At 38.2% G+C, this 112,517-nt stretch overlaps 3 protein-coding genes, 1 long non-coding RNA gene and 2 other non-coding genes across 7 annotated transcripts in view; 4 read left to right on the top strand and 2 right to left on the bottom strand.

Annotated features, from left to right (window-relative positions):
- Window positions 1–13,749: 13,749 nt before the first annotated feature.
- On the bottom strand, window positions 13,750–74,702 carry prkcz (protein kinase C, zeta). Its single transcript, XM_077579600.1, has 18 exons — window positions 74,446–74,702; window positions 71,478–71,599; window positions 70,772–70,861; window positions 70,421–70,471; window positions 49,683–49,768; window positions 45,337–45,468; window positions 44,434–44,524; window positions 43,313–43,368; window positions 42,166–42,360; window positions 39,537–39,634; window positions 38,988–39,074; window positions 34,714–34,849; window positions 34,513–34,600; window positions 34,270–34,389; window positions 28,038–28,117; window positions 26,709–26,798; window positions 20,190–20,305; window positions 13,750–16,150 (listed from the first exon to the last, which is right to left on the bottom strand). Exons 1-18 carry the CDS (start codon window positions 74,520–74,522, stop codon window positions 16,063–16,065), a joined length of 1,803 nt encoding a protein of 600 aa, XP_077435726.1. The 5' UTR covers window positions 74,523–74,702; the 3' UTR covers window positions 13,750–16,062.
- On the top strand, window positions 19,073–19,144 carry trnam-cau (transfer RNA methionine (anticodon CAU)). The gene has a single exon. It is a non-coding gene; the product is annotated as a tRNA-Met (tRNA).
- Window positions 24,330–29,589, top strand: LOC144060254 (uncharacterized). Its single transcript, XR_013295889.1, has 3 exons — window positions 24,330–24,633; window positions 28,624–28,733; window positions 28,801–29,589. It is a non-coding gene; the product is annotated as an uncharacterized LOC144060254 (long non-coding RNA).
- A 1,563-nt stretch (window positions 74,703–76,265) lies between the features above and the next one.
- On the top strand, window positions 76,266–76,337 carry trnaq-uug (transfer RNA glutamine (anticodon UUG)). Its single transcript has one exon. It is a non-coding gene; the product is annotated as a tRNA-Gln (tRNA).
- Window positions 76,338–77,253: 916 nt separating this feature from the next.
- Window positions 77,254–105,976, bottom strand: calcrl2 (calcitonin receptor-like 2). 2 transcript variants are annotated; one of them, XM_077551088.1, is made up of 14 exons: window positions 105,821–105,976; window positions 91,355–91,412; window positions 90,884–91,058; window positions 86,499–86,606; window positions 86,307–86,419; window positions 85,870–85,961; window positions 84,143–84,272; window positions 83,891–84,044; window positions 82,940–83,000; window positions 80,956–81,022; window positions 80,457–80,675; window positions 78,732–78,773; window positions 78,194–78,242; window positions 77,254–78,121 (listed from the first exon to the last, which is right to left on the bottom strand). In XM_077551088.1, the coding sequence occupies exons 1-14, from the start codon at window positions 105,868–105,870 to the stop codon at window positions 77,964–77,966; spliced, it is 1,476 nt and encodes a 491-aa protein (XP_077407214.1). In that variant the 5' UTR covers window positions 105,871–105,976; the 3' UTR covers window positions 77,254–77,963. The 2 variants fall into 2 exon arrangements, with proteins under 2 accessions (XP_077407214.1, XP_077407207.1); XM_077551081.1 differs by having other exon boundaries at window positions 77,254–78,242.
- A 2,973-nt stretch (window positions 105,977–108,949) lies between these two features.
- The window catches only part of itchb (itchy E3 ubiquitin protein ligase b), a 29,331-nt gene continuing 25,763 nt past the window's right edge, over window positions 108,950–112,517 (top strand). The window contains exons 1-4 of the mRNA XM_077579631.1: window positions 108,950–109,075; window positions 111,327–111,424; window positions 111,696–111,837; window positions 112,437–112,517. The exon at window positions 112,437–112,517 is cut by the window's right edge and continues 44 nt beyond it. Coding sequence (XP_077435757.1) covers window positions 111,355–111,424; window positions 111,696–111,837; window positions 112,437–112,517 — 293 coding nt within the window. The 5' untranslated portion in view covers window positions 108,950–109,075; window positions 111,327–111,354. The remainder of the gene's footprint in view (window positions 109,076–111,326; window positions 111,425–111,695; window positions 111,838–112,436) is intronic.

The following is a 112,517-nucleotide window of genomic DNA, read 5'->3' as shown; positions in this document are numbered from 1 at the left end:
GAGAGAGTATCATATTATATCATATCATACCTGTAATATTAAAATTAATGAACTAATAAAAATAACAATGTAAAGACAAGGCAAATCGCTTATCAAAGACTGTATAGCTGACTACCACCATCCCCCACCCAAAAAAAAAGCTAAAATTAACAGTGCCCCATCCATCTTGATCTGGGTCACAGGGGGCCCATGCATGCCAATCCAGGTTGCCTTTTGGGTGGATGGCAGACATCACCCTGAACTGTCTTACAGGCACTTGTTTCACATTGTTTGCCATGGATCATGGTGCAGTGGCCATATAAAGTGCATTTCTAGGCCTTTGACTCCTCGGTTTGCACTCTAGCTCAAAGATACTTAGTCCTATGTCATCTTAAGTCTAAAAAAAGAAATGTGTCTGTGTCGAACCATCCATCTATCTTTATACTGCTTGTCACTAATTTAGGTTGCAGGTAAGATGGAGCTTATCACAGCTAAGGCTATTATACAGTATGCCAGTCGCAGTGATCGTGTCAAACCAATCAACCTTAATTGTCTTGTCAACTGACTTTCCAAGAACTGTCTTGCCAGAAAAGGGTGCGACACTAAAGTCATTTGCAGAGAATGTATGTACAGTATATGCCAGGTTCTGTCTGGTAGCACTGTTGCCTAACAGTAAGAAGGATCAGATACTTTGAACAGAGCGGCACACAAAAATGATCAATGGAGTCATTTGTCAGTCTTCTAAAGTTTGACTAGAAATGTTGAATAGCATGGCTACCTGCCAATGTCTGTCAAGTGGCATTGTGACTCGTGCAAATCAACTTCAAAAACCACATTAAGAAAAAGACAACCTGTCAAAGACAGCATAATAACCTGACACAGTTAACGCGAGCGCAGTACGGCACCGCGCCACATGGTGGCGCCTCCTTGTTTGGTTGTGCTGATGGATCACTTCTTCGTTTGTCTATCAGTATACTTTTTGCCATGGACCAACGGTCATGTGTACAAGACAGCCACACTTTCCCGTGATGCGTGGTAATACTAAATATCATTTGGGGGGGGGGGGGGGGGGGTCTGTTTAATAAAGTGAGTACAAGTGGAACCTGCATGTCTTTTCTCTGCTTTGGCTATGTGGCAACACCGGTTCATGGCTGTTCTTGGCTGAAACCACCACGTGTCTACCGGAACGCAGTTAGCGTTTCAACCAAATTCAAAAACACACTCGACTATTTGACGCCGGAAGAAAATGAACCTCTTTTCTTTTTTCTTTTTTTCTTTTTTTCTTTTTTTTTTTTTTTACAAAAAACTGAAATAAATAATCATTTCCCCCCTTTTTTTCACTGTGAGGCAAACATGTTCATCACTTTTATGCATTGCAGGCACAAAGCATTATTAACATTGGAAAAGTGTGAGTGTGTGTGTTCCATTTGTTGGTTATTATATTGTGCAAGTGGTCATAATGGTGCTCGTTGGCGTATAACATTGCTTGTGCTCTGCTCATCGTCGCTACCATCTCCATGGCAGCAGAACACCAAACAGCATCACATGGGATGAATGACATCAGGGTTCTTTCCTGGCACTGGCTGTCTTTTTCTCAGAGTAGCACTATGTACCACAGTACCAGGCCACTGGTCTGCTCAACTGTTTCACTGTAAAGCTCGAAAAACAGCTCAACTCATGCCAGCTCTTCTGTAATGGTCCTTCTGGAATACCAATCTCATACAGATCTGCTGCCAGATAAATGTGGTCACCAAATTTTAAAGTGGAAGGTTGCCCCATAACACTGTTTTCCTTTTTGCTAGTAACCCCCTTTCTCCTTTGTTTTCAAAGTGTTCCTTTTTCCTTTCCATTGCATAAAGCTAGCCAATCTCCATTTGTCCCTATCTGTTAGCCAAAAACTTAGAGGGTTCAGAAATTCCCACCACTATTTTGTTAAATTTCCACTTTATGTGTTCTCACAGATGAACCAAAGTAATGGTAGCATTTGGTGTTCTTTGAATGCTGTACGTGTGTATGAAGAGTGTTGCCAAGTCTGCCAAATTTGAAAAAAAAAATTAATAATTACATATATTTAATATATACATATATATATATATATATATATATATATATATATATATATAGAAAACTTCATAGAGACCTCCTTCAGATGCTGTGGGTGTGTGAAAACACGCTCCGCTCGACCTTCACGTGTCAATCAAATATGTTTGTTCATGCATTATGTGCTCAATGGTTGTCAGTGTGATCCACAGGCTGAATAACGTGCTGCTGTGTTCAATAAACAGTTAACTCAAGTGTCTCTGATATGTGGGAGTGTTTCTTTGAGTCTGTTATGACTGAGTCAACTTTACAAACTCCGGAACATCCCTGTTTTATTATGTCTTCAATACAGAAAACCACTTCCTGTAAGGTCACGTCACATGTGATCACAACAAAAGCTACCAGATAATGGATATACACAGTCTGTGACAGCAAAGTATGTGTGAAAAAATTAAAAACAGTCGCATGCCAATTGACAATTTGAAGATAACCATTACAATTGTTAAGGCCTAAATTAACTGATTTAATTCATTTAAACTTTTCTCCACTTCTGGATAACATTTATAGCGACTTGGAGCGCTGGAATAATCTTCCTATTTCTCTAATAGGACGAATAGCCACCATTAAAATGAAAGTTTTACCCAAAATAAACTATTTTTTCTCAATGATTCCATTTAAACCTACGGCTAAATGGTTCCAGTTGTTGGACTCAGCCGTTACAAAATTTTATTGGAATAAAAAAAAAGCAAAGATTAGTCTATCTACGCTTCAGAAAAGTAAATCCAAAGGTGGTCTAGAGGCACCAAGATATTAACAAGCTTTCTCCGACAACAACAAAAAAACTTTCAAAAATATATAAGTTACTTTCATATACTGATAAAATGTCTTTACCCATCTCGAAATGGGAGACAGACTTGTCTATAGCACCGGAACCTGACTTTTGGATTCAAGTTTGTGAAAACGCATTTAAAATGACAAAACACACAAATTTACAACTTATCCAATATAAAATTATTCACAGAACATACATTACTCAATATATGATGAAGAAAATGGGACTCTCAGACTCCGACATTTGTCTCCAATGCTTACAAAACACTACAGACACTTATGTTCATGCTTTATGGTTATGTACTCCGGTTATGTATTTCTAGACTAAAGTCTTAGAAAAACTTTCCGCTATTTTGGACTGTAGGATACCTTTATCTCCAAACTTGTGTTTGCTAGGTGACCTAACAACAACTGACTTACCACATAAACAATTTCAATCTACACTTGTAGCCCTTACTATCGCTAAAAAAACAATTCTTGTTAACTGGAAAAATAAACAAACTCTGAATATCGACCAATGGTCGAACCTCCTCATAAATCACATTTTAATGGAAAAAATATCTGCCTCAAATAAACACCAAATATCAAAATTTATAGAAACATGGTCTACGTATATAGAATTTTTTAACCTAATTCTGGTTACTTAATTCTGTCTGTTAGCGAGAGCCACTACATCGTGATAACTTACATTGATGTTTCTGCATTTGGCAATTTATTATTATATTATATTATTAGTATGGGATTTTTTTTTAATGGGCTTTAGGTGAACTGATGAATACACACACGCTCGCACGCACGCACGCACACACACGCACATACACATACTCACCCACATACAAAATATATATATATATATATATATATATATATATATATGTGTGTGTATATGTATATATATGTATATATATATATAAAAAAATGATAATGTCAAATCGAATGAACAATACTGAGCTCTCCTGAAAAAAACAAAAAAAAAACAATAGTTAAGGCCTGTACACACACACACACACACACACACTTGACCAGTTCTGCCAGAAATAGACCAGTCGTCTGGGAGCTGTTCTGAATTCCCAATTGCCACCCTGTCTAATCAATCTATCTATCTATCTATCTATCTATCTATCTATCTATCTATCTATCTATCTATCTATCTATCTATCTATCTATCTATCTATCTATCTATCTATCTATCTATCTATCTATCTATCTATCTATCTATCTATCTATCTATCTATCCATAGACTATATGATATAGTGTATAAATGTACAAAAGTTACCTCAGAGTTATCTGTATATGGAAAATTCGCTTCCATTTGGAAACAGAAATTAATTTTTGTTGTTTTCAACTGCAAGATGCTTGATCACAACTTCTCATTCATGCCTAGCATCAGATTGGATATGTTTTATGCATTTGAGGTCTGTCTGTCCGTCTGTCCGTTTATCCGTCTAGCTATATGTCTGTCACTACTGCGTCCCGTGTGCTTGTTGCTCCCCGCCTTCGTCTGTGTGGGTGTTTGCAATGAAATAGACGGTCTCGGATTGGAGAGATTTCAGTTACGTCATATCCCAAACGAGGAAGTCGAGAAACGCGCGAATATGTGAAGGCAAACACCAGCCAACACTTGCTGCCTGGCAATCTCTCTCAGTCAAGAGCATGAATAAACGCAAGCATTTCGTCGAGGATACGATAGAAATAAGTTCCAGTCAATCCAGTGGCTCTCTGCAGACGAAACGTACAGCAGCAAAGAAGACTATTGTGAGCAAGTAGGTGTAGAAATGTACATCGATAAAGAGTAAAGGAAAAAAATGCATGTGGTTAAAGTTAGATGACATTGTTTTTGCCACAAATACTCTTTTGGAACGGTGTAACACGGATTTCATTTAAGAATATTCAATGGCAAAAGAAAATACTCTAAAGTACTGACTGGGTAACTGGTGAGTATCTTCTGATTTATAATTTTTTTTAAATCAGTGGGTAGACACGAAAATCCAAAATAGGAATGTGTAAATGCAGATATGCTCAACAATACTTTATTACTTAAGTAAAACAATATATATACACCATAAAATTACCTATATATTTATAACTGCATATCTTCATAAAAAATGTAAACTAAGGCAAATGAAGCCCCCCCAAAAAAGGTCTTAATTGCAGGAATTCACCTGCTGGTTTTATCCCACAGAGCTTTGCCAACGCATGCTATTCAAATTTGAAGTAGAGTTTGTTGGCTGAAATCTGTACATTTTTAGGAAGTCGTGGATATGACTTGGTGTATCTTTTGCATAGTTCATCCATCCATTTTCTATAGCACTTATCCTCACTGGCGATCTGGAGCCTATTCGTAAGGTAAATTGTTTTACCATGTTTCACATAAATAGGTCACTTTGAAAACTTTGTGTCTGTTTGGGGACTGCAATGACTGTGTTGGTGGATTAAGAATTCAGTAATGTTTCTCCTTAACACAAATATTCAAGTACATGTAAAAGGAATGTTCCATTGAAACTACACGGACAAGTACAAGTTGCAACAATATATCATGTCACAGATATTCATTGAGCGTATTCATGTGCATGCTGTTACTGTATATCAGCTTTGAAGGAAATTGCTCGGTAACCGATGTGTCGATCTAAAATGGCATAATTATTCATTATAAAATAGATTTGAGTTGATCATTTGAGAATTGTGGTTTGAAGGTCAAAAGATTGTGGCTCCCCATGGTGGACCAAGGAGCACCTCCCTCCTGCGGAAGCTTTGTGGGCCTTGACACTCCAGTCCGCTCTGCCGTACCTGAACGAGCAGCATTGGGAACCAGTTCCTGATCTTCCTCTTCTATCTGCAAGAGTATGTTACATCTATGTTTTTGTGGAGAATGCAGACAGATTAGACCAGGTCAGGAGCACAACTCTAATATAAATTACACCCAAATTGTTGTTGTTTTTGTTTTTTTCATACTTAGAAATGCTACTGTTTTTGCAACAAACGACATTTATTTGCTACAGCTAAAAAGGTCAACTAGAGTCTGTTTTCGGGTGAAAAACAGGCAGTATGGTTTGGAGTGGTTAGAGAAAAGTGAACCTTTTTAAGTGTACATAGTAAACAACGGTTATTGCATGAACTATTATTTAATAGGCAATCTTATTATTATTCAAGAGATTTTATGGTCTTATTTTATTGGGAATATCCCAGCCTTTGGACACTTTGCCCTGATAGTAATATGTAGTTGCAAACCATGCTTATTGTAACAGAAACAATTATAGTTTCTAATTCATACAAAATTATATGCACATATGTAATTTTCACTTCCCCATTTTTCATTTTTGTTTGCATTATCATCCAGTTTTAGAGGGTTTGTCAGCAGTGTGATGTGTGTTCGTATTCTAACCAATATATTGTTACTCCAATTCATTTAAAAATGTGTCCGAGTTGTTTCTTCTTAAATACCCCCTCCAACTACCACCACCAATTCTACTACAGGGAATTGGTTGGGTAACAGTTCGATTGTGACTGAAACGGCAAAAGTGAAAATCTGAAATAGCTAAAAGAGAATTTAAATGAGGGCTGTACAATATTGGAAAAACGTGTGTGTAACATGTACCTAAAGAAATGATATTTTTATTATCTAATGAAATAAATAGAATTTCCCCCATGCAGCAAAATAAGCAGGCTCAATGTATTCTTAGCTAAGTCATTGTAAGTTATACCTTTTTATATTTACATTTTTAAAAGTTATTTAATGTTAGTAATGCCCCCAGATACCCTTCACCTATTGGATGGCCATATAAAGTTGCATCTGAATGGTCAAAGTCAGACAAAACATACAGTTCCATATGAAACTTGCATGTCTTTGCGATATGGCCAGTATTGTGACGATATTTTTTCAATATATTGTGCACTGATTTAAATTGCCCTATCCACCACATTTAAATCATAATGTGTTCTTGCTTGGCACACGGACACATCTCCACATGTTTTGTGAACATTTGCTGAGTCATTTTTGTGTAATCCTGCTGAGCAACAAAGAAACAAACCAATAATAAACACACTCAAAGTAATGCTTGCATTTTGTTATAATTTTTGCTAATTCAATAAAATAGGGTCAATTAAGATGAAAAGTACATTTAAACAATCTTAAATTTTGTTTTGATCGGTCTCTTGTTGATTATTTACACTTAAAGCTGGAAACACATACACTGTATACCATTTTTAAGAGTTAAGATGCTGTTTGGGCACTTCAGATCTAAAATCAGTCATTCATACACATTTTGGTCCACAGGAGCTGGATGAAGAACGCTGGTGTGACTTAAATGGAGAGGCTCCTCCCTTCCCCGAACCACCTCCAGCATCCCAACAGTGTCCCGATCGCCCAGCCACTTCTTCCCAGCAGACCAAAACTGGACTGGACATTGCTGGCACGTCGCTCTCCTCTCGCATCCAGCAAGAGCACAAGGGAACCCTAGTGAGTATGCGAGCTCGCTCCCAAAAAGATCCGACATCTCTCGACGCCATCGCCGGGCCCTCACGTGTGGAAAAAGAAGGAACAAAACAAGATGTGGAAAAGACAACAACGGTACAAGTCATTTGCTTAGACAGTCAACCTCTGGACAAGGAAGAAGATATTATTGAGGAGCTAATGGAGACTGAAAAGGACGAGGAGAAGAAGAGCAGTGACACAAAAAGTACAGAGCAAGCTCAAGAAAAGTTGAGTAGCTGCCCTATGTGCCTGCTGGTCTTCCCTGTTGGGTGAGTATCGACGTCTACAAACCTAAGAAACAAATTGAACATCAAACTTATTTCTTTCTTTTTTTTTCTGGAGAGCTCAGTATTGTTCATTCGGTAATTTTACCGATTTGACATGTCATCATCATTGCTCTCTCTTTTTTTAAAACTTTTTTTTTAATATATAATTTAAAAAAAAGTTTTTATTTATTTTGTATGTGGTGTGTTGTGTGTATGTGCATGTGCGTGCGTGTGAGTGTGTATTCATTAGTTCACCTAAAACCTATAAAAAAAAATCCCATACCATTCACCTAAACCGAACACTTCAGAACCCAGCCACAGACCCGAGGAAGGACCAAAGAAAGGAAAGTGAAATCCAGCACCGACCAGACACCACCCACCGGGCCACCAAACATCAAACTTATTTTTATAGTAACAGAGACATCAAATGTTGCATTTCTAAAAGTTGGAATGAAATGCTTCTCAGTCTTTTGCCTTGTGTTCATTTATCAACACTGTTGGTTGCTGCCTCCAACTGCCCAGGGTTTTTAACTTTCTCGGTATCTTGCACATTTGCATACGTTTGACCATGTTTTGGTAATCCAACGTTTTTCTGTGAATGCACACATGAATGGTGTGCTTCCTGTCCCCGCAGGGCCTCCCAGATGGACCGCGATGGCCACCTGGCTCACTGTCTGTCAGAGATGAATGTGGACATGAGCTGGTGAGCTCCGAGCAGCCCACATGTTGCGTTTTCATGTTGATGTGAAGAGCCAGCGGGAAGTCGAGAGACGTTCGAGTCTTCTCCATAATTCGGCTGCACGGTGGTTGCAAACACGCAAATCAACTGAAAAGTTATGTCTCTATAGTGTTTTATTTAAGCCTTTAAGAAAATATTACCGTACTTCTAGACTTTACAGCGATCTGATTGGCTGGATGTAATGACGATGTCATGTTTTAATTTGCCCAATTGATCAATGACGTCATTGATTGGCCCAGCGAAATAAGACATTAGTTCAATGTATATCAGTGTTGTTGTTTTTTTGATGAATTTTTCAGGTTATTTTTTTCCCCTAATCGTGGGCCGGTCCAGTCCCTATCACCCGCGAATGGCGCCGGTCGACTCTAGAGTAAATATAAAAGTTGTTTAAATAGATGTATTGCTCCATTTTCTGATCAAATCAGTGATGTATTGTTTTTTTGTTTTTTTTTCCCCAAATTCGTTGATTGTCCAAAAAGTCCTGATCGTGTAAAGACTAATTATTTCTGTATAGTTCTTTTCTTTTGTTTTTTAAATTTCTTTTATTTTTTTAATTAAAGACATTCCTTATGAAGTAATCTAACTTGACGCAGCAAAAAATGTGCGGCGTATGGCAAAATGATCAATGATGATCAAGCAATTGAAGTGGATAAACTCAAAATATTGAACAAATATATACAGTGGAACCTCGGAGTTCGAACGTCTCGGAACTCGTGCAAATCGGACTTCGGCCAAAAAATCTGAGTAAAAAATGCCTCGGAGTTTGACCTCATTCTCTTCTGAACACCAAAGCAAACCAAGCAAAGCCGAACGTGCCTTGATCGGGTAGCCGAGTGAAGCCGAGCAATGCCGAATGTTCACATGCGATAGTGGAGACGACGCGCTGCTCATTTCCAGTCAGAGCGGGTGAATTCTCCTGGAGGTGCTCTGTACATTCGCGAGTGCATTTTGATTTTTCCACAACAACAAAGAAAGACAACAGTGCCAGTGGCAGCAAAGAAAAATGATTGAGAACGGATTAATTGCATTTACATTATTTCCTATGGGAAAAAATGTTTCGGAGGTTGAACACTTCACAGGAACAAATTGTGTTCAAACTCCGAGGTACCACAATGTATGTATATGTGTATACGCGCGTGTGTGTGTGTGTGTGTGTATATATATATATATATATATATATATATATAATATATATTATATATATATTATATATTTATATATTATATATTTATATATATTATAAAGTATATATATATATTATATATATATATATATATATTATATATATAATATATATATATTATATATATATTATATTTATTCATTATATATATATTATATATTTATATATATAATATATATATATTATATATATATTATATTTTATATATATATATATATATATATTAAAACATTCACATAGTGGCTGTTACCTGGATAGCTAATGAAATTAGAAAATTATCTCTCAGTGTCAGAACACCAGCAGTAGATATCTAGATTGTCTTGTGCACTTCTTTAATCAACTATAAAGCAATTATGAGCCATACTATGAAAAGCTGGGAACGTTGTGGAGGACAAGTGCGCGCAATTTAGAGATTCTCTGGGAGTGGCATCGATGGACGGGGATCAGGAATGAGCTCATCAGAGGGACAGGCAGCGCAGACTGGAAGGTTTGGACGTGCAGAGGATGAACACTGGACGAACTCGTACAAGGATGATGATAATGGAGCTTCCGGGTATAAAACCCAAATAAGGAGAATTTTGCAGTTAGTTGGACAACCCCTGAAAGAGGTTAAACTGAAAGGGGGAGAAAAGCCAACGTTTACGTTATGAAGGTTTTAATAAACCAAGTAAGCGCAGATGACCTTGAATAACGTTTTGAGCGAGTAACTGCAAATAAAGGTCTTTGATCATGACTCGCCTATAGTATCACATAATGTCTCCAATAACACAATTAGCCTTGCGGAAATTGAATTTTCTGTCTTTTTTTAAGATGAAAGAAACTTGCATACGTCTGTTTAAACATTTAAAACATGAAACATACACAAAGACAAGCTGTGTGTGCGTGTTTAGTATCGGTAAGAAATAAAAGTTCAAATGAGAGATGACAGCGTGCGAAGGAGTCGAATGCTCACAGAAAAACAGTATTTTTAATTATTACACATATTTACAAAGATGCTGAGAAGAAAAATAACAATCAAACCAGCATTAATTTCAAACAAATCTGGAGACATGTCCTTCATTATTATTATTTTCCAAAATGAAATCCACGTACAGTCTTTTGGTACTGTCGCTCCTCGCTGATATTTCAGCGATCCAAATGTCCAACAGTGGCTCCTCAAGAGAAGAAACACTCCAAATGAGATGGTAGATGAGCAAGATTGCTGAAATGTCGAAGTGCAAGTGTGTGTGTGTATTCAGTGTCTTAATAAGTGCTTCATTATCGCTGCCCGTGCTATCTTCCTCCTGCATGTCAGTGCCTGAAGCGAAATGAGAACCTTTGACTCTGGATCCACTAATTAATCCTATTATGGAGTTAATATAATAATCAAGGGTCAGATTTTATCAGGTCATTCTCAGCCGATAGAGACAATTTGCTTGTACAGTAAGTGCATTTAAAAAAGCTCATTTCGACAAAGTGTTTGATTTGATGGAGATTTAACAAGAAGTCCAGGGCTTTGAAATTAGAACATTTTGATAAGGGGAGGGCAAATGTTGATTTATTTATTTTTTTAATACCGACAGATTAATTCACAGTTGAGGATAGAAAAAAAAAAGTGTCAATGTAAAACTGTTCATTCAATAATAACAATGTAATCATTAATTACAATGAATCAACAGATTATTTAATACATAAATGAATGCTAAATACATTCAAATTACAACACAAACGTGTTCAATGAATCAATTTGAGGGAAGAAATGACTTGCAGCTAATATTGCGGGACTTTTTATAATGCAAACGTGGTGTGTGCTGTATTTGGCCCGTGGACCATACTGTGCTCACCCCTAATTTAGACGCACATAAAAGGTGCTAATAGTGAGAACATTGCACAAAAACATTCACCTCCAATTTACAATACTGCTGCCAACAGACAATTTCAATTAGCTTGGAAGCTTATTTTGAATGCAACAAACCATTTGTGAGTAAAGAACATGTCAGCTTTAAAGCCTGCATTCATCTAACAACAACAAAAAGTAGTTACAAAAGAACATTCGACCATGTGCTGAAAATGAAGAACCTTACAAACAATTTGTCAGCATGTGGAAGTATACAACCAATAGCCCACAAGAGCTTTTGGTACGAGCTCGCCCTATTGAAAACTCATGGAAGAAGAAAGTTGCCAAATATTTGTATATGTAATCAATTACAAAAAAATTCAGTGGCTTGGCACTTGAGTAAATGTACAGTTATGATCAGAATTTTCGCAATAGTGTGTAAAGCAAGTAAGGCTCAATTCCTTATACAGGAATACTTTTACTTTGAAACTTTTAACTACGATAATACTGCATTTTAATATCATTTTGGTGCTTTATTGAGGTAGGACTTTATGTAAAATGAATATTTGACTATTCAAAAAAGTAACAGTGCCTGACGTTTTTTTTTTAAATTGCAAAAACTAAAAGACTCATGAGAACTGCTTCACATCTGGCTAATATGGACTTCACCAATTTCTGGCACCTGTGCACTGCTGTTCCAGCCCGGGACCCCTTTGGGCTGTTCCGTGTTCCCAGTGCGGAAAAGTTACAACACAGCCGCCATTATTCTGATCACAACTGTAACTAGACCAAGTAGAGTTGTACAACAAAAACAAGTCTTGTGAAAAGATCAGATCCAAAGCACGACCACCCAGCAGCGTGATATTTACAAGTGGCTGCAGATGCAAGAACTTGAACCTGGACGGCAGCCCCGTTCCCCACGTGGGATTCAAATATGCTTCCTTATGCTATACTTATGATTTTGCTCTTTCGACATGTCAGTGGAACCTGCAAGTTCAATACCACTAGGGAGCTCTTTTAAGATTTTGTGGGAAGACACCTTGAAAGGGTTTTGGTGCCAGATCACCCCCCCCCCCCCAGATCACCCCCTCCCCCAAAATGTCTTGACAATAATATGTTCTATGCAGCCCCACTAGTCTAAATACGGCATTGTGGTTAATATTGCGTTAGTGGAATATGAGTTCAGCAGCAAAATCCAGCGTTTAAAAAAAAAAAAAATCAATATCAGAAGGCGGCCATTTTGCCACTTGCTGTCGAGTGAAAATGAGATCACAGTTGCTCAGGTCTCAAGGAACAACCAATCACAGCTCAGCTTCAGAAAACAGGTGAGCCCTGATCGGTTGTTGTCTGAGTCCTGAGCAACTGTGATCTTCATCTTCATGTCATCAGTCGACAGCAAGTGGCAAAATGGCCGCCCCCGAGATGGAAAAAAACGGATGGATTTTGCTTCATAACTCATATTCCACAAACATAATATTCAAGTCAAGAAATGTTTAAGGTCGACTTAAAGATTCTGTTTGTTTGTTTTTTAGAAAATAATGGATTGTCACCAGAACACGTATTTTTTTTTTTAGGACAAATGATGTAACTTGCTTTCTCATTACAAATATTTACTATTCAGCTGTAGATATCCACAAGTGACTTACAGATAGATAGATAGATGTCTGCAACTTATTTGTAGATATCCATAACACTAGTTTGGGGTATCTACAATTTGATTCAGACAAGTTATCATTCCATCAACAAATCTATACTGTCATTATTCCACCCAATAAAAACTTAGTTTAAGATATTTAAAAAGGGACATCTTGAATTGAATGACATCTTTAACAGGAATTGTGACTATGTAGATATCAGTATCAAAAATGTAATTGCAGATATCCATAACTCACCTAGTAGATATCTGAAGCTGAATTGCAGACATTTGCACATGAAAGGTAAGTGACATTATTTATCCTAAGTGAAATGACATCCATCATTTTTTTTTGCCCTAATTTTAAAAGAAGGCCCAGCTTCAACATGGGGAGAACGCACGTACACCAGAATTAACTTAGCATGGTCACTAGCTTCTTCACTGCCAGTTCAGTTCAAATAGATTTTTTTTTTTTTACTATAGCTGTCAATGGCAGTGAATGAGATAAATACTCAATTAAAATGTATTGTAAACAACAGTGGGGATTTTTAAACTTCCATGTCAATGACAATGTTTTTGCATTTTCTCCATGTCAAGTTAATGTTGCTTAACAATTTTGATCTTCATGGCATGGAACAAATTATTTTAATATCCATGATGTGAATAATTTTCTAGAAATTCAAATACATCAACAAGCGTCCCAGAATGGATTGTGTTCAACCTTAGAGGTTCAACTGTACATTATTTAACTGTGAATCACAATCTATGAGAAAATATTTAAAAACGCTGGTCAACACAGTACATTTTTATTCCATTTAAATGATCACGTTAATTTCTTTGGATGGGCCCTGACACCACCCAAAAAATCTGTACAAATATCAATGTATAATTAATTCATTATATACCTAATGGCTGAGCACAATTACATCACTAAATAAAACGATGTTCTTGTACACACAAATGACCTTTTGCATATTTGTGCTGCTGCGTGTTTTTGATGCAATGTTCAATTAATGGAGCTCGCCACAAGCTTACGGAGGCGCATCTGAAGCGGGGTACACGCATACTGATTTTCAACATCGGAACCGGCTTGGCCCAATTCACCGTTGACCACACGCAGAAGGATTTGAGATCGGAAATCTCAAACAGGTTTAACGTTTAGGATTGTTCAGGCCCAATCGGTTCCTAAGCAGACTGATTAGGAACAATGACTGCCAACACACCACACGCTGGTCTGACAACCGGGGCTTTGCTGACTTTATTTGGAAGACTTTATTTGTCAAGTAGGTGTGTACCACACTATGCAGTCTAAACCAGTGATTCTTAACGGATGGGTTGGGACCCCAAAGTGGGTTGCGGACAGCAAGTACAAAAATCAACAGGGGGGGGGGCTCAATTTAATGGAGTCAAGTCAGAACAAATATGCCATCCTACTCAGTTAGCACCGACAGTAACTTACGGTTTTTCATTTGATTATTTCATGTTTGCGGTCTACAAGTATTTTTCGTACAAATATTTACAACTGTGTTTGCTTTGCTGTGTTAGTTATAGACTTTTATGGGTTACAACTTGATTCATATTCATTTGTCATCGGATTTTTCGGCACGGTACAGAGGCTTCCCCAGACCCACATGGAACATAAGGGACAAGGGGCAGGAAGTGGAACTGTTGGGCACTCTGTAAACAAACACAGTGCAGCTCATCCTCTGACCAACAGACACTATGGCTGGTGATTTCAAACTCATTTGATTTCATTTGTGCATGTGAATAACACTGCAACACAGAAGAAAATGAATGTGATGTAAATTACCTTCACTGTCAGATGGAGCACATTAATAAAAGGAAAACTATTTATGTCACACTTTCCAGAAAAAAAAGGTACTGAGATAAGTCAAATTTTGTTATTTAATTTTACTTTATTCATTTTTATACATGCAATTACCATGTACACAATTGTTTCTTGGTGTGCTCTCAAATTAATATCATCTAAAAATAGATTTTTTTTTTTGATTTACGTTTTTAGTGGCTATATTAAAACAAAACATTTTCTTGATTTCTCCCAACTTCTACAAAAGCTGGTCATGACGCAACAAAAGGTAAACGCAGGTCCCAGGTTGCCAACAGTTGAGAACCACCGGTCGAAGCAATGCAGCCTTGTTGCTTGTGACTTGAATTCAGATTTGTTTGTCAAATCTCACATTCATTTAACCCTGTTAATGAAATGCGCAAACCAGGAAACCTTCTCACAAGCCGTTTCGACGTCGGGTTTGGCAATGCTGCGCCTGTGCTTAGGAATTCATCCAGTCTAAAACAAAATTTGCGCAGTTTGCTGTGCTCTTAAAAGAACCTGGCACATTTCTGTTTTCTGACTACTTTGAGTGGCTAAAGGGAGATAAGTGCAATCATCAGAAACACAGGAATTTGCTCGATCTGTAATTTGCTTGAGGTGTGAGGCACTTCTTAAATCAAATTTATTAAAAAAAAAAAAAAGCAAAATTCAAGAACAACTATTTTGTTGCTATGGATGAAACGGGGGCCACTTGCATCAATAAAAAGGCATCAACAAATTTGGACTGAATACCTACATGATCGTACACAATAACTTAAACTTCCATTCATTCATTATACATTCTTATTTTAAAGGATTCCCATGCCCCAGCCCCTCCCCTCCTAATGACAAAAAAAAAAAAAAATCACCAACAAATTGCTAAGAAAGTGTAGGTAAAATGTTCAAGTCCTTCACAGAAGCTGTGGTTCATCCAGAAATGTGCGACGGAATAAAAGGGTGTCAGGCACGGAACGAGCCAGCTCTCAAACAATTGGTCACCACGTTGGACATTCTGGGGCTTGAGATGAATCAAACGGACAGAAGGAAGAAAGAAGAGTAAGACGACATATCCAGAAGGGATGTTCTTCAAGTGGAGTGAGTTGATCTGGCAGACACCGAGAAACTGAGGAATCTGCAGGAAAGAACATTTCCCGTTGCAACGTTTGCTTTTGGGGAGGATTCGTCCTCTCGTCCTCGGGATGCCTCGTGAGAGGCTTTTGGCTGAGACGGGACAAGCTGGAGGAGGAGCCAAAACGGAACACCCGGTCGCCTCCTTCATACGGACTCTTCAGTGGAAAGCAGCAGCGGGTTGATGTATTCAAAGCCCTCAAACTCCGATTGGTCTATTCTCTTGATGACGCTCCTGAAGAAGAGGAGGCGATTAAAAACAGCTTCTGCATTGTGACATAACATTTTTGATGGAATTTGTCATCAAAATTGGATTTATTTTCAGCAGTCGAGACGAAATACACAAAGACCCTCAACCTCAATGTTAACTTAGTTTGACTATGGTCTGTGAATCAGAAGCGACCATTGCTCATGTTGTTGGCTAATGCTCATCGGTGATAACACTGCAGCTCTGCTTACCTTTTGGCTTTGATATGGAAAGGTTTCAAAGTATTGTGCAGGTTGGATTCTGTCCATCGTTTGACAAGAGCAGCTCAAGGAGCTTCATAAGCAGGGAAACTCTGTGGGGGTGTTTTTTTCCTCCACTATTTTATTTTATGTAAATTAGCCAGACTGACAATTCACAGAATTCAGAATGGCTCACTCACGGACACATTTACAGAAATAGGAAGATAACATAGAAATGTACTTGGTTGTTTAATTTCACACTCGACGTTTGGGGGAGGCACTCCAGAGACCCAACTCATTGTAAACTAGGAATTCAAAAGTCACTTTTCTATCATGTCCCCTTTAAGCAGTTTTGATTTTGTTACTGAGACAATACTAATGATAATTCAAATACTCCCTCACAGAGTTTCCTCACTAATGACTTGGTAGCTACATGGCTGAAAATCCACCATTTTGGTTCCTTGAGACAGCATGGAAGCCGTTTCAAATTGTGACAACCCACCGTCACTATTTTTGATCTTCTTTCATCGATGTTTTCTCTTTTTTACCAAACAAAAAAACACTACACGGTCAACCATGGTGTGATCTGCGAAAGTCTGTCTGTTGATTGTGAGCAACTTGTAGTATTATTACAATCTACGCTTTTGTGCAGGCGGAAAATGCCTCTTTTATTTTTGGATTGTTGTCTCTTTTTCTTAAAAGTGTTTTTCTAGTGATCTGCTGTTGCGATGGCAACGTACAACTGAAAACACTTGATTTGAGGGGATTTTTCCATAGGCTTCTCTGGTCAATTTCAGCGGGTCCATTTTTAATTATCAAGCAACATGCAAAACGGCAAGGTGAGAATAGAAGAAAAAAACAGATATGCGTGCGTCTCCCAAATGTCATTCGTTTAAACATGATCCCAAATAAGAGAGAAAGAATGCGGTTATTCAGACTAATGTGTGCTTTTTGCTTCCTGAGTCCGCGGCATCCATTAGCAAAAACAATCACAGGTTAATGAAGTGGAACCCCGTAAACTAGAGGGTCCAGACTGGCTGGGTAAATAGAAGGTCTCCTAGCAACAAGACTGAGAAGAAAGACAAAGACTTTGAAGTTAAGGCAAAAGATGCTTTCAGCTGGGCAGGGGTCAGTGGCAGTCAAACAAGTAGCATGCTTTTCTTTAGCTGAGTAAAGAAAGAGACAATTGAGAATTGAAATGTCAGACTCCAAAACGTCCAAATGTCTAAAATGATGTTGGATGAGCCTCTAAAACCAGCCCACTTCCTCCTCCACCTCATATCTGCCTGTTACACAATCTTCTGACCCAATGGAAAAAGTGGGCTCTCTTTGCCAAACTTCACTGCACTGACCTTGGCTTCGCACCGTCATAGCACAGTGATGGAACCTGTAATTGGATCCTGGGCTTCCTCACACAAAAGGCAGATGAGCGTCTGAGTGTGGAACCAAATAGCGAGCATCCCTCTTAGGCTTAGGTTTTATCCTGAGCCCCCCCTGCTGGCCACACATCCAATACTGCAATCCCAAATTTAACAACGACAACATTAGTGCGTCTTCAAGCTCACTCATGTTGGTGGGTCCAACTAGCCTTGTGTTCTTCCCAACTATACGAGTACTTAAAAAAAAAAAAAGCGAAACCAGTGGGTGATAAGAAGACCCTTGATAAGAAGCAGATTCACTAGACTTGTTTGAGTTGGGATTTTTACAATGGCTGCCACGTACCAAGGCAAGAGAAGAAAAAATGCTTCCCTGGGTTGCGGCTATGGCTTCCATTTTCAAAGACGGCAGGCTGGCATAGAAAGCCTAAAAGCCTCCCCCCCCTCCCCCCTCGCCACAGCATCCTGGCAAGAGCCCCCAGCAATCCGGGCTTTTAATGTAGCAATGTAAATCTCCAACATGGAGAGTTTACCCTTCTCTCTCCCGACAGTGCTTCACTTTTCTTTCTTCGTGTGCCAAGCCCATCAGGAGTGGGAGCGAGGGGAGACTGGTGAGCTTTTTGCGTCACCCCCTCGTAGCGGGAGTGGGCGACATTAGCCTCTCTCCCTGGTAACAGAGGGAAGAGATGGACGGGGATGGGGAGATAAAGTGTGAGAGGCAGCAAAGAACCAAGCGCCTTCTTTTGATGTGCTTTGCCGTTTGATGCAAGGTTGATATCTCTACTATTTGAACTGGCAGAGTGCTCTCCACCCCCTCCCCGCAGTTCATCTCCCCTCAGTGGAACCCCCCCAACCCCCCCAACCCCCTCAACATCCACCCTTTCCTCTCCAAAAGTCTGCCATGGACCGGCGCCGTCTAATTCTGTCACACGAGTTTGGACGCACTCTGGAGCAGCCTCGCCGAAGTCTCTTAATGAGCTGAAAGGCTCATCCGGCCCCAGGCTGGTTTTGAAGAAGTGCGCCACGTCGACAGTTCAAAAGGTGAGAGAGCAAAAGGCATCTGTCATGGGTTCAGAGCATGATGGCTATTTAATAAGGCTCCAGAAAACACTTACAGATCCGGTTGCTACATGCATGCATCATCTTGCTGCTTACTTAAGTGTGAAGGTCTTAAGCAGTATAGAAAAAAATCAAATTCCTCAGCGCGTCACTTGACATTTAATCCAGCCACTATTTTGCAACAATAGTCAGCTTTCTATCCAAATGTTTCAAAATGTGTATGCAAATTTTGTGAAAATGCACAAAACGGACATGCCCGTTTCAATCCGCTAAGCAGCAGAGTGGCGCAGCGGAAGCGTGCTGGGCCCATAACCCAGAGGTCGATGGATCGAAACCATCCTCTGCTATCTCGACCTGGTTATTTATTAGCACAATCCTCAGTCTAGGATGTTGTTGAACTTCTACAAAGTATTTCTTTACCAACTCAGTGGCCTTGTGGTAGAGTGTCCGCCCTGAGACTGGGAGGTTGTGGGTTCAATCCCCCGGCCGGGTCATACCAAAGACTATAAAAATGGGACCCATTGCCCCCCTGCTTGACACTCAGTATAAAGGGTTGGAATTGGGGGGGGGTTAGATCACCATGTGATTCCCGAGCGCAACCATTGCTGCTCACCGCTCCCTCAGGGGATGGGTCAAATGCGGAGAACGAATTTCGCCCCCACTTAGTTGGGTGTGACAATCAGTGGAATTTACCTTTAGCTTACCTTCTTTTGCCAATATTCCGGCGCGAGATGACGTTGTAGTGGCGGAACTTTGGGACAATGGGGAGTTCCAGGTGGGAATGCTGGTTTTGTGTCGTTACATTGAGAGCTGTTGTTAATAAAGCCATCTAAAATTGCTTTAATGTTTTTTTGTTTTCTTTAATTAATTATATAAAGAATCGTCTTTCTTCGCCTCCCCAAATATATCTTGCTTTATCATCCGCCATTTATCGTGACTACAAACGTGCGTGTGACGTAGTATCGGTCAAAAAGGACAAGCGGTTAAGAAAATGGATGGATGGATATATAAACAATATAAAACATGAAACCTACCAAAAAAAAAAGACTAGAGACTCTTCTTTTATCAGCAAAAAAAAAGTATATTTACAGTATATCTGTTTTCGTTTTGCAGCAATGAACTGCAGTTTCATCAATATTCCCATTGGTGAAAACATTGACAAAAAGAGCTTGTTGCAACATGGCCCTGGCTGATCTCTCGTCTATGTTATTTTGAACTATTTTCCTGCAATCCCAATGAGTACCGCCATCAACGTTAATTGACGTCAACTACGTTTCGTGTAGACGCGTTTTGGGGAGGGACGAACGAAGTATTCAAAAAACGTGTTTACACGTTTTTGGGATTGATTGAGGTAATGATGGTGGTCATGACAATTGAAAAAGTGGTACTTACTCGTCATCCGGCGTTAGTTGTACTGGCTCATTCGTAAATTGTGTGTCAAAATTTTCAAGGCCGTAGTCGTCTGAGATTTGAGGCATGAAGGGCGGCGTCATCTCCTTCTTCTCCAGCTTTATGGAAACAACAACAAACATTCTGAATCAGTCGATTCACCAGGCTCCAATGTTTTAATTAAATACGTACACAAATATACATTTTGATTCTGTTTGCTCAACAGTGCTAAAGTACATGTTCAAGTGTACTTAAAGTTCGCAACAGCGCAAAAGCGTCACTAAAGAGGTATTGTCTAAGCCAGGGGTGGCCAAGTTGGGTCCTAGAGAGCCAATATCCAGCCTGTTTTCTATGTCTCCCTCCTTCAGCGCAGCTGAATCCAATGATCAGCTCATCAGCAAGCTTTGCAGAAGCCTGATAATGATCCTGATCATGAATCAGGTGTGTTAGTGGAGAGAAACATGGAAAACAGGTTGGATAGTGGCTCTCGAGGACCCAACTTGGCCACCCCTGGTCTAAGCTATGTATTATCTTTTAATGCTTCAAATATCAATGAATCCATCAAGAAGAAGAAGTAATTGAGGTTGCAGCGTTACTTTATGCCATGGGAGTTTATATATAGTTGGTTTCCATGGTTTCATATCTGAAGACATTCTCTGGGAAACAATGAATCAGACCGGCACTGATAATGGCGGCTTGCTTAGCAAGAAGTTGAACATTTGTTTCACATATTTGTCAAAATAGTCGGAGTCCTATTTTGTCATTTGGGTAAAAAAAAAAATCTAAAATATTTCCCAATATTTGTTGCTTACGAACCAAATATTACTTGTCAACAGCAGCTTCATAGATTTAATTAACAAATTAAGAAAAATCTGTCCTGGTAATTCCTTATTTAATACAAAACACAAAGAATAATTCATATGCAAAGTGAAGCTGATGTATTAAAACCAGGGTTATTATAGTTTTTTTTTATTTTAGTTAGTTTTTATTTCATTTTTGAGTTTTAAATTGAGTTAGTTTTAATTAGTTTTCAAAGTGGTTTTGTTATTAGTTTTAGTTATTTCATAAATGCTTAGTTTTAGTTAGTTTCAGTATAAGTTTTAGATATTAGATTTGAAATGGTATACAAATTTAACAACACGTGCTATGCATGGTCAAAATTATTATTTAATTTTTTTAAATCATCTTGCCAAAAGTGTATTATTTCCTAATAAATATTAATTAATGGATATTTATTTCAATTAGTTTCAGAGGTGGAAAGTTAGGTGTGACTAATTTCTGCTTTCTGAGAGAAGCCCAGTGAGCCAGCTCAAAATGAAATAGGTCGCATTAAAGCACAGCAAACAGCCAGCATGCAAATCCTGAGACTAGACTAGAAAACGTTGGCATAAAACCAGATTGGCCAACTAACGTGAATGATGATTCTCATGTAGACTCATTTTAGGAAAACCTCAAAGTGGAGGATGTGTACTTTACGTATAACAAGAAAATTAATCGCAACTGCTTTATTATGCAGGAGAATTCCACTTAACAGCAGCAAATACCAAATTTATGAAAACAGCAAATAAGCAATGAACATTACAACATCCATTGGGAACAGAATCTCAGATTGAGTATTTCCTTACGAGTAAGAAAGTGTCAGGCAAGTGTCATACGCCTTAGCCTTAGACAGCCAAGAAAACTTGCTTTGAATCCAATGAAAGGAATTGATTGAATAAAATGTCTTGTATATGTGCATCCCCAGAGTTTGACCTTGGAAGTTTGGAATTGCTTTGACGTTACTTCACAACCTGCTGATGGCGACGAAACAATTTACAACAACACCAGCACAAGTTCAACCACTGAGGAAGATGCGCTAGCAACGCTCTCAAAGAAGAAAAACACAGAACAATAGGCCAGAAAGCCTGCGTGCTTTAGTCAAGGAAGCTCAGAAGGTTGTCTGCTAAGCTACACGCTATCACTCTTAAAAACATCAATAGAGTACAACAACAACTTGATGAAGCGGAGGAAGAATACATTCAAAGAAGAATCGAGCGGAAAGCTCATCCCAGTGCCTTCACTCAGTGTGTAACTGCATAGCCCATCATTAACAATCTTGCCGGACAGAAAGGCAGACCTTTGATTCAGATTAAAGGAAGTTCGGACAAAAAGCATCAGGAGAATTGATTATCTCAAAATCTTCAGTTGGCAACGTCTATTTTCACCATCCAGGGGTTCACATTGCAGTTTAGTCTATGAAATCCAACAAAGCACCGGTCTTGACAACATAACACAATACTGAATTGGAACGATCCTATATTCCATGACTTACTTAAAATGTGTTACGCCTAACAGAAATCTGCTATTGAGGTGCCCTTGAGCAAGCAAGCAACCCCCAGCTGAAGTGATGTAGCACTGTTTGTGTGCCTCTTTCACTCCGAGTCTCTCCCTGCATGCCTGCACTGATCTGCTTCTGCAGTCATTTTGGTCTATTAAACTGCCTTTCAAACATCTGCTTTTCATTTGGAAAGCAATTTTTTTTTTAAAAATTGTCATTTTTTTGACAGGACCAAACCAGTTAACTGAATCTTGATCAATGTGATTGTGCATTTGCTGCACTGTCAGTTTGAAAATGTCCCGTTTTTTAATAAAGAGCTGCAAATAATACTAGTTAACCAATTAATCAATAATTGACACATCAAATAATCATTAGTTGCTCACCGGGATATGACATTCTATCTTGCAAATGAGACTGAAGTTTAAAATGATGATTGAGCCGATTGTACGTCATGGATTAGAATTCTGAACACCAACCAAGCAACAACGGCAACTTTTAGATGGGACATAAACTACCGCTGTGTCCAAGGCATTCCGTAATCGAAACATGCCACATGTGAGGGTATATGTAGAAATCTTTCCCCGTTCAAAAAAAAAAAAAAAGCCAACTGTAATTTTCACAAATAAGTTCAATGCTCCTCTTACGGGAAGCAATTGGCACAGTCTAATCAAGAAAATTTTCATTTCCAGGTAGATTTCCTAGTGCGGCCCTTCAGAATGCATTGATGAATCAGAAGAAAGAGGTAGCATAGTTCGAGATGTCCTGACCCAATGGCCGTTCACATTCATATAGCAGACTTTTTCGGAGCTAGCGTAGGATTGATTCACATTCAGTGGACAATTCAAAAGTGCCCATTGAAGGGATCAGTCTTGGGTCTCAATCAATGAAAAATATTTACTTGAGAAGAAAATGAAAACGCATTGAGGCCGAGGTCTTCTTTTCAAGGGTGATCTGGCCAAAACGGTGGTACACAATTCACACCATAACATTACAAATATACGCGTAAAAGAACACAAAAAGATAAGACAAAAGAGCACAGTGTGAATTACCAACAGAAAACTACTATCAGTAAATTACCATCCACCAACAAAGGAGAGCAGTAAGTACTGAACAAATGTACAAAATGCAAGCAGAACAACGCGACAGTAGACTAGCATACTATGAGTAAGAGTTACTAAGTCAATGTGCAGAGAACTGGAATCAAAAAATTCAGCAACTTTTGGTTTTAAATGATTCAAACAGGCCAAGGAGGCCAGTTTGAGCCGACTGAAGGCCATTCCAGGATCAAGGCCCAAAGTCAAATAGGCTTGTCTTACTGGCCTCAGTTCGCATGGTCAGCACTTTCAAACACACCTACTGTAGGTACTGAGATTCGTGAAATTTGGAATCATCACTTCTTGAGTCAGTTGGGAGAAATTCCCACTTCCTTGTGGATAAGCGACGTATAGAATGGCATGATGAATTCAAAATGGAACACCACAAGATTAGTTCCATTGATTCATAATCGGAAGCACTACTTTGATGTCTGATTTCATTGGTAACGAAGGGCTGTAGTGATTGATAATGAAGAGGGTCTTCTGCCCAGATTTAGTCATAACTGTTTTAATTTCCTTATTTCCTCAATAGAGCTTTGTTCTGCGGATGTATCTTTGTGAGTGTTATCGCAATTTCTGCCAGGTGACTGAAAAACCTCCTCTATTCCTCAAATGGGCTTTTGTTTTGTGAATAGTGTCCTTGAATGTATCTCTGTACGTCCGGTAAACTCCGGTTGATCTGTTTACTGGAAACTGTGTGGTACCGCCCTTCAAGATAGTATAAGAATATTGTAAGTCCTCTGCAATCTTCGCACTTGTGAGAGGCTACAGCCATTGTCAGTAACTCACTTGTGCCCGGAATATTCTGTAGAAATAAAAGCTTCGAAGGAACTGTTCACCGATCTCCAGCCTGTATCCAGATAATCAACATTCTCACTACCTGAAAGAAAACGAACACGCGGAGGAAAAGATCTCCTCCACAACAATAGCAATGATCATCGCAAAGGATCAATTCCATCAGCGCTCTCATCAAGCTCGACACTTGTCTGGCAATAAAGAACCTCGCATTTGGAAAGCGAATGAAAGAGAGAGGCAGGTAAATTATATTCAAATGTGTCATCTCTACAGAGAGTAAAGCCGCACCCCGGGGAACTGTCTGATGAATATTAATACGTAGTAACAACAGTTGCAGTGTGCCAGGCCTGTCAGGACGGGAGACAGGCTTGTAGTTTGAGGGCAGAGAGCGTCGCTTCTCCACCTCTCAAAGCTTTGTCAACTTGTTTTCCCTCTGCACTATATAGGGGCCGCTTGCTGCACTCAGAAATCTCTCGCGCTTTGATATCTTTCCCCAGTTTGCCTTTGGTGTGTACTTCACAGTCACTGTGGCAGCAACTCATTAACACACTGACGATTGTTTTCTTCCTCAGTGCGGTTCTACCTGACTCTCTTAGACTTAGTCCCACTTGGGACATTGCATGGCACTAACATTATAAAGTGCCATATTAGTAATGTTTTAATGTGGAACTGAAAACACATGCACGTGCATGTTCACTGCCATTGACGTCCAAAATTAATTTTAACTAATTAATAAAAAAAAAATCCACTTTTGTTAACAAGAGTATGAAAACCTAGAAAAAAATTAGTGCACATTTGAAACAGATATCCAATTTGTTATTAAGAGTTGAGTTAACTAGTAAAGTCATGCGATTAATTACAATTAAAAATTTTAATCACCTGACGCCCCCATTTTTTAATAATCTTTTTTTTTTTAATCGTGAGTTAACTAGTGAAGTCATGCGATTAATTACAATTAGAAAATGTATTCACCTGACGCCCCTAATTTTTTCTTAAAAAAAAGATTTAAAAAAGAAAAGATTATTACAAATTAGGGGTGTCAGGCGGTTAAAATTTGTCATCGTAACTAATCGCGTGACTTCATTAGTTAACTCATGATTTTATATCTGTTCTAAATATCCCCCCAAAATTCTAGGTTTTCATACTCTTGTTAAAAAAAGTGGAAAAAAATGTTAAACTAATAGAAATAGTTGAAATGAATTTTTGACGTCTATAGCCGTCCATGGCAGTGAATGAGTTAATAGCCGATGACGCACAATAGCTGGGTTTCATGGAGACTTTTTTGTCATTCCGATTGAAATTAATAATGGAGATCTGTGGTCACCTGTTTGCATGTGAGGTGATTCATTCTGATTTGGCTCCCCTCTGTTAATCAGATCAGCCCCGTTACAGCCGTGGGATGCACAAAGATCGATCATGTGATTTATTAAGATGAAGGTCCTTTTAGCACAGTAGTTGTGATTTTGTTTTTTTCTATGATCTGATGAGTCCACATTTTTAACTATATTTAAAAATCATGGGTGCTGTCGTGCCTTCTGAGCCAAAGAGGAAAAGGACCATCAGAGCAAGGTTTAAAAGCCAGCATCATTGCTGATGATATGTGGATGTGTTAGTGCCCATAGCATGGATAAACTTCCACGTCTGTGAAGGCACCATTAATGCTGGAAGGTTCATACAGGTTTTGGAGCAACTAGAGGTGTCACTTGATTAAAATTTTGAATTGTAGTTAATCGCCTGAGTTCAATAATTAACTCACGATTATTATCTAAATTTATGATAAAGTGTACAATATTCTATATCTAATTTTTCATACTCCTTAACATAAAACTGGGGAATATGGAAAATGGTTGCATTTTTAGTCATTGATTAATTTCATAACAATTCATAAAAATAAATAAATAGGTACACTACTGTAAAAAAAATAAGTGTGACATTGATTTGTGTTGGTCATTTTTCTTTCTCTACATGGCATAATTGTGTTTGTAAGACAATGGTGACAGCTCAGTGCATTTTTCTTTTCATATAAAGAGCTGACTAATTTTTAACACAAAGTAACTTGTGAAATTCTGCAAATTTTAAAAACTGTAAAATACAACTTGACCACAGTCCCCGCAAATATATGCATTTTTATTTAATTGATTATCGGTTAATTGTGTTACAGTGACTCCTTTGCACAACTTTGAATGCTTTTATTTTGTTAAGTTCAATACGGATGCACATTGTAAACTATTTTCTTCATTCCATTCTTTCATTACAAAATGTGTATTTCACATCCACTGATGACCACCACAACAACCTAACTGTTAACACACTTACCTGCTCCCAGTCTATACTGCGGAAAAATGTGTGGGACTTGATATCTGTGAAACCTGTCTGGACCTGGCAACCCAGCCGCTCCTTAGGGTCCTGTTGGAAACAAGACAGCTGTTCAAAAATCTGAACTTGAGCAATTTTTTTCTTTCTCTCATAGCAAAACAATTCAAACAATGTCACATCTGGATTCTCTATCCACCCCCCCCCCCCAAACCTAAATGGGAGCCTCATATGGAAAGTAAATGAGTCTGAATGAGGAGGATATTTCATATTGCATTTCAGATGTTACAGTTCTTGAGGGAAGGAGGCTGCGTGGAAAATAAATAATATTGTTGCTTCATCATATACATGTGCTCGGACCGAGCTCTTCACCACTACAATAATGTAACAAAATCGGAACATTGCAGACATTAACTCGTTCACTGCCATTGACGGCTATAGACGTCAAAAATTCATTTGAACTATTTCTATTAGTTTAACTTTTTTTTTTCCACTTTTGCCAACTATTGTATAAAAACCTAGGATAATATATTATTATTATTATTATAAATATTGTACATTTAGAACAGATGTAAAATTTTGATTAATTGTGAGTTAACTATTAAAGTTATGCGATTAATTACAATTAAAAATTTTAATCGCCTGCCGCCCCTAATTTTTAACAATCTTTAATTTAAAAAAAAAATAATTCTGGGTTTTCATGCTCTTGTTAACTAAAGTGGAAAAAAAATATTAAACTAATAGAAATAGTTCAAATGAATTTTTGACGTTTATAGGCGTCAATGGCAGTGAATGAGTTAAACAATACAGCAAGTACGTTTTGTGCAAATGTTTCTCAGGGTGGAATGTATTTTTGTGGACTGTTTATCATCCACATTTGTGAGTATTTCTGTAAGCAGTGTGGTGCGAGTGGGTTGAAGTCCAAATAAACAACAGTTGGAGTGTAAATGGCAATGAAGATAACCAAGTGCAAAGGTCTTGCTTATGGATGTGTAATAATCATTTTGTGGAGTTCGGCTGCACTTACAATTAGAAAGACCTCCCTCCTACTGAATATCTTTCTCTACTCTCATGTGGCTCAGACGTATCCTGAGTGTTAACATACATGGCCCTGGACGTCAGATGCCGTCTATTGAATATCGATTACAAATAATAATAATAATCTAGTTTACTGAACAATGCATAAGCTGCTGAGTAATATATGTGAATTATTATGTATTTTGTCCCATGCCCTATTTTGTTAATTTATTTTTGGAATATTTATCTGCCTATAACCAACAGTCCAATTCATGTTCGTGCAGAACAAGGGCTGCTTTGGCGGTCGTCTCTCACCTTGTTCAGAAAACCCTTGAGCACGCTGGCAGCTTTCACTGACAAAGACCTTGGGATGCGAATAGGCTTCTCAAGAATAACTGTTGGCAAAAGAGGACAGCAACAAAAGAATGGTGAGAGGGAAAAGAAAGAAAAGGACAATCGTGAGGATGATTCACAGTCCTAACTGCCTGTGGGTCACCATGTCTGCTGCGTGGGAGTCCAAGGAAGGGTGGAGACACGCAAGACTCCATTCTGTTGGTTCTTTCCATTTTGATGGTGCACACATAGCCTTGACACTCCCGCATTGCAACAGTGATAAACAACAAAAACAACTGTATGGAAAACTGAAAGATGTTCCTCTCAATATGTTGGTTCACATACGTGCACTTCATTATAACCAATCCTTCTTTTACTGTACATTCCAAAATTATGACAATGCTAGCTAGCTGTCATTGAAAACATACCATTTCATTTCAACTGCTAATTCTCTTGCTAGTTACTAAACTGGGAAAGAAAATAAAGTACCCACAGTCAAATGTCGGTAAATAAAGATAAAGTATTCTATGTGTATAATCACACACTGTTTATTTTTCTTCTCTTGCAGTCCGCTGTCACAGACTGTAAAGAGCTGTTGTGATCACATGACCAAAATGAGCCAATCAAATGGAGGATATTTGCAGAGAAGACAACACTTGCTTCAAAATACAGATTAAGGTGACTCAGAAAATTGAGCTTTAATGAATGAATGAATGAATGGACAACTAATTTTCTATTCTTGCAGAAGCCGGCTCACAAGTTATGTCTCTTACGTTGCGAGATGGCGGCTTTAAGAAAACAACAACTTTTTTTTCTTCTTTTTTTTTTTTTTTTTACTTATGTGCCCCCTACCTACTCTGATTTATTTGGACATTAGACAAATGTGTTACTTTCCTTCAAGTAGTTTGCAAGCCTTTATTATTTGTGTGTTGCAGAAATAAAAAATGTAGGCTTAACTGTGCCTGATTAGTGAATGTTGACTAGAGATAGACCGATATGAGTTTTTCAGGGCCGACACAGATGCCAATTATCAGTAGTCAAGGAGACTAATAACCGATATTTGGAGTCGATATTCATTTTCAGTAAAAAGGGGGTAATATTGGCGTCCGGCATAAAAAAAATAAAAATACAAATGCCAATCTTGACTTTGTTGTAATGTCTTAAAGCATTATTGCTTATTTAACAATTTTCTGACTTTTTAAAATATAACCCTGCTAATTTAGGGAATATGTAGCTATATGTTATACCTTATCTATATCCATTATTCACAATCTAATTCCATAAAACTTGGAAAAATAGAATTATGGTGACTGTATGGGACTTGAAAATGCAATCCAGAAACAGATCAACTAAAAAACTTTACATAATGATGCTCACTGGCATATCAGCTTGGCTTAGATTGAGTTTTTTTAAATCATTTTTTGAGTCATTGCCCCACAGGCAGCATACGAATATGTGACAAATGAATGCAGAAACAATAAAACCATAATATGCTGGAGGCCTGAAAAAATAATTGTGTGAAATGTGTTGACTTTTAATATGACTAGCACGGTGGGGCTGTTTTTCTTATGAATCAAACATTTTTCAAGGTCTGGGTTTCTGTCTGACTAAAGCTCTGAGGCTGGCACATGCATCACTGATGCCCAAAGTAGGACCTGGCTCACGGTTCTGCTCAGTGGCATATGGCTGAGCAGCTCCTATAGGGAAAGACTTGATATCCGTTCAAAAGGCACGTATCCAGTAACCTGCTGTTCTACCAGCAAAACCAGTAGGAGGCTGCTATACTGGTAGCAGATGCTAGCTACGGTGCCACTCTATGCTACTGACAGTCACAGCATAGACATATTGCATCACCCAGGCTATTGCATTATGGAGGAATTTCTGTTCTGCAAAGCTGGGAGGAGGAGCAGAGTGTGATGGGGGATGTGCAATGTAATGCACCATATGGCTCGAGGAAACACAAATAAGAAAATAGAAAACCTAATTAGGAGTTTTCATATAAAACTGTCGTTCATACATCTACATTGCTTTGTACATGCAAGTCAGTACAGTACATATTGTTATAATCCCAACTATTTTAGTCATATCGCTACCTACAAAAAGAAAAGATCCTCCACCCTTTGGATGGAATACTGTAGGTCAAGTGGCCAAAGTAATACAATGAGGCAAATTTTGGTCATTTTTACGACTTAAATATTGTTAAAAACAAATATTATAATGGGTAAAGGAATTGCTTTACATGTACGGCAGTTCTTAGTGGACGCGGGGAAGGAATGTGTGTTTGCTGAGCAAGCTACACATGACGCAGATGGATTTAAAATGGAACAAAACAACATCCGTCCACCAGGGGGCCTGCTGCTCAAGGTAAGTTATTTATTATTTCTGTGCAGTTGGTACGCTGCATCAACGGACAGTGTAGACGTCGGTAAGTCAATATGTTTGAATGTGATCCGTGAATATGGCTCCGTCAACGTATGAAGATGAAACGCTATTAAAGTGCACTCTATTTACCATTTCATAGTTTGATCAAAATCGATTTTTCATATGTTGGGACTATGAAACATTTTTCGGTAAAAGTACAGTTTAGTAAGTGATTCGAGTTTATTCGGGACTCGGCCGTTGATATGAACGAGAATCTGGAGTGCTGATGATGGTCCGAGTCCAGGCACTAGTGTCGATGTCAGGTAAATGAGCAAATAAGAAGATTCAATGTCGAATGATGTCATATATGAACACAGGCCAGCTTGGGTTTGAGACACATCAGTGAACTAAAGCTAATTAACATTTGAAGAAAATAAAATTAACCCCGTTAGTGATTTCTAACGGAGCATGCCAGAACCATCCAAGCCTGAATTGGCACAGAAATAAATCCTTTGCAGCTCAGAGCTCATTTTTATTCCATTACATGAAATCTGTTTCTTCCACACTCACAGTAAATATCAGTTAGGTGACAAAAGGCAAATTATTGATATATTTTTTTTGTTTGGGTGGCACCAAACCGTCTCCAAGTATATTGGATAAGTAAAAGCCCCTGAACCCAAGTATCGCCTGAAGCAGGCTTAGATCTATACCAGCAATCAAACAGCAACAGATTATGTTTCGCTACCGTGCAATGCAACTGCGCGGCTGTGTGCTTTACTCGGCTATACAAACAGTGCCTCGTCAAACGGAACCCATCAGGAATAAGAACACTTACCACAAAATAATTCACACTTATGATGGGACTTATGGCTTTTTTGACGGGACCTGTCATGTTTCAGTTCCCCTTGTCTCGTTATGTGTAACCGCATCCGCCTGTGTGTCAACCTATCAGTGCCCTCAGCCGCTTGTGTCTTCTCCAGGTGTGTCTTGTCAAGTAATTAGCATAGGTGTATTAAGGCCCCGTCCAGACGGAAGCAAAGCCGGCTTCGTCCCTCAAACAAATCTCGTACACACAGAAGCATTTCAAGACTTGCGCGTGTCCAAAAGAAGACGCTGAGGACGGCTGTAATGTATATGCCAAGTCTGGAGTGGCGCTGTAGCGCAGCCACAGGGAGTTAACGGATAGCGTAGAAGAAGAATCAGCGAAGAAGACAAATACTTTTTTTTTTTCTTACTCTTTTGGTAGCTAGCCAACTCTGTTTTAAAGGCAGGTACACACACACGCATGGCTGCCTGTCTACCGATATGCGGAAAACGCCTTAAGTAAGCGGCACGCCTCTTTCAGCTTTTGTGCGACAGGGCGCAGGAAGACGGCTTCACGCACTAAACACTGAAGCGCTCGCTGGCCGTCCATTCCTCGTTGAAAAGTATGACGCGCAAAGTGTCATATAGAATTTTTTTCTTACATGGCTGACAGCCACGGCAAGCCAACAGACGTGACGTTTTGGAACAAGAGCAAATGTTTTTCGCGGAGAAGCAGAAGAAAAAGCAACAATCAGTCCTGCAGTGGGTGGACTCAAGGTGCGTTCAATGAACAGGCACACAGTAGGAAATCACAGGTATGCATAGAAAAAGCCCAAATGACTGACAGAGCGACAGGTTGTGACGCATTTTTTGACATTTCCCTTAAAAATTAAGTGGAGTGTGAGTTATTTTGTTCCCAGTTTGTAGTATTCGATGATTGGGAGCAATTGGGAGCGACAAGAGCAGAGACCTGCACGCACGCACACTCAAGCAACGTTACATTGAGTCATGGGAGTGCCACTGTATCACCAAGATTTAAAACGGATGACATTAATTTAGCTGCTTTTGCTGATGTTTTGCCAAGGTACCGTTTCAGTACCGGTATAGAGGTATTTTATGCGGGTATAGTATCGAAGTCAAAATTTTGGTAACGTGACAACACTAGTCCACACCCATCAAGTCATGGTTCTCTGCTCACATTTTCCCCTATGTTTCATTAAACTTCCACGTATTGCACAAGATTCCTGTCTCACTGCCTTACTTACCTGCATTCGGGTCCACGATCCCTCAACCACTCACATCCACCATGACAGAACCGTTCACTTAACTCTTTGACTGCCAAAAACGTTAAATAACGTTTAGTAAAATCCTACGGAGGAGCGCCAAAGACATTAAAAGACGTTCACCAAGTTTTTTTGTTTTTTTTTGGGAAATGGGTGGAGGAAAGCCTTGGCCAGCTGTGCTGAAAGTATCAAGCAAATCTAGTTAGTATAATGCCTATTTTTGGCCCCTAGATGGCAGCGATGACTATCTTTGGACAAGATTGGGTAGGCGTCAGTAGAAGACAGGTTGCAAGCAGCTCACGCTTGAGCATTTTTTTCAAAGACGAAAAGCATCGACCAATGCTAAAGAGCACATTGATGACGACGATGATGATGATGGTGACTCCGAGGTTGACGCCGAAGTTGGAAGCGTTGACGCGGCGGCTATGATCACGTCATAAAGCCTCACCGGTTAGCGATGCTAACGCCGGAAAAAACGCGGAGCACAACCGAGCACTTCTGCTCGGGCGGACGTTCAATCGGATGACGAAGAGTGCCCCGAGTCCAATGCATATTCATCGGAGGAGTGGGTACAGTCTGATCACGGAGAAGACACTGGTTCTGGACTACGATGCCACCATGAATGGAGCGGATAAGATGGATCAACCACCCGGTATAGGAACTGAAGGACAATGAGGAAGCCAGACGTAACACCACCGTAACGTCACCGTATCATGATCCTGAGAGTAGACTTGATGGCAACATGGCCAAACACGCACTGCAGTATATACCTGCTATTTCCCGGAAAAAAAGGCCGGCAAGAAAGTGTATCGTCTGCACGCGAAGGAGCCATCCCAGTGAAACTAATCTGTTGTGCAAATCCTGCTCCGTCTCCTTGCACGCAGGGGAGTGTTACAAAAAGAAAAACTGTATTTGATCCACACAATTGTAAATAGTACCACGGTTGCACACATTTGTAAATAGTTTGCCAAATGGTTTTGTCAAATTGTTACACTGTTCAATGTAAATAAACGTATTTTGCTATCAAAAAACACTTTTTCATTGTTGGTGGTAGTGTTTTACAGAAGTAAAGCACTGTTTAGGTGTTTGTGGCATCATTCATGGGAAAAAAAAGGTGTCAAATTCACTAGAGTGCATGAAATAATATCGTTTCACAAAAAGCTTGATTTTTCCGTATTTTGTTTCAAAACAGAGCATTTGGGTGAAACTAACCATTTTCTATTGTTGATTACTGAATAACGGAATAAGGTAGAAACAATTTTTTTTTCTGATGAAAGATGAGAGTCCAATCTTTCATTTGGTAGTATGTGTGTTTCCATAGTCCAAACACAACATTTTCTGTGGACCTTGAAAGATCAGTCAAAATGCTTAAATCGGCTGGCACCCACGGCATCCCTTTTATGAAAACGTCTGGCAGTCAAAGAGTTAAGAGAGCCGTTCAAAATACTTTTTTTTTAAGCATTATTGTACATCATCAATGTTTTACTCATAACCATAACGTAACGGCTCTCTACCCAGACTCGTTCACATTGAAGAGCCGTTCAAAAGACTTGATTCGTTTGTGGAGGTCACATCGCTAATTCACACATATTTGAAATAAAAGGGAGGTGTTTGAAATGTGTCACAAATTAGGATGTAGCTCTTTGAGTTCCACTAATTCTCCCCGGTACCTGGTGCAACACTTCATGAACCTATTTGAAAGAGTGGCAAAAAGTGCAATCTTACGACAGCAAACCTTAGCTATGGATCAGTTGCCCCCTACTCACCTTGAAAGAGGTACTCCTCGGTGTTCATGTCAGGATTGTCGGTGATGATGTCAAACGGGGACCTCCCAGCCATCATCTCAAACATCAGCACGCCTAAGGCCCACCAGTCTACACTGAAGCCTAAGAAAGTAAAACGTGCTCTATTTAGTCATAAATTCAACTCCTAGCATCGACTAATAATGTGTTTAACATCATCTTAATTTATACATAATTTGATCATGAATAAGTCACCTGTTCACTTACCGTAATCTTCTCCTCTGAGGATTTCTGGTGCAATGTAGTTGGGTGTTCCACAGAAAGTACTCGTCGTGTCACCTGGTCTGATCCCCTCCTGGAAGAACAAATACAAACATGAGCAAGAACAAGAAATACATGTGAATTCTACTACTGAATTCAATTTGTAATCTGCATTCATCAAATGTTCAAAATGTGATCGTCTCTTACTTTACACATGCCATAGTCTGTGAGTTTGATGTGTCCGTCGTGGTCCAAGAGAACATTGTCCAGCTTCAGGTCTCGGTAGATGATGCCTTTCTCATGCAGGAAGTTCAGAGCAATGCAGATTTCAGCAGCATAAAATCTGTTTGGGGAAGATTTTAAAATGCACAGATTCATTGGTGTTAAATATCAAATTACAAAAAAAAATTATAAACCACACTCACTAGTTTTTTTTTTTCAGCACCAGACATTTCTCAAGCCATTGTGCAATTTGCCATGAATAATTTCCCCCTGGAATAAGACCATAATTTTGCGGTTGAATTGAGCGGAATCTCTAATGGCCTATAAAATCTGCCACGTAATTGCCACCAAAGTTGGCTTTGACATTTGTAGATGTTGCAATCAATTATTTTGTTTCAGTAACCCTTTGCATGTGAAATGTTAAAATATATATATATATATTGAATTTGGATTTGATTTGGGGCTTCAACATGATTCGAGGAGACAAATACTTTTCTAGGCTACTTTTATATCTTGATCCAGAATTTTGTTGCTGTTCTGCGGAGGTATCGCTCTACATGCCAACCCTGGTATCTTATTGGCCATTCCAGGTCCCACTCTAACCATGTGACCAGCAAACCTGATGCATGAAACTGTATTTAACTTATGAGAGGCAGTAATGCACCAGGCTAATGTATAGATGACGACTGTTTTTTAATTTGATTTAGAGCTGTGATTTTTGCAAATTTGTGGTCTACCACACATACAGATTTGACACTTTTGTGTCTGCGAGCCTTGTAGTAATTGAAAGCTAAAAGCTCCACGCTACCAGGTTCGTATTCCTCAGCATTGCTAACAGAACCAAACTCATGGTTGATTCATGGTCTGAAAGCCTCGTCACTTCAGAACCCAGTCAGCTTTGCATGATATTAATTTGTGCCCAAAATTGCACATTTAATCTTGTTTATATCATGACTAATAAAATAAATAGTCATACGATAGTTGTCCATTACAGGATGAAAATAAATCAGAAAATTCCATGTTTCTTTAAAAATAAGAAATCCAATTAAGGTCATGATGTACAGCCATGATCCAAAAGTGAAACTGGCAAGGTTGTTCAGCGGAAAGTACAGCAGGGAAATGGATTGTCGAGTGCTCAACAAATTTAATCAAGCCATACAATTCAGTGACTTTTTTTTCATTTGTGTTGCAGAGCTAGATTTTTTTTCTTGCAATGCTAGTTTTAAGAGCAGCACTGTCATACTAAAACCAATGAATAAATAAATGAATGAATGAATAAATAAATAAATATTTACAAACAACTATGAGTGATGAGAAGCTAAGCAGTATTGGAATTGATGATATAGTCATCAAACCTGAATGTTATTGAACTTTTATCCCTTCATCACCAAAACACGCATATCCAGTTATCATGATATTGGCAAGTGTGCTATATTTTTAGGGACTGACTTTTGACACGTTTTTATTTATTTTTTGCTCCTCCACACCAATACCGATAATTGATACTACAAATATATCTGTTGTTGCAGCTTAACCCATTAAGGCCTAAAGCGCCTGGCAAAACATGCCTCTAAAACCTAAGGGTGACTTTTGAGTCACCCCCTGTTAATAATAATAATAATAATATTTGATATCTTAGCTCCTGAAGCAGATGGAAGCAAAATTCCCAAAACATTTCAGAGTGTGCACCTGTGGCGTTATTATAAACCTTCAACATATATTTAAAAGTCAACAAACAAATGTCGCATCTAACTCCATATATATTTATTTACCTTCAACACTGGAGCGCAGTTGTAATAACCTCAGGGGATTGAGTGGTAATTATTCGTCGTCCATTCCGTTACAAAGCCGTCAACATTTTCAACATCCTCATTGTCTACAAACATATTTCTTAACAATATATCATTGTCGACTGACTTTTCTGCCATAGGAGGAAGTTTTTTTTTTGTTACAGTAATGTATTTTTGTACAGCTGTTGTATTAATGCACCTTTTTTCACATTTTTGAATAAACGTAGGACCCCAAACATTTTAGTGCTACTGGCCATTTTCATGTCCAAGACCAAAATAACAAAGACACACACATTGGCCTTACTAACTGTGGTGGTCTGTTCTAAAAATTGATTACCAGTGATGGGATACTGACTTGCTAAGAAGAACTAAAAGAAGAAAAATGTCCCCCCAAAAATGTTAACTTCTCATGGTACGCGTTTCTTAATTTACCAAATATTCTATATTGTGTTTAAAAATGTAATAGATTGTGTTGAATGAAAGAAAGAGCTGTTTTTATTCACTCAAATAAAATAAAATAAAAATCTGCGATAGAGAGAATCCGCAATAAGTGAACAGCAAAGTAGTAGTAGTAGTAGTAGGCTGCTTCTGTGTGTACAACATATCTTCATTTTTAGTCCCCAAGCCGTGTTGGCGAGTAGCTCACATTTTATTTCTGAAGTTATGTGCAGCGCCGCCATTTTACCTCCTACGAAATGCAGCAGAAGCTTGAACCCTTGAAGTGACAGTAACCAGTCAAACGAAGCATTATTGCGTCGATAGAAATAATATAGTTATAGTGTATCCTGTTAGACATTATTAACATTTTAATTCTTTATTTCGTATATTAACCATGTTGAAATGTTTTATAGATGTGTAAAGTAGGTGAAATAGTGTTGAACTCAGTATAATTTGACCTTAACCTAAGCTGGTACAACTTGTTTGGTCTAAAATTCCTTCTCAGTGCCTCGAACACACACCCACACACACACTCTGTTTGCGCCATCGCTCACGGCCACTCAATTTGTTTGTGAGATGTTGTTTTGGGAAAAGGTGCCCTGGGAGTGTATTTTGTCTGGAGATCGGCACAGCTGCAAATCTGTTGTATAACGTGTTTTAAAAGGCGTTTCACTTTCCAAGCTCGATACTATAAGAAGCCCTCTCTCCCAAGGGAGGGGGCACACGGACACTCTGAAATTCCACCTCATATGTGATGTTCAGTATTCCTGTGACGGGAGAATTCTCTGTTTAATAAATCATCCTTGCAAGGTGTTTTTTCTTACAAGAAGTCTGTCTTCAAATTTTTGGAACACGCAAAAGAGGACAAATTATTAGCCTCTTTCAATCCCTACTTCATTTTTTTATTTTTACAGTTTCCTGCTTATTTAAAAAAATGTTTCAAATAATAGTCAGGATTACATGCAATATAAGCAATTAGCAACAATTCACACATGACCGTTTATATACAGACCATATGTGACTTTACATCATGAAGTATATATAAGGCATCACGATTACAGGTGGTTGTGTTCGGAGCCAATAACGCAATGTGGGTTTGCTTACGACCTGTCACAGAGACGTACTGTAAGCTTCCGTGAAGATTGACGGGCCTTCTGTCTGAGTGCCTGCTACAGATCTCGGAGCGTCAAAGAGTGCGGAAAAGATTGTTTGACAGCGCAATGGCAAATCCCACATTGCTTCCCCCACAACTTCACCGTGACAGCCTTGATTGTACACATTTGTTGCAGTGCCGGCATGTAGAGACCGATAGAAGTAACGAGCTGTCGGCAGCACCATCCGTCGCCCACAGACCGCCATCCCCACGGCGCGGAGGAATGCCTCAGGAGCGCGCCTCATGAATATGCACAATCATTATGAGTGATTAGCATGCTGCTTTGCATATTTACAGCCACTGTCTCCAGAATACAGATTGGAGGGTCCGATAGGGGCCTAACAGTGCCTCTCTATATTAACAAGTCTTTGATCCGGCATTTATCAGGGGCACAGTTGGAGTGCCCCACAAGTAGAAAGGCATGAATAATAGGGAGCTCATTATATTTTCCAGAGGTGTGAAAAAGAAATGATTTATTTGGATGATGTCAGTGTCCGTGCGGAACTGCACAAGAATGATGTTGAGCATGTGTTTGTATGAAGCACACTATTGAGGAATATTCAAATGGCGTCAGGGTGCAAAGACGGTGGAAATAAATTAAACGGGGGGACATCCCAAAGGGCTGCAAGTATGTGCGCTGGCAGCAACGCCCACACGACGCTCTGCTGCTGCGCTCTCATTAGCAACATTTACAACCATACGATACGTTGAATGTGTGTTTCAAATAAAGCTCGACTGCTACGACACACAAACAGCAATTATGGCCAACTATTCACCGCAGAAAAGTTGTGAGAATTTTTAATTAGGTACAAACTATTGCTTCACTGAAAACATTTATTGATTGATTTCATTTTTTAAACGTCTTATTATTATCTTACCTCGCATGCTCTTCAGGGAGCTTTCTTTGTCGTTGCATATGAAACATCAAGTCCCCGCCATTCACATATTCAATCACAAGAAATAACCTAGAAAATTAAAAAGGAGAGTTACTCGGGGATAGCAAGTGCATTGCTGGAAAGAACAGCGGAAATGTTTTGTTGTTGTTATTATTTTTTTCAAGCTCTCGCACTTGACCTCAGGTCTCGTCCTTGCTTGTAATGTCATCACTATGAACAACCAAGCATGCAATAGATCAACTAATAACTTGATTCAAATTCAATTTGAACTTGAAATGTCCACTCTAGTTTTTCAGATAAATAAACATTACCTATAAAAAAATTTTTTATATATTCCAAAATGTATACATTATTGCATTGATAGTACAGTACTGAATTTAGACCAGGCCACTTGTTGTCAGAAATCTATTATTGATCTGTTTTGTTGACCATGCAGACATAAAAGGGAAATAAGCATTATCCTCTAGGTGGCACTTTAAGTGAAAAAACATAGCTGTATTAATAAAAGGTAAGTTCTTAAGAGGTTCTTACCGACTTTCCGTCTGGAAACAGGAGTGGAGGCCCACTAAGAATGGATTTGTGGAAGCTTGTTCAAACACGTGCTTCTCTGTCTGCACCCAGTCAATATCCTGGAGAGATTACCATTGACGGCTCAATACAATTTCTCAGTCGTCACTAAATGATGACGTACGCCGTCGGCATTGAATAATCATTCAAACTGACGTTTTGTCAATATGCAGCCAGGCGTGTGTTCAAATCGAACTGGATTGTACTGTACAATTCAGAATTCGCCAAAAATCTGAATAATAGTTACTCACATTCAAAAAGGTAGGACTGTCCATTTGCCATGCATGTTGGTTCACTGTAAAATCATTTAAAATCTTTACATTAACGGTGTTAATTATTTTCTGCAACATGCCTGTATGGTTAATAAAGGTTTTAGGATTACCCTGGAACAGTTTGTTTCGATTTTCTAGCGATTCCATATTCCAATTATCTTGTTAGCTATACAAATTTGTGTGTGTTTAGCCTGCGGCATGATAATTCCGTGTTTCTTCTTAAATTGTCAGTCAATTGATGAGGTTTTAATATTTTATGAGCTACAGCCAAGTATGTCTCTGAAATGTATGCTGGAAACAACATGTGGTTCATATATGGTCCAACATGTTGTGCTTATGATCCCAAATTCCTGGTCAATTCCATAGTACTTGAGGAATTTGTAATTATGCTCATTAAGCCATAGAAATGTATCCCCTATTGATAATTTTGTCTTCTTTAGTACTTTGTAGTCAATTTTGTGTAAAGCTGGTTACAAACCCACTTTGATGTCAGGCATTACAGTGCTGCAGAGATTAATAATTCAACTAGTGTGTGTGTGTGTGTGTGTGTATAGGGCTATGAATAAATAAAAACAAGATGTCCAATCAAACCAAGGGTTAGACATATACTACAATTCACTTTAATTGGGAAAATGTTGATATTTATCGAAGAAAACATGTAGTGGTCTTAGTTGTCAAATAGAATTAGAGTGAAATCATTACGTGTGTCAAAAAAATACAGTCTAGTTTGCTGAAAATAATATTATGCATGTGAACATTTTTTACTTTATTGTTGTCTATAATTATTATATTGGTACAAATCCAAAATTCCAATGAAGCTGGGATGTTGTGTAATATGTGAATAAAAACAGAATACAATGATTTGTTGGCCTACAACTAACAATTTTAATAATCGATCCAATTTGTCGATTTGCTTGCTAATATTTTGTCAATTCATTTATGAAACGGATAAAAAGCATTTCATTTCCATGCCTTCTTTCAAAAACATTGTTTCAAAATGGCAGTGTGGTAAATGCACTAAAAAAATAATTATCATTCAGTTCCTGGTTTAGTCTGTAACATGTCAGAAAATGTTCATCAATGTTCTCTTAAGAAGAAGCAAATGTTTTATTTTGAATCAACAGATAATCAGGACTGCAGAAATCTGATGACATTCATTGTTGAGAAGCTGAAATTAAATTAGGAAAGGTATCTCAATGATAAGTCGATTATCAAAAAAAATACTGATTAATTTGATAATCACATAGTTGTCAATTATTTGATTAATTGTTGCACCTCTATTGGTTTGCAAAATATTTTCAACCTATATTCAATTGACTATACTACAAAGATAAATATTTAATATTTTGTTTAAATTGATGAACGTCACTTTTTATTTGCAAATATTCTCTTATTTTAAATTTGAAGCCTGCAAATCATTCCAAAAAAAAGCTGGGACGAGTGCAACAAAAGACTGGGAAAGTTGAGGAACGATTACAAAAAAACTCGTTTGAACATTATAGATCTTGTCTTTGCGGGGTATTCATTTGAATACAGGTTGAAACAGATTTGCAAATCGCTGTATTCTGTTTTTCTTAACATTTTACACCAAAGTCAAACTTCATTGGAATTGGGGTTTGTATTTTATATTGCGTTGTATATTGTAACAAGTAGTGTGACACTGCATATCGGTCTTTCATTTACTTGTGTCAGTTTTAATGGATTGTTGATTATGTAAAATGCTGCAAGCTACTGGATTAATTGTTGAGGTGCACATTTTCAGTCAAGGGCTTCTTGATTTAAAGGTAATGTAAAAAAAAAAAAAATATATATATATATATATATATATATATATATATATATATATATATATATAAAAAATCGATTGTTTGAATCTTGGGCTGAAAAAAAGAAGTGTGAAATCCTGCTGTTTTATCCTCCAAGTCTTTAAGGGCTCCTTAGTTGTCCTACATCGCCATCTAGTGGCTTTGTATAACATGATACATCAGTGTGGCCAATCAAGAGTACTGATATTGAATGGAAAGCAGCCTTTTAAAATGAACATGCTTGTGTGAATATTTATCTTTGGTGGATGGATACAGAATACTGTACAGCCTCTAATAGCTCGATTTTAATTTGAATAGTGTGATTTTTTTCACCATGCAAAAGCAGCATTAACTGATGCATACTTTCAAACACGCGTCCAAAAAATATGGACCACTTCATATCATCTTTTCCAAACCACCAAACATTGTTGATAAAACTTTACTAGCATGGTGAGAAAACAGAAGTAGTACAGCATCTGGATTTGTTTGTGATGATTGCATGTGGCACGCCCTCACCTCATCGTCATGAACCAGCTCTTTCTTCACCACCTTCATGGCGTAAACCTGATCATTCTTCTTTAAGCGCACCAGCAGCACCTTGGCGTAACTGCCGCGCCCAATAACTCGGATCAGGTCGAAGTCTCCCAACCCCAGAACAAGGCCTTGAGACAGCTTGATACCGTCGATTCCATCCACCACTGATTTAATGTCCTTGCGTGAAGCAGAGGGGACAAATCAGTGTACAGCGTATTCATATTTTCAATGTACAGAACATCAAGTTGCTTTGATTTGGATTTTTTGCCTTTGTGTTTCAGACAAATACCCAAAGGATCAGTGAGGCAAGTTCCTTTTTTTTTTTTTGCTGGAGACCAAAAACATTTAGATCTGAATCTGATACACAACTTGGAGTCTAACGCACACTGTTCACTTCTAGTATTTTTGTTTTCTTTTTGGCAAATTCCACCCCTTTTATTCTTCACTTCATGAAGTCTTCTGCAAAGGATAACTTATGACAAATTCATGCTGGAGGCCGTTGCTGATGTCAGTGACATTTGTTTGGGGACTTCTTCACAGTTCTCACAATGTCTGCTGTCAACTGTTGTTGTTTTCCTTGATCTGCCCTTTCGACGTTTGTTACAAAGTAAAAGTTTCTTTCTTTAGGACATTCTGGATGTTTGCTATGGACAAAGTTTGTGCAATGGCTCTCAGTGATTTTCCATCTTCTCTAAGCTGCTTTCTTTTCTTTTTTTTTCTCTCGCCACACACAGACAGCTGTCTGGTGTTGTTTACACTTTGAACTGGCATAAATGTCTTCACAGGCTAAACCCAGCAGAATCACAGACAATTCTGGGCTATTTGTTGTTAATGCATGGAACGGCACAGATCTTGGCAAAAGACACACCTGTCAATCGCGTTTCAATACTGTTCAGATGAAAATTTGATGTGTTCAAACAAAAGGTGCCATCTTGTTGTGGAGCAGATCCAGAGACACAAATATGTAAGTAGCACAACGGAAGCGTACTTGGCCCATAATTTAAAAGTTAAGACTGGTGCCTACACCCCCCAAAAAAACAACAACAACATCATCCCTAATCCACAGCAAAAACAAAGGAATTGGCCTTACAGTTCATACTTTTAACACAAAATTGAACACATTCCTCACCTCCACATCTGTCTCTTCTATTTTGTCCACTGTACAGTTGTGTGGTAAATACAGTCCTGTAATGACAAACACACACATAATTAAAAATGGCTGCACAATGCTTACATGGAGTCCTTATGACTCAGATGCATATATTTTGTATTCAAAACACTTCTAGGCCATAAATACAGGGTGGGACAAAAAAAGGGAACTTTTTAACAAGCCCATAAAACCAAAAGTGATGGAAGAAAAATATGTTATTCATAGTAATTTAAACCTTAAAACATGCCATCTAAGAAACAATGTTGGAATTTTCTTTGTGTCTTTTTTTTTTAAATGACGTCCTGTAGATGACATCCTCCTGTACGGATCAATTGAAATCTGCTGTTGAGAGTCCTTGTTGGCCGCAGCAACATCTCAGTTGGGATAGCTGGGATTCCATCATTGTTTCATTGTAAATGGCATGGTTCAAGGTTTCAATTACTATGAAATCAAATATTTTGCTTCCAGCACTCTCGGTTTTATTGGATTGTTAAAAAATTCCCGTTTGTTTTTTGTGTCACCCTGCATAAGACAACAGTAACGAGTGTGCCCCGTCGAGTTCTGAGCGAGTTCATTACACATCATTCATAACCTCGTATGTTGGTAGCATAATAAGATGAGGCTCTTCTGTACATTGAAATGTTTTTTTTTTTCTTTGGTCCTTCTTCGGGTCTCCTGACGGCCCCACGACTCTGGCTGGATTCTGAAGTGTTCGGTTTAGGTGAACGGTATGGGATTTTTAAATAGGTTTTAGGTGCACTAATGAATACACGCACGCACGCACACCCACAAACACATACAAAAAAAAAAAAAAAAAAGGAGCGCAATGATGATGACATGTTAAATGAACAATACTGAGCTCTCCAGTAAAAAAAAATTTTTTTTTTTTTAAGTTCTGTTTTTGATCCAGCAGAGGGAGCTAGAGTCCAGCAAGCCACAGCATGCACTGAACTAGGTCAACTCACAGGGGCTCTCATAACATGAGCCCCACAAAACCATGAGTTCACTATGTCCTTAATTTTCATTTACTGTAAACTCAATCACGACACACTTTTTTTCTCCCCTACTCCTAAAATGATAGCAGTAAAGTTTCATCTTACTTCCATCTGTGTCCTCTGTATCATCGAGTGGAAGGTCCACCTCTTCACTCTTTGCATCTGAAGGGGGCTCCTGAGATGGCATAGCTGGATCCTGTACAGAAAAATGAAAAACGCTGTCCTTCAAATATGTATACAAACATCGCCTCGTGTTAATAGAAAGCCGGTGAATGAGCGTATGGCAAAGCATGTTGAAGAGGGGAAATCTCAATGAGGAAAGAAAAGGAAGCTTTGTATTCAAAGAGGTGCTGGGAACAGGCTACACTAGAGAGGCTGCTCCAATGTGGAAGTGCAATGAATCATTACATTTAATCAGGGTCGCTTTAAAAAGTCACTTATCTGAGACAGAAGATAAAGACATCAAGCAGTGATCAAGAGCTCGGTATGATAGCAAACAAAGTGACAAGATTGTCTTCAAATGCTTGATTTGAGATCTGTTTTGGTCTGGAAAGCATTGGGGACAGGATGTCGCAAGTTGGGTCCATTTCTGAATGCAACAATGAAGCTAGTGGAAATCACTACGTTATACGAAAAAAACAAGGATATGCGAGATGACTGAGAACAACTGAGAAGTAGAGTGGCCATCAAAGATGGTTGCTATTGTGTACCGCTGCTTGACAAGCGTCACTTTAATGCAGCATATAATAGACTTCAGTTCAGGATGATAACCCGCCTCGCCCCAAAATCAGCTGGTAGGCTCCGGCACACGCAAAACCCTAGTGACGATGTGCAGTACAGAAAAAGGATGAATGGATTGATGGATTATTTGTTTTCAATATATTCCTAATACAGCACTAATACATTTTTTTTAAATCCATTGCTAGCAGTTATGAAAGAGAAGCTGAAAGTTGCATGAACTGTACAGTCGTCGGGAGCAAATCCGCAATGAACAAGGGACTGACTTACCATAAGCCTTTGGCAATTCTGAGGGATGTGTCTGTGACAGCGCTTATGGACCAGCAGTTTGCAGTTGATACACTTGTAGCCTTGCCCGCCAAGCCCCCATATCCTTTCACTGCAGAGGCCACAGTAGGCTTTCTGTGGGTCACACACAGGACAACAAACAGTGACGGATTAGTCTTCTAATCGACAACAATGAGACAATTACACCGGCCAAACCTACATTTGTGTTTTTATGCCCATACACATAATTACGAAGTATAAAACGGAAAATAAATGAATAGATTTACTGTATTAGTAAATACAGATTCAACATTTTGTTTAGTCTCAAAACTTGAAATGCACGGTTGTAGTATAAAAACAGAAATCTAGATCTATTTATTGTTTCAAAATGCAAATGGATCAAAGCACAATTATAAAGTACAGTATTTGCGTTCCCTGCAGAGAGCTGTAATGTAAAAAAAAAAAAAAAAAGTATGAACATTTAAGAAGATAATTTGGATCACTTACGTAGATCTGGAGTATGATGATGCACAAATATATTGAACATGTTACAAGGTTGAACTTGCTTTTGCACCCAACAAATATTTACACCGGTTTAGTCGAGAAAAACAACACTGCCATTTTTTTTATTAGACCATGCAAAAACATACGTAAAAATGTCTTCTTGGGGAAAAAAGAATCGGTATATCAAAACTGACAAACTGAATGAATAATAGGGCATCACAATACAAAGTAAGGTGTGGTAAGCACATCTGCCCGACAGTCCGAGAGGTTCAGAGTTCAAATCTTAAAATCGGTTGGGAGTTTTTTAATGGTCTCCCAGTGTTTTTATTTTTCTGGGTAAGGCAATGGAGTGCATGGACAATACCTTAGCATGACCAAAGGCATGCAGCTCAGAGGCATGCAGATTCGACTACTAATCTACTTATTCATACCTAAGGCTGTTGTTTTAAAGGAGCGAGCTCCTGTACATGTCTCTCAAACGTGCTATTGCTTTTGTCCAGCCCTTATCTATGACATTGAGTCGTAAACGGAGGTGAAACAAGCAAGCCAACGCATCACAAGAATGCCCCACATTATGGCCCCTCCCGAGTAACAGTGACGGTGAGCTAAGGGTGGATGAACTTGATATTTTTCAAACAGTTTCTAGATTTTTTTTTTATATTTGTTGTTACACAAATAGTATAAAAAAAGTAATTTTGGACGTTTTTGGGTGGTTTTATGCCATGAAAAAAACCACTTCAGTTTAACAGACAATCAGCTGCAACAGACGAGCCCTATCCTACATTTGTCGGTTAAATAGAAGGTCCACTTTATGCCTTTTTTTTTTAAGTCAAGGACAAATATACAGGACATAAAGACAAAGATGACCCTCTTTTCTTTATAGAATTACAGCAAAATGTCATTTGAGTGCTGTCCCATTACATATTGCCGTAAATATGATTAGTTCACAGTGTAGTACGTCATCTAGCAGACAGCAGACTTCAAATAACATTATGAGGGGATCACACACTTGCTTTTAGATACAAATGTGGTGTTTAACACCTTAAAATATGCATCCATTTTCAGATACAGTAGCTAGCTTTGCAAGACTAGTGATTTGATTACAGTAATTTCTGGACTATAAGCCACACATTTTTTCACTTGCATTCGACCCTGCGGCTAATACAAAGGTGCGGCTTATCCATCAGATCACAAGGGGGCGCACTATAAAGGAAGCGCACGAGCGACAGGCAGAGCAAAACAAACCAAGTGAGAACGAGAGTGAGACAATTTGCGCTCTCATTATGGAAAAAAAAGTAGTGGTAATATTAAAACCCCTGCAGCTTACAGTCGAGTGCGGCTTATATGTGTAACAAACTCGAGTATTCCCCAAATTTAGCTAGCGCAGCTTATTGATCTTTTTGCACGTGACGTCACAGCCCTCATGGGAACGCCCCATCGGGGACGCTGGACGGTAAAAGAGACACTTGCCTGTATTGTAATCATTGAATCTTGTACAGTGTAAAGTCCTTTATCTAATTGATTATCTTATAAAATGGTCATATCTTGTTGTGCGGTCGGTTGTACAGACAAAGGAGTAAACCAAATGTTGCTTTTTATCGCATACCTACTAATGAAGACAAACGACGTTGATTGATAGCAGCAATCAACAGAAAGGACTGGCAGGCCACAAAGTATTCACGGATTTGCAGCGATCATTTTTTTGCGAGGTTAGTAGATAAATGTTGTAATTAGTAGATAAATGTTCATACATTTGACTAATAAACATACACTCTAAGAAAGATTGTAACAGAGGTGTCGAATTGCGTGTTTCAAATCACATTAACGAGCCAGATAGTTAGCGTCCGCTCCAACTGCACCAACACACAGCTTAGCTTTAAAACGCACCTTCTTCAAGACTATTAAGTGCATTTGACTGTTTAATAATGGGGGGTTTCGTCTTTGTGGTTGGAGTTTTTCACTCTGGAGTCGGAGTCATATTCATGAAATTAGCGCATAGCTTGCCACTACGATAGTCATTTATTCTATGCTAGTAAACATGGTAACATAACATCATCACAGCGTTTCAATATAGAACGGACTGTGTAAAAATAAGTCAGTTGGCATGATAAACAAGTTTTACCTTTGCATTACGAGGTATATTGTGCCCCGGTGTGAGCGTAGTTTTTGAATCAGCCGGTCCGGTGTAATGAGAAGAGACGGCATTGACTACATAATGATATATGTCGATATAGGTCGTGACTCGTGCGCTGTGAATTCCGGCAAAGTCGGCGATTCGATTAACTTGGTTAAAAACAGCATCCAACAGTAGGTAAGGGGCTGTTTTCATACTAGCGATCTCCAACTTAAGTAAATATCGCGCTCTATGAGTGCCGACTAAATGTGTAACGTCGACTGACAGGCAAACTTCGGTTGAAGTAATAGATTCCATGGCACTATGGGCAATAATAACTTTTAATTTGTAAAATAACAGTCACTAAGTCGCTCCGGGTCACGTCCACTTCCATTCAACAATAATTTCCTTCCGCCGTCCGTCATAGGGCAGTCATGTGATCACGTGACGTCGGTGCAAATGGTCAATAGTCAGGTGCGCCTTATAGTCCAGAAATTACTGTACTTGCCATCCAATAAAGAATTCAAACCCAGCATATGTTTATGGCAGACTGTGCAGTTGACCACACTAAAGCAGCTGAAGATGGTTAATTAAAGATACACTAGAAATTAGGGTTGCAAAATAACACTGTAATTTAAATAGTTTACTGTAGCAATGTGTTCTGCAGTCATTTGTTCTTTGTAATGATTATAGTAGTGTATATAGTAAATGCAGTGGGGTTGGCTGCTTAAGTTACAATATTGCATCAACTAAAGTACTTTTGGAGTGACAGGTTTTAGTTGATTCATTGACTCATCATTATTCCAATTTTAGATACTGTACACATTTTTCATTTATGTATTTTTTTTAACAAAACAAACATTAACACAAGTAATGTACGTTTCCATTATTCCAACAAACGTCCTTATTTGTCACTCACATCACTCAACGAGTTTTACTTAAACTTAATTTTTCCCTGTAAAGAAATAATCATCCAACAACTCATTAGGGAAAAAACACATCAAACAGCAGGATGGAATTGGCCTGGGGCTGACAAATAAAGCTGTACTAAACGTTTTGTGGAACTTCCACAGTCATGAACACACTTCCCAAATCAGTGCCCGCTGAGGCTCTACTTTTTTGTTGATCTGACTGTCAAGACCTTTTGACAAGTTCTTATCAAGGTCACTTTGGTATTAACTACTGTATGCAATGAACACCATATCAAGTAGGGGTGTTAGAAAAAAATCGATTCGACAATATATCGCGATATTACAGCGCGCAATTCTCGAATCGAATCGATATGCGGCCGAGTCGATTTTGAAACATCATTTTTTTTATGGGAATATTCAATAATACGTCTTACTTATTAGGGTTAGGATTTACACATTAAGCATGGAAAAATGTTATATTAATGGAACATTAAGCCTTAATATTTGATTTCAGTGCTCTTCGAACATGAAACAGACTGCAACCTGAATTTTCAGATAAATAAATACATTTTCATACAAATCTTACAGTGTACATTAGTATTTTCTGAATTTGAGTTTTTAAAAAATCGCAATAATCAATTTATAGATTTGTATCGGGATTAATCGAATCGAATTCTGACCTATGAATCGTGATACGAATCGAATCGCCAGGTACTAGGCAATTCACGCCCCTAACATCAAGAGTACGCTCTATTTTCAAAATACCACTGAATGTAGCCCAAAATAACAGTCAACAATGTATATGTGTAAGAGCGACTTGCCGTGTTAAAGCGCTTGGCCTGGAAGAGGTGCCCGTTGACCTGGTAGAGTTTCCTCCATCGTCTGGCCCCTCGACGATAGATCGATTCTGGAGGAAGGATGACATCGTTGAAGAGGAGCAACATGATTTCAAGGTGGAGAAATGTGAGGGCTGAGGCACACTGTTAAAATCAGCAGCAGCCTAAAATGCACTATAATCACTTGTAAAAATGTGAACTTAATTTGACCTTTAAACCGTTGAATGTAAACATCTAACTGGTCAGGGGTTTTAGTAATTTTGCACAACTTGCTGTTCTCAAGCTGAATGGGAAAATTCACGATAGGTGTTAGAACCATGAGATGACCCAGAAAATCCAGCATGCAGTGCACCACACCACGTAATGATGTCACACACTCTAGCAGGCTTTCACACACGCTAAATATACATTTACGAGTTTGGAAGCAAACAAGTATGGAAGCCCAAAAGTAATGGTTAACAATGCGCGAAAAATCTGTACTACCATGAGCAGGGTCCCTGGTATACTGTCCTGTCACAAAATGGGTCAAACCAAAACCAAAACAACTGCAGGTGACCTGGTTGGTTAAACCACATACGGCTACTGTTCGTCCTTGTCATTCACACAAATTATTTAAAAGCTGCTTTCCACATGTGGCTTACTACTAATGGATTCCAGTCTGGTTGGCTATTTTGCTGATGTCTGAGTCTATCCTCCTCCCCCTAGTCATCTTTTTTCAGGTGTCTGATGATATGGTAGTCAGAGTAAACGTATTGCTTCCTGCTGAGCACTGTAAAACCTCCTTAAATTTGTAAAAATGGACACAAAATAAATGGAATTTCCAGACTCTATATAGCCATGAGGACAAAAAAAGAACATGTTATCAATTCAAAAGACAATTATATGGAGCCTATATATTTGGGGGTGGGGGGAATTCCTATTTATTGCTGACATCATCCAAAGGAAGAAAAGGAAGAAGAAATGCCTTTGATTACAGCTTTACCTTCTTGAGAGCAAGGCATGCATTGACCTATTTTAGAGCTATGTTGTCAAAAGAGAGTGAAAATGCCACGGAATAAAAAGTCAGATGAAATGAGAAAAAAAATAATACTACACCTCCAGATGCAAGGGTCACTCCAAACGGTCCTGCCATTTTCTCATCAGAGACTTTCAAGAAGAAGAGACGGCTAGTGCAATTTTAGTGCAGTAGCTTATGGGGGGGGAGCCATAGAATGAGAGGTGGGTGGTACTACCACTACCACAACACACAACAGGACATTTACAAGGGCTTGACCCATTTCCAGAAATTGTTCCTCCTGTTCACAAAAGCATGACCACCTCCCTGATAATGATAATTATATGGGTGGGGCTGGGCGGGGGGTGAAGAAAGACAGGAAATACACCATTTTCTGTTATTGAGAGAGCAAGGCAGCAATGTGCCAGTTTGCATTTACTAGGTCGTGAGGGGACATACATGCGATATTGTAAATTACCTGTAGTAAATTGCATATGGGTTATTTCGGGACTCTCTGTCCCTGCTCCGAGAGCCCAAGGGCAATTGAGTGTGGTGCTTGGGGAAGTGGGGGACGGGGGTCGAAGGGAGGCTTGCTCAAGGGCACCTAATCAGTAGTCGGGAAGCATACAGTATTAACCTTTCTGTCCAACAACTAATGGTCTTTTTTTTTTCTGCAGCGAGACATGAACTGTGATCCTCTGGGTGTGGACAATGGCACCACCTGTTTGTTGGTCATCCTCCATGAACAAGCAAAAAGCCTGCTGCTAATGAACACACACAAAAATACAGTGGTCCATGTTTTCTTTCTGACAAATGACATTCAATACAAAATCGCAGATCTAATAGCAAGACAATAAATACTAAGTCTAGTTTGTGTCCAAATCTGCTTTATTTTTGTGTTTAGTGGTTTGCTGATTGTAAGTCATATCATTGCAAATATGCAAATAGCCTGTAATTAATTCATTTGTATTTCACTTGTATTGGTTGCATATGTGCAAAGGCTTATTTTAAGGCTGCGTGTGTGCGTGTGTGTGTGTGTAGGTTGTGTGTGTGTACTGTGTAATGTTATTGATCAGTCTGGCTCTGCTGGAATTGCCACAGGGATGAATCAACTGTTTCCATTTCAACTCATCATCTAATAGCAAACACGTGTACACACTCGTTAAAAGCAGTCACATCCGTATTTAGTCCCTTCTCGCTGTCACCACAACATCCACCTGGTATGAAAGCAGCAGACACTACACAACAAACACACAAGTCCTCCTGATATAATATCCACGTCTTATATCTTATTGTTATCCGTTAATTTTTTAATTATTTTAGGAATTAAAAACACATCCAAACTGAAATAATAGTTAAAACAAATGATTAATTTATTAAAATGTCATGTTAAAATGTATTTACTTTAAAATTAGTTTAGCATTTACTTTTTGATCATTTGATTCTTCTGACAAAGCCAGTGAGCCTAATATAATGTGTGTATGAAAAAATTAAAAAAATTAAAAAAGAAATACACACATTTCAGAGAGCAGCTGAAACAAAAGATGTCCAGTCACAATGATAGCAGATGACATAGGCAGTGATACACACTAGTATAATCTATTGAGTGTACGGTAAGGTACAGTATGTCTCCATTCTCATTTTGCAAAAGCTGTGTTAAAAATCAGAATGATGCGTCCTCAAAATAACTCCTTTTCCACCCTGGCTAAATGCTGAGTGATGTCATCACTGGTAAATGAGTAGCACGCCCTTCCAAGATGTCGACACAATTATTCACGCTGACCCCACACCCGCTACCTTTGACTCGGAGATAGACAAGCAGTGTGAATTGCATATACGTATGTAGTTAAATGTTTCATGTCTAGGATGGCCTGCAGTCCTCCTCCTATCAATCCCGTCTTCCTCTAAAATGTTCTTTACAATAATATGTTCTCAACAGTATTCTGATTAACTAATTGCATTTTTGGAATTTGAAGTTAAGTAGCAAAATCCAGCCGTTTTTATACATCTCTGGGGGGAGGCCATTTTGCCACTTTCTGTCGACTAAAAACGACATCACAGTTGCTTAAGGCTCGGGTAACGACCAATCGCGGCTCACCTGTTTTCTGAAGCTAAGCCGTGATTGGTTGGCAACAATAAATTGACGCTGTAAAGCTGTACACAGACTACTTTTGTGTTAGTAACTACTTTTAGGATCACAATGGAAATAAGCCCTCTAGTTTTTATCGGTGGTATCAGACTGAGTGATTGGAAGTTTGATTGTGTTCTGTCATCACCAAATAATAACAATAATAATAATAATAATAATAATAATAATAAATGAATTAGTGTTGTCCAATGAAAATATATAATTAAATATCTGCAGAATTGTGAGAGCCGTACTCACTTTTGTGAGCTGTGCATCAGACATGAACTATAAAGCATTACTAATTGTAACTCATTACAAGAGCAAACAAGAGGGACTTCCTGAACATTCCCTCACTGCAGTTGCACCATAATGCACACAAGATGGCATAACAGGTTCTGAATATGTGACAATGATGATGAGGCATTCCACCCACATTCAACTATAAGGCATGGAAATCATTGTATTCAGTGTCAATGCCCACAACAACAAAATAATATACAATAGGAGGAAATACTTATTTTATTTAAATAATTATTCATCGCCTACTGAATATGGAATTGCTCACAAAGAAATGAATCAATTGTTACTGTTATTGGCAGACAATATCAAAAGACATAAAAAAGAGTTTGAAGCTGTATTAAAGGCTTTAGTAATTTGGAGAAAGACATGCTTACAAGCAAAAACTTGCTAGCATGGAGAGGAATTAGGCGTTTTTGCTCTAAACATAAACAATACCAACTATCACATTAAAAATTAAATAATATTCAAGCAAAACACATCAATCTCCTCCACCCTCATTTACATGGTCACTTACAGTAAATTATCAATAAACCACGAGGAACTTCTTAAATCCATCCATACATTTTCCTTAGTGATAATTCTCATTTGGGCCATGAGCTGGAATCTATTCCAGCTGACTTTGGCCAAAAACCCTGAACTGGTTGCCAATCAATCACATGGCACATACAGTAAAGGCAATACCGTAATTTCAAAATCTGAACATTGGCAGAGACCTATAAATATAAAGCAGAGTTTCAAACATGTGGTTTGCAGTCCAGTCGGGCATCCAATCTGGCCCGTGAGGACAGAACACAAGCTTCAGTTTTTCACTAAAATGAACTGTTGTTGCAGATCTTGTCCACTGCAAGGTGCAGTGATGACCGCTCAAATGACATTCTGAAATGTGGCTCTTACTCTGGATTTGATGAAAAAAAAGAAAATAAATTGCGCTCATTTTATAGGAAATTTCCGATTACTCTGCAATAAGATAATAATGAATAGGAATATTTTCAGAATGTATGTGTAGTTATACCAACCAAAAATATTTTTGACCTGTCATTATTCATAGTTCAATAAGCCACAGACATAATGGTCGGGCCCATTTGAGATCAAATTTGAGTGAAAGCGGCCCCTGAATTCAAATAAGTTTGACACCCATGATATAAAGTGTTGTTGATATTTGTCTGTTTCCTAATTATTGTAAGAAACCATTAACATGATCGGTGTCATCATATAGATAAATATGATTAATAATTAATATTTGTAGAACATGTGATTCGAGGTTATTTGTGCAAATTTGTTATTTCAAACGTGTGTATCAAACTAGTAGCCCTTTGCATTAATCAGTACCCAAATACCGGTAGTAGTTCTCAGGTTTAAAAAGATTTGAGAATCTGGCTCTAGGTTCAACATGAACCTAAACAGGATAGTGGTATAGAATATTAATAACAAGTCTTCATTGTTGCAGCCAAAGTACAGTATGCTCTTTTTTTTTAAGCACAAAATACACTTACAGAATTTTAACTCATTTCATTTTTGAGAAGCAATGAAGAAACTCTGAACTAACCATTATGCTCTAAACTGAATTCATGAAATTCTTCATAAAGGTATTGCTTAGTTTAAAACAGGCACATGCAGAGCTGCACGGCCCCAGCCAAACATAATCTTGGACACATTTCTGTCTATTTGCCTCACCAGTGCACCGGGGAGGTTGAGCAAGCATTTTCTACATTCCTTTACAGTGACGTTGGGAAGGTTGTGTTCTAAGCTGGACCAATAGCATTATCACAGTGACCTTATTGGGGGGGGGGGGGAGGGGGAGCACAGTGACAAAAAAATATATATATATATATGTATACACACATATATATATATATATATATATATATATATATATATATGTATGTGTATATGTATATATATATATATATATATGTGTATATGTATATATATATATATATATATATATATATATATATATATATATATATATATATATATATATATATATATATATATATATATGTGTGTATATGTATATATATATATATATATATATATATGTGTGTATATGTATATATATGTATATATATTAAAAAATATATATATTTTTTTTTTTTTAAAAAAGGAGAGCAATGATGATGTCAAATCGAATGAACAATACTGAGCTCTCCTGAAAAAAAAAAAAAAATCACAGTGACCTTAACCTTTTTCCTTTCTCATCACAAACAGGAACCCACTCTATAGTCAAGCTAGAAGCAGCGGTATCGGCCTTTCACTCTGATTCAACACTATGACTAAAGGTAACATTATACATTATGATGTGCATTTATTTTATTTATTTTTAAAGACTCCAGTGAGGAAAAACTGAGGGATTGGGCGTCATCGCTCTCCCTGGACATGGTTCCATCAGAGAATTTCATTGAAAACACACATTTTGCCAGGACCCAGAGAGAAAGCTCGTTATGTATACTGAGCAGGAAAAGAATGACTGCAGAGGCTAGAATAGAGAAATCCATATTATTAAAGATTTCTAAATCATTTGTAATGAAAAATAACATGTCAGAATTACAGTGGCGTTAATATGCTAAAAAAAAACGCATGTTAACATTTTCTTTGTAATAATTAATAAAATAAAATGTATTGCTATGGCTTACAGTGACATAGCAAAATAGTAATAGTTGAACATTTCCTGAACACAAATGACTCCAAATGCAGTCATACAAGAGCCCTTAACTTAACTAATATCTGCACCTTGAGGGTCTGACTATTGTACTGTATATATTTTACTGTTCAATGGCAGGTGGGGAAAATGAGTCCAGAGTTCTAGGATTCTTTTGTGCAAGGGATGGATGAGCTTCTAATTGTAGACACAATAAAAGCCCATAAACAGCTCCCCGAGAGGCCGCCACATCATGGGCAACCCATTCGGATGTGTCAGAGAGAAAAGGGAGGCCTGTGAGATAAATGAACTGCAATCCATAAAGCTCAACACAGCAGGGAATTGCATAATAGAGACTGTCTTTACATGAAATGATCTTGCTCTAAAAGCTCTCTACTTGCCAAAGAGGGTTCTTAAGAATATTGTTTCTTTATTAGGCCAAAGATATGACCCAAATTCAAACAGGATAGCACACCAGTCGTTTTACTTAAAGCTTTACTTCCAACCCAGTTATTTAAAATAGAAAAAGAGGTGAAGGCACTTGAACACTGGTCAACATTACGGCCAATCATAATGCAAAGACTCAAACACTGCAGCAGGCCGACAACAACAAACTTACACAACTACTGTGTGAAAACGGTCTCCGATGTATATATAGGCATCACAGTAGGGCTGGATGAAAATAGTTCAATATTAATATGTATTGTGATCACGTGATCAATATTAATAGAAAATATAGTTGATCAAATGACCAGTTGCCCTAGTGCAACTGTTGCAATAAGATTATATTGCGACAATCAAACACCTTTGGATGGATACATGGTGTAGAATTAAGGATGTGCTAGCTCCGCTTTAAGCCAGCTCTGACCCTCAGCATCCCACTTCACAGGCAAGTAAAGCAATAATGTCCTATGACAATAATGAGACAGCTAAAAAGATAAAGTAGTCCTATTATAATGTACACAGAAACAGTATATGTTGCTTGAAAATTTGTAATACTACCAATGTTTTGAATGGTATTTTTCCTCATGATAGCTGTTTTATTTAATTTTAGCTTTAATCAATTTAATTGTTTTTAATTTTAATTTGAATAAATTATAATGTTTTTCTTATTTTAAATAAGTAAAAAAAATGAATAATTATCAAGAAGACTGATATAAAATATGTACATTACATTGTGTCTCACCCAGCATTATTAAGCACATTATGTTAAAAAGGTGTTAATTTATTCTATATATTGACCAGTTAATTTGAATTTTTCATAGTTATGTTGACCTTATTAAAAGTTAACTACTTAAAAATAAAATTACCTAAATTCATTTTCTTTGTGTCTTCACTTTCAATAGTAAAAAAAAATAAAAAAATAATAGAAATTCAATAATTATCAATATCGACTGATATAAAATACTTAAATCGTTATAGCCTTTAAAGCCATAATGTCCTGCTTGTCATCATATCAAATTTACACAATTCAAATCCAAATGTGCAGCTCCAATAATGTCTTCGTATAAACTTTACATGTGCCAATGAACATCAATTAAGGCCCAATCAGAACATAAAAGAGGCTGCTGATTTGTTTTTAGTGGGATTTTGGTTAAAAATGTATCATTTATTTATCACAATTAAAACAAATGATCATCAGACTTTCATGTCTGGATACAATGGAAAATGTATGGCATCACTTCTGCTATTTAGACGCTATTTTTCTTGAATATACTCATATTTTATTGTGCTCCACAAGACAAGAGTGTAAGCACAAAAATGTAAGTAAACCAATATAACAAGGTGATTGTAAATATGATAAGTCTTCATGTGAGCCTGACTGCCTCGTTGACACTCATGCATTGTTCACTATTATACAGCACAACAGCAGGCCATGACTTGTTGCCAAGCAACACTGCTTCATACCGCAAAAATTGCCTCAAAAAGCAAAAAGCACATGTAATTATGTCCCATTCAATATACATTCTTATATTAGAGAATTATTATTAATTGAATTCAAGGCAATCAATTTTCAAGCACAATATCGGCATCAGGATCTACTCACTGGTCCTTCACTTTGTTCGATTTTTTTTATTGTGCGTGGTATAAGTGTGTCATTCAAATACATTCCAGGGTTTTTCCTGTGTACAAATTTCAGAGACGGCCACCTCCACCTAATTTGCTCTCCACCTCCAGCCTGAGCCACTGATATCGTTCAACACAGAGCTCCAGCTGTGTTGATTGAGCTATGCAACAACGCATTTTAACTGCAGTTGCAGTGTTGCGCCATTAGGGAGGCGCTATATATATTTTTTTTCCTCTCTCTCTCTGGAGAGCTCAGTATTGTTCATTCGGTAATTTTACCGATTTGACATGTCATCATCATTGCTCTCTCTTTTTTTTTTTGTATGTGGGTGAGCATGTGTATGTGCGTGTGTGCGTGCGTGCGAGTGTGTGTGTGTATTTATTAGTTCACCTAAAACCTATTAAAAAATCCCATACCGTTCACCTAAACCGAACACTTCCAGCCAGAGTCGTGAGGCCGTCAGGAGACCCGAGGAAGGACCAAAGAAAAGAAAGGAAAGTGAAATCCAGCACCGACCAGACACCACCCACCAGGCCACCAGGGAGGCACTATAAAGGTAAAGGTAAGGTAAATTCCACTGATTGTCACACCCAACTAAGTGGGGGCGAAATTCGTTCTCCGCATTTGACCCATCCCCTGAGGGAGCGGTGTATCAACAGAAGTTCACCGGAAAGATCTGAAGCAACAACCGAAAAAGAAACGGCTTTCTTTGAAAAAAATAAAAATAAAATTTAAGTAGCAAAGAAGAAACAGATCATGGAGCAAACGTTGCACATGCCCATTTCCTGGTTGGGAGGCAGAGGTGGCACGCTTCAGCCCACCGCCAAAGTCATAAAAACACAGCATAATAGTGTTTTACAACAACGCTGAACTATATTTACAATTTAATAAGTACTAGTTAAAAAATGGCAAAAATTAATGGCAACTTTGTATTCATATAATTTCTCATTTCTAGTCCCTGATTGTAAAATGGCTGCAGGAGGGCAGCCGATAATAGTATAGGTCACCGCCGCGAGTACTGATACCTTAAAATAAGACTTGTATTGGCACCAATACCGATACCTGGTATCGGTCGTCACCCTTCATAGTCAGGATCAGGATGATACCAGCTGTGCCTGATTGATAGCTAGGAAAAACCCTGCATTCACTAAGTCATCATTAAGATTCAGCAAGAAAGGTGCCACTACACAACAGCAAACATCAAAGAATTCTTGCAAAGAAATCAACGCAGAACTTTTTATTTGCTCAAGCAGGCGCACGTCTCTTGCTTCTTCAATGCTATCAATCCAATTGCTCTTGAACCCGAAAACTGATGGACTCCTCAGTACACAACAAATAGGATGTCCTCTCACTCTAGAACACAAAGAGAGTTTGGAAATGATACTGCTTTGAGCAATTCCCCCTTTGCATGGCAGGCTCTCCACTCTGTAAACAAATCGTCCGCATGGCCACTGGATCATCCAAGCCATTACAGCTGTAGTGGGTAGTCAATTGAGTGGCATATAACATCAGAGGGTGCATCAACATTGTTTGAGTGCTGGGAGGGAGGATGTTTGTAGAGGACGGATGCGTTACCAAATGCACGCAAACTGGTTGAATTTAAAAGATGCTAACTACAAGCCATCAACGCCCAAAAAAAAAAAAAGCCAAATTAAACATAAAGCTTCCACATCCTGTTTTACAAACTAGTGTCCAACATTTGACAGGGATAAGGAGTTGTTTCCTACTTTCTAATAACTGAATAAATCCGTTTATGTCCTGGTTGTGTTTCTGTGCTAAAGGCCATTTTCAAAACCCAGTTCTGTCATAGTGTGCCTCTGTCATTTCCAATAGGTTTATTCTGGTGAATACACAAAGCGCAGAGTGTTAGGGGTAGAACAATGGGCGCTCTGCTGTGCCACAGTCAAAGCTTCAATAACAAAACCGCCATTGACAGATTCAGCTCTGTCGTGAAAGCTTTACAGGTGGCAAAATATTCGGAGGCTGAAGTCAGGCAGTTGCCATCCCTCGTCGCCAATTTGGACAGAAAATGTCACAAGTCTGTAGAAAACTACAATATATGGGGTTATGTATGGTTTTGTAATTCACATTAGAATCATGAATAAATACAGTAGTAGCAAAAAGTTGACTTTGCAAAGCAGGTGAGAAAACTCCGAGGCATTCCCGCCTCGGTGTCACAGCTCTGAAGATGCATGAATACTTCTTTTAAGACCCCACAGTGGTGCCATTATGAAGCTTATACTGTATCTTTGTCCTTTGGTGGTAGGATTTGGCTCTCAACAGCTAGTAGAGGCGGAAGCCACAAAAGATAAAGAAGAGCAAATGTAATGACGTGATGCTCCAAGTAGGCAATTAACACGTTTGAATGCGCTTTTTTTTACGCTATTTCTAAATTCATCATGTGAGTCTACGTGTGTAGGAATTGTTCTCCAGGTGCATTATAAAGGGAAGCTAATCAACTGCTGCCCAAATGTAGTCCAAGAATTCTGCTTTGTTGATACTTAAAAAGGACTTTTCAGGTGTGTTATTTGACTATTTCTGATCATTGTTTCCTGTGAAATAGGAATAATGTTTCAAGGATAAAGTATTCGATACACTCCTGCTTACTCGCTATGTTATTTAGCTCGGTTTGTTGGTGCAGTTATTTGGTATTTTTACAATGGGTGTGCTTCCAAGGATAATTGTTATGGTTAAACACTGTGTGAATAGAATAGAATTGGTTCCCAAAATTTTTTTTACATTATCTACAAGTTAAAAATATGATAAAGAAAAAAATTCCAACACTTCGGGGTACGCTCCAACCGCCTGTTTTAGCTAAAGATATTAACAAGCTTTCTCCGACAACAACAAAAAAACTTTCAAAAATATATAAGCTACTTTCATATACTGATAAAATGTCTTTACCCATCTCAAAATGGGAGACAGACTTGTCTATAGCACCGGAATCTGACTTTTGGATTCAAGTTTGTGAAAACGCATTTAAAATGACAAAACACACAAATTTACAACTTATCCAATATAAAATTATTCACAGAACATACATTACTCAATATATGATGAAGAAAATGGGACTCTCAGACTCCGACATTTGTCTCCAATGCTTACAAAACACTACAGACACTTATGTTCATGCTTTATGGTTATGTACTCCGGTTATGTATTTCTGGACTAAAGTCTTAGAAAAACTTTCCGCTATTTTGGACTGTAAGATACCTTTATCTCCAAACTTGTGTTTGCTAGGTGACCTAACAACAACTGACTTACCACATAAACAATTTCAATCTACACTTGTAGCCCTTACTATCACTAAAAAAACAATTCTTGTTAACTGGAAAAATAAACAAACTCTGAATATCGACCAATGGTATAACCACCTCATAAATCACATTTTAATGGAAAAAATATCTGCCTCAAATAAAAACCAAATATCAAAATTTATAGAAACATGGTCTACGTATATAGAATTTTTTAACCTAATTCTGGTTACTTAATTCTGTCTGTTAGCGAGAGCCATTACATCGTGATAACTTACATTGATGTTTCTGCATTTGGCAATTTATTATTACATTATATTATTAGTATGGGATTTTTTTTTAATGGGCTTTAGGTGAACTGATGAATACACACACGCTCGCACGCACATACAAAAAAAGTGTGTGTATATATATATATATATATATATATATATATATATATATATATATATATATATATATATATATATGTGTGTATATATATATATATATATATGTGTGTATATATATATATATATATATATATATATATATATATATATATATATATATATATATATATATATATGTGTGTGTATATGTATATATATTTAAAAAGAAAAAAGAAAAAAAAGAAAAATGAGAAAAAAAAACTTTTTTTTTTTAAGACAGCAATGATGATGTCAAATCGAATGAACAATACTGAGCTCTAAGAAAAAAAAAAGAAAAAAAAGAAAAATGAGAATTTTTTTTTTTTTTTTTTTAAAGGAGAGCAATGATGATGTCAAATCGAATGAACAATACTGAGCTCTAAGAAAAATAAATTATAATAATAATTGGTTCAAAACTTTTAATTGTTATATACAGTATGTTGGTATGGGACTAAATGATGACTAATTAAGAATGGTAGAGGTTATAGTCATCTGACGTAACCAGATACTATTCCCTTTCAAATGTGTTGTAGCAACATTCCTAGCTACTCATCATCATCATCATGCTAAACGTCATCATGAGTGGAATTGAGGCAAATATGTGGGTGTGCTGCAGTGCAGCAGGGAGAATTCGACACTTTACAAAAGCACTCGTGCTATTTCTGGAGCTGAGAGTCTTGTAAGTCAAGAGGTGTGTTGAGTCTTATGGGTGTGGAGGTCTGGGCGCATGCTCATCACGTCTCATTAAATGTGACCGACGTTTTTTTAATTGCCACCTGCCGAGCAGCACATTTGCAAGTAGAGCAAGCGAGCGCGGCGAGGAAATTCTTCTGTGGTATCTCATTTCTGGAAATGATTTTCTACTGCTTGCTGATTCTTAATTATTTTTGTGAAAAGCCACACAAATTTAATACAAAATATTCGTGTTATAGCATGACAAAAAGGTTAGCAAGCTAGTTAGTTTGTATGTTAGTTTCCCGCTGGGTTTACAATTGCTCAAAATATAATACAGGACGGTTCTAGATGAAGCAATCTTATTAATATTACTAGTAGGAATACTTTGGTGACAAATAACACCGATCAGCCCACTTTAATAAAAATCAGTCTTATGAATATGAGATCAATTCCCTCTAAATACTTGCTAGTTAATGAGCTGATCAGAGAACATAATCGCACTACGATTGGTCTCACTAGTCTAAGCACAGTACCAGTATTTGAAATAATATTATCTTTGTGAATTGAGAAAATTAAGCAGATTAATCAGACATTTTATCCGGCACCATTCGCTGCTGTTGAATGAGATTGACGTCAACATGGCCTCGGACTCACGTCGCGAACGTCACATGACCCAAATTGGAAAACAGGTGAGCCTATTCATTCCTGAGAGCACTTTGACGTCAAATTCAGAAGAAACCTTGAGAAGGAAAGACAGATAGAGGGAATTCTCCTTCTTGGATGACCAGACTGCAAATGGTTGGCAAGTGGGCAACATTTCATACATAATATGGTACTTTAGATGTTCACTAAAATGGCATTTAATGAGATTAAGCAGATTCTGCACAGACCAACCAGGACAAGAGCAGAGGAAGAAGCACTTCCCCCCCAAAAGGTGTCTACCTAGGCCACTTTATTAAATGGACTTTTATGGTGTTTTAACTAACATTTAACAGCTCCACTCTATCATGTGATAAATGCTGCCCACTCGGCATCCATTGCAGCCTGGTCATCCTGGAAAACTGTGTTGCTTTCTCAAGGTTTTATTTATTTATTTTCCATCCCAAATGGGGATTTGACATTTTCCTTGCTTGGTTGAGAGGTAGGAGATGTAAAGCCCTTTGTGATTTTTTGTGATTAAGGGCTATACAAATAAATGTGACTTGACTTAAATGAAAGGTTTTCAATAGAAATTATTTATTAACTCTTTTACTGTCAAAAACGTTAAATGACGTTTAGTAAAAACCTACGGAGGGCCGCCAAGGACGTTAAAAGACGTTCTCCAATTTTTTTATTTTTTTGGGGGGGAAACGGGTGGAGGAAAGCCTTGGCCAGCTGTGGTGAAAGTTTCAAGCAGATCTAGTTAGCCTAATGACTATTTTTGGCCCCTAGATGGAGTTAATGTCAATTGAATGTATAGGATGTGGTGGGTTAATTTGTTTTAACTGCCTTGTTGTGTGACATTTGTTGCTCCATGTACAACACTATGTATGCAGCGGTGGTTGTTTTGAAGTTAGTTTGTGCAAATAGTTGCTTGAAAGTTTTCGTATCGACCAAGTACACGTGCTACAAATCTCAAACATTTCTAGTCAAAAACAGTCTTTAGGCGAGTACATTATTTTTTTCAAAAAATTATGATCAGAATTACATCATTTTCTGTGATACTGCAAAATGTGCCTTAAATTGATCACACGTATTTATTAGAGTTGCCACTAATATGGTTGCTTGTAATGTAACTCCAACCAGCATACAGTACATATTTCTGTTGCTACAAATGCCTCTGTTTTTTTCTATCCATGTGTTGTAATGGTCATTAGTACACATACAGCACTGGAGTGGAAAAGTTGGACCCCTACTAAGCTCTGCTATTTTACAGGCTTCCTTTTAGAAAAACATCCTCAAACAACAATTAGTATATTCATGTATGGATTGTCCATCCCCAAGCCCTTGTTATTATATAACACTGATGCTCAGCAACATCCCGTTAGCAGTGCGCATCCCTGCACCAATCATGTCATCTCTGTCAGCGCACGGGCACATCATCACTCTACTCTCACTTGTAGGGCCATTACCTCACTCACATAGACGGTTTTACAAGAGGTTTCCTGCACACTGCTGCTAACACACCTGGGGCACCTTTATGATAATTATTTTTTACTGACTTTAATTAAAACGGTAAAAATAATAATCATTATAGTATTTCTGTATGGATTTGTTCTTCTCATGCTTCTAATTGAAGACTTTAAAAGTGTCCATAGGTGTGATTGTAAGTGTGAATTGCTGCTTGTCTTTTTGTGCTCTTTGATTGACTGGCGACCAGTCCAATGTGTAACCCTCCGCCTGTCAAACGTGCTACAGTTACCCTTGGCCCCAACAAAGACATGGCTGGATCAAAATTCAATCTCCTCTTAATTTCAATTAACAATAACCGCAAAGAACCCAGGTATATTTGGTGAACAAATATTTATCACGTCTGAATTGTTGCCATTATTATTTCATATTTCTCAGGGAAGCACAAACTAAAATTGGTGCACATCACAAAATGCTAGCATGTCAGAATGGTGCATACAGTACTGATTCAGTTTGTCAAAAATGTTTACAGAGCATTCATATTTTCATGAAACAATGAGAATAATTATATTGAATAAATAACTTATGAGACTAAGGTTACACGCCAGAGACAGTAAAAAATAGTCACGGTAAAAAAAAAAAAGCGGATCTTGTACAATATGATACTAGTCACTAGAGGTGTTAGAAAAAATGGATTCGGCAATATATAGCAATATTACAGCGTGCAATTCTCGAATCGATTCGATATGCGGCCGAATCGATTTTTAAACATCAATTTTTTTATGGGAATATTCAACAAAACGGCTTACTTAGGGTTAGGATTCACACATTAAGCATGGAAGAATGTTATATTAATGGAACATTAAGCCTTAATATTTTATTTCAGTGCTGTTCAAAAATGAAAGACTGCAACTTATTTGTTAAATGCAGTGGCTCAGTTATAAGCCTGAATTTTCGGATAAATAAATACATTTTCACACTAATCTTACAGTGTACATGTACAAGTTTACTGATTAGTATTTTCTAAATTTGAGTACCCCAAAAAAATCGCAATAATAATTGTTTTGATTCGCATCGGGATTAATCGGCATCAAATTGAATCGTGACCTATGAATCGTGATACCAATCGAATCGCCAGGTACTAGGCAATTCACACCCCTACTAGTCACATTTGGAAAAGGTTTCCATATCTGAATCTGAATAGCTGTATTCTACTATTTAAGCAGTTACATGTAGTGGGCTTCACCGAATATTCCCATTGCAATCCCCACCCCTTCCTGTCTGCCTTTCAGGTGTGCCTGGAATGTGCCTGAGTAAAATAAATCATCACAGGAACACTTTGACACTTCAGCATGTGATGCATGAAGGGTCGGCCTCTTGACTGGTGACTGTCCTCCACCCCAAACCCTTTTCAATCACACATACAGTGTTTGCATTGAAGTCAGTGATTACAGGTTTCCAAACAGACAAACAACCAGATGGTACAATGAAATACAGTATAAAACGCTCTTTCAAGTCTCCATTAAAAAGCACCTTTGGTAGCGTGTTCTGAAAAATTATTCAAAAGAGATTTTTTTTTTGTCACTGGCACCATGGTAAAGCATCAAATCAGCAAAATCATAACACCCCATGTGAGTAATTGCAGTCACAATGTACTATGCTCATACCAAGGCAACTATTCTAGCCTAGAAGCTGTGAAGTTGTTGTAAGGCATTTTTATTTTCACCCCTTGTTTTGGTTTAAGCCCAGTTTCAATTCAGTGATTAATTCCTTTTAGTACATTACATAATACTGTTGCTACAGGTGGCAGGTTATGCAGGTTCTTATTATAGTGTTTCAATCAACAAACAATATGATGCTTATCTGCTTTTGTATATTTTGTGGGTCTTTTCATTCAATACATTTGAAAGATGTGGGTTCCGACCTATTCCAGAAAGCAGTATTTACAGTAAAATATGTTATGACAAGGTTAGTATCCAGTAAGCAAAGCTGTAATAAGGGAAACTAGATACAGACACACGGCAGACCTACAAAAGCTCATATGCTTTGATGACAAATAACCTGACACACTACAGCTCAAAGCAGCCCAATGCGTCCTCAATAATAATATTAAGGTTCATCTTCAAACCAAAATGCAAATCAGCACCAAAACGTTTATGTTAGTGGAATGTGGTCGCATTTTTGTGGCCACTTATAGGGCTTGTTATAAATCCTTGACATTGTGAACACAATATGCAGGCTAAGCTTACTTCATCCTAGCTTGTCACTGATGCCCTTCAAAAGCCAGGAGTTGCAATAAATAAGCAGGAAGTAAGGAGAGGAAATATATTATTTGGCACAGACTCAAGTAACAAATACAAGTTAAAAAAAATATATATTTTTTAATTACCACGCAAGGAAGCCTTATTTTAAACCCCTATTTTTGGAGTTCTTCATTGTGTAATTAAAAAAAACAACAGACATAGTCAGGTGAATAAATGTCACAAAAGCAAGAATGGCTACATTCCATATATTTTCAAGAAAGACTTCAGATATCCTTAACTAACTAGGGCACAACTTTAACAGTGGCCCGTTAGCCCGGGGCCACAACTTGACTGTTGGGCCACCCAAAGTTCACTGATGCTGTCCTAACCAGGGAAATACAAGTTTCATGAATACATAAATAAATAAAAATACAGTACGATGAACTCAACATATTCTTTCTTTTTAAATATTCAATATTTTGATGTAATCTGTTTAAATTGTAATCACTGTTAAATGTCAAATGTTAAATATTCTGTTTGATTTCACACGGCAAAAACCCTTTAAAAAGGGGAGGTGGGGGTGGAAGTAAATCCATTTTCTTAGAGGCTCAAATAATAACAGTATAAAGATGCTCAAAATTAAATAATCATTGAAACTTATCGTATTTATATCATGAATAAACAGGGCCAGTGCCGGTTCTGAGAGGGCCACCGCAACATGGCTTATAGTGGCCCAACAGGGTCACAATCCAAAATGGCTTCATGTAGGACCCTGTATCAAACCAATTGTGGTAAAAATTAAACATATTATCATGAGAGAAATTCTTGCACTGAGAAGAGAGACCAAGAAAATCTTCTCTTTTTGTCTTGCTGTTTGTGTTTTTGGTTCAAAGCTAAATCATCTTTTTCATGCAATACACGCTTGCAAACCCACAATCAGCTTTCCAAATGTTACAACCACAATGTAAAAGAGGCTCTGACCCTGGTAAGTGCACAAGCTGTTTAAAAACCAATGAAATCAAATCTGGTTTGATGCTATATGCGCTTTCCTTTCCCTCCACCACATGCATAAACAAACTGCATTATAGCCACATCTCAGATTCCACAATTGAAAACCATAAAAATGTTGGTTACACCAATACAATCCCTGTATGTCACAGCAACACAATGTCACAATGTTCATCAGGTGCAACGGCTGAGTCTTAACGATCAACTAAGCAGCCCTGTGAAGAAAGACCACAGTGACAGAAGTCAAACAAAAACAGGCATCAGCCATGCTAACACAACTAGCAGGTTGCTTGCACATGATTCCCGCCTGCAATGCGTGACTCGGCCAACGGTTGAATCTAGCACACATGCTAACGATGGATGCAGACTAGAGAGAGATCAGCCGCGCGTGCACACAGACCAGCAAGCATAGCATTCAAATTCATTGTCTCTTGATGGATGAAGTGATGCAATTATTCCCATATTGAAAGATGAGGGATGAATTGATGGAGTATACAAATAGATGATATCTCACCGGTTTGTCCTCTTTCTTTCCCTCCACCTCTTTCAGCACATTATCCAGGCTAAGTGTCTGTGTCTGTGTGTGTATGTATCAGAGGTGAACCGGTGACGATGCCCTGCTACATCCACATCCACTGCTGTCCCACTCTCTGGCAAGCCCTCCCTTCAAAAAAAATAATAATAATTTTCTCCTTGTCTCCCTCTTATTCTTCTTTTCTTACGGGCGCTTGCTCAAACCTCACAGCTGACAGTTTGCCACGCAGCTTAATTCCCTCTCTCTTGGCCTTAATGAAATGTTTCCATTTTTCACCATGGCCAAAAATAGAATAAAGGGGAGGGGGAAAAAAAGAAAGCCTGCCTTGTGCATTAAGAGCTGCTATGTATATCGCTCTCCCAGATTTTCTCTCGTACGTTGTGTCTCGCCAGCTTGTCTTGTGTGATGCTGCAGCACTGTAAGCTCCTCCCCAGAGAGACAGCGGTGCCACACAGCTGATAGAGAGAGAGGGAGGGAGCAAGCGGGGGTGGGGGGCATAGCCATGGGGAGGTGGGAGGGTGGATGGGAGTGGCTAGTGGTAGTGGTGGTAGGGTGGGGGCTATGCCAGAGCGTCTGGTGCAAGGCAGGGAAGCCTCAGGCCACTAAAAAAACATGATCACAATTAATCAATGGGCATTATATAATGTAGAAGTGTTATAAAATGGGCATTCACTTGGATGATACCAAAAGGATATTGTTATCTGTCAACGCTACAAAAATGCATTTCTCAAACTAAAGACAAATTGCTAAAAGGTGGTCCAGATTGTACAATACTGATCAAAATGGCTGTAGGGGCACCTGTGTCAAAAACTACGACGTCGAAGCAGAAATGTGCTATGTGTTTTTTGGATGAAACTGAATGCAGACATCCCAAAAACGTAAAAATGAAAAAAATGGACACAGTCATTTCTGGACTATAAGGCGCACCTGACTATAAGCCGTGCTAGCTGAATTTGGGGAATATTCGAGTTTGTTACACATATAAGCCGCACCCGACCATAAGCTGCAGGTGTTTTAATGTTACCGCACCGAGTGCCCGCTACTTTCTTTTCCATAATGAGAGCGCAAATTGTCTTGCTCTCGTTCTGTCTCTCCTACTGTATTTGGGCTCACTCTGCCTGACTCTCTTGTGCTTCCTTTTTAGTGCGCCTCTTGTGATCTGATGGATAAGCCGCACTATGGTATTAGCCACAGGGTCGAATGCAAGTGAAAAAAAGTAGCGGTTTATAGTCCAGAAATTACTGTAATTGTTTTTCACATAGCGGCGACATTATGCATGTTATCCAATAATCCCACACACACAGCCAATAACGCATATGATTGGTTAACAGTATATTTACATCAATTGTCAAGCCATTGTTAGGCATCTATATCAGTGGTTCTTAACCAGGGTTTGATCAAACCCCACGGGTTCGGCAGAGGTCAAGGCACACAACCCAGATTCATGATGATACGCCCCCGCTTGGACATCATGGGCTGCAGGTGATCACGCTACATTACTTGACATATCTGTGCCGCAGGGAATTTGGTGTAATTAGTAGTCGACTTGTGGCTGTTCTGTCGGACCTGTTGTTACATTGTGTGATTCCTTTATTATTGTAATCCATTCATAGTATGTTGAGCAAAAAACAAAAACAAAAAAAGAATGTGGTTGGACTATGTGCAATATGAATTCACATGTACTGTATCAGGCATCGTATGGATGGTGTTCCACAGGGTTCAATTCTGGGGCCTCTGCTGTTTTCATTGTATCTGCAACCCCTGGGTTCCATCTTGTAAAAACAGTGTTAGTTGTTTTAAAGTGCTCTATAAATATAGAGTGATGGGAGTCAGCATCCTAACTGCATGATTTGCAATGCCAAGTTGGGCAAGCCTAGTCCAGCCAAACTAGCCTAGCTAGCTAAATTAAAGGAACACTTCCTTCAGTGAATGTTCATATGAAACTAATGGAGTCCAGTACCTCCAACGATGTTAAGAACTACTGATATATATAACCCTCTTTGAGCATTCTCAACTGTATAGCTCCTCAGATGCACATGCTTTTGAAAGGTAAAGTTACTTTTTATGTTGTTACATGTAGCCTTGTGTACAAGGTATGTTCTCAGAAATCCAGAAATCCAAAAAGTGTAGTGTGTGACACACCAGCATCACAATCAATTTGTTATTTTTAAGAATCAGTGCGTTACAGTATGTTGTAAAACCATTCAACCCTAGAAAAAGAACAGTTAAAATAAATAATAAAAAGCTTTCAGTTTATCTGACATTCTTGACCTTGAGTAAACCACAGGTGTACGAATTGTATGATATTTGTATACACCACATTTCCGAATGAAAGATTGTGAAAACCGTTCCACTCACTGTCCTCTCCAGGGCACGGCATTCCAGGCTGCTCAGGAATACTTGGGAAGACTGCGGGTAAAAAAAGCAGAGTGAGAAAGAAAGTAAACATTTTACTTGAGTTTCCGCTTCATCCACCCAAAAGATGTGCAGCGTATTCGAAGTTGAAACAATAAGTCAAATTTGGATGGATATAAGGCTCAAGATAAACAATAAACAATAAGCAAATCAAATAATGACTTACTACTGATTACATGACATAAAAACAGAAGTTGATATAATAATGATTTTCAAAAGCTAGATTTGACAAAAATGATGTGCGATCTGTTCATTTACATAGGCTAGAATCAACTAAATCTGTGGTTAACTTACCATGCAACAGCAGTCCAGATCTTTTGCTTCGATTGTAAATACGAAATGCCTCCTCAAGCTCCAGTGGAGATGAGATGGTGCAAGGGTCTCCTGCAATTATTCACACACAAAAAGTGAATCAGTATCATGTGATGGGACTACAAACATCATTTTTCTTCCCTCACCATCTTTGTCCTCATTGTAACTCTCAACCGTTTTATGGTAAAAAAAAAAAAAAAAATTTAAATCATGTCAAAATGTGTACGTACATCAAGAGGAAGCTTGATGCCTTTGTGAACTACAGCAGTTGAAAAGTTTGGATTTGTCGCATTCTGATCTGAAATGAGACTGTGGGGCCCTGCACAGGCTGGCCTATATGGCTGGTAGGCCTAGATAAAGCAAAAGTTCAAATACATTTCTATCAAGGGTATTTTTGCTCTGAGGCTAATTTTGGGGAGGAAATACATTCTTAAAATAATTCAAACATCTCATTCATTCCAGTGGCAATATGAAGCAAATCTATGTTTTGTCAGAGTGAGAAAGTGTGCAAACGTGCTTTTCCATAATAGAGGGACCCTCCCAAATATTTTTGATAAACACAATCTCCCTATTCAGCCATATTTTGTTCACATTCAAGTGACACTGACTTTAACGGCAATGTGCTTGCTCAATGTAAAATTGAGTGAAACTTTTCTTCACTATTTGGCCGCCCGCCAGGCATACCCACCTTCATCATCAATCCACTTGAGTGTGATGGGCTGCTGTCTGGTCAGGCTGCACATCGTCCTCACCTCCTCACAAAGCTCCACGAAAGTTGAAGTGGCAGCCAGGTCTGTGATCAACATGTCTCTGAATGCACACACATGTGGTTGGGTCACTTCTTTGTGTGGAGTAGAGGTCACAAAGATTGAACCTTCCTATACTCTCTGATCAATTCTTGGCTTTTATTGAGCGTGAGTCATACTTGAAACCAGTTGAAGGTAGCGGTCAAGCTAGCATGTCCCTTTGTGTTTTGGAATTAAAAGTATCTGCAATTAGAAGTAATAGAGCAATTGCAAGAATGTGACCCTTGCACTGGCGTTGAGTGTACTGTGTATGCTCCAGGTGTGTGCAGCGCTCACAGGGATTTGTCATGCACGACAAGGTTACAGGCATAGCTATCAACAAGATGATCTTTGAGCCCTATAATCAAATTTTTTTTTTTCACTTCCGGCTCAACTACTCCGCTGTGGCTACTTGACGGCGAGCAGAGATTCAGAGACAAAAGTTTCACTTTTTTTGGGGGGGGGGGGGGGGGCACTCTACGCAATTGGTAGTATAGTGGTTCACATAGATCACTTTCAGCTCCAGCCAGTGATGGATGACTCTGAACAAGGCAAGTGGTATAAACTAGTGGTTCCCACTCCCCAACTTTTTTTCCGCCACAGACCGGTTCATAAACGTCCACAACTTTCTTTATTTAAAATTTAAAACAGTTTCCAATATTGCCATAGGAAATTGTACCAATATATATTTTTTTAATCTTTTAAATAAAAGCCTATTTAATTTTATTTGCTTAGGACATGCTCAGATATTCATATTTCAAATTATGTCAATTTTTTTTCATCCCATGTTTGCACGGGTTTTCTCCCTTTTTTTTCAACAGTTGAAAAACATGCTTGTTGGAATTGGGAGTAAATAGTTGTCCGTCTACAGTTCTGACCCACATTAAAGGCAACTTTTAATTATCCCCCCCCCCCCCCCCCCCCCATAAAAGTCTGTCTCTATCCGATCATGGTCAGACGGAATTTAACTGATGGGAAACCAATCGCAACAGTGGGGTTCGTCTTATCTTTATTCATGCTCTCCAAGAATGCCCACCTGCATCTGCCTTGATTGGATGGACAAAAACATTCCTAAAAAGACACAATAATCTCAATTTCTCTAAAACTCATCATCCGATTTTCTAAATTGTTGGTGCGTTGTGCTCAAGTTGATGTACCTATTACAACCAGACTTGGTATTTTGACAGGTTGTCATTTTTTAGGGAATCTTGTCATGTTGCTAATAAACAGTATCTTTAATTGCACATCCATAAAAATGATCAGTTCTTATAAGTTTGTCTGAGAAATATACAATAATTTACATATCTTAAAGCTAACTAATGCTAAATTTCCCTGTCTCAATAAGTAAGAATACTGTATATACTTTTCTAAATTAATTTCAATTTACAAATTGGGAAAAATTTGGCCTTCCGAAAAGTATTTTTCTGTGTTGAATGAATCTGTACAATGGGTTTTACTATTTGAAGTCAACTAAACTACTGACAAAAAAAAATTACTTACATCATACTATAGAACATTATAAACAGTTTTTTTTTTGTTTTGTTTTTTTTTTGTTTTGTTTTTTTTTATTATGGAAATGACTTTTGGGGCCACATTCCAAAGCCGCAGCAGCCTGTGGTGATATTGTTTTGATGGTGTTTTGGCACAAGCAGCACCACTCCTCACATTAAAATGCAAACAGTGTGTTGTAGTAAACATTATTTGAAAGGCTGCACCTTTAAAATTGCTAAGCATTTTTATATTGCAGTGTGTCTTTTGTTTTGAAGTGATCCTTCACCTGAAAAAGTTTGACACATACTCATTTAAGTGAAGTGGCACAATGACTTTAAAGTTGGGTACACAAACGGTTCGGATTTTTAACATCCTAACTGTTTTTTTTAATCAATTTCATGAAGAGACAACACACATGACGAGGGGGGCTCAGCATGTGTGTGCTTACTGCTTATTGCTTAGTGCTTAAGATGACCCACATGACAAAATACCAACATAAGAACCACTGACAATTGATTGAACACATTTGCAAGTGTAAATATTGAACAGGTTTAACATTTATGAAGTCAGCCCTGACAATTTTCCAAGCTGATCGGCGGAGGAAATAATCACTGACAATTTCCGTACTTTGATCACAAGAATCTTGCTCAAATTAGGCATGATTATTACAATAATCCATGGTACGTAAGTAAGAGTGGTTATTTCACGGGACGTACTCTACGTAACCACTTGGACAAACAGAAAATTGCTCAATTTTCATTACCGTCAACTATAGTAATAGTAAATATACCATATTGCAAAAATAATCTCAATCATCTTTGACGTGTCCTGTTTTGTAAATCGTAATTGGCACATTCGTACTTCTTTTGTGCGAACCTTTCCTCTTGCAAATAGCATCCCTTAAACATGCAAGGGTGTGTCTGTCAATCTTAAATTATCCACATGCATTCCTGTCATTCATATCTTGCAACACTTTTTGTCTTTTTTCGACCAAGGCAGTGATGTGATCGGAAAGACGTTTGGCCCTCCCCCCAAAAAACTACCTATTGAACCAAGTGTGATGTCTTCAGAATTTAAGCACTCATCTCATCCTGAACTTGCAGGCGACAGCGACACCCCAATGAAGTAAACAAAGTACATTTGGCAGTTGACACGGCAACAAGTTGAAACCAAACAAGCATAAACCAATAAAAGTGGTACAGAATCCCTGCTTCCCAAATCACAAAACACTTGTTGTTGAAACCTCATAAAATAAGTTTTTCATATGGTCTGGCAATAGACTGTGTAAAACAGGTGCTTCCCCGTTGTTGCTGGAAAGCTACATAATAATGGATGGCGTTAGCTTGTACACATTGCCATTAGTTTTTGCTTGTCACTTACCCACAGTAATGCGCTTTAACTTTCACCGACTGCGACTGCAGGTCCATTACGGATCCGTTTGAGGCTAGCATATGCATTGTATAGTTTTGTCAATCTCCCAAGACGGCCAATTCGAACCGCTTTCAGTCCTGAACCGCCGCCTGGTAAATGTCGATGATAAATCTCCGTTCTGTCCGTGACACACAGGAAAGTAAACTCGGCGTACTACTTGGAAGTTTCTTGGGTACAGATAACATTCGGAGTTTCGCAGGCGCCGAAGTCAAAATTTCCTGAAAAACTTTTAAGTTCCGGCTGAATTTTTCAAAATAAAATATTTGCCGAGTGGTGTCACTGAACACCTGTGCGGAATTATTGTAAGCACTTTTAATTTGAAGTAGATTTTATATGTTTGGTTATTCAATGGCCATCTTAAATTAACTTGATGGTTTCTTACGTTTCGCTATGGTTACAGAAAGACAAACTCACCAGCCCTATTTTTAATGCTCCAAACAAAGCCTGTAACAGGTATTCAACCCGATAACGAAAAAGATTTGGACCCTTTGTTGAATATTTCTATGTGTTTATTTTAGGGACCAATCTCCAGTAATACACACATGATTGAGCGAAATCTTTCCTGAGGTGATTTTGAAAAAAAAAACTAACAGGAATTCTCAACTTTTGTGTCACGAGTCAACCCAAAAGTAAACCCATATTGTGTGGGTCGTGAACAGGTAGTAAAAATAAAAATAAAAAATCCGACATACAATGTTTCTAGATCAGGAATGCATGCAATGGAGAGAGGTTGTCTCAAATTTATTCACACAAATATATCCAACCTGTTCAGATTCTTCAGATCAACAAATACAGAATATCCTTGATTGTCATCTTTAACATATTCACCCCCCGCAATTTACACATGCTTTTCATTTTAGAGATAACTTTTTTTTTCACTCACACAAACACGCACACATATAAAGATGGTCTCCCAGGCGAGAAAGCAAACCCACGCCAACCTGCACCGTAGCAAATGACGGTACCACTTCGCTACCTGGAGCCCAGATTCAAGATAACTTACAGTCTTACGTTCAAGTTCAAAATATTCACGTATGGAAAGGCCCGTCCCTCCGCCGTCCGCTAAGAGGCAGTGTTGCTCCCTCCAATGAACGGGAACGAGTGATCTATGTAAAGTCGTATTTTGTTTCCCAACTTCTGTTAAACACATAATTGAAGAGCCGATGAAATTTCTTTTTTTGTCTTTTAATTTGTAATAAAAAATGGAGATGACATGTTAAATTCAATGAAGGTAGCGTAGCCACTTCACGGACAGAAGTTGGGGACGGGCCTTTCCTATGGAGGTAAAGAAAACCCAACCGAAGTAGACTCTCACAAGAGCGCTCAAAATGGGTTATTGAGCGATCGGCCAGTAACCCGTTTGTGCTTAATTGGCCCAAGTGACACTTAAAACGTCTTTGTAATGGTATTTGCATTGCGTATTGCACTAATAACGCTATGTGTGGGTTATGTTTTAAAGACCGTTAACGAGTTCTGAACTGTTGATATTTCTGAATTCCGGGGAGCCCTGAAGAGACATCACACGAGAGTGACGTATGATTGGTGGAGAAATGAGGAAGCGAATGGGGACAGATCATAGGGCGCGACATACCGTAGAGCGCAATCGTTTTCGTCATATATCATCTTGTGACGTAAATAATGCGTTCGTTAACGTCATAGCAGGACAAGCATTTTATCTGGGGATATTTAATACGCGTTTGCTATAGTTATATGGTTTGAACAATAAAAGTCTATATAAACAAACCTGAATGGGTGGCCAGGCATCAACCGGTCCCATGGTGTAATGGTTAGCACTCTGGACTTTGAATCCAGCGATCCGAGTTCAAATCTCGGTGGGACCTCGTCTTTTTGTCCCAGTGTTCATGCATGGTATGGCGCCTCTCGTCTCCTTGGTATTCGCAGTGGATGTTCAAAAGAAAATATTCGCTGTTAAAGTAAGTCAGTAAGTTAAAGTAACTATTATGTAATATATTACGGACATTTTATTTTACTTAATTGATCCCCAAAAATATTATTCCCCCTCCCCCAAAATAATGACATTGTTTTTCTATCTAAGCCAGTGACGTTCAGTGACATGCAAAACATTTCTAATGCTCTTCTAGATGGCATAAGGTACAGTTAAACAGTTTCCATTCATAGTACAGAATGGTAGAGAAACAGGCCCAGGTTTCACACTAAGTCAAGTTGTATGTGTAAATCATCATTATTTGATCTTAAGTTTTTGATTTAGCTGTGCTGTGACATTAACGTGTACTGTTAGAACATAGTATAGTATCAGTATGTATTATATTAATACATACAATAGCGCATCATAATCTTTATTCTTTTTTGTTGACATCAATAACCCAGCAATACAATATGTTTCATGACCAAAACGGAAGTATTTAATCTAATCTGCATTATCTGTCAAAATTTATGTGAGAATTTGGCCTTTAGCCTAAGCGTTCCTTGCCGACTCAGTTTCCCAGTCATCATTAAGATATTAGCAACTGTCTCCTTCCTGATTGCTGATTGAGAAGCACAATACTAAAGAGTAGGCAGGAGTTCTGGTTAATTCAGCTCTCTCTTTTGTGTCTGTGGCTAGGGTGAGTTCATCCTTCAGAACCCGGAGACTCTGTTATTCTCCCAGAATATTGTTGTATGGTTAATTTTCACCAAGCATGAAATACATTCTCACACGTTTGTATTATGCTAACGTTCCTCCAAGGTGTGACAGGTACGCAAAACAGAATAATACATTTAATCGTACAACATAAAGGCTGTCTATTTATAGTTTTATTAACAGAAAAGTTGCAACATTGAATACAGGAGATACATATGTATTCCATATAAATATAGTGGTGGCTTTACATACGAGTGACCGAATTTACCAGGAGCGGTTGGGGGGCAACGAGAAATAACCCTGGGTATTCAATTTGGGGTGGGAGGCGTGTGTGTGTGTGTGTGTGTGTGTGTGTGTGTGTGTGTGTGTGTGTGTGGTAGTGTTGCTGGTGGGGGGGGTATATATATATATATATATATATATATGAGGGAGAGAGAGAATTTGGAGATTTTTTCTTTCATTTTTGACGGTGACACTGTAGATTTTTTTTTCCCATTTTGTGGTTAACTAATAGAATGCAACAACCTAATAATGTATACTATATCCATCTAGGTTCTCCTTATCAGCCCACAACTAATAGAGATCTGGCAGTCTCTAGAGTTGTTCCCTATGGACACTATATGAGCAAATGAGCAATGAATCAAAAGGTGTAACTCTCCAGTCAGATAAAATATATAATGTACATAAAATTACTATAAGGACTATAATATCACACAAATGCTGTATTTAATAGTGTATTCTTCAGCATAAAACACAGCTGTTGTCTCAAAATGTGTGAAAACATTATTGTTTTACAAGTGCTCTTATAATATGTAGGATTATTATTATTTTCTTTTCCATTTAAAAAAGTGTCCATTCAGCTGCGTCACATTTCGGTGGGCTGTGGCTTGTTCAGCACGTCCACCTCCCCGTTGCTACACTCCACACTTTCCCCCTGCTGCCTGCCGGACAGGAAGCGCACGTTCTCGCCGCTTTTCCAGTGGGTATCGGGTTGTTCCATACTGACGGTGGCGCGACTGGTTTCTGTGATTGATGAATTGTTGTGATAGCTGAAATGGCTGTTGCTGACAGGGGTCTCTCCCCAGCCCGTCTTACCCCACGCCGATTTCCACTGGGCCCATTTTCTCTGCAGCGCTGTTTGGGCCTGACGGAGACAACAAAAGAGTTGTGACTGTCGAAATTCAAACTACGGCGACCCCTTCTGTAGCTGGGGCTCAGACCACGAGGGTCCCTGCCTTTGGTTGCCGCCCAGCTCACATTGCACCCGACCCCTATGGCCCCTCCCAAGGGTGGTGAGGTCATTGGAAGGGGGACCTCAATTGTCCTTTCGGACTGAGCCCATGAGTGCAGGCCCAGCCACCAGGTACTCGCCTTCGAACCCACCTCTCGGCCTGACTCCAGAAGAGTGACCCTTGTCCTCACTTAGTATCTGTTTGCCATGGGTGGCCCATCACGATAAGGTGACGGCTCATAGTGGGGTATACCATTCTCTTGGCCACATAATAGCCCAATCCTTTTCACCAAACACGAATGAAGAAATTGACACTCAACCCATGACATCAATATACTTGACAAAGAATTAGAGTCCCACTAATGCAGCATCATTCAGTCTTTGTGTATTGTATTAACATACCTCACTGTTGTAGAAACATAATATAATTGCCACTAGGAGTCCCTGTAAAACAAAGAGATCAAACATGAAGAACGGGTGACAATGTAAAAGACAATAAATTGAATAAAACATTAACCACTTAAGCTGTCACGTTTGGATTTTAACTAAAGGCCTCCTTATAATTAATCTAAGCCGTATCCTTAAAGGTCCCATAGCATGAAAATGCACTTTGGAGGGCTTTTCTATCAATAATATGCATCCCCGGCCTGTCTACAATCCCACCAGGTATGAAAAAAGTCCATCCGCGACTTCTTTAGCTTTCTCCTCCTTTCTAAAATGTGTGCTTCACACGGGCAGATTAAACTTCCGTGTCTTAGTGGCGTCAAAAAGACACGGAAATGCACTTGACCCAACCCCCTCTGGTTAGTGGCACCCCCTCTGGTAAAGGTTTGTCACGCCCACTAAAATTCGAGAAGCCGGCTGCGCCTTTCTATTTTCTCTCCTTGCTCGCAAATGCTCCGTGGAGAGGGGAAGCAATGATCAGAAAAAGTGGTTGCTTCCTTCGTCCCAAGTCTTTAAGGAATTAATCTGATTTTGGAAGGACGTGTACCAACATCAATTCTCAAAGGACTGTTTTGTTAGTGAAAGCCTGTTCAGAGCTGGATTTGCAACACGTTTAAACATAATGGATCGCTCCCAACAGTTCGACACGACTGTAAACGGGAAAGATGTAAGTTTAACATTTTTGATTTAGCCTTCCTTCCTATCCTTTAAATCGAATAAGAGATGTGCACCTTCTACCATATTACTGGTGTATTTTTAGTGCCTAACTTGGGAGCTACATTTGTCGTGTGGAGGTTGTTTGGTTACAAGAGGTCAGATATGATAAAGCAGAAGGTGGTTGTGTATTGCTTTGTCAAGATACAATCCGCGGTGGTTATTTTGCCGTGACTCGCAACTCACCACCTAGTTGGCGTGACTTTGTGATGCTAACCGGCAGCTAAGTGGTCTCGACGAGACGGCTTGCACGTTGCGACCGCGCAGTGGCCTAAATGTGCACATTTGTGTTATTCATAACCGCCGTAAATGTCTACAAGCATTCACGGCAAATCGGAGACATTCACGGCAAAATAACGTTCGCGGGAGATTTGCCGGTTCCAGCAAAATAACCATGGCCTAAACAATAACAAACTACAACATAGTCTGTGTATTAACGTTATGCTACTTTTTCTTATGGTAAAACGTTATGTCACTTTTCCACATACAGTATTAAAATAGTTCTCAAATGTGTAAAAGACATATCTGTATTTTTCTTTTCTTCTGCTCCCATGGCCAGTCGTTTCCATTCGCAACATTAGCACATGGCTCCCATACCACAAAATCACTGCCCCTTCGATAGAGAGAGAGAGAGAGAGAGAGAGAGAGAGAGAGAGAAGGGTATGGCCTAGGCGTGGCCTGGTGCAGCTATTTACATAAAAGTGACACACCCCTAAAACAGGCTGTTTTGAACAGAGCGTTTTTTGCCTGATTTATGGACAGCAAAAATATTTGATCCAAAGTCAATTTTGGAAGAATGCATGTCACAGACATGTCTTTTACACATTTGAGAACTATTTAAGCATGTTGAAAAGTTTAATAATATGAGACCTTTAATAGCAGTGTTGAGAAGTAATTAAGTAAAAAATATGTACAATAAATATAATATAATAATATAAATACGCAGTTACTGTTTGTTTGTTTTTTTACCTGGAAATGGCAGAAGATATTTACAAAGAAGTCACAGATGGCCTGACTGATGCGCCCCTCTGGCCTCCAGGGAAAAAGAATGAACTGGACTCCTAGCAGAGGGATGAGGATGAGCGTGGCTCTCACAGCCTTCATGTAGGTAGTGGACTCGGCACAGTGAGTCTCCTTCAGCTTTGTGATTAGAACCCGCAAAATGTTCAGGAGGAAGAATAAGTTCACCTGGACACAAGAAGAAAACATGGAAACAGGTTTTTATTTACACCACTGGACACTATTTGAGGATATATGGTAAACATGTAAGCACTTTTGCAAACAAATTCACCTTGAATTTATTGTGAGATATTATAATGCTCAGTTTTGATTATTAATTTAACATGTTTACCGCTGTTATTTACAGATTTGTAATACTGCGGTATTGGATCTAAATAGAATAGCCGAGTGTACCTAATGAAGTGTCCGCTGAGTGTATGCTGTAAACACTGATTAATTAATTACTCACCAGCAGTGCCACTTGAATGGGTCCGTGAATGATGTAGAGCAGGTAAGTGTTTGAGTTGATCCAACACCTGAGACACAGACAGGATGAGTTAATAGCTCTACAATCGTACACAATAAGGCACAGCGACAGTGGTTGTTTCGAAGACTAACTGCTAATCCACCCCAAGGCATAAAATACAACGTAATCCAAACCTACCAAAATTAAGATTAATGAGAAATCGATGAAAAAACAATTTGAAGTGTGATTGATGGTTGTTTCCTAACTAAGGCTACGTTCACGCTGCAGGCAAATGCGACCCAGATCGGATTTTTTTGCCCAAATGGCGACCTGTATTTTACTTTTTTATGTCAGTCTGAACGGCTCAATTCCGATTTTTTCATATCTGACCTGGGTCACTTTCATATGTTGTCCTAGATCGAATACGTATCAATCAGAATTTTCGTAATGCGACCGCAGTCTGAACGGACAGGTCGCATGTATCCGACCTTGACGTCATCAAAAATCCAATATGCGCTCTGCTCGGGCGGGGGCATTAAGCATGATTTATGCTTGACGTATCAGCGAGGTCCGCACGGCTCGGGAGACGTACGTGAAGTTGTTGTTTGGAGTAACAGTTGTGACTTTATAGTTGACTTTAATTTAATCCTACTTGTAACATGAACTATAAAGATGACATTTGTGGTGGTGATATTAGTAATTTAGCCACGCAGACGGCTCATTTATTACGCACGGCAATGATGTGACGTCATCGTTGGGGAGGGGGGGTAAAGGGAGGTCGCCGTGAGATGAGCAGGGTTGGAAGGGTTACTTTTAAAATGTAATCCATTACAGTTTTATGTTACCTGCTAAAAAAAAATTAGATAGATTAGATTCAATAATTAATATTATTAAAGTAATGTAACTGGATTACTTTTGGATTACTCCAATATTGAGTATGATCATGAAGACAAAACAAAAATAAATATCACCACAATATATATTCTTTACAATGTGCCCCTGCTATTTGCGGGTGATAGGGACCCGGGCAGCCTACAAATAGCAAAAATCCTTGTGTAATTAAAAAGCATGTAGGCTATTGATTGATTGATTGATTGAAGACCATATGCTGTTTTCGAACTGTCACTGAAAGCAACCACACCTCACAGTTTGTTAGATAGCTAGATAGGTAGGTAGATAGATAGATAGATAGATAGATAGATAGATAGATAGATAGATAGATAGATAGATAGATAGATAGATAGATAGATAGATAGATAGATAGATAGATAGATAGATAGATAGATAGATAGATAGATAGATAGATAGATAGATAGATAGATAGATAGATATCCAATGAGGATGACGATGCGTGACATCAACTTCAAAATGAACTTTTATCCCAGTCACAAGTTGAGCCGTGTATATGTTGTGTATGATGTTTAAATAGTGAATTGGTAGAAGGAAGATTTGTTTGGAAAGTGTAACTCACATTATGGTTGTAGGCTAGCGGGCTAGCTAGCAAGAAGCTACAGTGCGTAGCAATCCGCTGGACTTTCAGCTCAGACTTTTGCTCCGAGTAAGTTCCAGTGAATACCGGTCGTCATTCTGTTCTGATTACGTAACGGCGGTACATGTATTCCGTTACTCCCCAAGCCTGAAGATGAGGCGCTCAAACAGGCTCGTCTCATTTCACAAAATATTATTTCTACCTCCTCCTGCATCACTCCTCTGTAAATATGAGATGGTAAAAATATGAGTCCCGACAAGTCCGTGGCTCTGACATGCTGGACCATACGTATTTACTTCCGCAAACACAGCGTTGTGACGTATCTTCTTCTGCGCATGCGGGTCATTTTGGGGACGCATTACGTCCACACAGCAGACAGACTGAGGTTGCAATTAATAGGTCATGTGAACGCTTACTCCAAAAAATCTGACGTGTGAACATAGCCTAAACCACCTTCATCCCAACTGGGACCATTACATCACTACCCTGTGTGCTTACTTGTCATTAAAGAAGAGCCCACGAGCCACAGCATAGGTGATAGCAGGAACGATAGGAAAACCTGAAGATAGAGACACACATCCGATTTGACTTCCAAAACGATTAAATTCAAGTCAACGCCAGTGCTGATTCCATGGCATTGCCTTAGTCTCAGCTCGTCTGCATCATGTCTGGTATACTGATGCCCACGTTTGTTTGTTTAAACATAAACAAGTATAAGAGAGTAATGTAACAGAAATAAACAAAATATTTGATAGAAAAGAACATCAATAGTCGTTATTAAGCACAATTTACATGTTCAAAAAGGAGTCGGAAGAAGTAAAAAAAATTATCTATTCTTAGCTCTTGTTCTTTGTATATTTTGACTTATGTCATGTTAATTACAAGCTCTGACATTCATTGGTGGGATTTTAGACACATTAACTCACTGCCATTGACGGTTATAAACGTCAAAAAAACATTTTAACTATTTATATTAGTTTTTAAAAAAATCTACTTTTGTTAACAAGAGTATGAAAAACAATATTTTTTTAATTGTACATTTACAACAGATATAAAATTTGTGATTAATTGTGAGTTAACTATTGAAGTTAAAATTAATCGCCTGACGCCCCTAATTTTTAATAATCATCTCGTCAGGCGATTACATTTTTTTAATTGTAATTAATCGCATGACTTCACTAGTTAACTCACGATTAATCACAAATTCTATATCTGTTCTAAATGTACAATTACAAAAATCTAGGTTTTCATACTCTTGTTAACAAAAGTAGAATATATATTTTTCAATGTTGTATTAAATGTACATTTTCATACTCTTGTTAACAAAAGTGGAAAAAATAATTAAACTAATAGAAATAGTTCAAATGAATTTTTGACGTTTATAGCCATCAATGGCAGTGAATAAGTTAATAAGGACATGCAATGACAGTGAGTGGTGACGGCACTTACACCACCCCAAGACATAGTACCAGAAGAGTTTCTGCTCTCCGACAAAGACCGCCACAATGATGAGCGTGTGAAGGTAGATGCCCTCGCACAGCATCCAGAAGTAGTTTGAGGTCAATGTGTACTGGTTGAGCACCGCCAACACTTTACAGCTCACCTGCCGGAGAGAAGGTGTGATTGATAATCTGAAAATCACCGCAACGAGACGGTTTGTGCTGAGTCAATTAGATGTTATTTGATCGTTATGATGCTCACAGTGTTGCTAGTGCTTATAGCCTGGTTGTTGGCTGCTGTCAGAGAGAGCCACATGATGGTTACAATCGAGTTTAAAATGAAGGAGAGGAACATGTTCTTGTGGAGGGAGATTCTCTGGCAGCTAAGACTCCTGAAAAAGTGGCAAAAGTATAGCTTTTAATGGATTTAGCCAAATAGTGCAGATCATCTATGGTATACACATTTTTTATAAAAAATAAAAAAATTGAACTCGACTGTTGAACAGTCTTTTCCATCGGAAATTGTGAAAATAAATTATACGTTTGAATGTCAAACCATTTCCTTTGTAAATATTTGTGGGAGATGGAAACCGAGCTATGCTGTAAATAGCAAAAAACCTTGCGTAACTGACCCCCCCAAATTTTTTTTGGAATTTCCTAGTTTAAACGGTAAAAAATACCACCAACCATAATACCAAAACAGTTTAAAGTCATCTTACAAACAAAAATAAATGACTTGCATATATTGGATATAGATAAAATTTACCACAAATGCGAGAACTTCACAATTCGTAAAAATACCAATTACCAAGCACATACGCCTGTTGTTTGCTAGCTTGAGTTTTTCAAGAGGCCACTCAGAAAAGCTAAAACATGCACGTGGCAAAGACTCCCAAGAATTCACCACATACAAAGAACAGTCATGCTGTATCACTACATTCTTATTATCCAGCGCTTTTGTGACATCTAGTGGTAGAAACACAAATTAGTTTTTCAGTGGAGCTGAGGACAGGGTCCACATAAAAAAAATGGTAAGAGGTGAGTTTGTTAATAGTGAAGAGGAAATAGGCAATGATTCACTTTACAGGCTTTTTTTTTTTTAATGGTACCTCATCGGAGTTGTGACTAGGGGTGGGAACCTCTGGGTACCTCACGATATGATACTATACTGTATGCAATACAAGGCTCACAATAACGATTATATCATGATATGACGATATTGTGACTATCGATATATTGTAATATCGATAAAACTACTCAAGACATAAATTGTGATGTTTTTTTCAATGAGAAAATTGTTTCTTTTTGTACCATCACTGAAACAAAATATTAAAACTGGTGTCTTCTTCACTGAGTACTACAGTGTATTTTTTTTTAAAAACAAATGCAAATGTCTTCTTAATAGAGACCACTTTCTGCGAACAAATTTTTGACTATTGTCATGTCAGTCAGTTACATAGTGAATTGTTTCATTTTATAAACTGACAATTTTTTAGTGCAACATCGCAAAAGTAAATAAATAAAACTACTTAAATATTAAATCAATATTAATATTCCTCAGAAATTGTGTGCTTCAAAAAGTCGAACCATAAAATATGTTTTCAAATGTTACGTATGCAATACTGAGTCAGTTGCTGGACAGATAATAAATGTCTTACAAGTAAAAGTAAGCTCATGAGTCTTCTTCGTCTGAAGACTTCCATACATTTCCCCGCCACTCTTATGAGGCGCTCCCCCTAGTGGCCTGCCAAGTTATTGCTCAATAAGTAATGAACAATGGAGCCGTTATAGTGGCTTTATGTTAACTACAAATATCGCGACACTTGCTTAGGCGTATCGATAATCTATCGGGAGACAAAGTATCATGATTTATCGCGATATCAATATATCGTCACACTCCTAGTTGTGACACTTGCAGCTAAACAACAAAACAGAAGTGTTACCCGCACTGATTTTTGACAGGAAGTGACAGGACTAAAATTCACTCACTTGAAATATGAGAAGATGATGAGGCAGACAATGAGGGAGACAATGGAGAGGCCATGACCCACCATAGCCAGGTAGTACAAACTGATGGCAAACTGTACAAAACAAGTAGAGATCACTTTAATCTTAATTATTCTTCACCTAAATCAAGTCTCTTAAATGATATCCACAGCAGAGCTTCAAACCCCGTGTTATAGTGTCGCGTCTTGAAAGAAACATCGTCTAACAATGTTAAGGCACTGTAAACAATCAACATTAGCACTGCCGCCCTTCATCCATTTTCTACAGCATTTATCCTCCTCAAGATGGAGGTTGAGCTGGTGTCACTCCACACAGGAAGGCTCGAGTTGAGATTTGAACCCGAGACCTCTCGACTGTGAGGCAGACGTGCCAACCAGTAGCTTTTCCTAAGAAAGAGATTTGAGTGCATTTTTTTTCACCTTCCGTTTGTCCTTGGTGTAGATCTGACACAGGGTGTAGTTGGACCATACTCTCTTGCTCTTTGGGTGGTGGAACCATTGTCCATCATCATTACAAACTTTGGTCACTTTTTCTATTGGACAAGATGGTATAATTAACTTTGTGTGACCTGTTATTTATGTTGTTGTTAATTATATATGTATTGGCCTCACCAGCAGGGTCAAAATCGTGGAAGTATTCAGGGCACATCTGTATAACTGTCCCTGGAGATGAATCCTCCCAACACAGCCAGCCGTCCCATGTGCGGTTACAGTAATTACCTGCAGGGGGCAGTAGGTACAAGAAATATGGGGAGATGTGAGCCGTCTGAAAAACAAAGGGCTCCAGTCTGGCGGAATGAAATAAAAGATTTACAATCAATGCATTCAGACAAAATAGTAGTTATTGAATCAAAATAGTTAGTCCATGTTAGTGTTCAGCTGGTAGTTTTTGTATCATGTGTTGTCTACTAATTGATAAGGTTGACTTATTACCTACTTTTAGCTCAATATTGGCCTCAGTGATAATAGCTATGATAGTCAAGGTTGATGATATAAAATCATCTATATCTGTATCTATATTACACATATATTTGCCATAAAAGTTGTAAAAACTACTTTTGAAGCCTTAACCTCTGCGTTTCCAGAAAAAAACATCTAGATGTATAGATGGATGGATGTGGCAATTTGTGAGCGTGAGAATTTTTAGAAAATGGAAACTCAATTGTTACAGCGAACAGAGCCCCAACAAATGCACATAACAGAATCACGAAGGTAGGCAAGAACTTGTACATTCAAAACTCCCTGCCATATAAATTAACTAGTCAACAACGATTGCATTGTCCACACAAGTTAACTCGCTGCAGCTGGGCCACTCAAACAGGGCCAACAATAGACGGAAGCCCGATAGTAGCGCGCAGCCGAGCGGCATGATGGGAAGCCGATCACGAAATAACATTTCAAAGGCAGATTAGAGCCGAGCAGCAGCAAAAAGCTGTACCACCAGACAAAGGCCAAGTTTCCTTTCTTTCATACTCACATCCTCTTTCTTTGCAGCAACCACAGTATATTTGAATGAATTACTGGAGCACCAAATACAAAGGCTATCTAAGGTGAATAAGAGACAACTTGAACACATTTATTTTTGTATCTTTTTACAGTTTGAAATGGCTATTATTACATGCAAGTTTGTTTTCTTGAGCGACTTTGCCAGGCAGCGGTAAAGAATTCAAATGGAATGGCGAAAAGTTTGACTTCAGTCCGTGAGAGGCTGCTGGTCCACTTCTGATTAGCTTTGGATTTTCCTATTGTAAATAATGAGTACGAATGTCTGCAGTATATTATTAGAACCATTTTACATTCTTATCCTATAAAAAAAAAAAATTGCCACAGTTCATATGGTCAATCCTTGTGTGCGTATGCATGAGCTGGGATGTCCTAAATTTGTTTGCAGAATACGCACAAATTCAAGTACGAAGATAATAAAGAACCACACATTTGTACACAAAGCGTGTGCATGCACAAATAATTAAATGAGGCCAAGTGGTTTTCCACCAGCAATTCAAGTTGCCTTCAGCAGTCAGCTATTCTTATTGTCATAATCCTGTATAAGAAAAGTAAATATTTGAGAGGTTAAATGACGACAGAAGTGAGAAAGGGAGAAATATCTATATATCTATATATATATATATAGATATAGATATATATATTTATTTATTTATTTATTTATTAGGGGTGTTAAAAAAAATGGATTTGGCAATACATCGCGATATTACAGCGCGCAATTCTTGAATCGATTCGATATGCAGCCAAATCTATTTTTAAAGATCAATTTTTGATGGAAATATTCAACAAAATGTCTTACTTAGGGTTAGGTTTCACACTTTAAGCATGCAATAATGTTATATTAATGGAACATTAAGCCTTAATATATTTATCTCAATGCTGCAAACATGAAACATATATTTGATTGATTCCAACATGTTTGTTAAATACAGTGGCTCACAGTTACAAGCCTGAATAATATTTTCATACAAATCTTACAGTGTACATGTACAAAATTACTGATTAGTATTTTCAAAATTTTAGTTAAAAAAAAAATCACAATAATTGACTAATCAATTCGCATCAAGATTAATCGATATTGAATCGTGACCTATGAATCGTGATACAGATCGAATCGCAAGGTACTAGGCAATTCACACCCCTAATATATATATATATATATTTATATTCTATATAATTCATACTAATTTCCCCTCTCTTTCTTGTACTTTTGTTCTGTCACTCTTGCCAGATCTTCTTGACATTATTTTACACAATTCTTACAGCCTCATGACTCTTGTCTCACTGACAAGTGACTACCCCGCCAGTGTAATACTAAATTTGCAGTTCATGACACTCAATTTGTGCATAAGTGGGCAGATAATAGTTTTCGTGGTGTTTAAGAGTCGCCTCCAAAGTTGACATGCAGGAAGAAAAAAAACAACCTGTTATGATAATCACATGGTGCAGAATGTTTTGCGTAAGTGCCCAACAGCTGCCCCACTAATCAGAAGCCCTTGTACTTTTCTCACATTCTTCTTCTCTTAACACCCCTTGTTGAGGCTTAGTGTTACAAAAATGCCACAAAAGGCCAAAGAAAAAGCAAACCACATGCAGTGATAATCCTTTTATGATTGTTCAACTGTGGTATCATAAAATTTAAGGTAAAGTGTATTTGTCCAAAAAAGGTTTGCTTGTATTTTGTACAGATCTGGAGGTGTTTGACGTGGGAAGTTCCACAATATTTGCTGTTTTTTGTTGTTTTTTCCCGTAAGGCTCCACTTATAGGTTTGAAGTGTAACTAAATTCTATGCCATTGGGATGAATACAAATGGCTGCTACAAACAATTTTTCTGTGAGAAGAGGTTAAAAAAAAAAATCTTTTTTTAAAGCCAGGCTAATGCTAATGTGCTAAATAGTACAATAACTCATCTGTGTTTATACCACATCATGATCAGGGGTGGACTGGCCATCTGGAATTTCTGTAGTTTCCCAAACATCTGGTTCATTTTTGGACTGTTTGCCCCGCCAATAGCGCAAATGGCCGGCTGCCGTACGTGCTCTCTTTCCGCGGCGAAGACGCAGGGATTAATATTCACTGAATGTCAGGCCCCACCCACTTTCCATAAATATGCTTCGGTATTTTCCCGGGCTACATTTTTTCCCCCAGTCCGTCCCTGGTCATGAAATACAGCGTTCGATGTGTCCTGGCTGGGCTACCAACATTAACTCATTCACTGCCATTGACGGTTCATTTTAACAATTTCTATTAGTTTAACATTTTTTTCCACTTTTGTTAACAAGAGTATGAAAACGTATATATTTTTTTATTGTACATTTAGAAAGGATATAAAATTTGTGATTAATCGTGAGTTATTTCATGAAGTCATGCGATTAATTACGATTAAAAATTTGAATCCCCTGACGGTCCTAATTTTACAATAATCTTTTATTTTTCTAAATCGCATCAGGCGATTTAAAATGTTTAATTGTAATTAATCGCATTACTTCAATAGTTAACTCACGATTAATCATAAATTTTATATCTGTTCTAAATAATCTTTTCTTTTTCATACTCTTGTTAACAAAAGTGGAAACAATGTTAAACCAATAGAAATAGTTCAAATAATTTTTTGACGTCAATAGCCGTCAATGGCAGTGAATGAGTTAACAAATACAGTGGTGATTCACAACCACTGTAAGAGCCATTTCTGTTAACTTGTTTATTTGTTGAATCTTCCACCACTTGGGGGAGCATTTGCCCTGGCCTGAGACTACTTAATCAGTGGGATGATGAGTCTCAGGCGTAACCAGTGGGAGAAGAAAAACAGTTTTAGACCGTGGTCGGTGGCGCGGTGGGAGTGATCGTGTTGTGTCCGGTCATTATGGACTCACGTTCTCTGTCCAAGTGGAAACAAAATTGAAACGAACTGTAAGTAAAATAAATCAGCATTGTGAAGTCGAAACTGTAGTGAGTCTTCGTCATTGAACCACGCGTCAAAACAACAACCCACAGGTAACCATGGTGACCCGTTTTGATTGGCAAGAGGATCACTACAACCTGTGTTCTGTGGCAAATGAGTGTGCCGTGAGAGGTCATCAAGTATGCCACGGCAATTTATCCAGGGTCACTAATTAATTACTACAAAAATGTATTTTTGTTTGCCAACAACGTAGCGCAAAAGGCAGAATGATTACATGCTCTTCCAATAAATGACAGAAGGCTCTGCAGATAAATAACCTACCTATCCTCTTAAAAAAAAAAAAAAAAAAGTAAAGTAAAGTGATGTACTGTGAGATTATTTTTCCAATGTGAAATATGTGCCTTCTTTCAATAAATGTTGGGATTCGGAAACACTCACATAAATCGCTTAAAATAGGTGATCTGTAATTATCTATAATTAACTGTAACCTGTTGACATTATTACATATGGTGTCTTTAAATGGGCCGAAATTTCACTTGAGCTTGAAGGGAAATGGTAGCTGGCCTACGACTACAGCTAGTGTGATGTCACCTTCTTCGGCTCGTGGTGGATCGCGCAGTATCTTCAGATAGCACTCGAACTGCGCAGCCAGAATCTGGTGACTTTTCACTCCTGGTACAGTGGATATGTTGCCCAAATTATCTTGCTGGTCCTGCAAGGCTAACTCATCCGCAGTCATGTACTCCACATCCTCGCACCGTGTGACCTGTAAAATGTAGTCATCAAAATTTCATTCCAAGAAGATCCCCCCTTTCCACAATTCATTGTTGTATCACATACGATACAATAAACTAACTACACAGTATTGACTCCCTTGAAGAAAGTCCTGCTTGGCAGAGAGGTACAGAACGTCATCATTTAAAAGAAATAGGCCTCCTGCTTTGAAACAAAAATAATCATGCCCTTCCGGACGTTATAAAAATCTACAGGGTTCTTGTTCTGGCATCAAAAGCAAGCCGAGTTAGCTAAAATCCCAATCAATCAAAAGTGTAGTGGTCTTACCTCTGAGCCCAGCAACAGTGCAAATATCAGCGATAGGGTTCTGGTCCTCCACATGTCACTACAGAAGAAACAATAAAACACATTAGAAGCCATTATTTGTGGTCTTTGTGTTTAAGCTTTGTTAATCTAGCAAGAAAAAAAAAAAAAGTCATGCTCCAGCAAATGTCAGTGAAATCATCAGGCAAAAGTGCAGCAAGTTTCCAAAAGTGTTTCTGACTAGCAAAAGGCAACATTTGAGAAAGTATCATTAAGATAGCAGAAAGGTAGGGCTTCTGTTGGATGAGCTTGAATCCTATAAAGCCTGATCCATAAAATATATGAGAAAAAATTCTGATTCTTTGTATTTTTTCTTTTTTGGGGAGAAAATCAACTTCCACATGACTTTTGATCTGTGTCATATTTGATACATCCGGTCACAGTGCTTTACATTCGTACATTTATAACTATCAAAAATATAATAATAAACATACATATCAAACATATAAGTATTTCCAAAAATCAGAAAGAACATTTCCCACTATTAATAAGTATAGGTGTCTGTCCTTTCTCAATTGGCACGATCTTGCAAGTCGCTGTGAAAGCCATCAGCTGGGTGATACTGCCCTCTAATGGTTTATTCGTGCAATGCATGTGTCAGATCATATACGTAAGGGTTTTAATGGGAACAAACTACTATACTCATGAAATAGAGGGCTCAAAATGTATTGTATTTAATATGATATGTTTGGTGTTATAGGGTTAAATCCTTAAAGGGAGAAAACAAAGACAACATGCTTGAATGTTTGGACAGCCTGGCCATTAAGTCATATTTCATTTTGTTGTAAACTGAGATTAATGGTGATTGTGCTTACTATTTCCTGTAAAAGCATCTTTCAAGAGAACATAATCGTGGGAAACACAAGACACAGCCATGACTCAATGTGACCCGAGTACACAGTGGAACCTTAAAGGTCGAGCGCAATCCAGGACACTGGCTACCTTCTAGTTTGCTCCAAATTAAAAGTATTTTCCCACAGTAAAATGCAAATTAGGGGAGTAGCAAAAAAACGATTTGAATCAAAGTTGGTTTTGATTTAAAAGATACAAGTGCAAAGAAACAAACAGAATCATTCCACTTTAAAATACTAGATGGAGGTATAGAGTATGTATCGAATCGTCAAAAACATCTGTGATTGCATGAAAAAAAGCCTAAGAAAAAAAACAAACACACTTTTGGAATGAAGCACAAAATGTTCATTACAATCTGAACTGCATTTACAACTTCCCGCAATACGTTTTAATATCTTTCCACATCTCATTTTTTTAATGGCGTGCACACCACTGGTACTACAGTCCTAGAATGCAGCGACTGAATGAAATGACCGCAGTGTTGTCACACACTTTATTCTCCTCCCCAGTTGGAAGTACAAGCAGCTGTTGTCGACATTTTTCATTTTAGGCACATCTTGTGATCGCGACTTAGTTCAATGTAACTGATTGGTTCCGCAATTGACAGTAACGTCTCAGCTCTTTTTGTTGTATCGTCAAAAACATCTGTGATTGCATGAAAAAAAGCCTAAGAAAAAAAACAAACACACTTTTGGAATGAAGCACAAAATGTTCATTACAATCTGAACTGCATTTACAACTTCCCGCAATACGTTTTAATATCTTTCCACATCTCATTTTTTTAATGGCGTGCACACCACTGGTACTACAGTCCTAGAATGCAGCGACTGAATGAAATGACCGCAGTGTTGTCACACACTTTATTCTCCTCCCCAGTTGGAAGTACAAGCAGCTGTTGTCGACATTTTTCATTTTAGGCACATCTTGTGATCGCGACTTAGTTCAATGTAACTGATTGGTTCCGCAATTGACAGTAATGTCTCAGCTCTTTTTGTTGTATTTGTGTATATTTTTGTTTGGAAACATCACTCCAAAGTTGGTGAAAGCCTACTTCTGAGTTTTGGATTACAACGCGAAAACACGTCTATTACAGGAAGTGAACAGATCGCGATTATTTATTTCCCCCTTGCATATTTCAGAGCTGAGGTGGGCAATCTCGGTCATCGTGGGCCGGAGTCTTGCAGCTTTTGAAAGGTTTCTCACTTCTAACACAAGCTGATTCCAATCAACAGGATCGTTATCAGGCTTCTCATGCAGAGTTTGCTGATGACCTAATCATATATCAGCTGTGTTGGAGAAGGGCAACATGCAAAACCTGCAGGACTCTGGCCCTCGATGCCCAACTCTGTTTTAGAGAGACTAAATTGTCCACAATTATATAGTTTTAAAGTTGTGTAAAGTATCTTTGTGAACCAGATAAAAGCACTGTATACTGTACAAGCCAGGGGTGGCCAAGTTGGGTCCTCGAGAGCCCCTATCCTGCCTGTTTTCCATATCTCCCCCTCCTTCAGCGCAGCTGAATTTAATGATCAGCTCATCAGCACGCTTTGCAGAAGCCTGATAACGATCCTAATCATGAATCAGGTGTGTTAGTGGAGAGAAAAATGGAAAACAGGCTGGATCGTGGCTCTCGAGGACCGAACTTGGCCACCCCTGGTATAAGCATCCCACGTCACAAAATGCATTGTTGAATTTACGTTCAGGTTTAACATTACTTTTACGGTTTACTTTTTTTTTTTATGGTGAATAATGTCAATGAAAAGTCATTTTGTGTATGCTCAAGCACAGTCAAACCTAAGTTGCAGCGTGCATATTTGAGTAAATTCAATCAAAAACTGAAAAACAGATTTGGACATAAAGGCTGGCAAAAAGGGAAATGAGTGGCTGTCATAAGGCGGTGGCGTAGAGTGAACATTTGTGAAGCTTTGTGAAATCTGATCTACTTTGTAATCGCTACAAGTATTGTTTCGTTTATGTCATGTTTGGGTTCTGTTTTTCCTTGTGTGTCTCCCTTGGTCTTGTTAAGTGTAATCCTGCCCTTCCTCGTGTCAACCAATCCGTGCCCTCAGCCACTTGTGTCTTCCCCCAGGTGTGTCTCGTTGTGTCATTAGCGTGTTGGTTCTGTGTTGGTTCATTGTCAATTCCCTCCCGTCATGCTACCAGTTTTTGCCTTGTTGTCCTCCCCACGTTTTGTTTTCTCTTGCCATTTGGAGTTTGCTTTTGTTTTGTAGTAATTAAAGTCCTTTTTTGTCCATCACCTTCGCCTCCTTGCCCTGCTTCCCTGCGACTGGGTCCTCCACCAAACGTTGCCTTCTTGACAGTTTATTTGCTAAAAGCACTGCACACGCTGATGAGCACCCAGACAGTGTTTTTGTTTACTCGATAAATGAAGAAAAGAGGATGCCTTGTATGCTACATAAACAGCTGCCTACAGCAATGTATTGTTCCAATTAAGACTAATAATGTCAAACACACTTGTGTATTATAACCCCTTGCTGGAGAACAACTGTCTCTACCAAACATTATGACCATAAGTGTACCATGGCCGAGTAGTTTTTGGGTTGCTCCCAAGAAAATAACTCCCCTTTAATGGGAAGACGGCTTTTGTTTGGAGAAAGACAGACTGCTGGTGTCTTTCAAGCATTCCTTTAAAGGAGGCCACTTTTTGTACAGGCCCATGTTTAGACTGTCAAAGAGTAAATTGTGTTGTAAATCGGGTCACCACTGGTAGACATGTCACTGAGCAACACGGTTTTCACAATAGAAAACAAAGTCATGTTAAAAAGTATAAACACATGACGGCTCGTTTCCAGTTTAGTTCAGCGTCAAGTTGTCCCTTGTGATCAAAATGATGGAAAGGTGTTTTATTGTTTTCGCTGCTCTCAACAGGGGACAGCTTTTTACCGGTCATCGTTAACGATGTGAAGATTATCCATTAGGGCACATATGAGGCCTTTGACAATAAAGTTGTTTTCACATTTTAACAGTTGTAAAACAGTTAATATGTTACTTAAAAAGTGCTGGTACACATGATTTTACAGACTTTTTTTATGGTGCCTCTTTGACTATGGTAAATATTGTTTATATTTCCATTACTTCCTAAAGGGAAAAAAAATCTATTTGTATTGCTCCATGCGGGGTTTGAAACGCTAACCATTGTATATTTGTTTAAGAAGATAAAGACATCCCACATCCTTTAACCCTGCTTTAATAGCCCCCACTGCACTCATGAGGTCGCGGGTCATGGCGCAGAATGATGGGAAATCCAAACATTGTTTTGCTTTACCAGATTTAGGATTATTGACCCACATGCTGGGTGAAGTAGAAAACAAACGTTGTATACAGCAAACCAAGGTTTTACATATCCATTATGCACCTAGCCACAGCCTGAGGTTTGAGTTTGACTGTCATCATTCTTTATTGTGTTGAAATGTCCACAGTATGTTGCGTTTGTGAAATTATGATTTTTTTCAAGGTCCTTCTCTAATGTGTTTTTCAACAATTGATCTTTATACAACAAACAATATAAGATCTATTATGCATTATAGGGTACTAAGGTAAAGGCAAATGTATTAATTAATATGAAAGACAGTTCATTTACTCCAATTACCGGTAAAAACTTACTAAATACTGTACTTTGACGGGGAGTTTAGTAAGAACATAATTCTGCCACACGTGTGCTGTAAACATAAGCTATATACGATCAGGCTTGGAGAGTAACGGAATACATGTACCGCCGTTACGTAATCAGATTGTACACAAAAAATGTAACTGTATTCCATTACAGTTACAGGAAAAAACATTTAATCAGATTACAGGTACATTTATTAAAAATGGGGATTACTTCGAGGGATTACAATTTCTACGATGAGAGAGAGAGAGCGAGAGAGCGAGAGTGGGATCGTTGCTACATGTGGGGAAGGTGGGGACAAACGAACTGACTAGTCGTGTCCTCCACATGCGGGCAGTTTGAAAAAGTTTCACGGACGGGAGGAGGAAATGGCGACCGGTATTTACTGGAACTTACTCGTCTTGCTGAAGGAGCAAAAGTTTGAGCTGAGAGTCCAGCGGCATGCTACGCGCTGTAGCTTCTTGCTAGTTAGCCCGCTAGCCTACAACCATAATGTGAGTTACACCTTCTAAACAAATCTTCCTCCCACCAATTCACTATTTAAACATCATACACAACATATACACGGCTAAACTTGTGACTGGGATAAAAGTTCATTTTGCAGTTGATGTCACACATTGTCATCCTCATTATCTATCTATCTATCAAACTATGAGGTGTGGTTGCTTTTAGTGACAGTTCGAAAACAGCATATGGCCTTCAATAAATCAATCAATCAATAGCCTACATGCTTTTTAATTACACAAGGATTTTTGTTTTTTGTAGACAGCCCGGGTCCCTATCACCTGCAAATAGCAGGGACACATTGTATAGAATATATAATGTGGTGATATTTATTTTTTATTTTGTCTTCATGAACATATTCAATATTGGAGTAATCCAAAAGTAATCCAGTTACATTACTTTAATGTTATGGTACTTGGATTATGTTACTAACTAAAAAAAATTGCAGGTAACTTGTAACTAATGGATTACATTTTAAAAGTAACCCTCCCAACCCTGTATACGATACCGTAAATCAGTAAGGCACAAACGAAAGTGTGGATTCAGTTCCTGAAACATGACATGTAAATAAAGACTTCACTTCTTAATCAATCTATTATAAATAAATAAAAACATACATATATAAAATTAAATATTGGCAATCTCCGGTTGGTAAAATCACACATGCTAATGTGTGGGAAAAGTAAAGTCAACCCTTTTCTTGGCACACATCTGACAGCAAATCAGACTGGTACTTCCACAAACACATTCTCCAACATACGGGAACCGAAACAACACAACATACACAGCGCACGTACACGATGAGGTTTATTTTAAACCTTGGAAGGCGAAACTGATCAAGCATATTAGATAATCATCTCAATATCTTGTGAGACGGAAACCTCACTGAAAGCTAGTGTGTCAGCCGTCTGCCTGCTCTGATCCACTCTGCTCCCTTCCCTCTACTCTTCTCCACCTCAACTCCTCCGCTTCTCAATTGGCACACCAAATCGCAGTCTTTGCGATCCATCCATCCATCCATCCATCCATCAACAGTGTTCAACAGAGATAAGATCAAATACCACAAAACGCTAAAGGGGAGAAGATGTTTCTCAAAAGAAAACATGACAAATTATGGTCTTAACTCCTTGACTGCCAACCATTTTCAGAAAAGAGAACATGTGGGTGCCAGCCTATTTAGAGCATTTTGACTGATCTTTCAAGGTCCACAGAAAATTATGTGTTTGGACTATGGAAACACAGATACTACCAAATGAAAGATTGAACTCTCATCTTTAATCGGAAAAAAAAAGTTTGTTTCTACCTTATTCAGTTTTTCAGTAATCAACAATAGAAAATAGGTTAGTTTCACCCAAATGCTCTGTTTTGGACCAAAATACGTAGAAATCAAACTTTTTGTGAAACGATATTATTTCATGCACTCTAGTGAATTTGACACCTTTTTTTCCCATGAATGATGCCACAAACACCTAAACAGTGCTTTACTTCTGTAAAACACTACCACCAACAATGAAAAAGTGTTTTTTGATAGCAAAATAAGTTTATTTACATTCAACAGTGTAACAATTTGACAAAACAATTTGACAAAACAATTTGGCAAACTATTTACAAATGTGTGCAACTGTGGTACTATTTACAATTGTGTGGATGTTTCAAATACAGTTTTTCTTTTTGTGTGGTATATTGTGTAACACACCCCTGCGTGCAAGGGGACGCAGCAGGATTTGCACCACAGATTAGTTTCACTGCGATTGCCCCTTCGCGTGCAGACTCTACATTTTCTTGCTGGCCTTTTTTTCCGGGGAGTAGCAGGTATATACTGCAGTGTGTGTTTGGCCATGTTGCCATCAAGTCTACTCTCAGGATCATGATACGGTGACCTGGTGTTACGTCTGGCTTCCTCATGTCCTTCAGTTCCTATACCGGGCGGTAAGAGATGTTCTGATCCATCTTATCCACTCCATTCATGATGGCATCGTAGTCCAGAACCAGTGTCTTCTCCGTGATCAGACTGTACCCACTCCTCCGATGAATATGCATTGGACTCGGGGTACTCTTCGTCGTCCGTTTGAACGTCCGCCTGTGCACAAGTGCTCGGTTGTGCACCACGTTTTTTCGGCGTTAGCATCGCTAGCCGGTGAGGCTTTACAACGTGATCGAAGCCGCCGCGTCAACGCTTCCAACTTCGGCGTCAACCTCAGAGTCACCATCATCATCATCAATGTGCTCTTTAGCACTGGTCGATGCTTTTCGTCTTTGAAAAAAATGCTCAAGCGTGATCTGCTTGCAACCGGTCGCCATTTTTGCTTCCTCAGCCATTCTCCCCTCAACACTCTAGCTCCACCTCACGTCTTCTACTACTGACTCCTACCCGATCTTGTCCAAAGAGAGTCATCGCTGCCATCTAGTGCCCATAAATAGTCATTATACTAACTTGATCTGCTTGATACTTTGAGCACAGCTGGCCAAGGCTTTCCTCCACCCCCCAAAAAAAAACATAGTTAACGTCTTTTAACGTTTTTGGCGGCACTCATTTGGATTTTACTAAACGTTATTAAACGTTTTTGGCGGTCAAAGAGTTAATATTGTTTTACAGCTATATTATTATTGCAACATCGACAAAAGTTTCGGAAAGGTTAAGGATTACCAGAGACGCAAAACTTATTGTATAACACTATCTTCCCTTTAACTCATTCATTCCCAGCCATTTTCACTCAAGCAACCCCTTTTGCTCCCGGCTGTTTTACTGTATTTTGACTGATTTTGCCCACAGAATATTCTGTTCTATTGCTATACTAAAACATAGAACCTACCAAAAGAAAGATTAGCGTTGCTTCTTTCTGTTTCCGTTTTGCAGCAATTAGCATTAAAATATAACTAAGTTTCATCATTATTGACAAACCTGTTGAAAACACTGACAAAAAGATTTTTGCAACATGGCCCTGGTTGATCTCTTATACTCTGCTGCCTATTTTTTGTAATAACTACCATTGCTTTAACTAGTGACCTCTTCGGGTCAGAGGCCGCATCAAAGCCTTCTGCAAGCTCTAGCATTAAAAAAAAAAACATAAAATATAAATATGTTTTGGGACCATGGAAATATTTAAAATAGAACATTTTTATTTGTTTTTAGGAGCAAATGAGTTAATAGTGCTAGTAAATTAAAAGGAATGTGCAGCACATGCACAATCACAATAGATTTCTGGAGAGATGTCAGGTTTTCAATTATTTAATGTCATTTATGCTCAAAGGCAAATTTAATGTATTTATCATATTGTACTCTAATTCTATTTCTCACCCTCTCATCCCTCCATTAAAGTATTATTTTATCCAGTTTGAACGTCAATTGGTTGTTATGTACCAGAGACGTCCTAGTGTACCAATGTTAGGGCCCACTAACCAAGTAACTGGCCCACAGTTAACAAATATTAACAATATCCCCTAATCTACACCCCAGAGAGGACAATACAAAAATTCCAAAGCCCCATATGAGGGGAAAATAAGAAAGCTTGAGAATGCTCCACAGATGTTCTGGATGACCAGGCTGCAATGGATTCCGAATCTGCAACATTCCGTCATTCAACTTCCTCCTTTGACAACCTCCTTCAGCAGGACACAAGCGCGCGTACACACGCACACACACAATGGTAAAAATAAACCATTGTTACAAGTACACAAAGGGACATGGGAAGGGTTTTCATAGTGTGGGGGACATTGCTCCGAAGAACAAGATGTTCAACTGGCTACGAGTTGATCGCTAGCGCGAGATCGACACGCAGTGCTCCTTCTTGTCAAATAGCGCAAACAGATGGGCCTGAAATGCACGACACCAGTCACAAAAGATCCAAATCAAAGTCATTTGTTTTGTTCACAACAGTGGAGGGCGGGGCATTTCGGCCTTGCGCCTTAAGTGGGGAATGAACGGGACCTAATCCATCCCTTTAATACCCGCAATATCACGCCACAATTTTAACAAAATAATGTACAAAACACAATCTAATAATGTGTAGCATTATGGAGAGAGGCTTTTCGTGGTTTAAAAACAAATTTTTGGACTTACTGTCGACTGAAGAAGACATCACCTGTGCTGAGGAAATAGGTAACAAGCAATCAGAGCTCAGCTGTTTTCTGGGTTTGGTCAGCAAACTGAGTCATGGCTCGTACTGTACCTTCTTTTAGCCTTCAGTTGTGTTTGTTAATGCTTTTAAATGAGCTTTTGGTTGTGTGAATCACATTGAGTTGCATGCCTTGTGCATGAAATGTGCTCTATAAATAAAGTTGCCTACAGGCAAATACGGCAATTCCAGATATACAGTATTTCCTTTATCCAACAATGATTTTGTCAATGGTAAAAATATGTGTGAAAGTCAGGGTGACTATTCCAGTAAATTGCACCTAAAATCAATTTGCCAGAGGACTGTGCAACTTCCGTTGAGTGCTGATTTGAGACACTGAGTACTTCATGGAACAAACCCTCTCCAAAAACAACTGTTTATTCAATTTTATTGGCTGTAAAGCCTTGAAGTTGCCAGCCATCTGTTCAAAATCAGCCTACGAGATCTGTTTGCTGGAAAACAAATGCCTTTAATTTGAAGAACAAATGTTCCTTTTAATAGAATAATTAGAATTATCAACACAACATTACTCTTTTAGCTTTGCTACAATGCCATGTTAGATTCTTTTTTTTTTTTTTTTACAATCATGATCATGCCGGGAAGCATTAGGGGCAACAGTCGCTCATCTGTAAGGATTTTGGCTATGGAGGTGAAGGACCACATTACAAGCCATTCCAAAGCTAGGGCTGTGGAACCTAAATCTATGTGTGAAACCGAGAGCCAAAATTAGCTAAGAATAGTAAGACATAATGTTCGAATCATCAAATAGACATGCATTTTCTTAAAAAAATTTTTTTTTTTCATTTATGTTTGTTGCAATAAATTAATGCCTATTAAATTATTTTATCATTTAACAGTACATATTGATGATTACATATTAGCCTATATATAGGATTGTTTTTCTAAATTGAATAAGTTAGGCAAAACCTGCTTACTGCCTTCGAGTCTGACCAAAGCTCACTGATGTTCATGACGATTCTCAAACATGGCCATTCAAATGGCAATTATGAAAGTACATATTTGTGATAAAAAGTCACAAAGAACACTATCCAGATCCAATAAAAACAGCAGTGCTACTAATTGACAATTCCAAACATTTCTAATATTTCCCCAGTGCAATGCACATGCTTCCATTATTCTTTTTTTTTTTTTTAATGGCTTATTGTATTGCTTTAGCCTGTGACCAGCGTACAAACCAGGAAGATTGTTATAGTAAGTCAAACGACATTTCATCACATTTTGAAATCAAAATAATCCTCACAAATCAAATTACAACGAAAGTCCAAAGTCCAATTTTTTTTTTCAGTGAACAAAGAGCGTCATTTCACTAAGTAAGACCGCCATTTTGAATTGGAACGTAAGCTTGTAAAACCTTAAAACCTTAACCTGACTGGAATCTGGTCTGAATTGTCACCATCCAAAAAGCTTTATTAATTATACAGTATCTATCATACAACTGTAAAATGAAAATGCCACTTGTATGTATTATAACTTGTGTTCACCTTGAAGACAAAAAAAATGAGGGTGCACTGTGCGGCCTAGTTTCTTTGCCAACCTAATTAAACACAATCTTAGAAAACAACATGACAACTAAAGTAAATGTCCCCCAGACCCCACAGAGTAAACATTGAGGAAACCCAGCACACCCGGACAAACATCATAGATATGGTCAGCTTGACACCAAGTTCACCCCTAAAACTCACTCCCTTTTTCCTCATTTAATCTCACTGAGGTTATTTCCCGCTGACATATTCATGCTCTGTCTTGCCTTCTTCTGCTCACTGTTAAATCCCCCATGTCCAACATGTTCTTGGACAATTGTTGGAATCCTCGGGATTCCTTAGCTATCATGCAAAATGTTTGGACTATACAACGCCCTTCCACACTGCTGAGGACATAATGGTTAAACTGTACCTGTCAGACCAATTTTAGGCCTTGTTAATACTGATTCAGAATTGATATAAGTAATGCAGTAGACAGATATGTATGATAGAGACATGTATTATTCAAACCATAGGTCAGACTCAATACCATTCACAGTGCTTCACTTTTGCACACTTTGTTGTATTATAGCCTTATTCATTCCAAAATGTATTACATTCACCACCGCCCCCTTCAAGGTTGTACATACAACATCTTATTATGACACCAAGCACAAAAGGCTTGGCTTCATATTTGAAGAATTGCTTACTATCTGCCAAACTGATGTTTGTTTAAAAAAAAATTTTTTTTTTAAAGTGAGTTGATTTGAGTCCACTGCCACCACCTAGCACTCATCACAAAGTTTTGCTCGCAAGTCAAAGCAAAATGTCAACCGAATGACAGCTCATATATGAAGACCTTGTAAATCCTGTCATTCTTATGTCAAGGTACCACTGTATTTATTTACTGCCTTTGTCTTGGAGTTCAAACTTTAGCCTGCATGTATCTTGATTCCACTTATCATCCTTGAGGTGTTTCGGCAGTTTAACAGATGAATGTCTGAGCAGAAAACAAGCATAAAGTCAAAGGAATTGTCTACGGACTAATAAGACAGGCTTGCCTTGAGGCGCGTATCGACAGACTACAGAAAAAATGTGTGCTGCTTTGGAGGACCCTGTGGCCTCCATCATCTTTGAATTGAAGAAGTTTAGAAGCAACTGGACTCTTCCCAAAGCTGGCTAACCAACTAAACTGAGTAATCCGGGGAGAGGTATCTTTATCAGTGAAGTGACCAATGACCCAGTGGTTTCCGTCTGAGCTCCAGCATTCCTCCGTGGAAAAAGGAAAACCAACTGCAGGATCACCACCAATCAGGTTTGTAAGGTCAAATCTTAAATATGTTGTTTCTTTTACAGATCACACACAAAGATTTTAAAATTCATGCATTGAACACTTTTTGTCGTACCGTGTGTGTCGATAAGCTGAACACAAAACACCACACTATAAAGATTCTGTTTCACTACCGATCTCAAAACAAGTTGTGAGGACGTGACGTGATCAAACAAAAACGAAGAAGATCAGACACTACTAGCAGTTATGTTGCATCGATGTTTCCAGAGTGTTTCCGAACGGAAAGAGTTTTAGAATGGTTTCATCAAAGCAGAATTGCTCTGGAAAATTCTTCTTACTGACTGGGGAGCGCACTTGTACAAAATACAACATTGGAGGAGGGGACTTCCTTCTTCCTCAGCCAAGGCGTTTCTTTGATTGCTTACATTCCGTTCCACATCGCAATTCACAGAGTCATGACTCTCGACTTTCTTGGTTTTCCCCACATATTTTCGCTTGTCAATATTCAAGGATTAATGTTTAAGATTCTCAGCAACCACCTGATACAAACCCTATTATCGAGACATAGCCGCCCTTAACACACCTCAAACTGAAGAATGATCTTATAAAACATAAGATAGTCTGGCTCTGGCATTTTTAAGGGGCAAAATCGAGACAAAAACAGCCCGATTACCTTTGTGTCCACCTTAATAAAGACACATGGCAGCACACCTGGATTTTACCCAAAGGCCTCTGAAGGACTTTGAGACTGATAAATTTTGATTCAGACAACTTTTTTTTTTATCAACGTGGGCCAATTAATTAAGAGAATAGATTACATTACATTACATTGTAAATAAATCAGGAAATAATATACAGAATGCATTTACATTATTGCGCTGACTATTATAAGAGAGAGCTTAATCACAGCACCTGTTTAAATAAATAAATGCAACAAATAACAATTATAATACTCCTACAACAGGTAGATAAAATTAATCAATAAGACAGACTAAACTATTTTTGGGTGACTGCCACACGTCATAGTAAGAAGAAACCAGGCACCACAATGACTATAACTCATGAAAAGGTTGGTTGTGTTGCAAGTTTGTTATTTTATCAGCGTAACTTGGGCACAAGGATGGATTGCGTACTCACATTACATCCTCTTGGCAAGCAGAAGTAAATACTCTTGAATCTCACACTATATTACAATTGTCCTCAACATTTACAACCCATCCAGACATAGCATGTTCCAACACATTCCATTTTTCATTTCAAATTTTCCAGCAGAGCCCACTGCTATATGAAGGTTTAAATTAAATTACAAGTGCATAACTCAAAAGACATTTCAATACTGAAAGCTGAAAATACTAGGATTATTCATGCCAACTCTAGCGGTATTCTCCACTCAGCCTAAAATAAGAACGCATTTTCTCATTTTAGAGTATGTGGTTGTAGGGGAATCAGGAGGTCTTGTGTTATGAAACAAGACATCACTCTGGAACAAGTGGGGAACTGCGATCAAAGTAGCAGCCAAAACTTCTATTAATACCCACACAGAGCAGCTTGGCAAGAGCAGACTGGTCCGCTGAAGCCGAAGTTACTGTGGGAAGTGGAAGCTTCCCACGAAAAGGCGATCCCACAGTCCCACACATATGATAGTATTTATTTTGAAGGTGAGGAACTTTGCAACAGTCACAGATCACAGACATCCCAACAGAACGCACAACACAGAAAATCACAACGGGTACTATAGATAATACGTAACGGTAAAACAACTTCTATGTGTTGACAGTTGTTGACTGTCTGTATTCAATACAGAGTGTTGAAATAAAAAAAAATGTGCATAAACTCCTTATCCTTGCTGTGCTTTTGAAATATTTTATTTCGTGTCGGTGTGTCTATGTGGCCTCCTGTTATTGTCAGCTCTCTGTCCTGGGGTACCATGTGTCAACTCTAGTTTGTCATTCCAACAGCTGAGTAGGCGTGACTGTCATTAGACAGCATGGACCTATAGGGCATTTAGGGTGTCCATGTCATAGTGATAAACTGAGTAAATGTTTACATACAATGTGTTGTTTTCTACATAATATGTTCCAGTAAACCAATTAAGAGTTAACTTAAGTGTGCAAATTTATCAACAATGCCATTAATATTGCAACAAAAGTGCAATACCAAGGCAGTTGTCAAAGTGGAATGGCAGTCAAAGTACTAATTCAAGACAGAAGAGAGACTATGTGCTTCCTTGAAATATGGCAGTTAAACAGTGTTCACCAATTAAGGCTTTCAATTATTTGTGGCAAGAAGCCAATGAATCAAATAATATTTAATGAAGAGAATCTCACTCACATAATATTCATCCAGATCAGGCACAATGTGAGATAGTCGTAATAGCATGGGAAAAAAATACATAAATAGGCTACACTTTTTAACAAGCATACGTACTTTGCATGACTAATTGTGCCTCAACTGTGGACGAGTGGTCGGGATTCATATCCACACGCTTAATCAAATCCATGACAATAACAATGAGTTCTAGAATAAAATCATATAAATTGAATAAAGTTCGCTTACGTTTTGAACGGTCGGGTCGTCACACGGACTTTTTCTTCCAAAATGCACATCCTTTCCTAGATGAGAGTCTCATGCTGCCCTGTGACAACACTGACCAACCCCAACCATCACAGCACCCAAACAAGACACACTCTTATGACTTCCTGTTATTACTTTCAGAGTAAATCGGTCACTGTTGATGCCATGTGGTGTAAATGTAATCTTATTGTTATACCATTTCTGTCGATGTCTGAGAAGCAAATCTGGTCAATTCATTTAAAAAAAAGAAACAAACAAACAAACAACGTCAGATATAGCTCAAATGTAGGCTATAACTGATGGGCTATTTTGCAACTCGATACAAGACATTTAAAACACGATACCACCAAGACAGTGTAAAGTATGACACCGCCACCTGCTGTTTGTTCGTAGAAGAGGCCAGTCAAAAAGGAAATTTTAATACGTATGATTTGTTTAATATTTGTAGATATGCGCAGTAACTAACTTCAAAATGAGAGAACCCCCTCTCCCCCAAAATAAAGTTGATCAGTTTGGATATTGCATATCTTGTGTTTGTAGCGTATTAACAGGATCTGCAACATTATATTTACGTTTAATTTACACAACGTCCCAACTTCATATTGGATGAGGTTTGTATTTCAGAGTCTGTTTTTTTTTTGTTTTTTTTACTTAATCTATAAATTTTTAATGCTTTATTGAACAACGTGCTCTATCAACAACAAAAGCCACATTCAAGTAGTGCAAGTTCAAACTAACCAAATTAATTATACAACAAATAGGTAGCTTGAAATAAACAACGTACTTTTGATACAAAGCACATTGAGCAGATAAGAAAAAACGGGGGGTGGGGGGGGGACAACCTTCCATCCCTATCCTATTTCTACTAGATTAGAGGTCAACAAAGACACCAAACTCAGCATATGCACTGAGCAAAGCTTTTGCACTTTTCATTTTCATCAGTTTTAAAGATTTGACGTGATTGTGAGTTCTTTCAAAAAGACAGGAAAAAAAGGGGCTTAGTCTTTCTCAATTTGGAGCCATGAATGAAACATTTAGCCAATAATAAGTTGTTCAGCGTCATTCCACATACATCATTATCTTCCAGAATAAGACCAAACACTATATTGTCCTTAGTAAGACTAACAGAAAGAACCATATTTTCAAATGGTCTTCATTCCATAAACAAGTTTTGTTGTGTCAATTTTAAAATCACATGCAAGGACTAAATCTATTCCTCTTAGTTTTTTAAAGGAACCCTTGGGGAGACAAAACCAAATGCTATGACTTTTTAACAGAAAGGATTTAAGCCATTTCTATTTTAACACTGGGTTTAAGCATTCAAAATCAATGGCTTGTAATCCTCCGTTTTGGAGGTCTTTAATAATCTCAGTTTTTCTAATGTAATGGGTTCGATTTCTCCAGATGAAATTGAAGTTCATTTGATTTGTGACTTTTATGAATTGATTAGGTATTGCCAGTGAGTATGCGGGGTCAATACAACGAGCCAAGGACTCCATCTTGGTAAATTAAGTAAATTCTGCCAAAGATTGTCAGGTCTCTTTGAAGCCACATATTTAATTTAGATTTGCATTCTTAATTTTTTTTTCAATGTTCAGGTTTTCACTAATCTGTGTATTTTTGATCATATGTATTCCAAGATAATTTTGTAGAGGATTTAATTGGAATGCTAAACGCATCGGTTAGACTGCAATCATGTATGGCCAATAATTCACACTTACTGTAACTAAGATTCAACCCTGATGCTTTTGAGAAGGTCTTGGTGAGTTCTTGAGCCTTATGGACTGATTCTATATTTATTTATTTTTAATTGTGGTGTCATCAGCCAATTGGCTAATGATTATCTGTTCATGAAAAATATTTAACTTTGTCCAAATTGGAATTTTTAACAAATATTGCTAAAGTTTCAACTGCGAGAATGAACAAAACGGGAGAGATTTTACAACTTTGTTTAACTCCTGTGTTGATAGTGAAACGAGGAGAGGTACCATGAGATAATGCTAGCTGGTTGTGTTATCATAAAAGCATTTGTTAATGCTACAGAATTTTGGGCCAAAACCAAACAGTTGTAAGACTTTAAACATAAATTGGTGTTCTAAAGAATTGAATGCTTTGTAGAAGTCCAGGAATAGAATAAACACATCATCCACATTTAGATGATTGTAATCCAACAAAACTAACCAGATTTTATTTTGTATAGATCTGTTATTCATAAATCCGGATTGATTTTCACTTATAACATGATTTAGGATTTAGGTTTAATCTGTGAGTGTATATATACGTGAGCATTTTGTTATCATTGTTCAGAAGTGTGATTGGACGATAATTATCTAGAATTGTTTTATCTTTACCAGGCTTTGGGATAAGTGTGATAATGCCTTGTTTCATGGTAGCCGGCAACAACAAGTTAGAGATTGTTTCCTTAAATACCTCAAAAATAATTTCCCTGAGTGAAGACCAGAAGTGTTTGTAAAAATGTGCAGTTAAACCATCTGGACCTGGAGATTTGTCTAGTTTTTGTGCGAGGCCGCTGTGTCTAATTCTTCGATCGTAAAGTCTCCATCACATTTATCTCCCATGACACCATCAATTTGAGGGGTGAAAGATGTATTATATAAAATCTGGTAAAAAGTGAACTTAATCTTTAATTACAGAAACTGAATCAGCAAATCTACAGTACTTTTACCAGTCGTTCCCCCTGTAATTACAATACTTTTGCTCATGCTTTTGGGTCATACTTTTTGCCAATTGCTTTCTGTGATAGTTGCAAAAATAATATTTGAATCAATAAAGCAATGAAAATGGGAATATGAAAATCGATAGACAAAAACCGCAGGTGCCTGATGTTGATACTGAAGTATTTCTTCGCTTTCTTCGTATGACACAGGCAAACTCTGTTTGAGTGCAAGCACTAAAACTCAAACGAAAGCTATTGGAAGCAGTGGGAGCAACAGTAGCAGAGAACAGATTTTAAAATAACATGAAGACCACCCCCCCCCCCCCCCTGCATTATCTTAATTTCTGTTTCTAGGCCGCTCGCGACTACCAGCGTCCAATCACATCGTTAAAGGCGCATGCTCCGCCTAAAGTGCTAGTCACGTGACGTGAGTTTTGGAAGATGGTCGAAGTTTCAGCTTCCGTGAAGTGAACCCGCTCACCAAAACAACCTGCCGAACAAGGGCTGGGATATTTCTACAACGCTGTCAGTTCGTTTCCCGAGTCTCTCCAGGAGTACGGGTAAGAAAGCAAAACCAGTAGCCAGTGAGTTCACGATTGCAATGTAGCCTTACACTGCCGTGGACTTTGGTATTTCTGCCATGATGGTGGCACGAGCTAGCAGGCTAGCAGCTAGCTGGGCTGTGGTGGTGGTGGCAGGCTGAGCGGCAGCTGACGTTCAACGTGTTTTCAGCGGCTTGGCCAGCATACCAGAGGAGTAAATATTCTCACACGGTGTTTATCAGTCCACTTTCTCACCGCTCCTCGAAGTAACGAGCCGAGCCTCAACACGGCGTTAGCTCCTTGTACAATGCTAGTTGGACAAGATTGTGTTTTATGGCAGACTAAAATAAGCTTGGTACCGCAGCACGCCACAGATCTGACAAAGATGAATTACAATCGATACGTTTTATTTTGACAAGTAGCATGGTGTTATTTATATCTGAATGCGAGCATTGTTAGCACACTTAACACTAACTTTGCCTGTACTGTACTTTCTAGTTGATTGATTAAAATTAAACTGACGATTAATAACACACATTTGATATTTGTTGATAAACGACTTTCGTTTGACTAATAAGAGAGCGCTGATAAACCGAAACCACCAGTAGAACGAGTTTAGTTTAACGATAGTCACTCGGGTGCATAAGTGTAGGTTAGATTAAGTTAGGCAATACTTATAATAGTGTTAACATTTTTAATTCTTTATTTTATATTTTAACCATTCTGAATTTAGTTATAGATGTGTAGATGCATTTTTCAATAATGTTAAACTCAATATAACTTGACCTTAACCTATCTGTTATCTTGTTTTGTCTAAATTCCCTGTTTTGTCCTGTTTGAGAAAATTCAATCTAGCATACTGTGAGAATGTAATCTGATTTCGTATTTGACGGGAGGAGAGAGGCGTTTTTCTGTACAAACTGTCCACAAAGAACTCCAAGCTAAATAATGTAAGACTCTTTTTTTCACTATTTTATATTTATATATATATATATATATATTTATATATATATATATATATATATATATATATATATATATATATATATATATATATATATATATATATATATATATGAAGCGGTTATTGAAATTGTTATGGTCGTTAAAATCTTGTTTAAAAACATGTAATTGGAGTTTAATATGTAGCAATGCTGTCATGTAAACACGGATAACATATGAGGTGTCAAAGTGAGCAATTGCAATAAATTATTGACTTAGTTGTGTAACTGAATTGCAAGTTTATCTATGAGCTGTTGTACCCTGTTGTGATGGCCCTGCCAAAACTGCCATTATATTCATGATAAATACGCAAGTTTCAATGATTATTTCATATGTAGTGTCTTTATTTGAATCTTTAAGAAAATATTACTTATTCTGTACATCTCAAGCCATTCCTTATGGAAGGATGATCAATGATGAGTGATCAATATCAGTGGATACAACTTAAAATATATATATATATATATATAAAAAAAAAGCAAGAGTGTGTTTTAATCGTATTTATTCATAAAATTGCACCTACTTGGTCGGGCCCGTGCCATTGAACATTTGTCGGCCTGATGCAGTCATGTTGTGGTCCCGGGCTACAGTTAATGTAGAACCCTGTCTAAATTAGCCATGTAAAGTCTCAATTCTGTAAATTTCTTAACAACTCGCGCACAGACAAAATTTTCAGAAATTGAGTAGCTCTGAAAAGACTTCCTTGGTTGTGTAATTTTGGTGGTGCGTGCCGGCACTCAAGCTGTTTGAATACAGCCAACTCCCGGATACTATTGGTTCAGCAACTAAAGATTCTCATATTCACAGATATTTTTTTCACATTTTTTTTTCAATGTTTAAAAATATGGTCCCCCTATTTTCCCCCATCCCCCTTCCTCCCCCCTTTTAATGTAAAATGTATATTGAATGTTTATCAGTGTTTTGTTTTTTTTGTGAAGATTTTTTTAGGCTTGAGAAAACAAATCCCCAGTACATTTCAATGGATGTCCATTATACCATACGTGGATTTTCACTATTCGCATTGGTCCCGGTCCCCATCCCCTGCGAAATCAAAATGTTTACCATGTCCTCTTTACAGAAGATTAACATTTCATCCAATGCCAAGGCATTCTAGATCACGTAATTCAGCGGTGTACAATATTTGTGGACTAGCCAGGACCACCCTCACTGTTTAGTTTTGTTTAGTCTGAATAAAAACAACCAATGCTCCACTTGATCACCTTTGCCCTCCAAAGTTGCACCAATGTGAAACTGGTTTGTTGTCTAGGCTGCAGGCTTCATCCCAGCTCTATGTCATGGCAAGTGAAGTCACTAAGGCAGGCAGTGCCAACGGTTACCCTATGAAGGCACAGCTACAAATTACTGGTAAGTTGAGTATGGTTTTTATTTGTTTGTTTGTATGTCTTACCATATAGTCCTAAATGGTAAGGAATGAGTCTTTAAAAATGTTTCTCAACATGACTTTATGAACGTGTGAGTGAGCCAACTGCCAAGTCATGCATTCCAAAGCTCATTGAGTCCTAAATGTAAACACGTCCCAACAATCTTTTTGTGCGTTACCAGTTTCTTGGTGACCGAATTATCTTGTCTTGAACGATCTTCTGGCTGCCCCATTCTCTCCGTCTTCTTGTTTCAGTGCTATCAGCAAAACTGAAAGAGAACAAGAAGAACTGGTTTGGTCCCAGTCCTTATGTGGAAGTTACTGTTGATGGTCAGTCCAGGAAAACAGAGAAATGCAACAACACCCACAGTCCCAAATGGAAACAGCCACTCACAGTGTAAGTTAAGGAAGGATGATAGCTGATTGATGTATGTTCAGAGGAAGGCTTTATTTTGTTGCGTTCCATGGATATTATATACGGTGTTTCATCTCAATATGTCACTCTACAAAAAATGTCGTGGGACCTGAGTCCACGTGTGTCTAAAAGCATATTCTTTTTTGTACAAAATATAGGGGATTATAACATGAGCTATTTACTTGCTTATGTCAGCACCCTCAATTGGTTCTCAACACCATTGTTTGCTTTCAGAAAAACACAAAGGTTTTGCTGCTCACACAAGCTACCGTGGCTGGTGGGTTGGAGAGTAACAAGCGCTTTTTACTTGCAAAATTGCTAATTTAAAGGTGCAGCCTTAACAACGATAGAACACCTTTTTGTTGAAGTGTGACCTGCAAGAAATATATATTGGCTCAACATACTGTTTATACAAGTAGTTCAATATTACATTATATCCTTGTGACTCTTTTGAATGGTTACCGTGGTTGTAACTGTATAACTAAATAGCATAAGTAACTATGGCAGAGTTTTGATGATGATGATGAAATTTCTATTGAGAAACTCAGCAGGAATATCTTTTGTCGATTTGTTTTTGACAGGATTGTGACTCCCTTCAGCAAACTGGTGTTTCGAGTGTGGAGCCACCAAACCCTCAAGTCTGACATCCTGCTCGGCATAGC

The sequence above is a fragment of the Vanacampus margaritifer genome, chromosome 1, assembly GCF_051991255.1.
Source record: "Vanacampus margaritifer isolate UIUO_Vmar chromosome 1, RoL_Vmar_1.0, whole genome shotgun sequence".
Taxonomy (NCBI): domain Eukaryota; kingdom Metazoa; phylum Chordata; class Actinopteri; order Syngnathiformes; family Syngnathidae; genus Vanacampus; species Vanacampus margaritifer.
Note: the sequence above shows the minus strand (reverse complement) of the source record. Positions and strands in the feature narration are given on the sequence as shown.

Bases quoted from the DNA above. Each gene is read 5' to 3' on its own strand.
- calcrl2 (XM_077551081.1), bottom strand. From the start codon at position 105,870: ATGTGCATTTTGGAAGAAAAAGTCCGTGTGACGACCCGACCGTTCAAA. The intron at 84,045-84,142 runs GTGAGCATCATA...TCTCTCCGGCAG, and splicing joins CTATAAGCACTAGCAACACT to GTGAGCTGTAAAGTGTTGGC. The intron at 80,676-80,955 runs GTGAGTAATTAA...TCTTGTGTCCAG, and splicing joins CCATTCAAGTGGCACTGCTG to GTGAACTTATTCTTCCTCCT.
- prkcz (XM_077579600.1), bottom strand. From the start codon at position 74,522: ATGCATATGCTAGCCTCAAACGGATCCGTAATGGACCTGCAGTCGCAG. The intron at 45,469-49,682 runs GCAAGTCGCTCT...TGTGACCCACAG, and splicing joins AGGCCAAGCGCTTTAACACG to AAAGCCTACTGTGGCCTCTG. The intron at 43,369-44,433 runs GTAAGATGAAAC...TTGTCATTACAG, and splicing joins TACAGAGGACACAGATGGAA to GACTGTATTTACCACACAAC.